The sequence below is a fragment of the Hyperolius riggenbachi genome, chromosome 4 (genome assembly GCF_040937935.1).
Source record: "Hyperolius riggenbachi isolate aHypRig1 chromosome 4, aHypRig1.pri, whole genome shotgun sequence".
Lineage (NCBI taxonomy): Eukaryota > Metazoa > Chordata > Amphibia > Anura > Hyperoliidae > Hyperolius > Hyperolius riggenbachi.
In genome coordinates this window covers 408711224-408855402 of record NC_090649.1, presented here as the reverse complement: position 1 = coordinate 408855402, position 144179 = coordinate 408711224, and positions in this window count along the sequence as shown.

Below are 144179 nucleotides of genomic sequence, written 5' to 3'. Positions count from 1 at the left end.
CATCACAGGTGGGGTACAGGTGGGTGGGATACATCACAGGTGGGTGGGATACATCACAGGTGGGGTACAGGTGGGTGGGATACATCACAGGTGGGTGGGATACATCACAGGTGGGGTACAGGTGGGTGGGATACATCACAGGTGGGTGGGATACATCACAGGTGGGGTACAGGTGGGTGGGATACATCACAGGTGGGTGGGATACATCACAGGTGGGGTACAGGTGGGTGGGATACATCACAGGCGGGGTACAGGTGAGTGGGATACATCACAGGTGGGTGGGATACATCACAGGTGGGTGGGATACATCACAGGTGGGTGGGATACATCACAGGTGGGTGGGATACATCACAGGTGGGGTACAGGTGGGTGGGATACATCACAGGTGGGTGGGATACATCACAGGTGGGGTACAGGTGGGTGGGATACATCACAGGTGGGTGGGATACATCACAGGTGGGGTACAGGTGGGTGGGATACATCACAGGTGGGTGGGATACATCACAGGTGGGGTACAGGTGGGTGGGATACATCACAGGTGGGTGGGATACATCACAGGTGGGGTACAGGTGGGTGGGATACATCACAGGTGGGTGGGATACATCACAGGTGGGTGGGATACATCACAGGTGGGGTACAGGTGGGTGGGATACATCACAGGTGGGTGGGATACATCACAGGTGGGTGGGATACATCACAGGTGGGTGGGATACATCACAGGTGGGGTACAGGTGGGTGGGATACATCACAGGTGGGTGGGATACATCACAGGTGGGTGGGATACATCACAGGTGGGGTACAGGTGGGTGGGATACATCACAGGTGGGTGGGATACATCACAGGTGGGGTACAGGTGGGTGGGATACATCACAGGTGGGTGGGATACATCACAGGTGGGGTACAGGTGGGTGGGGAACAGGTGGGTGGGCAACACGTGGGTGACACAAATCCATAGCAAAAGTGGAATACATCACAAGCTAACCACAAGCCCCCCCAAAAACTTCTAGTCAACATACCCTCTGTGCCTTGCTGTCTCTTGCTCAAGTGCTCAAAGTCCTCCACATACAGCTTGGCAATTTTTTTCCACAGGCCTCTGCATTTTTTGATGTTGCTGTGGTCCGCATCCCCCTTGTCCCACAGGGCTGGTACCTGCTGCACCTGTAGGATGAGGTCTTCTGATGTGTAGGGCCTCACCCCCTCGTTATCAGACATATCGTCAGACATGTTGCTGCCAAAGAGCTCCAGCATGAAGTCACTGCTGCTCCACTCTGTGAACGCTGGTGCCATGTGGTCCCCATCCAAAATGGCCACCATACCATAGAGTCAGCATAGGAAGTGTGGTATAACATCCGGTTTTTATAGCCAGTGTGTTGTGCGCTCTCCGGTTCTCATTGGTTTCCATTGGCCGGATGCAACATTCCGGCTCCGGTCCGGATACGTCAGCCGGACCAGCCGGACCAAAAAATAGCGCATGTTGGAACGGACGCCGCAGTCCGGATCCGGTCCGGCTCCGGTCCGGACGAAACGGACGCATGTGAACGGTCGCATAGACTTTCATTGCTATGCCGTGCGTCCGTTTCGTCCGGTCCGCATGCGGTCCGGCTCCGGCACGGCGATTCCGGATAGCAACCGCTAATGTGAACCGGGCCTTAGGCCTTAGTTTGTCAAAATTTTTTATATTATTGTGACTTAAAACATCATCAAAGTTCTACAAATGGATGAAGAAAACCTAGTTAAACAAGTTAAAAAAAATCTATTTTGGTCATGTATTTATTGAAAAAATATGATCTAATTTCAACACACATGCAGTACTGTTATGACACTGTAATGAAGAATCCTCTTTAAGCGGAACAAAAGCCACATGCGTTTTCATTTCTTCTCCCTGAAGATTGTTCTGAAACTCACCTACACAGTTCTTCCATGTGTTATATCCGCATCTGTGTACATTTACATCACAAGGGTTATACAAGTGAATTTGTATTCAGCATATACTCTGTCTTTCACTTCCTTTAGCAACAGCTTGAATTCCTGCACTCTGGGCAAGAAAACATGGCACATTTACTTGTGGAGTCCTGTTTCAAGTTGTGTGAGCACCTCCTAATGTTCGGTAGCAAATATTACAACTGCAAGGCCAGGTGAAACTTTCTAGTCAAGCTACGCTACTAGCCTAACCTTGGGCTCAGGGGGCGTAACTACAGGTAAGCAGCCCCTGCAGCTACAGGGGGGCCCAGAGCTGTAAGGGGGGACCCAACTACTACTTCTCCCCCTGCGATAAAGGGGTCCATACTTCAGATCAGGTGTTTTTTTGTGGCTGCACTTGTTATGGATGTGTAGATTATGATGTTCTCACTAGTTTTTGGACCCTCACTCGTTTTTGGACCCCAAGATGGGCTCCCGGCTGTGAGGGTCACCAGAGTTAGGCAAGGGACAGGGTGTGAATATTCAAGTTTTGCTGAGAGGCCCAATCAAAGTTTTTCTGGGAGGACAACTGCAAAGTGCTAGATTTTTATGCTTTTACTGCTCTCATAATTCAAAAACAATGCAAACTAATGTAAAACTGGGACTGTCCATGTGACATGTCTGCAGTGGGGGGTAGAGCGGTACATGAAATGCTTCATACAAAGTGGGGGAGCAATAGCTTCCCCCAGGCCCAGATTTACATCACAGGAGCCTATAGCCACAGATGTTCTGGCACCCTAGACTTCACCCTCCACGAACCCACAAACCCCCGCTGAACCGCACCACAAGTGTGCTGGCTGGCAAAGCTGTTACCTCTCCCCTACGTCTCCTGCCCCACGTGGTAGCCACCGATGCCCCTTAGGTAACAACGTATTAGGTAACAAGAAGTACCTTTAATATTAAGTAGCTTGAGGGGCCCCTAAGTATTAGGTATCTAGAGATGCCCTCGGCTGTGGAATGCAGAGAGCCACGTGAGTAACCTGTTGTTTATGCTCTGCTCGGGACTCTGCATAGGGAAGGAGGGAGGCACTGGGGGAGGAGAGCGAGCTGCCTTTCCATCATCAGGCGCCTGTAGGCATGTGTCTACGAGAGAGCATACTTGTCCTTGGGATTTTGCGGATGTTTTGAGGTTTGCTGATGAGAACAAATTTTCATTCATAATTTTGCATTGAAATTTGCAATTACCAGGGGCATAGCAATAGAGGTTGCAGAGGTGGGATCACATCGGGGCCCTTGGGCCAGAGGGGCCCCGTAGTGCCCTCCCTGAACTTCAATATTAGCTCTCTATTGGTCCTGTGCTCATAATAATCACTTCTATAGATACTTTGAATAGTGGTAATCATTAACAAACAGTTCCCCATCCCCTTCTTGCACCTCCGACACTGTAGTTGCCATTGGCAGGTTTTGGCGAGCCGTATCAATTGTTATGTATAGAGTGCTTGGGGGCCTCATTGTAAAACTTGCAACGGGGCCCTCAGCTCCTTAGCTACGCCACTGGCAACTACGATGCAAAATTCCCTGTAATTGTATTCATAAACCGTAATTTTGCATTTTTGCATAATTTTGTGCCAACTTTACCAGTTAATAGCACAGCCCCCATACATGATATTGTCACAAAAACTGCTACATACGTTAAGGAGAATAGTGGATAGAAGTCCAATTTTTTTTTTCAAAAACAGCTTGTAGAAAATTGTATTTCAGCTCAGAAAAATGACAGTTTAAAAAAGTTTTTCCTTTGCATTTTGTTTTTAAAAATTAAAATCGATTTGCTCAAACACTACAAGGTCTTTTTGAAAAATTATTATTATTTTTTTCTTTTTACTTGTACCCACTATTTTCCTTATCATATGTAGCAATTTTTCTGACAGTAGCATGTATGAGGGCTTTGCTATTCATCGCCAAAGTCAGCATGAAATTATGCGAAAATTACGCTAAAATTACTAATGGATTACACGAAAACAATTGAATTTACAAATTGTAATTATGTATGGGTGTCATTGCGAAAATGTATGTGAAATTTTGTGTAATCATAATTAGCTGATTACTTGTATGTAGAACCGAGGCGCCAGCAGGATAAAAGTCAATAAGATTTTTAAAAAATTGCTTGAAAGAAGTGGTGGGCTTGCCTCCCAAAAGCAGACACGAGATCCTGTCTTCATATAAATCAATACATTTATTCTACGGTACCCCAAAAACAGTGCAACGCGTTTCGCAGGCCCAGCCCGCTTCATCAGGCAATAAAAGTGGGGAAAAAACAGAATTTCCGCAATAGCAGGTGTAGCGCCTGATTATGATCATCACTAGTTTTCAGACACTCTACCATCGCCTTTTCCATGTTCAATGTTTTGCGTTTCTGATTTTTCAGTTTGAAGTGAAAAACATTGAAATTGGAAGCAGGCTGTAATGGATAGTGGAGATACCACCGCAGAGGCAAGCGGCATGGCGGCTATCTCCGCGTATCAGCCGGCGGCCTCTGCCGCGCAGTTACATGCGGCTGCTCTGCCTGGTCCTTCTATTGCACATAGATTGAGGGCTACGCGCGCGCGCGCCAGGCGACAGGACCTTTATACAAATAGAAGGGGAGTCAGCTGATCTGCCTAGTCAGCTGACTCCAACCGTACTTTAGATTGGCTGAGTGATGGGGGCGGCGCTGCGGGCATCTCTGTATATATAGTACTAGTCTGTCAGTTGCTCCGTGTCTGCTGTTGCGAATGCTAACGTGTTAAGCGCTCAGACCTCAGTCAGATCCCAAAGTGTGCTAGAACCAGCTGGAGCTGGGGATCCACACTTAGCCAGATTCTGTTGATAGCTTAAAGTACTAATTGTATTGTATTATCTGTTATGACCTTCTGCTTCCTTTGACTATTCTCCTGCTTGTTGATTCTGTACTTCTGCCCATCTGATTCCTGTTGCCAACTCTGCCTGAACTTGACACTGAATCAGCCTTCTGTCTTTGTACTTTATCTGTCCGTACGTTGCCTACTCTGCTTGTCTGACCTTCCTGTCCTCACCAGTGGGCCTAGCCACTGGTGAGGGATCTGTAGTAGCCTTCACCTACTTCTCAGGTGAAGCTCAGCTGCAGCACTATATGTAACACCTGCTCCTCAGGTGTCCGCTAGCTGCAGTATAGTCTTAATCACCTGCTCCTCAGGTGATCAGCCTTTGCAGCACTGTCTGTAACACCTGTTTCTCAGGTGTCCGCTAGCTGCAGTATAGTCTTAATCACCTGCTCCTCAGGTGATCAGCCTTTGCAGCACTGTCTGTAACACCTGCTCCTCAGGTGTCCGCTAACTGCAGTGTAGTCTTAATCACCTGCTCCTCAGGTGATCATTGACTGCAGTACTGTCTGAATCACCCGCTCTTCGGAAGATCTCCTATTACTCATTACTGTTGCACCAAACACTATTTCACATTGGTTGTCCTGTGTCTGGCTATACTAGCATTAGTGGTGATTCTGCAGATCACCACATAATCAGGTATAGCATCTGTATTATTGGTGATACTGCAGATTACCAATAATCAGAAAATCTGTTTTGCTGACACCAATCGTTACACAGGCAATATGCAACCAAAAAAAAATAAGGATTTTTTTTTTTTAACTCAACAGACCAAGTTTATTGTTTCATTAATATTTATTGTTTCAAAAGAAAAGGTGATAATAAACACATTTTAGGCTTATATTGCCCAGGAGTACACGTAACATCATGAGTTAATTTAGTGACTTGAAGGCAGTAGGTTTGAACTGGAGGGCATTCCCAGATGGACTGGAAGAACGTGCTTGGAACAGTTAGGAACTTAGGACAAGTTGGATACACCTCTGGGTGGTATTTAGATTGATTGGGGTTGAATGATTAGAATGATTTAGAACGATTGGGGTTAAAAATCTGTGGACAACATATAGATAAATTATTATGTTAATTTATTCGGAAGGTGCGGTGAGACTTTGGAGACTCTAGATAGAACATCATGCCATTACTTGTCTGAAAGTGCACCCACATTTTGCTCAGAGGATAGTTTTTTTAAATAAATGCTCTAATGTGCCCCAGGGAGTTATTAGAGAGCTGTATAGCATCTTGGGCAATGGGCCAGTTCTAATGATATCTGAGTGAGGGCTGGTGCACACCAAGAGGGCTTCTGAGCGCTTTTAAAAACGCTAGCACTTCAAAAAGCACTTGGCTAATGTTATTGAAAGGGAGTGATCACACCAGAGCAATGTCATTTTTTTTCCAAACGCAAATGTGGGTCCTGCAGTGTTTTGGAGGTAGTTATGCCTCAATGTAAAGTATAGGAAAAGTGGAAAATCGCTCTAAAAAATGCTATAACAGAGTGATTTTCCTAGCTTTTTTTTTTTTCTTCAAAAGCTGATCTCTTCCAAGTTAGAAGAAGTATAATATCAGTACACAAAAATGCTCAAAAAAAATCGCTAGGAATAAATAGAAAATCAGTAGGCCTGGAATTGCTTTTAAAAATCGCTTCAAAAAACACTAAAGCCTTGATTCACTAACCAGCGCTAAGCTGGTTAGTGTGCTTTAAGACCTAGTGGGCGCAAAACGAGTTAAGTGGTTTGCACCCACACATTGCGCACAGCCAAATGCAGTGCGTGCGCAGCCGTCGCACCGGTGCAAAGAAAATGGCGCATCGGGCGCCCCCGAAGCGGCGCACTGATGCGCCGTTTTCATTGCACCGGGTGCAACGTTTACAGGGCAGCGGGTGCGACGTTATCCTCGCACCGCGCACTATTACCGGCTGCACTGGGCTGTGCGCGATGTTGCTTTGCGCAGCTATTACTGCCCGCAAAGCTACTTTTCAGGCACTAAGTGGCTTTTCACTCCGGCGCTAACACTTAGCGCCGGTTAGTGAATCAAGCCCTAAGCTAGCAATTTTTAGTGTGCACTAGCCCTCAGACAGTGGGTATAATTGGGAATTAAGCTAGTAAAGCATACCTGAGTTGTACATGATAATAGTGAGAATAGGCAAATTAAATTTAAGGCCTGACAGATTTTCAGTCTCTATGCCCCAATCTATTGCCACGGCTGTGAGCCCGGCCCACGGTCTTCACCTATAGACAAGCCCCTGAGTGAACAGGACACGTTATTTGTCTCCTGACTATGGTTACCCCCAGGTCTTCACGGGCAAGGCATGCAGACTGAATTAGAGAGGACAATAACACGCCAGAACCCCAATGAGGCTAGAAACACAGTTTAATAGTTATAAGTATCACACAGGGCTATTACCTTGATTCAGGAGGATGAGGCCCTCAGCGTCGATTGTCAGTAATGACAGATGTATCAGGAACAGGCTGTGAAAGATCCAGGTATATACAGTATGAAAGAGTTCATGCACAGTCCATATGCAAGGTTTATTCAACAGACAGTGAATGATCCAGGTAATGAGAAAGTTCATGCAAAGTCCACATGCAAGGTTATTCAACAGGTAATAGATGATCCAGGTAATATATGAGTGATTTCATGCAATTGCAGCATGCAAGGTTATTCAAGCAACAGACAAGGATTAGTCCAAGTATACTTAGAGTGTCCAGTCCAGGTAGCATGCAAGAATATCCAGTGCACATGCAGTGGTCGGTCCAGGCGGTAGGCAAGAGTGTCTGTCCAGTGACAGGCAGAGGTCAGTCCAGGCAGCAGGCAAGGGTATCTAGTTAACAGGCAGAGGCCATTCCAGGTGGCAGGCAAGAGTATCCAGGAATCAAAGCAAGAGTTAATCACAGCAGAGAAGAATAGACAAGCCAAGATCCAGTAATCTAACAATGTGAGTGCGCACCCAGCAACTAGCCAAAGCTATGCTTATCACGGGCGATGACTGGGAGCACTCTGTGTGTTTAAATACAGCTTTCATCCAATCAGTGACCGGCCACACTCCGCACAACTAATCACACAGTAGTACACCTACCTAGGTGTCAGCTGTAACGTCAGCTGACACCGGACTGTCAGCTGACCGGAGTCAGCTGACTATTGTTTACATCTGCGGAGGGCATACTGAGAATGCGCCCTCCGCCTATCAGAATGTGTGGCCTGTGTCTCAGCAGCAGCGTTATCAGCGGGGAACAAGCGCCGAGACCTGGAAGCAACGGATTGGTCTCGGCAGAAACATCAACAGAAACAGGCAGGTTCCTTATAATGGCAAAGTTATGGAAAAGGTTTAATAGAGCCATCATCTAATATATGATTCAGGTATTTAGTCTTTTCCATGATCAAGAAAGTATGCAGATAATGGTCCTGATCCAATTCAAGTTTTCTTTTAGGTGATATTTACACACTATATTTAGACATTAATTCTAAGCCACCAGAAAGCAAGAAAATACTCAAAATAATTCTGACAATACTTTTTCACCCACTTTTTGGTACTTTTTCAATTGCAGAGTGCAAAAGTTATTTTAAACAGCGGGCCCCTTATGCAATTCACTTTTTCACTTGAGTTTTTTCCATGGTGAAATTTTCAAATTTGTCAATAAAAAGCCTTTAAAACCACCAGCAAGCAAAAAAATACTCAAAAATATTTTGATAGCACCTTTTTACCTACTTTTTGGCACTTTTTCTATTGCAAAGTGTTAAAAAGTTATTTAACTACTTTAGCTTTTAGGATGTAGCACCTATGTCCAAAAATGCATGCTGGACATAGGAGCTACGTCCATGAAAAAAAACAGAGTTGCGGGGGTTCGCGGGGCCACCCGTTAGCCCGGAGATCAGTGAATGGGAACGCAGTTCCCATTCATTGATCTAAGTCCCTGGCTTCTATGGAGAATCTGCAATCATTCTATTACACATCCCCTCTTCACATCCTGTAAGCTTACAGGAAGCCCAAAAAAAAAAAATGACTGAGGCCATCTTGTGGCCAAATAGTAAAACTACATATACATACATTTTTTTAAGTGAATAAACACACTTTTACAATTAACTTTATCACCCACACACCCAAAAATACTCAAATTAATTTTTTTATAAAAAAAAAAATTACAATAATAAAAAAAACATAATTAACTGCTGAACTTTTTTTAATATGCATGTCAAGAGGGTATAGTACTATTATTTTTTAAATTATAAGCTTGTAAATAGTGATGGATGCAAAACTGAAAAAAATGAACCTTTTATTTCCAAATAAAATTTTGGCGCCATACATTGTGATAGGGACATAATTTAAATGGTGTAATAACCGGGACAAGTGGGCAAATAAAAGACGTGGGTTTTAATTATGGTAGCCTGTATTATTTTAAAGCTATAATGGCTGATAACTGAGAAATAATGATTTTTTTTCAATGTTTTCTTAATATTCCCTTTAAAATGCACTTAGAAAAAATAATTCTTAGTAAAATGTACCACCCCAAAAAAGCCTAATTGGTGGCGGGAAAAACAAGATATAGATCATTTCATTGTGATTAGTAGTGATAAAGTTATTGGCGAATGAATGAGAGGTGAAAATTGCTCGGATGCATAAGGTGAAAAAAAAGATGAAAATGTTTCTCCTAGGAGAAAACTCAAGAGAGAAAGGCCCATATGCAATTCACTTTTTCACCTGAGTTTTCTCCTAGGAGATAATTTCTTATTCTCTTTAAAACAACTTTTAAGTATTTTGCAATTGAAAAAGTAGCAAAAACTTGGTGAAAATGTAGTATCAAATGTATGTGGAGTATTGTCTTGCTTGGTGGTGGTTTTAAAAACATTTTATGACAAGGTGTGAAATGAAAATATCACCCAGGAGAAAACTCAGGTGAAAAAGTGAATTGCATATGGGCCAAAGTGAATTGCATATACCCCAGATAATAAAACAATTATCTCCAATGAGAAAACTTAGGAGAAGAAGTGAATTGGATCGGGCCCAATGGCCTATATGCAATTCATCTTTTCTCCTAGGTGATATTTTCATAACTTGTCATAAAATGCTTTTTAACCTCCTGAGCGGTATGGACGAGCTCAGCTCGTCCATCACCGCCGGAGGCTGCCGCTCAGGCCCTGCTGGGCCGATTTTTATCAAATAAAGTGCAGCACACGCAGCCGGCACTTTGCCAGCCGCGTGTGCTGCCTGATCGCCGCCGCTCTGCGGCGATTCGCCGCGAGCAGCGGCGAAAGAGGGCCCCCCTAGCCGCCTGAGCCCTGCGCAGCCGGAACAAAAAGTTCCGGCCAGCGCTAAGGGCTGGATCGGAGGCGGCTGACGTCAGGACGTCGGCTGACGTCCATGACGTCACTCCGCTCGTCGCCATGGCGACGATCTAAGCAAAACAAGGAAGGCCGCTCATTGCGGCCTTCCTTGTTTATTATGGGCGCCGGAGGCGATCGGAAGAACGCCTCCGGAGCGCCCTCTAGTGGGCTTTCATGCAGCCAACTTTCAGTTGGCTGCATGAAATAGTTTTTTTTTAATTAAAAAAAAACCCTCCCGCAGCCTCCCTGGCGATCTCAATAGAACGCCGAGGAGGTTAAGTGACCAGTAAACACGAAAATACTCAAAATAAATGTGATAATACTTTTTCAGCACTAGCAGTGCTAAAAAATTAGTTTTAAAGTGAAGATGAAAATTATCTCCTAGGAGATACGGTAACTCAGGTGAAAAAGTTAATTGCATATGGGCCCAGGTGTGAAAATAGTACCTAGAAGAAAAAGTGAATTGCATATGGGCCCAGGTGTGAAAATAGTACCTAGGAGAAAAAGTGAATTGCATACGGGCCCATAGTGCGAGATGAACAGAGGCACCAGAAGAGTAAAAACAATACTAAAATAGTTAAAAATTGCTTGGAAGGTAGTGGTGGACTTACCGTACCTCCTATAAGCAGACACTAAAAACTGTCAATTATTTAAACATACAATTTATTGGCATACTCCACGAAAACTTGCAACGAGTTTCGCAGGCGTAACCTCGCCCCCTCAGGCAATAAAAAATGGGGGAGCATACAACAGTCCAAGGTTCAGTGCACGCAGGCACCTCATATGCAATTACATTTTTCTCCGGAGTTTTTTTCTTAGATAATATTTTCAAACTTGTCAATAAAATGCATTTTAAAATGCCAACAAGCAAAAAAAAAAAAAAATACTCAAAATAATTTTGATAGTACCTCTTCACTTATTTTTTGGTACTCTTGCAAAGTGCTGAAAAGTTATTCTAAATCAAAGATTAAAAATTATCTCCTAGGAGAAAATATGGGCCCATATGCTATTCACTTTTTCACCTGAGTTTTTTTCTTGGTGATCATTTTTCAACTTCTTTTTAAAATAACTTTTCAGCATTTCACAATTGAAATAATGCCATAAGTAGTAGAAAAAGTACTATCAAAATTATTTTGTGAATTTTCTTGCTTGCTGGGGGTTTAAACGGCTTTTTATTGACAAAGTGTGGAAATTTCAAGTTGGAGAAAACTCAGGAGAAAAGGTTAATTGCATATGGCCCCTTGTCAAAAAAATGCCTTTGAAACCCTCAACATGCAAGAAAATACTCAAAATATTTTTTATATTACGTTTTCATCATTTTTTGGGTACTTTTTCAATTGCAAAGTGCTGAAAAGCTATTTCAAAGAGAAGATGAAAAATTATCTCCTAGGAGAAAACTCGGGAGAAAAAGTTAAGAGATAGGAGATAATTTTGTCATCTTCTCTTTAAAATAATTTTTCAGCAGTTTTCAGTTGAAAAAGCACCACCAATTATGTGAAAAAGTAATCTTATTTTGGGTATTTTCTTGCTTGCTGGTGGTTTAAAAAGCATTTATTACATAAGTTGGGAAAATATCACCTAGTACAAAAGTTAGGAGAAAAAGTTAATTGCATATGGGCCCATGGGCCATATGCAATTCTCTTTCTCACCTGAGTTTTCTCCCAGGAGATAATTTTTCATCTTTAATTTTAAATAACTTTCCAGTACTTTTCAACTAAAAAAGTACCAAAAAGTTGGTGAAAAAATACTATTAAAATTATTTTGAGCATATTCTTGCCTTCTGGGGGCCTAACATGGATTTTATTGACAAGTTTAAAATTATCACCTAGGAGAAAACTCAGGTGAAAAAGGGAATTGCATATGGGCCCATGTGTCTTGACTTAAATCAGACCTCAGTAATTGTAGGCATACACAGTTAGATAGTTCTTGTCAATCGAGCCACTGATGGCTCGATTGATAAGATCCAACCTGTCCGATAACCGCGGCAGATCGATACCGCACTCGATCCCCGTGGGCGGACAATAGAAAAAAACGAAGCGCTGATAAGAAGAGACCGCGGGGACGAGCGGGAATCGATCCGCGCGCACGCACGGACGAGCGGTGACGCACCGGCATCGAGCCGCTGACTCGATACTGGCGCATAATCTAACCGTGTATGCCTAGCATAACAGTGTGCTTGTTTCAGAGTGTACTGTAACTAGCCAAAAAAATCAACATGACAAAACAGACAGTGGCCCTTTAAAAACAAAATAAAGATAGCAGCTTCAATGTTTTGTTTTCAGGTTTCCTTAAAGAAAATCACCTGTGTAGCCCTAGCTTTGAACAGTTTTGATACTTTGTTATCAGCATCTGAAAGATCAGGGGGAGGTAAACAAATGTTTCCTGTAAAATTACAAGTTAATTGTTCCTTCAGTGTTAACCTCTGCTGTGCCTTTTTATTTCCATAGTGTTCTCTCAACCAGAGAAGATACAGAAAGTGTTAATGCCAACAAATCTACATAGTAGACTCTGTTACTAATGACAGCAATGTGATCTAGATTTTGTACTTGGTTTTATCAACTAGGGACAGAAACTAGTTCATGTTCAGCATGGTACTCGAATGAGAATGAAATAGGACATGGTTTATTCATTTTTAATCACTAAAATGAAGTTTTGATGAACTTTTCATTCAATTTAAAATGTCAAACCACATTAATTATGAAATCTATATGGGGTACAGTAATGCGAGTTCTCTGTGTTGATTGTGAGGGAACAAGCAGAGAAAGGCCTCACTCAGGACAAGTGTTGACCAGAAAATGTCAGTAAAATGCAACTTTAGGTTCAACAGGAACCAGAATTTACTTGTAAGGATCCCTCCTGTAGCGTGTTCTGTCCATTGCAGTGGAGCTGCAAATGGACAGTTCTAGCTTATCTGCTTGCATTCGGTTGTGCATACGCAATAAGTCTCATTGTCATTTGCAATCGCTCTGCAGTTCTGGGCAGCTCAGGATGCTGTCATCATTCCACCAATTGCTTGTTGCAGCTGAGCTGCTGCTGCCAGATAGCCCTGGATTTCCTGCATGCATGTTGTTACATAATACTGCATGTATTTCTTACGGGAGTCCTTTGCATTCACAGCCAGCTAGCAAATGGTAATCAAGCCAGCTCAGGATTGAATGATTACCATTCAGCTGTGTGGGAATTTGCATACCTGCATCCATTGGCTGATGCCAGCATAAAAGTCTGCCTTCCATTTCAGACCCCGCCCGACATAGCGTTCAGCTCTCGGAGTTGTCGTTGAGTCTATGCTGTGAAAGTTGTTATTGTAAATGTATAATGCCTTGCTCTGTATTGTCATGTCTGCTGGACATTTTCTAAACTGTAGGGGGTCAGTGAAGTCCTTCTGAGCCTGATAGTTAGATTCTACCAGCACCACGTTGGTGACTGGTAGTGTTCCTTCTAGCCTTGTTCTTGAGGACGAACTACTGTATAGCAGCGGTTGCCATTAGTTTGCTCCTACCTGTTAGTCTATTCTATCTCAGTGTGAATGTTGCCGTCACTGAAACAGCGACTAGATTGGCTGAGCATTCCGCCTGTTGTCTGTCTTGTTCATTGTCATTACTTGTGCTTTAGCTAGTGAGTTATTTGGGAGCTACATTTCATATATTGCGCATCAGCACGATATATTTGTACTCTAGTCAGTCAGTATTGTATTATTGTAATATTGTATTGTGTACTGACCTTTGCCTGCCTCTCAACTATGATTCTGCCTAATCCTTCCAATACGACTGACATCTGTATTAACTTGTATGACCCAAGCCTATTACCGATTACGTCTGTTGTGTATGTTGTGTTGCTCTGGGCAATCTTACTCCCTTGTTCATTACGCCTGTGTCCATCTGTGGAGCTTCTTCCATTATCCAGCTACTTAGCCTTGTTGCGCTGGGTGGTCAGAAAGTATGACCCCCCAGCATTACTGATGTTGAACTTGAACCTTACCTGGGCTAATTACCTTAGTGAGCTGCAAACCATTTAACCAATAAGTAATCTACCAATCAGGGTGAAGACTAAAGCCTTGTACACACTTTCAATTTTGATTGGCCAATCACTGACCCATTCTACCACCTCCATGTATTATGAAGGTTTACCTACATAATCTGCTCATAGTATTCAATATCTGTTGACTGTCCTACTATGTGGAGATGGTAAAATTGGTCAGTAATTGACCAATCAAAATTGAAAATGTTTACCAGCCAGGTACTGATACATTAGTGAAGCCCCCACTGTTCCCCACTGTATCTACACCCAGCTATATATTACTCTTACCGTTGCTCTTTGCAGTCTGCATGCACCAGTGGGCAAAATAGTCCACAACTATGGCTTAGGATATCATTGTTATGCAGACGACTCTCAACTGTACCAGTCATTCAAGCCTGGCACACCATACCTATCAGCATTCATCATGCCTATCTAGTGAACTCTGACAAAACAGAGGTGTTGGGGGTAGGTGGTCCACACATGATGGATAAAGTCCAAAACTCTCCCCACTTCAGACTAGCAATTGTGGAGATACCATACAGTATAGAGACTTTGTGCGAAACCTGTGGGTGATCCTGTATGGAAAGCTAACACGCTTTCAACTTCGATTTAAAAATTTAAAATAACTTTTTAGCACTTTTCAATGGGAAAAGTACCAAAAAGTAGGTGGACAAATACTGTAAAAATTATTTTGAGTATTTGTTTGCATGTTGGTGGTCTGTAATTAAGAAAAAGTCCCCTGAGGAGTACTTACCTCGTGAGGAGGAAGCCTCTGGATCCTAACGAGGCTTCCCCCGTTCTTCTCTGTCCCTCCATTGTCCAGCTGCAGCCCCCCGAAGTGCGGCGATGTAAATATTTACCTTCCGGGATTCAGGTTAAGGTGGAAATTGCCCGATCGATCCACTCTACTGCGCAGGCGCGAGTCCTTTTGCGCTTGGGCAGTAGAGCGGATACGATCGGTTTCGGCTATTTCTGCCTTACCTAAAGGAAGAGCCGCTACTGCGCCTGCGCTGGATCCCGGCAAGGTAAATAAATCAGCGCTTGTCAGGATTGTCGGGGGAGGATTGCGGGACGCTTCAGGGGAGCCAGCGCTGGACTGCCTGCAGCTACAAGGATGAGGGATGCCTCAGTGGGACCCTGAGGCTTACCCCTTCCTCAGGTGAGTACCCCCGACGGGATGGTGTTTTTAGTACAGGTTTTCTTTAAAAGGCATTTTATTTACAAGCTTGAAAATATCACCCAGGAGAAAAAGTAAATTGCTTATGGCCCCAGGTATCAGCTGTTGTCAAATCCTCATTCTTCCATCTGAGAAATATAGCAAGACTCAAAACACCTTATCCCAGCTGGACACCTACCTGCGCTATTCCATGCATTTGTATCCTCCCGTCTGGACTACTGCAATGCCCTATTCATCGGATCTCCGGATAAAGTTCTGCACCCCTTACAACTGGTGCAGAATGCAGCAGCCAGACTACTAGCCAATGCACCCCGCAGCTCACACATCATCACTATAAAAATATTATTATTATATAATATATACGTGTTTATTTAGCTACAGTGCCACGTTCCTCTATCTATTAATGCATTAAGATAAGAAATTAATTGAGCAAGTGCCACCAACTCTCATCTGGGCTCTTTGTCTTGGCTAAATGAACAGTGCGTGCACCCACTTGCACCCTTCCAGCTGTGTTTGGATGTATGTCACTGCGTAGATAACACGTGTTCAGTAAAAGTAACTAAAGATGTTGGTCTGCATCTCCTAGGCAAGATTCAGCTGACAGCAAATCCAATCTTAATAACATTATGTTTAAGTTCATTAATGTAGCAACACCCTTTCTGTTCACCTATGGCCCAGTTGCATGTCTCAAAGCATTTGTTGAATTTAGAAAAACAAGTTACACATATAAATTGTACTCAAACTGGAAATGTCTTCGCAAATGAGCTGCCTATAAGCAGCGAGATTACCCTGATAAGGCACACAAAACTTTCCCTGTTAACTTCTAGTTTGTTAGATAGGCTTGGTAATGGATTTATCCTCATAATGGCTGGCACTTATTTATTTATTTATTGTATTTATAAAGCGCCAACATATTACGCAGCGCTTACAGTTATAAGCTGTATATTGTTATTGGAAATTATGTAAACCCTTTTCCCACAGCTGTCTACAGTCTTTCCACAGAGATGTCTTAAAACATTACTTTTAATTAGAGATGGCTCAAACCTCCGATTTTAGGTTCGCGAACCTCGAACGCGAACTTCGGAAAAAGTTTGCGTTCGTGTGAACTTCGCAAACTGCCATAGACTTCAATGGGGAGGCGAACTTTCAAAACTTCAAACATTAATTCTGGCCAGAAAAGTGATGGAAAAGATGTTGCAAGGGGTCTAACATCCAGAGGGGGGCATGGCGGAGTGGGATACACACCAAAAGTCCTGGGGAAAAATCAGGATTTGACGCACAGCAGCGTTTTAAGGGCAGAAATCAAATTTCATGCTAAATTGGAGGCATAAAGTGCTTTAAAACATCTTGCATGTGTATACATCAATCAAGTAGTGTAATTAGTGTACTGCTTCACACTTACAGACCAAACTACTGTGTAACGCACCACAAACAGCTGTTTGACTGTGTAGTGATGGCCATGCTGGACTTGTGCGCAGCATGGTGAGAGTGCAGGCGATAGCGGTTTTCAGCCCATATGGTTGCCGGGCTGAGGTAGCTCAATGATAGAACAACAGTGACTGTCCAGCTGATCAAATTTGGTCTGTCCACAATGAAGCAACGGCCTTTTTATCTTGGGTGTGCCCCCCAACACTTTCATATACCCGGAGGTCATTGCTTCATTGTGATACGCAAGCCCCTTCACTGTGCCTGTGCCTTGTGCCTTGGTGGCTGTCAGAGGTTATAAACTCAGGGAAAGTGGCTGGAGCATAAGTCAGCCAACCAAATTACAGTCATTCATTTTACATGGCTAAATGTAAACTGTAGCCATTCTTTCACTATTAATGGCAGGGTCAAACGTGGCACACTTGCTCACTGGGTGACTGGGATTAATATTCAGGAAAGTGGGTGGAGCCTACAACAGCCAATCAAAATTCAACTTTTGGTTTTGAAGGGGAATATTTAAATTGCTGTGTCAAGAACCGTGCACAGCCTTCTCCTGCCTGCTGGTGGCAGCATTTGCATGGACTGCCGGGACTTTAATTGTGCCACCAGCAGAGGGCTCTGTGGACTGTAAGCAGCCCTGATTTTCTACAACTCATCACATGCATCCTGTTATCACATGGACTATTGAAAGGGGCACTACAGCGACAAACTGTAAAATTTAAAATATGTGTAAACATATACAAATAAGAAGTACATTTTTTTCCAGCGTAAAATGAGCCATAAATTACTTTTCTCCTATGTTGCTTTCACTTACAGTAGGTAGTAGAAATCTGACAGAAGTGACAGGTTTTGGACTAGTCCATCTCCTTATAGGGGATTCTTAGGGATATATTTGCACTTAGTGAATGCCAGTTGCTCTGTCCAACTTCCAAAAAACTGTGTAGGGAGCAGGGAGGCTGGCCAGCACCATTGTTTAAATCCTTTTTAGGGAATATCTTTATAAAGAATAAAAGCCTTGCTGAGAATCTCCTATGAAGAGATGGACTAGTCCAAAACCTGTCACTTCTGTCAGATTTATACTGCCTACTGTAAGTGACAGCAACATAGGAGAAAAGTAATTTATGGCTCGTTTTACTCTGGAAAAAAATGTACTTCTTATTTGTATATGTTTGAACATATTTTAAATGTTACCGTTTTTTGCTGTAGTGCCCCTTTAAGGACCTTTTCCAGGCCTGAGCTTCTGGGCACTCTGGTTCCTGGTCCTTGCCCTGATCTATGTGTATGCCTTCCTGTTGCCGAACCCTGTTTATTCTGTCTGAGACCTTGATTTTGCCTTATCCCTGGTACTGTACTTTATCTGATTACCTGCAGGGCCGGCCTTTGACCTGAGCGACCTGTGCGATCGCTCAGGGCGCCGGCTTCCAGGGGGCGCTCCTGCCGCCTGGCCGCATGTAGCTGGCTGTGTCCGTCTCGCTCCGCCCCCCCGTGCGGCCACCGTGATGGAGGGGGGAGCCGCGGGGAGAGCAGCCCGTCCTCTCCCTCCCTCCTCTCCGGGCGCTCTCCGTGCTCCCCCCTGCAGAGTGCAGACTGCAGCAGTGAGAACAACTCACCTCCCTGGTTCCGATCGCCGGCGCCTCTCACTTGCCGCTGGTCTCCTCTTGTACATTGTCACTGATGCACAATAAACTTCCTGCTTAACAGGAAGTTTACTGTGTATCAGTGTCAATGTACAAGAGGAGACCAGCGGCAAGTGATACACCGTGAGAGGCGCCGGCGATCGGAACCAGGGAGGTGAGTTGTTCTCTCTGCAGTCTGCAGCAGCATCGGAGGGGGGAGCACGGAGGGTGGCCCGGAGAGGAAGGGAGGGAGAGGTCGGGCTGCCCTCCCCTAGGCTCCCCCTCCAGTATGAGGGGAGGGGAGCACCTACCTACCTACCTAATCTATACTGGGGGCACCTACCTATCTAGCCTGTACTGGGGGGGCAGCTACCTATCTAATCTATACTGGGGGCAGGCAGCTACCTATCTAATCTATACTGGGGGCACCTACCTATCTAACCTATACTGGGGGGGGGGGGCAGCTACCTATCTAATCTATACTGGGGGCACCTACCTATCTAACCTATACGGGGGGGGGCAGCTACCTATCTAATCTATACTGGGGGCACCTACCTATCTAACCTATACTGGGGGGGGCAGCTACCTATCTAATCTATACTGGGGGCACCTACCTATCTAACCTATACTGGGGGCACCTACCTATCTAACCTATACTGGAGGGGCAGCTACCTATCTAACATACTGGGGGCAGCTACCTATCTAACCTATACTGGGGGCACCTACCTATCTAATCTATACTGGGGGCAGCTACCTATCTAACCTATGCTGGGGGCAGCTACCTATCTAACCTATGCTGGGGGCAGCTACTTATCTAATCTATACTGGGGGCAGCTACCTATCTAACCTATACTGGGGGCAGCTACCTATCTAACCTATACTGGGGGCAGCTACCTATCTAACCTATACTGGGGGCAGCTACCTATCTATACTATACTGAGGGAACCTACCTATCTAACCTATACAGGGGGGGGGGGGGGCAGCTACCTATCTAACCTATACTGGGGGGGGGGCAGCTACCTATCTAATCTATACTGGGGGGGGGGCAGCTACCTATCTAATCTATACTGGGGCAGCAGCTACCTATCTAATCTATACTGGGGGCAGCAGCTACCTATCTAATCTATACTGGGGGCAGCAGCTACCTATCTAATCTACGAAAAGCTCCAGAAGGTCCGCACACTCAATTATACCATGTTCTGTTTATTCAGAAAACGTGACACACCATTCCACAACCAACGAGTCGTTTCGGGGCCCCGCAGGGTCCCCTTTGTCAAGGCTACAGTACAGAATGGTAACGTATATATATGTGTATATATATATGTATACTGGGGGCAGCAGCTACCTATCTAATCTATACTGGGGGCAGCTACCTATCTAACCTATACTGGGGGGGGGCAGCTACCTATCTAATCTATACTGGGGGCAGCTACCTATCTAACCTTTACTGTAGGCAGATCCCCCCTTTAGTGTATATAGGCTTAGGCTACTAGTCTTACAGTCGCAGATCCCCTTTTAGTGTATTTAGGCAGCAGATCCCCCCCCCCCATTAGTGTATGTGTGTGGTGCGCTCACACGCGAAGAGGATGAATTTGGGGGGGGGGGGGGCACCAAAATCTGGTTCTGCTCAGGGCGCTGTGAAACCTAAGGCCGGCCCTGATTACCTGTTACTGACCTTGCTCTCCTGTTTGACTCTGATACTCTGCCTGATCCCTTGTTACCACATATGATTGCATATATTTGTATGTTGTTACTTTCTGTATACGTTATCGTGTACTTAGATAGATAGTCAGGTGTTGTATATATTTGTCACTGCTTTATTTGTATATACAGTATATTGAATGCTGTGCATAGGTTTGCACGATATTTGCATTCACGATTGCTTACCTGCATTTGCAATAAATCTTTATTTTTACAGCTTGTTCCCTGGTACCATTGTTTGTATACTGCAAACTGTGGTCAAATCCTGTTTCTCCATTCAGGTCTGTGACATGCTGACATTCTTATACTATTAATGCCAGAAGCCTCAAACTTGCTAAAGTCGGTCATTGGCTGACTGGGGTGCAAATTCACTAAAGAGGAGGAGCCACCAACAGCCAATCAGATTTGTTTGATCGATTTCAGCTATTCTGTTAGTAGCAGAGTACTCAAATTTGATGCAGTTGGTCACTGGCTGACTGGGATTAATATTCAGGAAAGTGGGTGGAGCCTACAATAGCCAATCAAAATTCACCTATTGGTTTTCAATATTTTAAATTGCTAACATTCACTGTTAATGGCAGAGGCCTCAAACCTGGTACAGTCGGTCATTGGGAGACTGGGGTTCACATTCAGAAAAGGGGCGGAGCCACACACAGCCAATCAGCCGGGTCTTCAGCTAGTGGTGATATCAATAGACTCAATAGTGCCAGGCTTTCCTCTGCTTCCATTATGTCTTCTTTTGCTCATCTCAGTTCTTTCTAATGGCCATTCTTATAATGGCTTCTTCTTGTCAACTTTGCCTAGAAAGCCAGCATCCCAGATTTACCTTTATCGTTGACTGTGAAAGTGTTCTTTTAGGCATGGGCATAAACTATAGGGGGACCAGACCCTTCAACCACAAGGCAGCCTAGAGCTGTAGGGGCACCCAAATACTTACCCTCTCTCCAGTAAAGAGGTCCATCCTCCAGAAAACGTGTTGTTGTGGTGACACATGTTATTGGTGGAGGGTTATAAAGGCCTTGCAGATGGCTTATAAAGCTCCAGGTGTAAGAGGAGGAGATGGGGAAAGGGGTGTGAACGTTTGGGTAATTCCAAAGTTTTACTGGTGGGGGTATAATATGTACATCTCAGCTTTTGGAGATACTATTTATGACAGTTGAAGGCCTGTGGGTAATCTGTTTCTAAAACATCTCACTCTATTGTGTTGCTCAGTTGTGCATCAAGGCCTCCCACTCCTTTTTCCAGTGTGGATGGAGCCAGTTTGTGTTGCCATGTTAATAATGCCAATATTTATATAGCGCCTTTTTCCTGTCTGACTGTTTTTTAAGTTACACCAAACTTTTGAACTGTAGTGTATTTTTATACAAATAAGAGCAAAGTGCAGAAGTGCTGCTTGATGTTGTACAGAAGAACTTTCCTCTTTGAACTGTCGCCCAGGAGAAAAAGATGGTGTAGAAGATCTGAAAGCACAGCAGGATTTCCTTCTGCTGTCATTATCTCCTCACATCTCCACCATTGATAGGCAGCTGTAGAAATACCATTACTCAACAGGAAATATGATTTTTATCTCTATTCATTTGCTTAACACATTTTATAGTGAATGAACTTGTTCAGAAGAGTGTTCCCATCAATACTGTGTGTTTTCTGCTCTATAAAGATATGATGTACATAGACTGATGCTTACAATTAGATCTATCCAGGAACCAAAAGCAAAGCCAAACAAATTATTTAGTTGAAATGAAATTTTACCCTGGTTAAAAATGTGCCATACACATGAATCAGTGTTGGACAAACATTTTTGCAATTTAATGTTATCAACAATGACCTTTCCATTTCAGTTTGCAGATGAATTTCCCAAACTGGCAGCCCAAGCTGCATGACTTTTCTAGTCTGCAATCTGTACTTTTGTTGTACTAGTTTTCAGCATGCACAACACAGACACATTCATTTCTATCTATGTGGGAGTAATTAGCAGCACTAAACAGAAACAGATGTTTCTTGTTTTCCACACTTGCACAAACTGAGTAACTGGCAGGAAGCTCTGACACTCCAAGACTTGAAGAACTCTGATCTGGTCATTATGGAGTAGCTAACAGGGTTGCTCATCACTATTCGTGAATTCGAATTTACCCGTGATCACAGGTTGTTTTTCATTATTCCAGACTCGAATTCGAAGATAGATACCGATCCCAAATTCAAATGTATCCGAATAGTGACGCTCGAATTTGGCCGTGATCACCGTGATGACGAATCCGGATTGCGGTATCCAGGAGATGACGTCATCAGACCAATCAGAAGGCCCCCAGCCGAGGCCCTAGCAACCAATCAGAGGAGGGGAGCCTGGCCCTCCCCTCCTATATATAAAGCGGCAGCCATCTTAAAGAGAACCCGAGGTGGGTTTGAAGAATATTATCTGCATACAGAGGCTGGATATGCCTATACAGCCTAGCCTCTGTTGCTATCCCAAACCCCCCTAAGGTCCCCCTGCACTCTGCAATCCCTCATAAATCACAGCCACGCTGGTGACAAACAGCTTGTCAGAGCTGGCTGTGTTTATTTCTATAGTGTCAGTCTGCTGCTCTCCCCGCCTCCTGCAGAACTCCAGTCCCCGCCTGCATCCCTTCCCTCCCTGCTGATTGGAGGGAAGAGACGGGGGCAGGGACCGGAGCTATGCAGGAGGCGGGGAGCAGCTGAGACTGACACTACAGATGTAAACACAGCCTAACAGCACGGCTGTGATTTATAAGGGATTGCAGAGTGCAGGGGGACCTTAGTGGGGTTTGGGATAGCAACAGAGGCTGGGCTGTATAGGCAGATCCAGCCTCTGTATGCAGATAACATTCTTTAAACACACCTCGGGTTCTCTTTAAGGAGCCCATCCTTGCTTGTGACTCTGCTGTACTGAGAGCATCTCCAGTGCTGCCTTTGGTCTTAGCAAGTGCTTCCCTATTGTTAAACCCAGCGTTTTACATTGTATTCACCTCCTGAACACATATTATATTGGTTTATAGATAGATAGTGATTTAATTGTTATGGTTCAGTCAGCTACTGTAGTGTATTTACTGTATACTGTGCTAGGTTAGTGTTAGGTCTGTGTGCAGGCTAGGGCCTGCTAGCCTAGGTAGCCTTAGCCTACTAGCTTAGGTAGGTTAGGGATTATAGTTAGTTGTTGTGTACTACTAGTTTAGTTAATTTGTACTGCTAGTCTGTGAATTTATTTAGTGACGTAGCTGCAGTAGTGTGTTAGTTACTTTACAGGCCAGAATCTATTGTGATCTGTGACTGCATCTGCCTTGACCCTATTGATTGCGTCCGTGTGTGACAGACTTTTATTGTCACTGTCTGCCACACTAGTTATCGACTACTGTCTGTAGACTTGGGGATTATAGTTAGTAGTAGTTGTGTTACCTACGTACTAGTTTACTTAATTTGTACTGCTAGTCTGTCAGTTTATTTAGTGCCACAGCTTCACTACTGTGTAATAGTTACTTTACAGGCTAGCATCTGTTGTGATCTGTGACTGGCACCTGCCTGACCCTATTGATTGCGTCCGTGTGTGACAGACTTTTATTGTCACTATCTGCCACACTAGTGTACGACTACTGTCTGTCAGGGGCCGACTGAAAACTCATGGGGCCCCCAGGCAATAGGAGATTATGGGGCCCCGTACCAGTGTTGCCCACATTTCATGTTATCTTTTACAGAGTAAGATCTAATAATTTACTGCCAACACATATTTTATATTGATAAAAGAAAACCCCTGCGCCTCGCATAGCGCGGTGCGCCGAAAAATGGGTGTGGTCACGCAACAGAATGTGGGCGTGGTCATGGGTGGGGCGAAATATACATGACCTTGGCAGTGGTGTAAAAGGTCTGTCGGGGAAGTTTGAGCTCTGCCTTAGTGTTTCCCCCCAAAATACATGTAATCTGACGAATTTCACAAAAAAATCTACGCCTTTTGGCAGAGGTTCCTCCAAAATACAGATAATAGGGCAGTCGTTCCCCCAAAATAGATGTTATCTGGCAGCAGCAGTTTCCCTAAAAGACACATAATTTGGCAGCGGATCACCCAAAATACATGTAATCTTGCAGCAGTGGTTCCCCCAAAATACACATAATCTGGAAGCAGCGGTTCCCCCAACATACACAATCTGGCATCGGTTCCCCAAAAATACACATAATCTGGCAACTGTTCCCCAAAATACACTTAATCTAGCAGCAGTGGTTCCCAAAAAATAGTTAATCTGGCAGCAGGTACCCCAAAATAGGTGCCCCCAGTATAGGTAACAGGTCTAAAGGTATCCCCAGTGGAAGTAACCAGGAGTATTGGTGTTCCCAGTACAGGTATCCAGGTCTATAGGTGTCCCCAGTATAAGTAGCCAGGTGTAACGATCGGTGTAGCAACACAGATGTCTGATTATGTGTGATCTGCAGAATCACCAATAATACAGACACTATACCTGATTATATGGTGATCTGAAGAGTCACCAATAATGCAAGTATAGCTAACAGGATAATGCAATAGTGTATAGTGCTTGGTGCAACAGTAACAGAGTGAAATAACTAGGCCTCACCAGAGGAGCTGGTGGGCACTATTAGAACACAGTATCGGATAGATAGATAGAACCTCACCAGAGGAGCTGGTGGGTACTATTAGAACACAGTTACTTGACTAGTTTGGCAGAACCTCACCAGAGGAGCTGGTGGGCACTGTTAGAACACAGTAACTGACTAGTTTGGCAGAACCTCACCAGAGGAGCTGGTGGGTACCATTAGAACACAGTTACGGACTAGTTTGGCAGAACCTCACCAGAGGAGCTGGTGGGTACTATTAGAACACAGTTACTGACTAGTTTGGCAGAACCTCACCAGAGGAGCTGGTGGGTACTGTTAGAATACAGTAACTGACTAGTTTGGCAGAACCTCACCAGAGGAGCTGGTGGGTACTATTAGAACACAGTTACTGACTAGTTTGGCAGAACCTCACCAGAGGAGCTGGTGGGCACTGTTGGAACACCTCACCAGTGGCAAGGGCCCACTGGTGAGTAGAGAGGTCAGACAGGTTGGGTTCGGCAACTGAGAGACAGATACAGTACAGAATCAGTAAGCAAGAGAGTAGTAAGTATTCAGGCAGAGTTTCAGCAACTAGATCAGATGGGCAGAGGTACAGGATCATTAAGCAAGAGCAGAGTCAGAGATAGCCAGAGTCATACACAGAGTATTAAATATACAGTAATAATAATAATCCTAGTCTTGTGTGAAATCCCTGGTTTCCTCCCAGATCAAAGCACACCGGATAATAGTCTAAGGTCTGAGCTCTAACACGTATGTATTTGCAACCGCAGACCAGTTGCGAGTGAAGACCAGCTGCTTAAGAAGCCGCAGTGACCCAGTGGCACGCCCCCCAGAAGGCCAGCCAATCCCAAGCGGCGGTCACGTCCTATGACGAGACACGACCCGTGGGTCAGGTGACGCGCCTCCTCGCCGCATAAAGGTCGCCCCGCTAAGCGCGCGCACGCGCTAGGGCGACATGACAAAAACAGAAAGACCCGTCCTCGAAGGGCTAGACGCCCGAGGTACGGGAGTGTGACTGGAACGAGAGGCAGCTGTGGGGGCGGCACCGTTCGCCGCAGCTGCCCTAGTGATATTTATTACACCAGGTCTATAGGTGTCCCCATAATAGATAACCAGGTCTATAGGTGTCCTCAGTTTAGATAGTCAGGTTTATAGGTGTCCCCAGAATAGGTAACCAGGACTATAGGTGTCCCCAGAATAGGTAGCCAGGTCTATGGGTGTCCCCAGTATAGATAGCCAGGTCTACAGGTGTCTCCAGAATAGAAAGCCAGATCTATAGGTGTCCCCAGTACAGATAGACAGGTCTATAGGTGTCTCCGGTACAGATAGCCAGGTCTATAGGTGTCTCCAGTATAGATAGTCAGGTCTATAGGTGTTCCCAGCATATGTAGCCAGGTGTATAGGTATTCCTAGTATATATAGCAATGTGAATAGGTGTCCCCAGTATATGCAGCCAGGTGTATAGGTATCCCCAGTATTTGCAGCCAGGTGTATAGGTGTCCCCAGTATAAGTATCCAGGTGTATAGGTATTCCCAGTATATGTAGCCAGGTCTATAGATGTCCCCAGTAAAGCCAGGTCTATAGGTGTCCCCAGTATATGTTGCCAGGTGTATAGGTATTCCCAGCAAAGGTCTTAGGTGTCCCCAGTATGTAGCTAGGTCTATAGGTGTCCCCAGTATATGTAGCCAGGTCTTAGGTGTCCCCAGTATATGTAGCCAGGTGTATAGGTGTCCCCAGTATATGTAGCCAGGTCTATAGGCGTCCCCGGTATATGTAGCCAGGTGTATAGGTGTCCCCAGTATGTAGCTAGGTCTATAGGTGTCCCCAGTATATATAGCCAGGTGTATAGGTGTCCCCAGTATATGCAGCCAGGTGTAAAGGCATTCCCAATATATATTGCCAGGGGTATAGGTGTCCCCAGTATGTAGCTAGGTCTATAGGTGTCCCCAGTATATGTAGCCAGGTGTATAGGTGTCCCCAGTATATGTAGCCAGGTGTATAGGTGTCCCCAGTATATGTAGCCAGGTCTATAGGTGTCCCTAGTATATGTAGCCAGGTTTATAGGTGTCCTCAGGAGGGGAGGAGCGCAGTGAAAGGGAGCGGTGTGCATAGCAGCGAAGTAGGGGGGACGTTCCCCACCTTCCCTCACCTTGGGGCCCCCTTTCTGGCTCTCCCCTCCGGTAACTCAGTGGCTAATAGCGGTCAGCGGGGCAGAGACTTACCGCCGTTCCTGCATCCAGCCGCAAGGGACGCTCTGCTCTGTGTGCGGCTATTCTGGTCTACTGAAGACCAGACTAGCCGCGCACAGAGCAGAGCGTCCCTTGTGGCTGGAGGAACGGCGGTAAGTCACCGCCCGCTGTTAGCCGCTGAGTTACCGGAGGGGAGAGCCAGGAAGGGGGGCCCCAAGTGAGGGAGGGGGGGAGATGTCCCCCCTTCTCCGCCACTGTGCACACCGCTCCCTTTCACTGTGCTCCTCCCCTCCTTCTCAGGGTGCTCTGGCGCCCCCCCCCCCCCCCCTGACCACGGGCCCTCGGTCCATACCTGAGTGCCCGAATGGTCAGTCCGCCCTGCTGTCTGTAGACTTGGGGATTATAGTTAGTAGTAGTTGTGTTACCTTCATACTAGTTTACTTAATTTGTACTGCTAGTCTGTCTGTTTATTTAGTGCCGCAGCTTCACTACTGAGTAATAGTTACTTTACAGGCCAGCATCTGTTGTGATCTGTGACCAGCACCTGCCTGACCCTATTGATTGCGTCCGTGTGTGACAGACTTTTATTGTCACTGTCTGCCACACTAGTTATCGACTACTGTCTGTAGACTTGGGGATTATAGTTAGTAGTAGTTGTATTACCTACCTACTAGTTTACTTAATTTGTACTGCTAGTCTGTCAGTTTATTTAGTGCCACAGCTTCACTACTGTGTAATAGTTACTTTACAGGCCAGCATCTGTTGTGATCTGTGACCGGCATCAGCCTGACCCTATTGATTGCGTCCGTGCGTCGTGACAGACTTTGATTGTCACTGTCTGTCACACTAGTTAGTTATCGACTACTGTAGACTACACTACTAGTAGTAGTACTACTACTATTTAAAAAAAAAAAAAAACTTTTTTTTTTGTCACTCACCACCAACCCAGACTATTTAATAAAGTTTACAGCCTTTCCCGCTATATATATATATATATATATATATATATATATATATATATATATATATATTTTTTTTTTTTTTTTCTTATTGTATTTCTATATTATTGCACAATAACTGGCAGAGGTAGAGGGCGAGGCACCACCAGGAGAGGCAGCGCCATTGCTGCAGCCACTGGAAGCACCAGCAGGTCTGTGACTGGTTCGCTGCCAGCCACTGACCACAGAGTTGTGGTGGAGGGAGCAGAGGCACAACAGCAGCGTGTTGCGCCCATCTTTCAGACGGGTCCTCGCCCCCGGCCCATTGCGGAGAGTCAGGCACAGGCTGTCGTGGAAATGATGGCAGAGCAGCAAGCCACCGTTTCCAGCCAGACCTCCAGCACCAGCGAGACCAGTGCCACCACCACCAGCACTCCAGTCCGCAGCAGGCCTCCACCACAGGTCACGTTGACCCCAGCAACCAGCCTGCCCTCACTGAGCTCGTTTTTCACACCAGGGACTGCGAGCGTTTTGAGGGATGTTGTGGAACAGTTTGAGGAGGAGATGATGGGGGCATGCAAGGAGGATGAGGAGGAGTATGAGGTGGAGGAGTTTGCTGTTGGAGGAGGAGGAGGGGCCTGATGCAGGGGATGTTGGGGCAGAAGATTTGGTTGGGGGCTCAGAGGATATGTTTGGGGATGATGATGATGATGATGAGGTGAGGTACCGTCCCAATGTGCCACCACCACAGTTGGGTGAAGGCAACTTGTCATCGGAGAAGGAGGCGTCTCAGGCATAGGGGCACGGCAGCAGCATGGCGGCCGACACAGGGCGTGGAAGGCAGGAGACACAGCCTGCTGCTTCAGACGCTACCACCCGCACCAAACATCCTCCAAGCAAAGGGAAAAAAAACAGCCCTCCAAGTCCAAAGGCAAAAAACCTCCTCAGCCCTCAAGCAAGAAGGGCAAGTTAAAATCCCAAATCTGACGCTACTCCACTGTGTGCGATGACGATGAGACCCATGCCATTTGCTACAGTTGAAGTGTCAGCCTGAGCAGAGGTCGCATTCTGAACAAGTTGGGTACCTCGTGCCTGCAGACCCACTTGCAGAGCAAACATTTTGAAGTCTACACTGAGTTTGTGAGGCTGAGGGACAGTGGCGCAGGCAGTGATCAGAGCCAGATAGCCACTGCACAGCCTTCAGCAGCAGCAGCAGCATTCCACCCTCCTGCTCATCCAGCATCAGCAGCAGGAGCACAGAAACACAATGCTCCCCCCCTTGGGCAGCCAGTCCTCAGTGGCCTCATCTGCTCCCTCCACAGTCGCCTACTCTTCCTCCCGTGCAGGCAAACACCGCCAGACCCTGCTCAGCGAGTCGTTCCCAAGGTTCTGCCTCCCACCAACAGGCGCAGTCGGGTGCTGAATGGGTTGCTTGCCCGGATCATGTGCTCCCAGCTCCTGCCATACTCCTTTGTGCAGGAGGCGAGTGACATGAGAGTGCTCCTACAGTACGGGATCCCAGAGTGGAAAATCCCAAGCTGCCACTACTTCTCCTCCTCCTTTGCTATGGCGAACGTGGGCCACTCGCTCGATCACTCACAGATTCTCCTGTCCCCCGCCACCAGCTACTTTTGTTTCACTGACAGGCCCAATAGGCCTGGTCACGCGTAGTCCTTTTCGTGCTCCCATCCGCATTAGCGTCCTGTGCCTGCGCATAGAAGGAGACGTGTGGCCAGGCCTCTGCGGGCGCAGTGAGCCTGTCGGCTGAAAACGAAACTAGCTGGCGGCATAGGACAGGAGAATCCGCGAGTGACTGCAAGGGCACAGGACGGCTACAGGGGGGTAGAAGCCGCAGGTGAGTAAAACTTGATTTTTTTTTCAGGATTAAGGATCCCTTTAATGTTCTTTAGTAAATCAATCATATTCAATTTACTTTTCCTCCTAAGTTGTATTCTAGAATGTAGGTGATAGTTTAGTCTGAAGCCTAATTAAAAGAAAAAACATACCTAAGGAGAGGTAAGGCTCTGGGTCCTTTAGAGCCTTCCCGTTCCTCTCATGGTCTCCTTACTCCAGCGCTGGCTCCCCCGTTCAAATCTCCCGCTGTGGGAGGCTTAGGGAGTCTTCAGGAGCCTGAGTGCTTTCAAAGATGGGCAGCTCCGTACTGCACATGCGCAAGAGCGCACCCGCACATAAGCACTGGTGAGCTTGACATCTGAAGCCTCCTTCACAGAAAAGAGCGGTCTCTGACCCATCAGATGGAGACTGCTAACGGGGAGCCAGCCCAGCTCTAGAAACAAGGGACCAGGAGAGGAACAAGAAGGCTTTATAGGACCCAGAGCCTTCCATCTCCTTAGGTAAGTATCTGGGTTTTATTTAGTTATTTTTAAATTAGGCTTCAGACTCACTTTAAAGCAACCAGCAAGCAAGAAAAAACTCAGAATAATTTTGACAGTATTTTTTCACCTACTTTTTGGTACTTTTTCAATTGCAGAGTGCTTAAAAGTTTTTTTAAATAGAAGGTGAAAAAAAATAATCTCTTCGGACTTAGGAGAAAAACTTAATTGAATAAAGGCCAATATTTATTGCTTTGCACCCTTAAAAAAACTTGTAATGTTCCCCAAAATTTGGTTTCTATGCACTTATTTTATGCAAAACAAAACTCAGCTGTTTTTATATATGTATGTTAAAATAGAATACAAATTACTATGCATAGTCCCTTCAGGCCTGTGGTTTCTATGTTTATCTGACTCCACCAACGTTTATATTTTACATGTGTGGTCCTGGACAAAAACCATTATATTCCTGTGAGCCTCAGTTTACGGTAATTCCGTAATCATAATGATCATATTGCTTGTTTAACAGGAAAAAATGTATTGCCAAAATTCCACATTGCAACCACACAATCTAAATGAATGTTTTCATAGTTATGTATAAGCCTATATTATGGATTCTCTTTGTTATGCAAGAGGGATAATGGTTTGTGGAGAGATAAGATTCAGAAGCAATAGTATTTGAAATAAGGAGCTTTGTAGCCTATTTATGACCCGGGATATATCTGCCATTGTCACACAAAATAACAGCTTCGCATTTTTGGGGACCTTGGTGTAAAATCAGATAAACTAGCATTACGTACAGCTTACCTCCAGTGAAGTATGGCACACTGTGCATAATGTGGGTAGTTAACTTACTCAGTACAGGCAGGCAATGCTTTAAAGAGGGACCTTAATCCAGGACTGAACTTCATTCAAATCAGTAGCTGATACCCCACAGGAAATCTTTACCTTTTCTCAAATAGATCATCTAGGGGGTCTGTATGACTGAAATTGTGATGAAATCCCTCCCACAGTGTGATGTCATGACTGTGGTCCTGACAGTCTGCTGTCTGAGAACCACATTGCATTGTGGGAAATAACAGCTTTTGCCAACTGCCAAGCACGCAGTATCTCCCTATGTGCATAGAACTCTCAGTAAACAAACATTTTGCACACATCACCTGGCAGAACTAAAAATGTCACCAGTGATACATTATAAAATGTAAATCAGGGAGAGAAAATATTTTACAATTGAGAAAAATACTGACTAAATAATCTATAAATGAATATTGTAAACAATAATCAATTTTATTGATTATGGCATTTTCATTACAGTTCCTCTTCTTCAAGCAATTAAAGCTTGCATACACATTAAATAATCCTTACCTGATATCTGTGGTTCATTTCGGCAGTGAATCTAGTGTGTATACTATACTGTACTTTAAACAGTTTAGAGAAGTCACACTTGGTTACCTTCACACCTTCCCCTGGATAAATAACAGCAGAGGGAAGGGAAGAGGGGAAATGACAGCTCCTAGAGCTATTAGAAACCAAGACAAACTGTAGGGGAAAAAAAACTGCTTGGATTCCTTTAAAGTGGACCTGAACTCAAAAGGTCCTCTCTGCCCTAAAAGATATGCAACAGCACAACAAACCTTTAAACAAAAAAACATTTCTTTGTTACAGCTGATACAAATCCTGCAATAAATCTGCAGTGTGTCTACTTCCTGATTCATGGAAGCAGACATCTTGTTAACAGCCTGTGCTTTCAAATGAGCTTATCTGCCATCTCTGCCGTGACAGTTATGTGACACAGGGGGAGATCAGAATACAATTTGTGATTAGACACACATGAGGGGGAATTAAACAGGCTAAACTCTCTAAATACACACATCGTGCATTTCTCTATGTTTTCCTTCTGTCCTGTGCAAGAGTTCAGTCCCACTCAGGGGCGGACTGACCATTCGGGCACTCGGGCATGGGGGCCCGTCTGTGTCCCCAGGAGGGGTGACAGCGCAGTGAAGGGGGAGCAGCGGCTACAGCGTCTCCCCCCTTCCCTCACCTTTGGGCTCCCCCTTCCTTGCTCCCCCCTCCGGAATTTTTTAGTGTTGGCAGCTGGCAGCGGGCGGTGACTTACTACTATTCTTCCAGCCGCGGGAGGGAGCTCCTGTGTGCCGCTAGTCTGGTCTTGAGTAGACCTAGCTACCTACTCTGGGGACACCTATACACCTGGATACCTATTCTGGGGACACCTATAGACCTTGCTACCTACTCTGGGGAAACCTATAGACCTTGCTAACCAACTCTGGGGACACCTATAGACCTGGCTACCTACTCTGGGGACACCTATAGACCTGGTTACCTACTCTGGGGACACCTATAGACCTGGTTACCTACTCTGGGGATACCTATAGACCTGGCTACCTACTCTGGGGACAGCTATAGACCTGGCTATCTAAACAAGGGACGCCTATAGACCTGACTACCTATTCTGGGGACAGCTATAGATTTGGGTATCTAAACTGGGGACACCTATAGACCTGGCTATCTATTCCAGGGGCACCTATAGACCTGGCTACTTATACTGGAAACACCTATATACCTGGCTACATATACTGGGGACACCTATAGACATGGTTACTTCCACTGGGGATACCTATAGACTTGATTACCTATACTGGGGACACCTATTTTGGGGAACTGCTGCCAGATTAACTGTATTTTTGGGGAACTGCTGCTGCCAGATTCTGTATGTTGGGTGAACTGCTGCTTCCAGGTTGTGTATTTTGGGGGAACCACTGCTGCCAGATTACATGTATTTTGGGTGATATGTGTATTTTGGGTGATCCGCTGCCAGATTACACGTATTTTGAGGAACCGCTGCCAAATTATGTGCATGTTGGGAGAACCGTTGCTGACAGATTTTGGGGGAACCACTGCCATATTATCTGTATTTTGGCGGAACCTCTACCAAATTGCGTAGATTTTTGGTGAAATGATTACATGTATTTTTTGGGGAAACACTATGGCAGAGCTCAAACTTACCCGGCAGACCTTTTACACCACTGCTAAGGTCATGTATATTTGATACCACCCATGACCATGCCCACATTCTGTTGTGTGACCACACCCAAGTTTTGGCGCAATGCGCTTTTCATCAATAAACAGTATCCTTTGTCACTAAATTTTATAACTTTGGAAAAAATAACGTGAAAGGTTGGCTACACTGGTACGGGGCCCATAATCTCCTATTTCCCAGGGGCCCCATGAGTTGTCAGTCCGCCCCTGGTCCCACTTTAAAGTGTCCCCATTCTTTATGGTTACAATAATATATATAGTGATGGAACCAGCCACTATACCCTCCAATAGAAATTTCTGTTCAGCCGTCACAGCAGTTACGCAGCAGCAGAATAATGGAATTATTTCAATAATACTTTATACACCTTTTTTAAACCTATCATACAGTTTCTGTCTTGAGATCAGCTTTAGTGGTATGGCAGTCAGTCCTCTGAAAACAATTCAGCAGATGTCCTGCTGCGCCACTATGGTTCCAGACATAAAGGGAAGATGTTACTTGAGCCAGTCTCCACCAAATGGCTTGCTGTCTGAAGTGGCTAGGTGCTCCTTGCCAGGCCAAATGATTATCCTTTACCGAGTGTTCAACGACTGTATATTCTCACTGACATCAATCAGCAGCCAATTGTGGTCAAACTCTTTGAAATGATACAGATGCAGTTTTTAATCTTAAAAGAAAATAATTTAGCAATAATAATTGCACGTTCTTTAGAACAATATTTAATTTAGCCATAAAGTACAGACTATTCCTGGAAGTATGGCGAAGACATTAAGTAGTGAAATTGACCCAGTGCAGACGCAGCTCTTCATTTGAATGACAACTGTTCATTTGTGGACACCGAAAATGGGACAGCATTCCAAAACCATAGACTGAAGACTAGTAGACTTTACTTTGGTTCATAACAGAATAGGACTTTCCATCACTTACATAAATCAACAACTCATTATAGCATGTGTCATACTTAGATAGAATTTATAAGCTTAGTACAGGAACTGTAACTGCTAAGTATCTTATTAAAGGTACAGTTGTCATCTTGACCATTGGTTACTATCAGCTGAGTTGCTGAAAGGGATTTACAAGTGCACTGCCAGGCTGCAGATCACTGGAAATTAGTGGCACTGCACCACTGGCCTGGATTTATTACAATTTACCGAGATTTAGATTAAGGGGTTGGTTAATGACGGTTGGTTAGACATTCATCGGTTACCAATTGTGCTATTGTAGTCATAAATAATCTTGGTTTCTTTTTCACTTGGAAACCGGTATTATGCCGTACACCAAAGCTCTATGTCACTAGACTCTAATGCTCTTGGAAGGAGGAAACATTGGAGTCATGTGAAATGCAACATGGACCACAACCCCTTGAACCTTCTGGATTTGAAAGAGGAAACATTTGAGTCACAAGAACAATGACGTGGACCACAACCCTGTGACCCTTCTGGCTTGGAAGGAGAAAAAATTGGAGTCAAATGAAGTGCGATGTGGACCACAACCACGTGACCGTTCTGGATTGGAAGGAGTAAATATTGGAGTCACGTGAAATGCGAAATGGACCACATCCCTGTGACCCTTCTGATTTGGAAGAAGGAAACATTAGAGTCACATGACGCAAGCCATGGACCACAACACCTTGATCCTTCTGGATTGGAGTCATGTGAAGCGTGATGTGGACCACAACACTGTGACCAGTCTGGCTTGGGAAAAGGAAACATTGGAGTCAATTGAAGTGTAATGTGGACCACAACCATGTGGCCCTTCTGGATTGGAAGGAGGAAGCATTGGAGTCACATGAAGAAGGAGTCACATGAAGAATGACATGGACCACAACCCTGTGACCCTTCTGGCTTGGAAGGAGAAAACATTGGAGTTATGTGAAGCATGATGTGGACCACAACCCCCGTGACCCTTCTGGCATGGAAAGAGGAAACATTGGAGTCATGTGAAGCGTGATGTGGACCACAACCCCATGAGTTTTCTGGGTTGGAAGGAGGAAACATTGGAGTCAAGTTAAGCCCGACATGGACCACAAACCCGTGACCCTTCTGGCTTGGAATGAGGAAACTGAACTGTGGTGTACAGCATAATCTGTATTTCTGAACAAATAATCTCTCATTCCGACACCATCACTAGTCAGGAACATTTATGCCCAAAGTGAAAACATTTTTGCATGATTATCGGACCTTTGACTTATTCACTTTTACATTTATTTTTATTAAAATCCTGGATCAAAAATTCACATCTGTTTTTTTTTTTCAGCACATAATTTTTTTTTATTTTTTTTTATTTTATTTGTGTTCTGTCATATATTTTCTTGATTTAAGAACCTTTATCTGGCCACCCGTACTTGGAAGCTGGTATGCTTCACTTTTTTGACAAGGCTTTCTGATCACCAACCTGCATGACTAGTTTAGGGGTTGATTAATATCTTTTTTGGGGAGGATAGCTATGCTGTTATTTATTGTGTGTATATGTTTTTTTCCCCTAACTTCCCCTTTTAACACATAGCACATGCAAATGGCTAGGTTGGCATTCATACAGTTTAAAAAAATGTGCTCAGCAGTCAGTAGTGCTGCTCGGATACCTCTTTTCACTATCTGGATCTAATTCGGATCCGGATACCCAGATATCCGATCTGGGTCGGATATCCGAGTTTAAAATTTTCCAATCCGGATCCGAATCGGATATCCAACCTCAGTATCCGGCCGGATTCAGATATCCGGATAGAAAACCGGAAGTGACTTGAAAATGGCAAAAAACCCTTCCGAAGGTCTCTCTCTCTCTCTCTCGGCCTAATTGCCTTTGAAAGAGATTTTTGCCTTTGAAGGTGATTTTGCCATTGAAGGTGATTTTGGCTTCTGCTTGGATATCTGAACTAACTATCCGCCCAGATTTCGGATTTCAAATGGGAAATCCGAGTTTGCCCGGATAGTCTATTCGGATTTTAAAAAATATCCGAATTGCTATTCAAAGTTCGGATAGTGGAAAAAGTTCGGATTATCTGGGTAGTTCGTATATCTGAAATCTTGCTGAGCACCACTGGTCAGCAGGAATATTATGACATCAATTGGCCATCAGTCTATTGACTATTTAAACCAGTGCTTTGTATTAGTATGTAAGCTATGATTAAGGGGCCATGAGCCCCGATACGCTTGAGCTTTTTTATCCTTTGTATCCACTGATGTGACAATAAATGCAGACCTTTTTTTCACCCAGCCTCTGGTGCAGCGGAACCTTTTTCTTTTTGATGTCTATATGAGCCTTGTGGATTCCTGGCTCCCTCTGGCTTGTGTGTGTGTGGTTGTAGTGGGTCCATTTCTGTTCTAATATTATGGCATGTCAGAGAAAGTTTATTAAAATAAATAATTCTTCCAGAAATGCATTTTTTACCTGGCTATAAGGGCTCATTTCTATATAGTGCGCTTTCGGGCGTGCTTATGAAAACGCGATCGCAGGGACTTCAGACAGTACATAGACTACACTCTCTGATGTGTCCAAACATGCGCTGAGACTCACCACTGAATCGCAGCGCATGGTTGCCTGCATTTCGGAGCGATTGTACCCGCAATCTCATTCAGTATAATGAATGGGATCATAATCGCTGCTCCCCGGAGTCACCTGCAACGCTGAGCCGCGTGGAAACAACGGAAACAAGCTCTCAGGAATGTGCAAGCACGATTTCCTATTTATTTCAATAGATCACATTGGCTTCTAATAATCAGAGAGCTGTGACAGTCTGCATTTCTCTCTATAACATGGCTGCATTGCAGGATAAGCAGTATGTTAGTACATCTCACACGGGCCCATATGTAATTCACTTTTTCTCCTGAGTTTTCTCCTAGGTGATGTTTTCATACCTTCTCAATAAAATCCCCATTAAGGAGAACTTGAGATCAACGTAAACAGTATATTTATACTTAACCAGGGGCTTCCTTCAGCCCCATGAGGTGCGTGGTGTCCTCATAGACACCAACGTTGATGCGTGGGGATGTCACTTTTGGCAGTAATCCAGTCTATAAGTGAGGCTCTCTAGCGCTTACTTCCTGTGGCGGAAATACGAAGTGCACGGAGGTGTATGGACAAAATACGCTTCCACATGACGCGATGCAAAGTATCTGTGAGGCCATTGACTTTGGCTTGACTTCCAGTCACTATGGATGTCGAGCAGAAATGCGCTGATGCTTTTGCGTCAGATCAAATGAATCCGGCACATCGCATTGCACCACAGGCCCCTTGAGCCACTCTGCAGTGTCCGGAAGTGAAGGTGTAAGCAGCTCTTGAGCTCTTTGAGTCCAACAGGAGAAAAGGTTTATACAAATGTTAGATTATTATTAGTGTGTGTATACAGAATGTCGGTGTGCATGTGTTTTTAGTGTGTGTGTCTGTAAGAGCGTGTGTGTGTGTGTGTGTGTGTGACAAGTTGTTGGGCTTGCAGTAAAGGGAGTATAACCTAGCACCTTGAGGCCTCGTACACATTGGCCTCGATTCATAAAAGTGCTGTCGGGAAGGTAACGTCGAGCGGGGAAACACCGCTGTCGGTATTTCCGCCTTCAGGGTGGTAATTCATAAAAATTTTGCTAGTTGTGACAGGCGTGCGGAGATATTCCGCTGTAGGCAGGCGTTAGGCTGTCGGGAGACATGCGGAAACAGGAGAAGCAGGCGGAATCCCTCCGTGCGGTGTTCTCTCTGCAGCTGCTTGGGAGGTCTGTCCCATTCACTGCAATGTATTCCGCACGCTTCTCGCCACATCAGAGGTAGCGGTAATACCCGTCCGCATACCGCTACCTCTAATCTTTATGAATTGACATTTGTTGCTTTTGCTATGATAATCACCGCGCAAGGCGGTGATTGATCACTCTGCTCGCGAATGTCGGCTTTTCATGCGGAAAAAGCCTTTATGAATACAGATTTTGCTGTGAGGTCGGTAAAGTGAGCAGTTTTCAGCATTTCCGAATGCGGGAATGCTTTATGAATCGAGGCCATTGTGTTCTGTTCATGTGCCCGTCCGCGTTGTGCAGGTTTTGTGGCTTTTTTTTCCTATTCCCGGCGATTACCTGCACGCTTTTTTTTTAAACGCTTTTCTAAGCGGATTTACTGAGCGATTGCAGTTTTTCAAACTTTTTTCAAACTTTTTTAAACTCTTTGAACCAGAAAATAAATACAATGTTTTTATTCTTAAAAACGCAAACGCAATCGCTGCACAAATCGATTGTTTTGCGTTTCTCCTATACCTTTCATTAAAGGGAATGTCCAAGCAAAATAAAAAAATGAGTTTCACTTACCTGGGGCTTCTACCAGCCCCATGCAGCCATCCTGTGCCCTTATTGTCACTCACTGCTGCTCCAGTCCCCCGCTGGCAGCTTGCCGACCTCGGAGGTCGGCGGGCCGCATTGCGTACATTTTTACGCATTCCCGCTCGTTCAGGAACATTAACACATACATTTTTACGCGTTACTGGTTCAATGCATACATTTTTACGCATTGAACCAGTAACGCGTAAAATGTATGTGTTAATGTTCCTGCACGAGCGGGAATGCGTAAAAATGTACGCAATGCGGCCCGCCGACCTCCGAGGTCGGCAAGCTGCCAGCGGGGGACTGGAGCAGCAGTGAGTGACTACGAGGGCACAGGATGGCTGCATGGGGCTGGTAGAAGTCCCAGGTAAGTGAAACTCATTTTTTTATTTTGCTTGAACCTTCCCTTTAAGGCGGAATCACCTCAAAAATGGTCCACGCACCGCTTTAATGAACGAACAGCACACGACCCGCGCTGAGATGAGCCTTCTCATAGACATTCATTGCACAAGCGTTCGGGGGGTGATTTTAAAAATTGCCCGCACGTGAAAAAAGGACATAAACGCCTCCAGTGTGAACGAACGCTGAGTGTGAATAGAGAGTGCAGTCTAGGCAAATACATTGACCAAGGTGTGGTGTGGCACGCTATGTTGTGCATTGCAATTTATCACTGTTGTTTAATATGTTTCACTTTAAATCAAATGCTACAGAGAGAGAAAGAGCCTTTAATAATGGATAAAGTGATGACATCAGGCTCTGAGATGCCAGCATAACAGTGAGTGTCTGGCAGTGAACAGATTTCATCTCTCTGGCAAAACTCTTGAATAAATAACATTTCCCAATTTATGTGATTGGAAACTGGTCCAAACTAAGATATGAATCAGATGAATGAATCATCTCAGAGTCCACCTCACAAACCGCAATACCACCCAAGCAATTAGCTTTAGAAGTGTCGCTCTGCCTGCTTATTGATGATGGACAAATAAGAACAGTAATAATGCAGCCCAAAAATGTAGGAAGACTATATATATTAACATGTTGCATTGGATAGGCGGGTGAGTCATCTCTGTCTTTGAGAAAATCAGGTACAAAAATATGTCTGATCGTGTTATCTGACTCACTGTGTTTGAATATTTTTCTAGCTAAAAATAGATTTAAATATAACTTAAGAGTATTGGAGCCGTGGGGAGTTGGAAACCAAGAAATAAAAATCAGATGCAGATGTGAGTTTTATTCACACTTTAAAACACACCAGTGGTGTCTCTCGTATGTGGGAACCTAAGGTGTGCCAGCAGCATTATCTGGCTTATGTTGCCCCAGTGTCAGAAGGTCAGCAATGCCCTCAGGAATTACACCACCATATATATGGCCAGGGGTGTAGTAGTAACTGTAGCAGACATTTTTTCTGCTATGTGACCCAAGAGTTGAGTGGGGCGGGTACACTCCCATATCCATGACGGACAGCTTGTAACAGCAGCATGTGAATCTGAACTGATTGCACTTCGGCACAACCATCAGCTTATTTGACAACCTTCTGCTTTAAAGGGACACTTAAGTCAAACAAAAAAAATGAGTTTTACTTACCTAGGGCTTCCAATAGCCCCCTGCAGCTGTCCGGTGCCCTCGCCATCTCCCTCCGATCCTCCTGGCCCCGCCAGCAGCCACTTCCTGTTTCGGTGACAGGAGCTGACAGGCTGGGGACGCGAGTGATTCTTCGCATTCCCAGACACATTAGCACCCTCTATGCTGCTATATGGTATATGATATATGCTATAGCAGCATAGATGGCGCTATTGTGGCCAGGAACGTGAAGAATCACTCACGTCCCCAGCCTGTCAGCTCCTGTCACCGAAACAGGAAGTGGCTGCTGGCGGGGCCAGGAGGATTGGAGGGAGATGGCAAGGGCACCGGACAGCTGCAGCGGGCTATTGGAAGCCCCAGGTGAGTAAAACTCATTTTTTTGGTTTGACTTAAGTGTCCCTTTAAAGCGGTATTGTCACCATAAAAATCAAATTTCAACAGCAACTGGTCTGAGTGTATTAAGTGATAAAGATGCTAATCCTGCATTCAAAATTTTTTTCTGCTGTTATGGTTTGGAGTTATTACATACTATAGGAGCACTGGCCTTAGTGCAAAACATTACCAAAAAGTTGAATGCTGGGAGTTCTTTTTATCTATAATATATTCATCCTCTTCCATTTATTTCACTGCCTAGCTGATCACTTGTGTTTACAAGCAAGGCTGAGGTGACTCAGTGATTGGATGTGTAAATAAAAAAAAGACTCTGGGAGGAGGGCAGCTAATGAATACACAATGAGCAAGAGAAGGGAGGGGGGAAACAAGAGTCAGGGAGGATATGATGTCAGCATTAGCTTGGCAAGATGGCCACTGCCTAGAAAAGTATTTTCTGCTTTTCCTTTGTAAAATTCACAGGAATCATTACGTGGATAGCACAATACATCTGTTATGTAAGTATCGACAGTATTTATCTACTTATATATGTGGTTTATATTTCTAGGTTAGCATGGGTGTCGCTTGTTGTTTAAAGGAACGAATCAAGGGCGTGTGCCACCAGGTCGGCACATGCGCAGCAGGAATGGATCTAGACCAAGTTGCGCCTGGGGCAAGGTCAGGTTTTGGCGCCTAAAGGTCAGGTTTTGGCTCCTAATCTGCCATTCCCCATCCAGTTTTGACGCCTAAAGATCAGGTTTTGGCGCCTAAACTGCCATTCCCCATCCAAATTTTGCCACCTTTTTAAGAATTCAACAAACTGCGCCTGGGGCAAGAGACCCGCCTGCCCCCCCCTAGATCCGTCCCTGATGCGCAGTAATGTGTGACTTAGGCAACTTGGATGATCTAGTGGGATGAAGAGTTGCTAGGGCAACGAAGCGCATAGGAAGCGTTTCTGAGCAAGGTGACGTGGTGACGTCACCGGACGCTTGTATCATCTTAGCAGCCTCTCGCGGCTGGCTATGATTGAATACTAACTTGACGTAGTTTGTGAGCCCACTGGAAACTGCATGCCTGCAGATTCTATTGAGGCTGTGAACCCTTTTATTATTTATGTAAATTTTTTGCCATTTTTATGTACACTTTGACTTTTTGATAAAACTGGAAAGACATTGCACTTTTACTCTATGTCTAGTGTTTTTTATTCGGAGCACGGTCAATTGATGATTAAAGACCAAGGGATTTCAAGTGCCCAGCAGTGTTGTCGGTGTGGCATTGGGGTGGCCGATATCCCAGAGGTGCGATCGGGCGTGTTGGCCTGCTCGATCTGGTGAGTCTGCTGATTTGGGGGGGGGGGGGGGTTGGCGAGGGGGGTAAGGAGGGCTGCGTGGTTTAGCAATTTTTTCCTCTTACTGGCTGACTTTTTGTCATCTGAAGACTTTTAATTATTATAATTGCACTTTCTCGAATTACATCTATATTTGCTATTCACAACAGCTGGGGGACTCTCCACCTACATACAAAGCACTTTGTCTTGTTGATTGATGGTGTTTAATATCCAGTACTAGGGAATATATTGTATTTATATAGACTATTATATGGTTTTGCGAGTGCTTAGTACATTTCTGTTTTGATCTAGCGTGATGAACAACTAAGCAAGGAGGAGGACCAGGAGGACAGCGAGAGACATGCAAGCCTACAGGGGGCTGGAAGAAGCCCCAGGTTCTGTAAGTAGGAGAGCAGTGGTTTATTTCAGCCCTGGTATCCTTTAAGAACCTAATGCTGTAAATGAATTCCAGCGGCACCAATCTGTTCCGTACAGCGTAATATCTTTGGTTGTAAAAGTAGAACATCATTTTACATTTCTATGTACTTTATCAACAAATAAACTGCAGTATTGCTGTGCAAGCAGCTTTTCTTCTCATAATGGATGTAAAAATAGAAAACATCTCCAGATGGTTGTAGCTTTAATGAAAAACAAATGAGTGGACAAAGAGTGAATCAGAGAGAAGAAGAAAAAATGAAAACCGCTATCCAGAAATTAAATAATACAACTTCTAATTTATGTGCATTAATAGAACAGCCTGGAGATTTTAATCTTTCGCCCGTCACGTAACCTGCCTGAGTGGTTGTAGGGTTGGCCTGTTCTTAATATAGATATGATCCATTTAAACTTCCTGAGTGGCTTTAATGGAGTGTAATCGAAAAACAGTCCTCTTGCGGCTTGATTATCTTATACGAGGCTATAAATACAACCCTAACACATGAGGAATAGCCTTAAAGTGAGCTTTTCATATTGTATGGAAGAACTTTCTTTCCTACAGAAAAAATAAATACAAAAGCAGGAGCAATATTAAAAATCAGACAGAAATCAAATAAAGGGGCAAGAAGATGTGTAAAACTGATAAATTCAGTGCACATGGTGGCCAGTCAGGCACAGGGCAACCATGATGAGGGTTGTACGTCTCCATGCACTTAAAGAGAGTCTGAAGCCCTCTAAAAATCATCTTTTTATTAGACATTTATCTTTAGCAAAACCAGCAGTGCTAAAACACTGCATTCCCACGTCAGAACAATGTAATTAAACCCCCAAATCCCCGGGGCAAAATGCAGGGAGCACTTCCTGTAAGAGGCAGAGCTTTGTGCTGTAGCTCTGCCTCTACTCTAGTCTTCTTTCACTGAGAGGGGCAGGGAGAGGGGCGGCAATCAGCGGGGATTGATGCTAATGGAGGCAGAGCTACGGCTCTAAGCTCTGCCTCCCCGGGCAGCAAAATCCATGAAGTCGAGAAATTTTGGCCCGGTATTTGGGGGCTTTAATGACATTGTTCTGCCGTGGGAATGCAGCATTTTAGCACTGCTGATATTGCTAGAGATAAATCTCTAATACAAAGATGATTTTTAGAAGGCTTCAGACTCACTTTAACACTCACTGGCAGTGTTGCTTGAAAATTTTTACCAAAGTCCTTTACGCGTTGAAAATGTTATATATGTTTTTGTGTTATTTCTGTGAAAATACGCTAAACTTTTTTTTGTTTTCGCCCAAATAGTGAATTTAAAAAACAAGTGCAATATTTTTGACCAAATAGCTATCTTGAAAAATAACTGACATATTTGAAATGTGCTTTGTGCAAAAATGCAAACAAGTAATTTCTTCTCACCCCATATTACACCTCCCATTAGTTAGTGGATGGGAAGATGAAAGATTTTCGCTTGTTCAAAAGAAATTGTACTTATTTTCTTGAAAATAACACAAAAAAGAATATCGGCATTTTTGCTCATCACTGCTCACTGGATACTGGAAATTTATGGCGATCCGAAGGTGCAGTGAAAGATCTCATAAGGACATTATAAGTAGAGCTGCTCACCGAAGGCCAGTAAAAAAAAGCATGTAGATCAAATGGCGGTGCGGCTGGTGCCTTTTAGTTTGTCATTAAAGGACCACTCAAGTGAAAAAAGTAAGCAGTTAAAATCTGATGGAACCAACAGGTTTTGAACCAGTCAATATCCTCATGGGGGATTCTCTGGATTTTCTTTGTTTCCAAAACCATTTCCTGAACTGCAAAATAGTAAGATACCCGCCAGCTTCCGTACTCACTTGCACACTATTTTGTCAGTTAGACGGCAACTGCCGTTCAGGAAATGCTTCTGAAAACAAAGAAATCCCTGAGAATCCCCCATGAGGAGATAGACTAGTCCAAAACCAGTCGGTTCTGACAGATTTTAACTGCTTAACTGCTTCACTGGAGTGGTCTTTTGACAAAACTTAGTGAGAAAATACCAAAGCAAAGGTACATTGTATATCCACGACATAACAATATGGAGCAATTAACACATATGCAATTAAAATATCCATATATCACCTTATCAGTTTCCTATCAATTTATAGCTAACACAACCAGCAGAAAAGATACATTTTGCTTATAATAGGGTTGGAAACCCTATAACATCCCTCAGGTTCAGCAGTTCAAATCCTCTCAGAACCTCCCAGCCATCATCTGGGCTGGAGATAGCATGGTAGGCCATGGCTTTAACCATTATGAGTTTTGAGGGAACACCCAACCTATTGGTTTGCTTTTCTCTGATCCTATGAAAGTAAGTTACTACCATTTTGACAGGGCTATGGGAGGACCGCATCCATATTCAATTTCATGCTCGAAATGTATGCTGGACCTTGTGCCAGTCATTATGCCAGGCCAACCTGCTGTAGATTTCAAGTTCATAGTGCAATTTTAAGACTTACGACACTTTCTAAACAGGAAGTGAGCAAACTGCAGGTATAATGCATCTGTATGGATAGATGTACAACTGCAGGCAAGGACAGCTATAAAACAGAGCTTTAAAGTGTACCTGTAATGAAAAAAGTGACCCAAATGAACACTCACCTTCAGAGGCTTCCCCATCCTCCTCCAACAGTCCTTTCCAGCGAAATCCCCTCACAAAACTGTTGACAGTTGGAAACTTGCAATAATCCAGCTTTAAGTGAACATTTGTGGTTACCCACAATGCACCACTACCGAATATACAAATTATACAAATTATCCCTTTTCGCCCCTGTAAGCCAGGCTTGCAGCCAGAACCGCTAAACAAAGCCATTAAAGCTAATAAGTTTAGACTGGGGGACTCAGCAAGCAAAACTTCCTGAGCGGCGTAACACTCAGGAGGTTAAAAAGGCAAATCACACCAAGCATTACTTTTTGGTAGGAGGGCTTTTCGGTCTCTTTTAGGCCTCTATAAAACAACAAACCAAAGAAAATATAAATCAAATAATCAAAAAGGGTTAGGCAAATAAAAATAAACAAAATAAAATATAAAGTGACCAGTGCACCCAGCTATGCCACCCAAATCACTCTCCCACAATATAACTCTCTTTTAGTGCACTTTGAATTTAGGCTGAATAAGCTCTAATTTAAAGTTGTTGCAAAACTTGTACTCCAAGTAAGTTGACTCTGTATTTTGGTCAGATGTCAGTTCACTTCTTACTGTAGTACACTTTTAGTATCACAAGACGCAATGCAACTCCTCCTCTTTTCACTTATCTTCTTTTAATACTGAAAGATTCTCTTTACTCTCACAGCCTTAGTTATCTCCATTTTCTTTAGGACAGTGTACTCAGGTTCACTTCTTGAATCAAACTCTTATTAACACTTCAGAACATAGCACAGAAGAGCACATGAACTTTAACTCTTGACTTGAAACTGACTTGACAGGAACAATGTCTCTTTACCAGGACTTAATGCAAGTGGGGGACTGTGTCAGCTCTGCGGGCTACTTATGGAGGCTGCTAATGTCTCTTAGTGACAGCAAGGCCTTCACACTTAATACACTTTATACAATCAGTAGAAGATTTCTTTACCTTAGCTGGTCAGCTCTATCTTGCATCAACAACTGTATCATCAACACAAGTTCTTTGTATCGTTAAAGCTTTTGCACACAGACAGTCTCTAGTAACAGCACTTTGAACAGACTTGGTCTCTTCAGGTTCTGGGTTGCTATATTTCTATCTCAGCAAGTCTCCTCTGAACACTGGCTACTAACTGAACACACACTGTAACTTGTAGTTGGCTCTCAGGCCCATACTCATCTGGCTGCTGGGGTCCTTTCTGTCCGGACTAGCTCAGATGTACTCTGTACACGCTGCCTCTGGTCTCCGGTCACTGCCTGGCCAGGTTGCCTCTGCCTTTCTTGCTCCACTGTAGTCTCTGCATGGCCGCCGGGTCCCCTCTTAGTCTCCGGGGTGACTGCTGCGGCCTTTCTCTCTCATGGCCTCCTTTCCCGCTTCTCACCGCTGCCTCCTGTCTCCTCTTAAGTTCCGCTCTTCTCGCTCTCTGGCGCGCTCTTTGACTGGTTCTAGCCAGTTCCCTCTGGCTACATCTCTCCCGCCCTGCCCCTCCGCGCCTGCGCTGTAGTGTCTGACAAGCCGCGCGGGGCTTCTAGAAATTTCCACTGCTCTGTGTGCTTTGGTCGCCTAGCAACAGTCTATGCAACCTTTACAGCGCCTCCACTCCTCTCCCATACGCCATTTTGGTTCCATTAGGCTAACATCTAAGGCGAAATTTAGCCTTAGGTGCTAAAGTCACCTCACACATAGAAATACATTAGCAAAATCTTGGGACCCTCTTTTAGAGGGTTACAGTTACTCTGTTCTAAAAGACAAAAAGCATAAATCCTGCCATGCATGGGGCTGGGTGTATGGCAGAGGCTGCACAGATTTCTCACAGGCAAACATGTGGCAGACAATATTTCTTGCTCCTGCTGACTATTTCACTGCACGCTACTGTTCTTCTTCACCATCTGTTTTATTGGCAAGATTACGCAAGTACTTTTATATTAAAGTAACCTCAACCCCAGGACATACATGTTGTGGGAAGGGAGAAAATGGCACAACCAGAACCTTCTGTAACTGGCTTTGATGTATTATCTGCAGAACAGGGTCATTCATGCAAGCCATAAGCACAGATGTTCCTTTGCAAAGGTTTTTTTTTTTTTTTTACATTTCGGACAACTACAGCAAACATGTATTCATGGCACATAATAAAGCATAAAATGATGTACAGCTATAGAATTCAAGTGGCTTGCAAACTAAAATTTACCCTAAATTCCATATTTGATCTACATGATGAATGATAAGGATCAGGTTTGGGAACATCTGCATGACACAGATTAGAGGTAAAAAGTCTTTATAGCATTTATACTTACAAGTACATTTATACTACTGTGGTTCCCCAAAAATAGGAGAGGCAATTTTTGCACCAAAAGTTGTGCTGGGCTTATTTTCAGGGGATGTCTTATCTTTCTCAGGGCTGGATTTACCATAAGGCACTGTAGGTACTTGCCTACAGGCGCCTGATGATGGAAAGGCGGCTCATTCCCCTCCCTCCAGCCCCGAGCAGAGTCCCGAGCAGAGAGTAAATGAGAGGTTACTCACTCGGCTTTCAGCATTCCACTGACGAGATCTCCCATCACTCAGGGGCTCCACTAGCTACTTAATACTGGGAGTACATGTGACTACCTAATGCTAAGGGACACCTGTAGCTACCTGTGGCAGGAAAGGGAAGTAAGGGGGAAGTGATAGCCGGGACAGGCAGCACGCTTGCGGTGCGGTTTGGAGGAGGTTTGTAAATTTCTGGAGGGCAAGGTCTAGGGTGCCAGGACATCTGAGCCTTTAGGCTCCTGTGATGTAAATCTGGGCCTGATCTTTCTATAAAAAAACTAAGTTCCTGTGCTGTGTCCTCCTGCCTTCCCCACTGTGCCGCCTCTTCCTCCTCTGCTGGCTCTACCTCTGTGTGCCTGTGTCCCTCTTGCACCCTTAGTGTCCTCTTGGTGTCCCCAACTGTACTCTTGTCCTCCTCTATCCCCTGTCCTCCTGTGTCCCTTGTCCTCCTATGTTCTCCATGTCCTTTGCTGTCCCCATGTCCTCCTGGTACCCCCCCCCCCCCCCTTGTCCTCCAATGTCCCCCTGCATCCTCTTCTTACCAGTGCACTCCAAATGAGATGACTCTATTGAAGCTGTTAATAGGATTCATTCACACTTATCAGTGTGCAATGTAACCACAAAAATCTGACCTGCAAGATTTTTCCAGACAACACATGAGTTTCCCACAGAAGCCTGTATTGGAAACCCATCCGCTCTGCTCTCCAGTCAGACACAAAACACTATTGGGTCATTGGTGATCTGGTTAAGTGTGAATCAAGCCTGAAAGTCACTCTTGAAAGAGATTTGAATGAGCAGTCTGACACACAGGAAGCACACTGAATTAACTCAGTGTCACAGATAGTGATGAGCAGAAATTACGCCCATGCGTAATTACACATCGTAATACGCAATTATGCATCGTAATCGTAATGCAAAATTTTGGGGAAATAGCGTAATTAATTTCGTAGTAAATTGTTACCATTCGGAATTACGCATGAATTTAGGCGTAATTTACGTGTAATTGCATGCCGACTTTGGCGGTGAATAGCAAAGTCCACATACATGCTACTACTACCAAAATTACTACATATGTTAAGAAGAAAAGTGGGTGGGTACAAGTTACAAAAAAAATTGTTGAAAAAAACCTTGTCGTTTTTGAGGAAATCGATTTTAAAATACAAAAAAAAAAGTTTATAAACTGTAATTTTTCTGGGTTTGAAAACCATTTTTCTTTGCATTTTTAAAATCGATTTTAGCAAAAACTCTAAGGTCTTTTTGAAAAATTGTTTTTCTGACTTGTACCCACTATTCTCCTTAAAGAGACTCTGTAACAAACTTTTCAGCATTATTTCTTCTATCCTATAAGTTTCTACACCTGTTCTAATGTGGTCTGTCTTACTGCAGCCTTTCCTAGTTGCACAGTGGCTGTATTATCTCTGTTAGCTAATCTAATCTTCTTTCCTCAGGCAGGAATGTGCTGCTCTGCTGTGATAGGATAGAAGTTATGCACACCCTCTCCACGCCCCCTGCAGGCTCTGTATGAGCTTCTCTGAGCCTGTCACATGTTGGTTAGCAGCCATGTTTTTTGTTTGTAAACACTGCCTAAAACTGGCAATTACAAGCCAGAATCTCAGCAGGGAGTGACAGAAACAGCAAAGAGGGGCCAAGGGGCCTACAGGTTTTGGACTAGTTCATCACCTCATGGTGTGCTTTTTATTGTAAGAATTTTAGAGTACAGATTCTCTTTAACATACGTAGCCATTTTGGTAGCTATAGCATGTATTAGGGCATTGCAATTCACCGCCAAAGTCATCACGAATTTACGCGTAATTACGAAAGATTATACAACGTCAATTGAATTACAAATTTGTAATTATATATAGACGTAATTGTGTAAATGTACGCGTAATTTTTGCGTAATTTTATGTAATCGTAATTAGCTGATTACGATCATCATTAGTCACAGATTCTGATAGAGTGCAGGGTCTGAAGTAGAAAAGGGTGATTGACAGTGTCAAACACAGATGATAGATCCAAGAGAAGGAAAGGCAGAAGTTGTCTTGTAACTTGGGTCTGAAGAGGTCATTGGACACCTTTGCTGGAGTTGTTTCAGTCAGATGTGGATCAAAAGCAAGGCTAAAGATTGAAATGTTGATAGATTTTTGTAAAGAAGGTGCTCAAGTAGTATGAAGGCACTGAAACAAGATCAACTGGATGGTTGCTAGAGAGTAGGAAAGGGTCTAGGGATGATTTCTTCAACAGAGGAAGGTTGCATGTTTTAAGGATAAGGTAAAAATGCCAGTGCAGACGTTGAAAAGTTCAGTGAGTGCAATAGTTAGGGTGGAGGAGTAACACAGATTTGAGTCCAAAGATACTAGAGGGAGAATAATGAGATGAAAGGTATCTTTATCTAAACAAGGGTTGAATAAGGTGAGGGAGGAGCTACAAATGGATGGTATGAATAGAAGCAGTACTTTTTTAACTAGGTGGCCATGTTTTGGGTAGACCATGTTGCAGTACTGGGAGGAGATGCAAGATTTAGGAGAGATTCAAATAAGGCTAACAGATGGTGTGGGTTGAATGTTTGGGAAAATGAGGGCAGAGACGTACTTTTGCTTGGCAACACTGTTTAAAAGTGGTATAAGGTATCCTTGTAAACACATTGCTATTGTTGCGAGATTTAGTCTGTTGCATAAGCAACGTTTTGTAGACAGCTTGTGTTATTGTCATACCATGACTGGAAGTTAGTAGGACTGAAAAAGTAGTGGTTTGAGTGCAGTTATACTGGGTGGAGCTAGTTATGGAGGTCCCCATGCCATTAACTCTGTCTTGGTAGATTGGGGGGGGGGGGGGGGGGGATGGGGGCTAATATGGAAGGTAAAATGTAGAGTCGTTAAAAGGATGTTACATTAGGGAAATACTATTTTTTTGAGCTACATGAAGGTATAGAGTGTAGACAACACAAGAAAAAGGGTTTCCCCAGCATGTTGTGTAGGGTTGTATATGTTCTTCCCTAGACCGAAGGAAGCAGTAATAGACAGAGTCCTCCATTGCAGTACTGAAGGCCCTTGTGATGTATAGATCAGGGATTGCTTTTTTATCAGTAAGAGTGGAATATTACTTTTCAGTGGTATATTATGTAATTGTTGTGCAATCCTATCACCTGGCTTTCAATTAGATAAGAGCATAGGGATCACCATAATTGCCATAATGGCTGCTGTGGGGCCCATAGCCAAGACCAGATAGGGCTCAGATTCAGCAGAAAGGGATGAACAATTGAGCTTGTTGGACAACTGAGCCACTAAAAGTGCCGCAATGAGACAGGTTTGTTACTCCTCTACTCTGCTGATGCATACTTTGCATAGGGTAAAAGGTTGAAATAAAATACCATAGCACTGGGTGGAATGGGGAGCAAAGGCTACCTACACTACTACTAACTGAGGAAAGGGCAGGGTGAATGGGGTGCTACCCAACCAAAAGTTTGCTGTCTTCCAGCTACACTCTTTATCTAAGCCTGAGTCTGCAAGGAGATCCAACCAAGTTGACCATCAGACTGAGCTTGCAAGGGTGCTTATGATTAACTGGGTTGGATCACAGCTGGACACTGTATCCAGTACAAGATCTGCCACCTCTATTCAAAACCATAAACAGACAATCTGGATCATGTTGAGCTGCATTTTTTGTTTGCTGGTGTAGCCTAATGGACATCATGTAGGCCTGTATAGATCTGAAGTGGTTATACGTCTTCATTATCAGCCTGGCATCATCTCGACAAGTCATTTTTTTTCATCATAAAGAGCTTTATTATATAATAAGGCAAATATAACAACACTCTAGAAAAGCTACAAATAGCAAAACATATACAGAAGGAAGATAATAACAAATGTGGATAAACATCCTACACATATATATATTGAAGAGTAAAATTCCGATATCCATACCGTTCAACCTAAGAAATGGGGCACAAAAGTGCCTCCTACTGAGATCCTAGGGATCAGTCCAATCTAATACGTCCCATAGTACGTTGCTCTTCTTGACTGAAAAGAAAACCCTAACCCAGAACTAACCCCAAAATAAAATAAAAAAAAAAGGAAAAAGAAAAATAACATCCTGTCTAAACACAAGAGTCCCGAATGTCATAGAGGTATACAAAACATATAGAAACCCATCACACAACTGTCCAAGAGGAACTAAAATTGCCTATAGGATTTCCATGCATCCTAAATAAGATCAAATCTTGCTATATTCTCAACACTATAATAATAGACTCGATCAATTAACATCATCAAGCCAAGACGCTGAGTAACCAAAGCTAACTCCAAATCAGTGGATTTCCACTGGAGGGCTATTGACCATTGGGCAGCCAATAACATATATCTATATAGGGGTCGGAAGCTTCCAGGTACTTCATCATTAGCCATATATAAAAGGGCCTGGGAAGCAGTCAAAGAGATTGGAAAACCAAACACGTCTCGTATTACATTTTTCCATGAGTCCCAAAAATGTTGTGCACGAGGGCAATCCCAAAAAACATGCACCAGAGACCCTTCCATACCACAACCGCGGAAACAAGATGAAGAGGCAGAGGGATAAATTTTATGAATTTTAACCGGGGTATAATACCACCAAAACAAAAGCTTAACCGCCGTATCTTTCACCATATTTGACTTTACCACCTTGGAGACTGCAGTCCAGATAAGGGACCAGTCATATTGTGTAAGCTGAATTCCCAATTCCTGTTCCCAGGCCCTCATGTATGGCATTTTATCTACATTGTCCCGACCCAATAATAATGCATACAATAATGAAATGAGACCTTTTCGACGAGTAAACCCGAAGTAAAGGGATTCAAAAGTTGTAGGCTCAAACATTGGAAAGGAAGGAAATAACGATGAAAAATAATGTTTAATTTGACAAAATCGAAACGCCTCTTCCAAGGGGGCATCTTGACCAAATCGAAGCATATTAAATGTAACTGAGACATCCCTAATCCAAAACTTATTAGCCATAGAAAGGCCCTTATCTCTTCACCAGGAAAACATCTGGGGTTTCCTAAAAGCCGTAACAAATCGAGGATTACCAAAAATAGAAGTCCTGGGGGAGGGAAAGGACATAACATCTCGACAAGTCATGTGCCTCTGTCCTCTCAGTCCACTTTGACAGCTGGCAGTAAACAGGGGCGCAACTGGAGGGGAGCAGCCCCGAGATTGCAGGGGGCCCAGAGCTGTGAGGGTCCCCAACAACTAACCCAGTGTTGTAGCTAAGAAGCTGTGGGCCCCAATGCAAGTTTAGCATCGGGGCCTCCCAAGCACTCTATACATAACAATTGATACGGAACACCAAAACCTGCCAACGGCTACTACTATGTCTGAGGTGCAAGAAGGGGATGGGAAACTGTGTTAATGATCACTACTATTCAAATCAACTATAGAAGTGAATATCATCAGCTCAGAACCAAAAAAGAGCAAATACTGTGTTTGAGGGGTGGGCCACCTCGGGGCCCCTTTACCCCAAGGGCCCAGATGCGGTCGCTACCTCTGCACCCCCTATTGCTACGCCACTGAACTAACCTTCCCTTCCTCTGATACAGGGGACTATACTTCAGATCAGGTGTCTTTGTGGCTACACTTGTTATGGGTGTGAAGATCATGATGGCCACACCTGTTTTATGACCCTTCTAAGTTAGGCCCCAAGACTGTGTTCTAAGTTAGGCCCCAAGACTGTGAAAGGGAGGCAAGGGAAGGGTTTTGAAGATTGGGGGGGCCCCATCAAAATTTTGCTGGGGGACCCATGAATTGTTGTTACACCACTTCATGTGAATATGAATCTAATCCACGTAGGGATGATCGGAATGAGCAAATTCCGTTCCACCGGAATTCGTAGATTCCGCCAGGGTTTAATTCCGTTGCTATGAAAATTCCGATGGATTTTTGTGAAATTCTGCGGAATTCCGGAATCCGACGAAAAAAATTAAGTAATCGCTAATGGAACCTTGTTTATGCTAAATGATAGCCCATAGAACCTATTGACTGTTCCCTTCGTCCTTTTCCTCCCTTCCTCCCTCCTCCAGGGAATTGTAGGATTTCAAAAGCCAGCTTACATACATTGGCCGGGAATCGAACCCAATTCTAGTGCTTGGTAGGCTGCTACCCTAACCATTATACCACCAACACAACACACTACAATGCTACATGCTGAAGCCAACCTAGCATGTACCATTATGATATATCCAAGAGAAAAATGAACTTGCTTAGGGATTTGTAGGATGTTAAAAGCCAACTCACATACATTGGCCAGGAATCGAACCCAGGCCGACCGCTTGGTAGGCTGCAATCCTAACCATTATTCCACACAGCACACTACAATGCTACATGCTGAAGCCAGCCTAGCATGAATTCAGCGACCATCCATAAATCCACTTGACTGATCTACCACCTATCTTCAAAACCATTAACAGACACACACACTTAGGTCCAACCTAACGGACATCATGTAGGCCTGTACCGTACAGGCCAAGATGATGTTACAGGCCTACGTGATGTCCGTTAGGTTGTACCCATCTGAAGTTTTCATGAGTGTTCAATATCAGCCTGGCATCTTCTTGACAAAGTCATCTGCTTCTGTCTACTCTGCCCACTTTGACAGCTGGCTGCAAAGATACAGAATTCTATATCTTTTCTTCTAACTAATCTAAAAAAAACCTCATGTTTGGAATCTGTTTCAAGTCATGTGAATATGAATGTAATCCATGTGACTCTCAGGCTGAAATACTAAAAAATTAACATCATCGCATAAAAACCCAATCAGATTGAAGATAAAAATGAATAAGGTAAGAAGGTAGGAGGGAGGTTTGTTGCGCATTTTATGAATCATTTGTGAATTAAAATCAAGATATTTTTGCACTCTCTCACTATATTCAGACCAGTGTAGGCACAAACCTTAGCACACTCAGATCATGTTTTCCTTTCTGCATCTACACAGCATTTGATTATAAGCCCACTCATTGTGACTCAGTGCCTGCATTTTTTTCTCACATAATGTTTAGATAAGTATAACTGTGGAGATTAGAACACATTGTTCTCTGTGACTAATAAGACTCCGTCCACCCTAGGATGACAATGACTTAACTTTGTGGGGTTTTAAAGCTCATTTTCATAGAAATATGTATAATATTGTTTTTAATACTAGTCCCATGCTTCCCCCCATCCCCCCTGTTTACCCCTCAAAACAGAACCTTTCTTGCAGCTATGTAGAGTACATATATTATGATTAATATGAGGTGGGCTAAAAAAATAATCTTAATTAGTGCTTTGTTGTCATTCACAGTAGGTGGTAGAAATTGGATAGAACTGACAGGTTTTGGACTATTCCATCTCCTCATGGGGGATTCTTAGGGGTTTCTTTATTTTCAAAAGCACTTAGTGAATGGCAGGTGCTGCCAAATGAATGTGCAGCAAACAGGGAGACAGACCAGCATCTTTGTATAAATCATTTTCAGGGAGTTTCTTTATAAAGAATAAATGCCATGCTGAGAATTCCCCCACCCCATGAAGAGATGGACCAGTCCAAAACCGCACAGTTCTGTCAGATCTCTACTACCTACTGTAAGTAACAGCAATGTAGAAGAAAAGTAATTTATGGATAATTTTACTCTGGAAGAAACATACTTCTTATTTGTATGTGCTTACATGTATTTAAAATGTTATAGCAAGGGCTGATTCACACTGCAGGCAATTGATGGCAATTTATGAAGTTGAAAGTGCTAAAAATAGAGTTTCATCAACTGGCTGTTTAGAAGGAGTCGCATGGTGCTTACTAGCGCTTTTTGTAGGTGGTAACTAGTTACGGGTGGGGACTGGTACTTTGTAGGCTTTGACAAAAATTGACAGGTAATTTTAGCAGGTACTAACTGGTGCAGACTAGAATCTTCAGCCAAAACCCCCATTAACCACTTTACCACCGCAGGTGTGGATATCTACTCCCCTTTTTCCACCCCTTCCCCACCAGGGGCGTAGATAACCGCCGCTGTCCACGCTCTGCTTGCTCATGCGTGCGCTCCCGTGCTCGTGCACGCCGCCGGCCGCTTGCCCGGAGATCAATGAACGGGAAAAAACCTTCCCGTTCGTTGATCTAAGCCCCCCAGCAATGATCGGCTGCTTCTATGAGAAGCAGCACGATCATTGTGAAAAAAAAAAACGTTTCCCAGCCTCACTGAACTTCCTGTAAGCGTCCTTCCGACGCTTACAGGTCGCATAAACAAAAAAGTACTGTGGCCATCTTGTGGCCAAATAGTAAAACTACACCCAAAAGCATTTTTCATGTACAAATACATTGTTTTACACTATAAATTAACTCATTACCTTCCACACTTCCCAATTTATTTATTTTTTGTAATAAAAAAAAAATTACAATAAAAAAAATACATAAATAGTTACCTTAGGGACTGAACTCTTTAAATATTTATGTCAAGAGGGTATAACACTGTTACTTAATAAACTATGGGCTTGTAATTAGGGATGGATGCAAAACTTAAAAAAATGCACCTTTATTTCCAAATAAAATATTGGCGCCAAACATTGTGATAGGGACATAATTTAAACGGTGTAATAACCGGGACAAATGGGCAAATACATTTCATGGATTTTAATTACAGTAACATGCATTATTTAAAAACTATAATGGCCGAAAACTGAAAAATAATGATTTTTTTCCCACATTTTTTCCTATTTTCCCATTAAAACACATTTAGAATAAAATAATTCTTGGCATAATGTCCCACCTAAAGAAAGCCTAATTGGTGGCGAAAAAAACAAGATATAGTTCATTTCATTGTGATAAGTAATAATAAAGTTATAGACGAATGAATGGATGGAGCGCTGAAAGGTGAAAATTGCTCTGGTGTTTCAGGGGTGAAACACCTCAGTTGTGAAGTGGTTAACGAGCATCAGAGTCCCACATACAAAGTGAATATATTTATTGTTTACCTGGATTGCTGCCTTTTACCCAGGGCTGTGGAGTCAGAGTCGAGGAGTCAGAGCAATTTTTGGGTACCTGGAGTCGAAGTTGGGAAAAAATGCACCAAGTCCTACACCTAATCAATATAAAATGTGATTAAAGCAAAAAATATAATAAAATTTTCTATTTCTAAGATAATAGTCATCATAAATAACATATGTATTAATAGATGTGGTTAGTCCACAAAATTAACGCAAACTAATCAAAATACAAGTTACTCGTGCTGCTGCAATAAAGCAGTCACGACTGTGACTTCCGGTTCCGGCGCCTGCATGGACGGACGGTGGTGATCAGGCGCTCCTGGCCAGCCGTCCAAAACTGCACCTTACAGCCGCAATTAAACCCGGCGAAATCGCCGATCAGACAAGGGCAGGCACTATTAAGCCAGGGAGAGACCGGATGGATCGCTACCTCACCCGGGCAGCACGCAGGGAGCAAGACACACCGAAGCTCCCCAGAGCATCTAAGATGGCGGCGGGTAAGCCTCACTCGGCCTCCCAGCGGCAGGAAGAACCCTCACCAACACGCACCTGGGAGACGGACAGTGTGGAGGAGGAAGGCTTCAGAGGTATGAGGGGCACAGATCTCGCAGCTCTGGCCAAAGAGGTTGCAAAGCAGATCGCGCCAGATCTGCAATCTATAGTGGAGGGCGCAGTACGGAAATCCATGGGGCATATCAACAAGCAACTACAGGAGCACAGCGGCAGACTAAAAGAGGCAGAGAGGCGCTTACAGCGGGCAGAAGCAGACCTAGAAGATGCACACAGACAGCTAGACGAAACGCGCAGACATGACGCAGCATTTTATGACCGATTGGAGGATCTGGAAAACAGGTCTCGCCGCAACAACCTGCGTGTAGTGGGGCTCGCAGAATCAGTCCAGATGGCGGAAATTGATGCTTTCTGCGAAATAACCTTGCCTGAGATGCTGGGGATACCAGGCCCGTGTAAAACGGAAAGAGCACACCGAGTAGGCCCAGCGCGGAAAGAGGGAGATAAGAGACCACCACGTATGGTTATGGTACGTTATTTAGACTATAAAGATAAACAAAAGCTGCTAATGGCGTTCAAGGCCCGCAAAGAAGCACTCACACACGGAGAATAATGTTATTCAATGACTATTCGCTGGCTGTTACAAAAAGACGACAAGCCTTCAACCACGTGTGCTCGGAGTTGGTGACTAGAAACATCAGATTTGCCCTGCTGTACCCAACCACACTACGCATAACGTGCAAAGATGGGGAGATCTTCATATACAAGCGCCCTGAGGATGCCGAGAGATTCCTCCAAAGACCAGGCATTGATGGCACCCCCCAACGCCGGAGCGCTCCATCTAGCCCACGAGATCAAGACACCTGAGGCGAACCAAGCCGGCCACGAGCAATTAATCTGAAATGGAACTACTCCATATTGGAAGGGCCCCTGTTAAAAATACTCATATGGCTTTTACCCCCTGCCTACGGTTAAAAGGCTGTTAAAGTTTATTTTTCGTTAAAAGTTAATAACCTGGATGTGCATAGGCCACATGGAGGCCTTATTTTGTTGGAAGATGAAGGTGAAGTCTGATCCATGTAGGGAAGAAGTGAAGTCCGAGTGGGTAAGAGTCTGGACCATGGGGCTTATCTGGTCCATCCTGCGGATCCTAAGCAGTGGGACCAAGCCCAACAACTGGCCTGGACACGGGGTAAGGGGGGGAAGGGGGGAGGGACCACTCTCTGATTGGGATTTATCTAGTTTACACCTATGGGAAACGTCGTTTTTGATTGCATCTGTTATGATTTATATGCTGAAGCAGGTTCCATATGAAATTGAAGGGCCCAAACATCTGCCACTAAACCATACAAAAGGAGTAACATGACTCTCAAAATTATTACTTGGAACGTAAAAGGTCTACGTTACCCAAATAAGCGTTCACGGGTCCTGCGTCATTTAAAGAAATTAAAGGCGGATGTTGCCATGTTACAGGAAACACACTTAAGGGCTGAGGAATTTAAATTCTTGCAGAAAAGCTGGGTAGCCTACTGCTTCGGTTCACCAGCAGTAGAAAGAAAAGCAGGAGTTATTACATTGATTAATAAGTCGCTACGGGCCAAAGCAGATTTACTCCAATGTGATGACACTGGCAGATGGTTGGGCATTCAACTGCATCTAGCAGGGGAATCCCTCATATTATATAATGCATATGGGCCAAACATAGATAACAATAAATTTCTGGAGGGCCTTCAGTGGCAGTTATCCAAACACTCCATGCAACCATTGATAGTAGGAGGGGATTGGAACGATGTCATGCAATCCAGTGAGGATAGATCGGGAGGCAAAGGGAAAACACCCCGGCAGGATAGAAAAAGGGACTCAAACTTGGCATGCTTTTGCACCACTCTGCAGCTGACAGACACCTGGCGGTATCTACACCCTTATGACCGTGAATTCTCATTTTATTCGGCGGTGCATGGATCTTTTTCGCGTCTGGATTACATTTTCACAAATGAATCAGTCACTAACCGGGTAATGACGGCAGAAATAACAGACTTAGTTATATCAGATCACGCACCGGTGTCTGTGGAGCTGCATGAGAAAATCCAAAGAGGAAATGACATAATTTGGAGGCTGTCGTCCCATCTTTATGGGGACGAGGACTTCCATGCTCTTCTAAAAGGGTGGTGGCTCGAATATAGAGAGGATAATGCGGAGCATAATAGGGACTCCCATCTCCTTTGGGACGCATCTAAAGCGGTGCTGCGGGGAAGAATCATGGCTTACACGGCCACAAAAAAAAAACAAATAAACCAACACTATGCGGAGGCGATAACAAAAGTGCGGCAGGCATATAGAAGTTATAGAAACAATCCGGATGAGAATACCAAGACTCATTGGCAAAAAACAAAGGCTGAATCTGACCACTGGTTCAAGGAAAGGGAATCTCTCCTTACACCCTATCGAGATCTGAAATTTTACAAACATGGGAGCAAAGCAGGCCGCCTACTGGCTTTGATGGCCAAAGGGCAATTTACGCCAACCACTATACACGCCCTTAAAACTAGGGATGGAAAAATAATACATCAACCTAAAGATATCAACGAAACTTTTGCTCGTTTTTATAGGGATCTGTATGCTGCCCCGCCAGGGGAAGATAGCGCAGGGATGGACACTCTATTGGGAAAAATTCAACTCCCTAAACTAACCCAAGAAGAGCTAGATGACCTAAATTCACCCATTTCAGAAAGTGAAGTCCAGCGGACCATCCGGGCCCTGGCCAATCATAAGGCCCCGGGCCCGGACGGTCTGCCAGGAGAATATTATAAAATCTTACAAAAAGAAGTGGCCCCAGTTTTAGTGGCAGTATTCAATAGAACGTTGAAGGGAGAAAAACTACTTAATACAGGAAACGAGGCATACATTAAATTGCTTCTGAAGCAAGGGAAGGACCCACAGGAGCCCGGATCATATAGACCGGTGTCCTTGATAAATCAAGATATCAAGATAATGACCAAAATAATGGCTGATAGACTGTAATGATCGCTGCTGCAGCAGCTATTGCTGGAAGTAGTGCTGCAGCTCAGGCAGTTCTGATGTCTTTCCATGCAAGCTGCATAGGTTTGTCTGTCTTTCCCTGCTGTCAGCTTGTGACTGATTATCATTCACCTGTGTGGGAATCTGCATGTCTGCTCCCATTGGATGACCTCAGTATAAAGATCTGCTTCCTGCAGGGTTTCCTTGGGTTTTCATAGCTTCAGCTTAAGCCTGCCTTGCTGTCGCTTTAGCCCCCGATCGTGTTTCTTGTTATAAAGATACTTTGCTGGTCTTTGCATCATATATTGGTTCATTGCTAATATATATGCATACCAGCACGTTTATTATTTTCCTTGTATTTGTGTTACGTGATACATCAGTGTCGCTGATGTATACGTACACGAACTGTTTATATCCTGTGTGCAGTTAGTCAGCTTTCCAGCACGTTTTGGTAGGTTGCGCGTACCGTGACCACCCGTGCTGAGGTAGTTACCCTGTTCCTGGTTCTGTTTGTGGATTGCGTTCATCTCTGCGAAGAGATAACGGATCCTTCTGAATCCTGTCCTGTTACCGTTTGTGGATTGCGTTCATCTCTGCGAAGAGATAACGAATCCTTCTGAATCCTGTTCTGTTACTGTTTGTGGATTGCGTTCATCTCTGCGAAGAGATAACGAATCCTTCTGAATCCTGTTCTGTTACCGTTTGTGGATTGCGTTCATCTCTGCGAAGAGATAGCGAATCCTTCTGAGTCCTGTTCCCTGTGTTACTCCATTCCTAGTCAGCGTTCCTGCTTATGTCATATATCGGTTCATTGCCGATATATACATATGTTAGTCAGAAGTTACAAATAGTTTCATTGATAGCTGTAATTGTAATACGCTAGGAAAACATACTTATTGTATATTTATCTGTGTTACGTTCATCTATCTTAATCCTGCTATTTTCTGACTGTCCTGTCCTGTCTTTGTGAGGCACGCCATCGCCGCATCGCATTGGCTGCCTCATTCCAGTCTGTCTGGTTTTGGACGCTTGCTGTCGCTAAGTAGCCGCTAGCTAGCGAGCGTTCATTCTGTCTACCTGTCCTGATCTCCTCAGTTCTGGTTTATGCGCTCAGCGCTACTTTGCGCTGAGACGTTATAACGAAAGCATTGTTTGTGGCTGTCAGATCTGCACCGGCTCTGTGCGCCACAATCTCCTATTGGAGTCAGTCCTCCCCTCCACTATACTAGGGATAGCCTGTTTCCTGGTGCTAGTGTGTGTACCTCCTCCACGCCAGCTCATGCGTTGCATGCTGACTGTGGAGAATACACCACCAAGCCTTACATAGACTAGCTCATTTAATGCCTAAGCTGATAGATAAAGAACAGGTGGGCTTCATAAAAGGGAGAGCAGCAGTAACCAACATAAGACAAAAGCCTACCCACGAACCGGCAGGTCAAATGCCATAATAACCTTTGACGCTGAGAAAGCGTTTGACGCTGTAAATTGGACATGGACCGCCAAGGTACTGAGGAAAATGGGCTTTCAGGGGGCCTTCCTCAATATGTTTGCTCTCCTATATAGGGAGCCAAGGGCTCGCATATATACCACGGGCTTTCTGTCCCAATCAGTTAAACTACAACGAGGAACGAGACAGGGTTGTCCCCTGTCCCCTTTGTTATTTAATATCGCTCTCGAGCCATTAGCAAGATTACTACACAAAGAGATTAGAGGTATTCAAGTGGGCCAGATGAGATTAGTACAAACTTTATTTGCAGACGACCTTTTATTATTTACGGCAGACCCAGCCACTGATCTACCCAGAGCCTTAGATATTATACAGGAAGTGGGGCAGCACTCAGGATTCAAAATCAACACAAATAAAAGCGAGATCCTACCCCTATCTAAATTCGCTGATTTAAAAGAATTTGAAGGACTAGGACTAAAAATTGTCAAAGACAAAATTAGATATCTGGGTATCAAGATAGGAAGAGACCCTTCTTCGCTATATATGCACAATGTTGCACCATTGGTCAGATCGGTCATTGCACAACTACAGACTTGGAATAATATCCCCCTGGGTATAGCTGGAAGAGCTGCATTACTTAAAATGATCAGCTTTGGTAGGCTCCTCTACCCAATGCAAGTATTACCGCTATTGTGGAAGCATACAGATGTAGCAGCATTGAACAAAGCGTTTAGTAAATTCATCTGGAATAACAGACGCGCCCGCATTAAGATAGACAGACTGCAACTACCAAAGGAGATGGGAGGTCTAGGTCTACCAAATATAAGGAGATACAACCTGGCATGTGTTTTTCGACATGTCAGGGACTGGATAAGGGGTACAGAAGAATTCTCAAACACTACTATGGAAAAGCATATTGCCGAGCCACTGGACTTAATAGGAATCTTACACACTAACTGGGCGGCCCTACCCTTACGTCTGAAGCATAGTAGTATCTATAGAGACACTCTTATAGCCTGGAGGGAGGTGAGAAAGGCCTTCGGCCTACCGTGGAAAATATCTAAATATATCCCCTTTGAGGGCAATCCAGGTTTTCAACCAGGGATGCTACAATCGAACTACATTAGATGGACAGATAAGGGCATTACTAAATTGGGAAATCTATTAGACCTAAGAAAACATAAATGGCTCACGTTTATGGAAGTGGCTCGGCAGTATGATATCCCCAAATCAGATTTCCTGGCTTATGGGCAGGTTAAATCTTTTGTGGGGGCTCAATTGAGGGAAATATCCACTATTGCCTGCATACACCCTTTTGACACGTTTCTGAGGCCAGAGGGAGGAAGGAAATCGTTATCAGACATACAAAAAGAACTAGCAACTTTAGGGGCACAAAAATTAGCCATCAGAAACATGTCAAAGTGGAATAAATTCCTCGAGGCTGAGAACCTAGAACAGAGGATACTGGACGGTAATAACTCCATTAGACAGGCAATTGTTAGCGAAAAATGGAGAGAATCACATTTATTAATGATTTTCTATGCTAAATATGCATTCAATATTAGATACCAGACTCCTAGACCAGGCTATGCAGATCACTGCCCGAAATGTAAATTACCCCAGGCTGACATGTTCCACTGTATCTGGAACTGTCCAGTAATTCAAAACTATTGGGATAAGGTTCTAGATTATGCCAATAGAATAGGTAATACTAAACTATTAAAAGATCCTATGCTTTTATTATTCAATTCTACAACAAAAGAGAATGATACAGATAGACTCTCCATATTATTACACGTTATATTCATAGCAGCAAGGAAAGTAATATATAATAGATGGATTTATCCCACCAGTCCAACTATATGGGACCTGCAAGAGGAACTAAGACACTTAATGGCACTGGAAAAGCTGGATGCCACCCTCCACAAAGAGAAAGGCACCAAGAAATTCTTCAAGAAATGGAAACCTTTCATGCTGGACTCTTTCTCTGATATGGACTTATGCAACATAATAACCCCCTTTAAATACACCACATGGTACTTAAAGGCGCACTTATCCGGCACTTTAGGCCGCCTGGACTTTGGTGTATAACCAATGAACAATCATACGGAACTAATTGAATATTACAACCAGAAAGAGATAGACAAAAATCCTTCCCGGTATACATCTAGAATAATCAGAGAGTGGTGGGGGGAAGAGGGTGGGATAAAGGGTGTTAGGGGAGGGAAGGAGGGGGGGAGAGGGGAGGGTAGGGATGGGAACTTTGGCCACATTAGCTACGCTGGTGCTTATTGCACGTTTAACAACTGTCTGTAAAAATTTAACCAAATTGTGGAAAAATTGTCTCTTTTAAAATTCAATAAAACACGTTTAAAAAAAAAAATAAAGCAGTCACTGTATTTTTAAAGCAGATATACATATCTGATTGTGCCTGATTATCTGATGTGACAAAGCAATCTTTTATATATAATACATAACATCTCTGCTGTAAGAATAATGCCTGAGGTGTGCCTGATGTGTAGTTGTGTCCCTAGTACACAGGGTCAATAAGATGCAATTAATTCTGCAATGATGAAGGTTTATGCCAATTTTGTATGCAAATGTATTTGCTCTAGAATTCAATTAATTTGTTATGTTATTACATTTGGGGTTGGTGACTACAAATCAAGTTATATTGTTGTACTCTACTCTACATATGCACACGCTGCAGAGCTGTGAATCCACTGAGAATGTTGTGCACATTGAACACAGAGGTGTTGGCTATCATCCATAAACCTGGTTCAGATTGTGCATGAAGAATGTGTAATAGAGGTAGAATCCCCTCATTCTATTGAAGAGTACGTACACATCAGTACCCACAGTTAGATAGCCTATGGCCCAATCTATGTTCTTTGTTCCTGTCTGCACCCTCTACAAGTACTCTTACCAATGATTAGAGATGACTCGAACCTGTAATTTTAGATTCGCGAACCGCAAACGTGAACTTCTGCAAAAGTTTGCGCAAACTTTGCGAACCGCAATAGACTTCAATGGGCAGGTGAACTTTTAAAACTACCAACACTAATTCTGGCCACAATAGTGATATAGAAGGATCCAGCCGGCACCATCCAATATTTATAATGCTCTTTTATTTCATTCAATGGCCGTCATATAAAATGCGACGTTTCGGAGCAGTGTGCCCCTTTATCAAGCCATGACAGCCTCAAAATACAATGAGTAACAAACATCTTATATAATGCATCATCATTTCAAATTAGCCTATCATAAAGCCCCAAGATTCAAGGAGCCACTCGTATTCCGCCATGTCAGAGGCGGACCTGATTGGAGACTTATTCTCTGACGTCGGGAGGGGGCTGAGTTTCCTGGTGTGTGCGCCGTTGAGGGCATGACGCTGGTGAGTTCTTTGTGTCCATTGGCTCACTATTTTTAGAATAAGTCTCCAATCAGGTCCGCCTCTGACATGGCGGAATACGAGTGGCTCCTTGAATCTTGGGGCTTTATGATAGGCTAATTTGAAATGATGATGCATTATATAAGATGTTTGTTACTCATTGTATTTTGAGGCTGTCATGGCTTGATAAAGGGGCACACTGCTCCGAAACGTCGCATTTTATATGACGGCCATTGAATGAAATAAAAGAGCATTATAAATATTGGATGGTGCCGGCTGGATCCTTCTATATTGCTATACTCAGGTGGTATCTGAGTCTGCCGTGGCACATCCACAGATGAAACCTGGGGTTGTGCTTTTCTACATTGCTTCTACGGCCACAATAGTGATGGAAAAGATGTTTCAAGGGGTCTAACACCTGGAGGGGGGCATGGTGGAGTGGGATACACGGCAAAAGTCCCGGGGAAAATTTGATTTGACACAGAGCACGAAATCACGACAGCGTGACCTATAATAATTGCGGCATGGTATCTTCCACTGCGGTGTGTGGCTTTGCTTTTGTGTGCTGCTTTTCCTCAGGTGGTCATCCCATTGCAGTTTGTGCTTTGTCATCATGTGCCTTCGTAAGGAAGTTGTCCCTACGCGGGTCTTGGTCTTTCCACGTCTCAATTTTCGGTGGCAGAGAGTACAGATGGCATTGTTCTCATCTGAGGCAGACACACAAAAACATTTCCACACCGCTGAGCCCTGGGATGATGGCACTTTGGTGGCTGCTGACTGAGTGTTAAAGAGACACTGAAGCGGAAAAAAAAATATGATCTAATGATTTTTATGTGTAGTATAGCTAAGAAAAAAAACATTAGCAGCAGAGACACAAGTCTAATATTGTTTCCAGTAAAGGAGGACCTAAGAAACTCCAGTTGTTATCTATGCAAATTAGCCATTGAGCTCCACGACTTTCAAAGTCACAGAGAACTCTGCCAGACACTTGAGTAAGCTTTAAAAGACAATGTTTCTTTTTTTTTTCCCTCTGCAGGGAAGATTTTCCAGAGCAGGCTAGTGAACTTTTGAACCCATGTAGAATGCTGAGTAGTGTCTAAACTGCAAATATTAGAGAATGATGCAATGTTATAAAAAACACTATAAAACTGAAAATAAAATATTAGAATATTTTCTTTGCTACTAAAATTCTAGTAATTATCCGTATTACACAACCAATTCATTATATCTTTAAGTGGGGTGCCAGAATCAGAGCAGGAGGAGGAAGATATGTCATGGTTCTGTGTGGAAGCTGAGGAAGATGAGGTGTTCTGTGTTAAATAGTCAACTACATCCTAACAATCTTGGGGGTTGATGGCACGTGCCTTCTGAACACTGTACTTTGGTCCAGGGCCGCACAAAATCACGACAGCACGACTTCGAACAGGTCTGCCGGGTGGCCTGCCTTTGGCTCTGCCTCTGCCTGTTGTTTTGTCCATATTGGGGGGGATGAAGTGAAAGGTATGCACTGACTTGACTAATACAATGTGCAGTCACACAGATGCATGGAAAGGTATACACTGACTGCTGGTATAATACAATGTGCAGTCACACATTTAGTGAGGTATGCACTGACTGGTATATAAAACAGTTTGCAGTCACACAGATGCAGTAAAAGGTATGCAGTGACTGGTATATGAAACAGCGTGCTGTCACACAGGTGCAGTGAAAGGTAAGCAGTGACTAGTATTACAATTCAATGTGCAGCTGTCACACAGGGGCAGTTAAAAGATAGGCACTGACTGGTATATAAAGTAGCGTGCTGTCACACAGGTGCAGTGAAAGGTATGCAGTGACTGGTATTACAGTACAATGTGCAGCTGTCATACAGGTGCAGTTAAAAGGTAGGCACTGAATGTGCTGGGCCTGGCACAGTATAGTAATTAGCAAGGGCCAGCTGCGACAGACAGGGCTGTATATGCAAGTGTCAGTTGGCCACACAAAAAAAAGACACATCACAAGAACATTAGCTCTCAAAAGAGCTGTTTTGGCAGTGCTTCTCAGCAACAAATATCAGCAAGGAGCAAGCTAACAGACCTCCTAACTATCGCTTTCCCTATCTCTCCAATGTCTCTCCCTAATCTCTCACTGATGCAGCAGCAGAGAGTGAGAAAATGGCCGACGCTGCTGCTTTTTATAAGGAGGGGGGGGGGGGGGGGCTCCAGGAGGGAGTGCAGCCTGATTGGCTGCCATGTGTCTGCTGACTGTGATGTCAAAGTTTAACCCAATGATGTAGTGTAGGGGGCTGGTCAAACTCGCATAAAGTTTGCGTTCGATCGCGAACGTGAATTTGCGATGTTCACGCGAATAAGTTCGCATGTGAACCATTCGGGCCATTTCTACCAATGATTAGTCTTGATTTCTATTTAACAGCTACTATAAGTTTAGTTAAAATTCATCTTTGGCATATTAAAAAAAAACAGGTACGACAAAAGCTTAAAATTTAGAATGCCCCAACATGTCTGTTTTATAAGATTCATTGAGTTCCACTGCACAGATCTGGCCTTGGCCTTTTCTATATCAGATACAGATACAGTATTTCTGTTTTTGATTTCAATTTAACAGCTACTCTAAGTTTATTTATTTAAAATTCATCCCTGGTGTACATTAACGAAAACCACAGAGGTACGCTAATGCTTAAAGGTTAGAATGTACCAACACATTGGCCTCAATTCACTAAGCATTACCACATTCGGTAATGCAGTAAACAGCTGATTTTAACCAACCACCTTGCCAAATGCCAATTCACTAAACCTATTACTGCACTGAAAAATATCTACGAGTGAGGCAAATTACTGACTTGTGCGGTAAATATCTAAAAAAAAATGACAAGAGATTAAAGCATTCGGCAAATCAAGCAAAAGTGTTCGGTATTTACCCCCGGCTCTCACCAGCCGATAACTCACACTCTCCATGAGGTAACATATTGACAGATGTAGCAGACAGCCGATAGGGAGAGCCAGGCAGCCAACAGGCAGAGTCACACAGCCCTGCTTCTCACCACATTTGGTCTGATACTCTGGAGGGCGGAACTTCAGTCCAGCAGAGCAGGGGAAGTAGACATTTTAAAAGTCTTTTTTAGTATCCCTTTAGATGTGAATATCTGTATGTTGGTATACAGAAGAGCTCCCTTTGTTGGCTGCAGCACATCTAAAGGGTTCTCGGGGATGCACTGAAAAGAAAATTCCGACGCATGCACAAAGGCTCATAGCTTCCTGCTTGACCTGCTCCACAGCTGCTAAGTGAGACATACCGAGCAGGGCTTGGAGAATTGAAGCATGTTTGTTTGGTAAATTGCCAAACTTCTCCCGCATGCAGGAAATCTTAGTGAATTTGGAAAAAAAAAGTGTAAAATACCCAATGCAGTATTTTACCAACTTAAATTATTTTACCAAACTGCCCTTAGTGAATTGATGACATTGTCTGTTTTACAAGATTCATTGGCTTCCACTACACAGATCTGCCCCCTTGCAGAAAATAGTCTTGGCCTTTTTCTATATCAGATACAGAAAAGACAGAGGCCTTTTTATGCAAGGTGGCAGGGCTACACGCTGGAAACGAGGTGATATGAGGCTCTGGTAAATCTTATTATACAAACAACATGCTGGGGCATTCACATTGACAATGACAGGCCAGGATGGCTGACAGGGTAAAGTCTCAGCTTCCTGGCCAGGAGCTTTGTTTTGTTCCTAAAACCAGATGCCATCCTAATATAGTGTTAAAATGCCTAGGCTTTGGCAGCAATGAAATGCCTTTTATGTTACTTATGGTGGCCATACATGGTACACTTTTTTCATACAATCTTACCATTTCTATGTAATATAAGGGAACTGCCTAAATTATCCTTTCAGTATATTCACTTAATTTACCCTTAGGCTGGTTTCACAGTGGGACATTAAAGTCCCACGTTACAGCACCAGAATATCTGCAGGCATCCTGCAGCTCACAGCACTGCCCCCTTTCTTTCCCTGCTACAGCTGACTTTGGATGTAGCAGCAGCAGCATGTGTACAGAGCATGGAGCAGCTCTGGGGAACTTAACAGAGTCAGGTATGAGCACAGCCCTGTGCCCTGCTGTGTGAATGCTTCACTTTCCCCTTTATCACCAATGTCGGCTATCCTCATTATTATCTGTATCCAAACTGCTCCTGATCGATCCTGTTGTCGATTGGGAGCAGATCGGACATTTAGGAAATAATTTTCAGATCCTGTCAGTTGGATGGGAAATTGCATTATGGGTACCCAGCATGATGTCCTACCATATTATTATACTATATTGTGTGTGGCTCAGCGAGACCTTTTAGGACTCCCCCCATTGAAAGTCCTGGGTTTGCCAATGGGTGCGGTATACACATTTTGCCACGTGGCTGCAGGAACATGATTTTAGTAACACAATGGTCGGGCATGTAATTCCAAACCATCATGCTCCACAGAAAATCTTTTGACTCTTGATGCTCTGTCTTCTCCACTGCAGGCACACTCACACTATTCACCCTACCTCTCACCCAGAAACATGCGTACTATATCTATTATATATATATTTATGGGCAGCACGGTGGCATAGTGGTTAGCGCTCCAGCCTTGCAGCGCTGGGTCCCCTGTTTGAATCCCTGCCAGGTCAATATCTTCAAGGAGTTTGTATGTTCTCCCCGTCTCTGTGTGGGTTTCCTCTGGGCACTCCGGTTTCCTCCCACATTCCAAAAAACATACAGATAAGTTAATTGGCTTCCCCCTAAATTGGACATAGACTGTGATATATGCACTACACTATGCATACATGTGACTATGGTAGGGACTAGATTGTGAGCCCCTCTGAGGGACAGTTAGTGACAAGACTATATATATACTCTGTACAGCGCTGCATAATATGTCGGCGCTATATAAATACTAAAATAAATAAATATCACCTACCATTCCCAGAGGCCTACTGCCACTAGGCATGTCCCTATGGCATCACTTTAAATTACCTTCACACCCCTCCACTCTGAATTTCTAGAGCCATACTTAGGCAATGCCTTCCATATGCAAACCCAGGGCCCCAACTACACATTTATTCCTTATCTAAGAGGCGCGACCTACACAGCTACTTGTTATGACTGGGGTTCCTGCAGCTGCAGCTTAATTCTCCATTGGCAAGCACATTCATGTCACTGTCTCTGCAGTCATCACCTCCATGCAGCTACTGAGCTGCTGCATGCTAGCGTTTAAGATCACGGGCGATAATTACATAGACAGTGTTGTGGCTGTGCTTGCAAATGAAAAGAGAACTGTGACCCTGGAGGAAATGAGTTTATGTTTTTTAGTGTTCATTTATCAATGTTTGCTAAGCTGATGATGCGTTTATGTTACATTCAAGCAGGTTCTGTTGACCCAGCCACTACTGATAGGTGTGAGTTCCCTTAGGCATATGCTTAAATGTCGGTCTTCAAGTGACAATTCATCTGGTTATCTTTCTGCCATGCACATAGCCCCACTGCATGTGCAGAAATATCAGATGTTTGCGGGCCTTAACCAGTGGCGTAGCTAAGGAGCTGTGGGCCCCGGTGCAAGTTTTACATGGGGCCCCCCCAAGCACTCTATACATAACAATTGATATGGCGCACCAAAACCTGCTAAGGACAACCAAAGTGTCAGAGTTGCAAGAAGGGGATGGGGAACAGTTTTTTAAGGATTTTTACTATTTAAAGCATCTATAGACGTGATTATTACCAGCACAGGACCAACAGAGAGCTAATACTGTGATAGAGGGAGGACCCTTCGGGGCCCCTCTGGCCCAAGGGCCCCGATGCGGTCGCTACCTCTGCACCCCCTATTGCTACGCCCCTGGCCTTAACTCAGATTACTGAATCTGCAACAAAATCTCCACCAATAAAGTTAAATCCAGGCCTCACTTCGTCACATAGCAAAAACTTTATTATAGAAAAATTGCAGCAATAACACCTGTGTCAAAAGATTCTGATAAAAACACTAAAAACACTTGGAGACTAGATTTGGGCTTAGTGCGTCAGTATAGTTTAATGAAGGACTTGAACTGTTGCGCAGGAAGAATTGTCCCTCAAATTAGTCACCCAGAGCTCTGTGGTTTATCATGAGTATATGCAATTGCTCTCTCACCAGGAGTATGATGTAGATGGATGTATGTAGTGTGGTGCGTGCGTGGGGTGCAGGTGCTGCCAGGCCCAAATCTAGTCTCCAAGTGTTTTTAGTGTTTTTATCAGAATCTTTTGATACAGGTGTTATTGCTGCAATTTTTCTATAATAAAGTTTTTGCTATGTGACGAAGTGAGGCCTGGATTTAACTTTATTGGTGGAGATTTTGTGAGTTCCCTTAGGGCCTGGTGTTAAGTAGCCACAGGCCTTGACCAGAGCATTCTGCAGGGGATAAAGGGCCACTACCCCTAATGGGCAGCTGACTACTTTGCAGCCTGGTGGTCAGTCACCAAGATACAAACCCCTATGATTTCCACACCAGTGATAGGGTGAAGACATAGAATTGTATTATTATTATTATTTATTGTATTTATAAAGCGCCAACATATTACGCAGCGCTGGACATTAATTTAGGTTACAGACAAAATTTAGGGGTGACAAACAGCAATATGACAATACAGAAATACAAGAAAACCAGATCACACAGCACAGTATGAGTACAAGGTAATGCTTAGTCAGTCACTGGATGGAGCATGGAGATTAGGCAAGTTAGGTTCACTCAAATGCATAGCATGGGTGCACAGTAACAGAGGTGCATGATCAGGTAGGACACAAAAGGAGAGGTAGGGACACGAGAGGTAGGGTACCAGAGTTCAGCTGTGGGTTTAGAGCAATTGTAAGGGGTGGTAGGCCAGAGTGAAAAGGTGAGTTTTGAGGGCCTTCTTGAAGGTGTTGAAGGAGGGGGCTGCCCTAATGGGTGGAGGTAGGGAGTTCCATAGTGTTGTAGCGGCTCTTGAGAAGTCTTGGAGGCGTGCATGGGACTGGGTGATGCGGGGGACGGTCAGGCGAAGTTCATTCGAGGAGCGGAGTGAGCAGCTTTGTGTGTATCTCTGAGTAAGATCAGAAATGTAGGTTGGACAGGTTTTGTGGATGGATTTGTAGGCCAGACACAATGGGCCTGAATCACAAATCGGTGCAAAGTGTTTGCACGCCTGTGAAAAGCCCTTTATCACGCCTAAACTCAGTTTAGGCGTGATAAAATGAAACTGGCGCGAAATTCCCACGCGCAAAGTTTTAAACCCTATGGGCGCTGCACGCGTAATTATGCGATTGCGCACGTAAAAGTTTGCGCGCCATATAGAGCACAAATCGGTGCTAACTCAGCAGTGCAAAGGTTATAACGCCTAAAGTCTTCTGATAACTTTGTGAATCAGGCCCAATATCTTGAATCTGATTCTGGACTGGATAGGAAGCCAGTGGAGGGATTCACGGAGGGGGGGCCCTCTGGTGGAGCGATAGGAGGAGTGGATAATTCTGGCTGCTGCATTCATGATGGACTGCAGTGGGGCAATTCGGGTCATAGGGAGACCAGACAGAAGGACATTGCAGTAGTCGAGGCGGGAAATTATGAGGGCATGGATGAGGAGTTTGGTGGTGGCCAAGGTCAGGAAAGGGCGAATCTTACAGATGTTACGAAGGTGGAAGTTGCAGGACTTTTTGGTGTTTTGGATGTGGGGAGTGAAGGAGAGTGTGGAGTCCAGTATGACACCCACACAGTGGGCTTGAGAGGTAGGGTGAATGGTAGTGTGGTTAACAGTGACATGCACATCTGGGAGGTCCAGGGATGACCGGGGTGGGAAGATCATAAATTCCGTTTTGTCTAGATTTAGTTTCAGGAACCTAGCGGACATCCAGGACGAGATGGCAGATAGGCAGGAGGAGACCTTGTCCATGGTAGTGGTGGATATGTCAGGGGTGTGGAGGTAGATTTGGGTGTCATCTGCATACAGATGATAGTTAAAACCCAAGGAAAAGATAACCTTGCCAATGGAGGATGTGTATAGAGAGAACAGTAGGGAGCCAAGGACCGAGCCTTGGGGGACTCCCACTGAGAGGTGGTTGGGGGTGAACGAGGACTCATTGAAGGAGGTCGTGAAGGAGTGGTTGGAGAGGTAGGATGAAGGCCAGGTCAGGGCGAGATCGTGAATGCCCATGGACTGGAGGGACTGGAGGAGTAGGGGATGATATACTGTATCAAAAGCTGCTGAAAGGTCAAGGAGGAGGAGAATGGAGTATTTACCTTCAGCTTTAGCTAAGGCAAGGTCATTGACCACTTTGGTGAGAGCCGTTTCGGTTGAGTGGGCAGGCCGAAATCCAGATTGCAATGGGTCTAGTAGTGAGTTGGCATTGAGGTACTGGGTCAGGCGTTTGTGAACCAGACGCTCAAGGAGTTTTGAGGCAAAGGGGAGGAGGGAGATCGGGCGGTAGTTGGAGGGTAGCGAGGGGTCAAGGGAGGGTTTCTTGAGCAGGGGCAGTACTGTGGCCTGCTTGAAGTATGAGGGGAAGGTGCCTGTGGATAGGGAGAGGATAAACAGGGTAGTGAGGACTGGGGTCAGATCCGTGAAGTGAGGCTGAAGTAGATCAGTAGGGATAGGGTCAAGGGGGGAGGTAGTGGTATGGGAAGTCTGCAGTAGGTGGTTGACTTCCTCAGTGGTAGTAGGAGTGAAGGAGGTGAGGGGAGGATAGGGTGGAGGAGGAGTTGGTTGTGAGCGGGTGGGAGGTGAAGATTAAAGATTGGATATTTCCTGACGGATGGAGACTATTTTGTTGGTGAAGTGGGTGGCTAAATCTGTGGCAGAGAGGGAGGAAACAGAAGGTGTAGGGGTTTAAGCAGGGAGTTGAAGGTGCCAAAAAGACGCTGGGGATTGGAAGCTTGTGCTCCGATGAGCTTGGTAAAGTATTCCTGCTTCGCATCAGCAAGGGCAGTGTGGAACTGCAGCAGGTTAGTCTTGTACTGTAGGAAATCCTGGGTTAGTCGAGTTTTCCTCCTTTTCCGTTCAGTGGCATGTGTTTCCCTCTGGAGGTTGCGAGTATGGGTAGTGCGCCAGGGCTGGGGGTTAGGGCGTCGGTTGCGGCGGAATATTGGTGGAGCAGCTTTCTCTAGGGCTGATGAGAGAGTTTGGTGATACTGAGCTGCAGCAAGATTAGGACAGCTAAGGGTGGGGAGAGTGGAGGAGAGGGCATGGAGGGAGTCAGCAAGGACGCCAGGGTTGAGCTTGCGTAGGTCTCGCTGCCATCGACCAGGTGGGTGGGCAGGTAGTTTGGAGGTGCCTTCCGTGAGGAGGTTGAAGGTGAGAAGGTAATGGTCTGAGGGGGGAAATGGTGCGATGTCGAGGTCTGCAATGGTGGTGGAATTAGTGAATATAAGGTCGAGAGTGTGACCTCAAGTGTGAGTGGGGGCGTTGGTGTGTTGTACTAGGCCATGTGAGTTGGCTATGGTGAGTAGCCGGGTCACAACAGAGTTCTTAGGTTTATTGATGGGAATATTGAAATCCCCGAAGATGATGGTGGGGAGGTCAGAGGAGAGGATGTGTGGGAGCCAGGAGGCAAGGTTGTCGAGAAATTGTCGTGTGAAGCCCGGAGGGCGGTATCAGAGTGCAACAATGGCTGGGAGGGGATTGTAGAGGCGGATAGTGTGGGCCTCAAATGATGTGAATTGTAAGGAGGAAGGTGGAGTGAGGACACGGAATGTGCAGGATGGGGAGAAGAGCAGACCCACCCCTCCCCCTGGCCTGTTGACTGGTCTGGGGGTGTGACTGAGGTGAAGCCCCCCGTAGGAGAGGGCAGCCTCTGCGGCAGAGTCAGAGGGGGTGAGCCATGTCTCAGTGAGTGCAAGGATGGTGAGGGATTTAGAGAGGAAGAGGTCGTGGACTGCTGTAAGTTTATTGCGGACGGATCTGGCATCCCAGAGACCGCAGGGTAGGGGGAGCATGTGTTTGTGAGTGGGATGGATGGAAATAAGGTTGGGGCGAGGATGGATGTTGAGGTTATTTGTGGACAGAGAGCTGTGAAGCGGGTCAGCAGGGAATGCTTGTCTGGCAGCAGGCTGTGGCCCAGGATTAGGTGATACATCACCAGCAGCAAGTACGAGTAGGAGGGAGAGAGTAAGCAAATGTGAATGGGATTTAAATGTTTGTGAGGTTTTTGAGCTGCAGGAGGGAGAGAGAGATTTCAGGAAAACTAACAGTTCATTAAATGCTGAGTAAGGTGAGGAAAGCAGAGCAGGTGAAATGAATATGGAGTGTGGTACACTGGGGGGATGCATATTGCAATGCAACTTGTAGATGTTTGCAGACAGGCAGAACATAGGAAAAGTGCAGTAAACATGGTAAGTGTCAATGATTATCAGCAGGAAATTTCCAATCACTACTAAACAGTTTATATGAGTATGCAGTTAGTGCAAGCAAACCTGTGTACAAAAAGAGTCTACTTGGTTGTGCAACATATGTTCAGCAGTGGCATTTTGAGCAACAGCATTGGAGGGAGTTCTGGATGCAGAGTAGTAGTTTCCAGCAGAGCCCTGTGGCTGTTGAATCCTGTTTGAATTACTGGGTGAATTCCTTGGTAAATTCTTGGTAAGTTGTTGCAAAGCACTTTGTAATAAATGGCACTTAGGAATTAAATGGCACCAAATGACCTAGGCCACAAGTGACATTGTAGTATAGAAGTCATAGTCGAAGTACAAGCTAAGATCAGGACTGGCAGCGTAGACAGGTCACAAGCCAAAGATCAGGGCAGATGGTGTTCTAAGGTGATCAGGTCACAAGCAAAAGGTCAGATGAGGTGGACAACAGACATAAACAGGATAACTAGCCTAGGTCAATGACAGGAGAAATCAGCCAGGATACAGGCAGGCCAAATATACCTGCCTGTATAAATGTACCAAACAGGCTAACCCAAGCACCGAGTTCTAAGTAAGTCAGGCTTGATTATCAAGGGCTGGCCATCTTGGTGCAAAAATGGTGTGGACGCCACACATACGTAAACCATTGTGCACATAAGGCTTAGCCAAACAGAGCACACACATGCACAAGCCGACATTCAGGGTGGTGAGTATGACAGTTCACTTGCATTCCCATGTCTCTTAGGCCATAGTACAGGACACATATAATGTATCTAAGGTCATACTCAGGAATCTGAGGTTTATATGTAATGTCCGAGACAAGTTTCACAAGTCCTGATTATCAGCAGATTGTAAAAACAACAATCTGCCTGTGTGTTCTAGCGATCACCCTTTATAACATTGATGGTCGCAGAGACAGCACAGTGCATTGTTGATGTTATCCCTTTCAAACTGTTTAATAGTAATTGAAGAATTTGGTCCTGAACTTCCCACCTGGTTTGACATCATCCCAGCGCTGCAGCCAATACCTATCCTTACCATTGTGCGTTTGGCAGCTGCTGGATTTACATCCCCGGCCTGGAATGTTCTTTTCCAGCAATCACATCCGGCGCTGGGAATCCTTCCAAGCCCTCATTAAGTGCAGCTCTAATGGTTTCTGGTCTGGATCTTTTGTTAGTTTTCTGGTTATTGCGGAAAGCTAGTGGCTATTATAAGATCTTGCTACTGATACTTCATAAGGGCACTGCACAAATCAATAGGGAAAAAATGCTGGATGTATTAATGCCATAGGCAGTGCCTGTTTGAGAATAACAGCTGTTGATGAGCGTATCTTCAAAGTAAAGGAACATTTTCTGTTGAGAATGGATGTAACTCCTGCAGGCATGTGGGGTAATGCGATTTTCCACTTCTCATTAATTCTGTTCTTTTGTTTATTTGTAATTCAGGAACATCTTCAGGGTACGTTAAAGAAAAGTATCCCCCTAGTTATGTCAGTTATAGAACCTCCTTTTTTAAATATTGTTTCTTCCCCTTTCCCCCACGTTTAATCTGCCTTGCTGAAAACAGCCCTTTCTGTCCTTGTGAAGACTGAGGACCTTATTTACTACAGATATCCACAGTAAAGAAAATTAGCATCTCTATTAGGAATAGGGATAATATCATAAGTGATCCAGCAAACCTGGATTGCATTTAACAAAAAAAACAAAAAAACAAGCCTGTGACAACGGCTGAACAGATTTAAATGTAATTTGTCACACACATAGTACATTACCTGGAATAACATATACGATACTTTTTATCCCCATAACCAAAAAGTGGGCGGAGACAAATACAAATTTCACTGGGAAAAAGTAAACTGCAGCTATTCTTACACTGTTAATGGTAGGGTTCTCAACAACCCTGGGACTGGGATTAATATTCAGAAAAGTGGGTGGAGCCTACAAAAGCCAATCAAAATTCACCTATTGATTTTCAAGGGGAATATTTCATTGCTGACATTTTTGCACTGCTAATGGCACAAGCCTCAAACCTGGTACAGTTGGTCACTGGGTGACTGGGGTTCAAATTCAGAAAAGGGGGTGGAGTCACAAACAGCCAATCAGATTTGTTTCATTTCAATGCAAATTATTGATGCCAAAGACCGCAAAGCTTACAAACTAGGTCATTGAGTAATTGAGTAATTGTGTATTAGTAACAACAGCCATATACATACCCGGGCAATGCTGGGCCATCAGCTAGTGTATATATATATATATATATATATATATATATATATATATATATATATATATATATATATATATATATGTGTGTATATATATATATATATATATATATATATATATATAGTGGCTTGCAAAAGTATTCGGCCCCCTTGAAGTTTTCCACATTTTGTCATATTACTGCCACAAACATGAATCAATTTTATTGGAATTCCACGTGAAAGACCAATACAAAGTGGTGTACATGTGAGAAGTGGAATGAAAATCATACATGATTCCAAACAATTTTTACAAATCAATAACTGCATATGGGCAGCACGGTGGCGTAGAGGTTAGCTCTCTCGCCTTGCAGCGCTGGGTCCCTGGTTCGAATCCCAGCCAGGGCACTATCTGCAAAGAGTTTGTATGTTCTCTCCGTGTCTGCGTGGGTTTCCTCCGGGCACTCCGGTTTCCTCCCACATTCCAAAAACATACGGATAAGTTAATTGGCTCCCCCTGAAATTGGCCCTAGACTACAGTACTTACACTACATAATATAGACATAAGGCAATGGTAGGGATTAGATTGTGAGCTCCTTTGAGGGACAGTTAGTGACAAGATATATATATATACACTGTACAGCGCTGCGTAATATGTCGGCGCTATATAAATACTAAATAATAATAATAATAATAAAGTGGGGTGTGCGTAATTATTCAGCCCCCTGGGTCAATACTTTGTAGAATCACCTTTTGCTGCAATTACAGCTGCCAGTCTTTTAGAGTATGTCTCTACCAGCTTTGCACATCTAGAGACTGAAATCCTTGCCCATTCTTCTTTGCAAAACAGCTCCAGATCAGCCAGATTAGATGGACAGCGTTTCTGAACAGCAGTTTTCAGATCTTGCCAAAGATTCTCGATTGGATTTAGATCTGGACTTTGACTGGGCCATTCAAACACATGGATATGTTTTGTTTTAAACCATTCCATTGTTGCCCTGGCTTTATGTTTAGGGTCGTTGTCCTGCTGGAAGGTGAACCTCCACCCCAGTCTCAAGTCTTTTGCAGACTCCAAGAGGTTTTCATCCAAGATTGCCCTGTGTTTGGCTCCACCCATCTTCCCATCAACTCTGACCAGCTTCCGTGTCCCTGCTGAAGAGAAGCACCCCCAGAGCATTATGCTGCCACCACCATATTTGCCAGTGGGGATGGTGTGTTCTGAGTGATGTGCAGTGTTAGTTTTCTGCCACACATAGTGTTTTGCATTTTGGCCAAAAAGTTCCATTTTGGTCTCATCCGACCAGAGCACCTTCTTCCACATGTTTGCTGTGTCCCCCACATGGCTTGTGGCAAACTGCAAACGGGACTTCTTATGCTTTTCTGTTAACAATGGCTTTCTTCTTGTCACTCTTCCATAAGAGCCAACTTTGTGCAGTGCACGACTAATAGTTGTCCTATGGACAGATTCCCCCACCTGAGCCGTAGATCTCTGCAGCTCGTCCAGAGTCACCATGGGTCTCTTGACTGCATTTCTGATCAGCGCTCTCCTTGTTCGGCCTGTGAGTTTAGGTACACGGCCTTGTCTTGGTAGGTTTACAGTTGTGCCATACTCCTTCCATTTCTGAATGATCGCTTGAACAGTGCTCCATGGGATGTTCAAGGCTTTGGAAATCTTTTTGTAGCCTAAGCCTGCTTTAAATTTCTCAATAACTTTATCCCTGCACTGTCTGGTGTGTTCTTTGAACTTCATGGTGTTGTTGCTCCCAATATTCTCTTAGACAACCTCTGAGGCCGTCACAGAGCAGCTGTATTTGTACTGACATTAGATTACACACAGGTGCACTCTATTTAGTCATTAGCACTCATCAGGCAATGTCTATTAACCAGCTGTTACCCATCCCCTTCTTGCACCTCTGACATTGTAGTTGCCATTGGCAGGTTTTGGTGCACCGTATCAATTGTTATGTATAGATGCTTGGGGGACCCCACTGTAAAACTTGCATCGGGACACACAGCTCCTTAGCTACGCCACTGGGAAAATCCTAACCATTTAAAGTGAAACTATAGTTGAAACATCCTCTATGCTCCAAAAGTTGATCTTCTAGATCATAAGTACTTCTGGAAACAAACAATCATTTAACAGATAGTTACTAAAAAGTTAAGGGCTGGGACCAACTAGCAGCACTTGCTGGTAGCCAGCGACCTGCTGCTTTTGCTCCTCATTGCAGCAGTATGTTGAATTAATATGGCTCTGTAAAATAAACACACCACATAGGCACACTGTGCACTGCAGCCATTCTGGATGTGTGCTTGGCTTACAGCATATATTTTAATGCAATTTTGCAATACAACTTTTTGGAAAGTGGTGGGAACCATAACTCTTTATAGCATGGCTTTTATTGACATAATAAGTGATGATTTGAAATCAGTAGTGGTGCATCACAGGAGATCTTTCTTGCTCATATAAAGCTGAATAAATGCAAATACTTTCTGTTTTAAAGGGAAGGTTAAGGGAGGGATAAAAAATAATAAAAATCCATATCCACTTACCTGGGGCTTCCTCCAGCCCGTGGAAGGCAGAAGGTGCCCTTGCCGCCGCTCCGCAGGTTCCCGGGGGCCGACCCGACCTGGCCATGCCCGGCTGCCAGGTCGGGCTCTTCTGCGCTCCAATCTGCGCCTCATGGGGGCGCGCTGACGTCATCGGACGTCCTCCGTGCTGTACTGTGCAGGCGCAGTAGTTCTGCGCCTGCGCAGTACAGCCCGGAGGACGTCCGATGACGTCAGCACGCCCGCGTGGGACGCAGAAGAGGCCGTCCTTGAGCGCAGAAGAGCCCGTCCTGGCAGCCGGCCTGGCCAGGTCGGGTCGGCCACCGGAGACCACCGGGAGCCTGCGGAGCGGCGGCGAGGGCACCTCCTGCCTTCCACGGGCTGGAGGAAGCCCCAGGTACTGTAAGTAGATATGGATTTTTATTTTTATTTATCCCTCACTGAACCTTCCCTTTAAGAAAGAACATATATATTTAGCATATTTTTTTCAGTAAGAAAGCTTTTGGTCCCCATTAATATCCTAGTGGTTCTGGGTCACCTTGATTCAAATCAGAGATCACAAAACTTGTTTGAGTCTGTGACAAGCACTCTGAAGGTAATTAAGAGGAAAAACATATCATTGCTACTCTGTATAAAAGCTAAAAACGATTTCACGTAATTTTGTGGGTTAAACCCGAGCGTTACGGCCGAGCTCAGCTCGTCCAGTAACGCCGCGGTGGATTGCTCAGGCCCTGGTGGGCCGATTTGCATAATTTTTTTTCAAACATGCAGCTAGCACTTTGCTAGCTGCATGTTTGTTCCAATCGCCGCTGCTCGCCGCTGATCCACCGCTACCCGCCGCGAAAGAGGGCCCCCCCCCCGCAGACCCCTTGCGCAGCCCAGTCAATCACCGCCAGGCTGCGCTATGGGGTTGATCGGGACTCCCCCTGATGTCATGACGTCACTGACGTCATTCCGATCGTCACCATGGCAATGGGGGAAGCCCATACAGGAAACTCCATTCAGAACGGGATTTCCTGTTGGGTGCGATCGGAGGGGTGGGAGGGATGCCGCAGGGAGGAGGGAATCATATAGCTAGCGCTAGGCTAGTTACATGATAGAAAAAAAATAGGTGAAAAAAACCCTCCCGCAGCAATGCGCCGCAAATAATCAGAACCAGGGCCGGATTTGTGGGAAGGCCACCTAGGCCGGTGCCTAGGGTGCTGGGAAGACTGGGGTGCTGTTCCAGATGTGTGGCAGGCTCACCTGCGATGTCCGTGTGGTGTCCATTTGCCGATGCTGCATCCCCCCGCCTGTCTGCTCGCATCCACATACTTACTCTTCAAAGGCATTGCCGCCACCCTGCTGCTGCCTGCTCCTGAGGCTGTCATCCCTCCTCGCTTCTCACCCTGATGTTGCGCTCAGTCCCCACTTTCTTGTTTAGGCTGCCGACCATACACAGGGACAAGTCCCAGTCACGTATATAATGCACACAATGGCCGCGCCAGAAATCCGTAACAGCTCTTGCAATCCAAGATCCTTAAAAATATGAACACAACAAGCCATAACTTCTCATAGTGAGTATTGCCTCATCAGTGACACCCTTGTGCATAAACACACACTGCGTGAGGGAAAGAAGTTACTGTCACCAGGGTTAGTAGGGGATCACACACCCCCCTTGCTTTCCCTGCTCACCAGAGGAATTCTTGATAGTATTGCATATCATAAAATATCCGACCTGCGGAGCCTTTAAAAACATCAAGAGAACTCTCATAGCGTAAAAAAGTTTTTAATAAAATCCCAATGGCCCCCACATAAAAAACTGCTTACATAAAATAGACTTGCGTAACAGCATATCACATATCACAATACCACATCGCCGCCAGCTCTGGTCACCTCTCACATGCCCAGGCCGCGTCTCCTATGATGAATGGTATTACAGCGTGCATCCTCCAAGCTCCGCCCTACGCGTTTCGTCACGTTATGGGTTGTGACTCATCAGGGGCTGAGTCACAACCTGCCTGATGATAGCATGGATAGGGGCTTTGCTGTTAACCGCTAAAATCGGCATGAAATTATGCGGAAATTTATGATAAATTGCTAAATGACGGCTCCTCATTGCATTTACATACAAAATCAACTACAATTTTTCCAGAAATTTTGCATGACGAAATTCGTGCTTATCAGTACAGAGAGGCAGTGAATGGCAGTGAGAAAGTGCTCTTTATTTTTCTCATCAGTTTATTTACACTTCAGGTTACTGTAAAGATAATTAGTGGCTCTTTTAGATTCATTGAACCCACAAAAATGATGGCATCGTTCACATGAAATTTAAAGGGAACCCAAGGAGAGAGCCATATGGAGGCTGCCATATTTATTTCCTTTTAAACTATACCAGTTGCCTGGCAGTCATGCTCATCTTTCTGGTCAGTAGTGTCTTAATCACACACCTAAAACATGCATGCAGCTAGAAAGTTCTGAGCTGCATGCTTGTTCAGGGTCTATGGCTAAAGGTATTATAGGCAAAGGATCAGCAGGACAGCCAGGCAATGTGCAGTGTCTAAAAGGAAATAAGTACAGGTACAGTGGTTTGCAAAAGTATTCGGCCCCCTTGAAGTTTTCCACATTTTGTCACCTCAGTGCCACAAACATGAATCAATTTTATTGGAGTTCCACGTGAAAGACCAATACAAAGTGGTGTACATGTAAGAAGTGGAACATAAATCATACATCATTCCAAACATTTTTTACAAATCAATAACTGCAAAGTGGGGTGTGCGTAATTATTCAGCCCCCTGAGTCAATACTTTGTAGAACCACCTTTTGCTGCAATTACAGCTGCCAGTCTTTTAGGGTATGTCTCTACCAGCTTTGCACATCTAGAGACTGAAATTATTGCCCATTCTTCTTTGCAAAACAGCTCCAGCTCAGTCAGATTAGATGAACAGCGTTTGTGAACAGCAGTTTTCAGATCTTGCCACAGATTCTCGATTGGATTTAGATCTGGACTTTGACTGGGCCATTCAAACACATGGATATGTTTTGTTTTAAACCATTCCATTGTTGCCCTGGCTTTATGTTTAGGGTCGTTGTCCTGCTGGAAGGTGAATCTCCGCCCTAGTCTCAAGTCTTTTGCTGACTCCAAGAGGTTTTCTTCCAAGATTGCCCTATATTTGGCTCCATCCATCTTCCCATCAACTCTGACCAGCTTCCCTGTCCCAACTGAAGAGAAGCACCCCCAGAGCATGATGCTGCCACTACCATATTTGACAGTGGGGATGGTGTGTTTTGAGTGATGTGCAATGTTAGTTTTCTGCCACACATAGCGTTTTGCATTTTGGCCAAAAAGTTCCATTTTGGTCTCATCTGACCAGAGCACCATCTTCCACATGTTTGCTGTGTCCCCCACATGGCTTGTGGAAAACTGCAAACGGGGCTTCTTATGCTTTTCTGTTAACAATGGCTTTCTTCTTGCCACTCTTCCATAAAGGCCAACTTTGTGCAGTGCACGACTAATAGTTGTCCTATGGACAGATTCCCCCACCTGAGCTGTAGATCTCTGCAGCTCGTCCAGAGTCACCATGGGCCTCTTGACTGCATTTCTGATCAGTGCTCTCCTTGTTCGGCCTGTGAATTTAGGTGGACGGCCTTGTCTTGGTAGGTTTACAGTTGTGCCATACTCCTTCCATTTCTGAATGAACGCTTCAACAGTGCTCCATGGGATGTTCAAGGCTTTGGAAATCTTTTTGTAGCCTAAGCCTGCTTTAAATTTCTCCATAACTTTATCCCTGACCTGTCTGGTGTGTTCTTTGGACTTCATGGTGTTGTTGCTCCCAATATTCTCTTAGACAACCTCTGAGGCGGTCACAGAGCACCTGTATTTGTACTCACATTAGATTACACACAGGTGCACTCTATTTAGTTATTAGCACTCATCAGGCAATGTCTATGGGCAACTGACTTCACTCAGACCAAAGGGGCTGAATAATTATGCACACCCCACTTTGCAGTTATTTAATTGTAAAAAATGTTTGGCATCATGTATGGTTTTCATTCCACTTCTCACATGTACACCACTTTGTATTGGTCTTTCACGTGGAATTCCAATAAAATTGATGCATGTTTGTGGCAGTAATGTGACAAAATGTGGAAAACTTCAAGGGGACCGAATACTTTTGCAAGCCACTGTATGTCAGCCTCCATATGTCTCTTACCTCGGGTTCCCTTTAAGGAAGGTAGGTGAAACGCTGTGATGTGACTGTGACTTTTCCAGTGTGGAGAGGGCATGTAGTGTGCTGTTCCCACATGTAAATGGTGCCTGTCTGCTGACTCATCCATCTTGGCAGCTAATTCCTTCACTAAAGCCCACACACAGATTTTCCCATTTTTATAGCAAGCTATTTTTTTCTACTGCAAAACAGCTTCTGAATATGCTTGGAAAGTGACTAAATCTCAGCAAATAATGAAGACTGAAAAATACAAGTATGATGCTTAGTGCATGAGGTTTGTTCTTGTGATGCCTGTTTGTGCTTCTACCACCCAAACTGGTTCTAGTGTGCAGTGGCGTAGCAATAGGGGTTGCAGAGGTAGCCACCGTATCGGGGCCCTTGGGCCAGAGGGGCCCCGTAAGGCCCTCCCTCAACTGCAGTATTAGCTCTTTACTGGTCCTGTGCTTGTAATGCTCACTTCTAGAAATGCTTTGAATGATAATAATCATTAACAAGCTGCTCCCCATGCCCTTCTTGCCCCTCTGACACTGTGGTTGTCCTTGGCAGGTTTTGGTGCGACGTATCAATTGTTATGTATAAAATGCTGGGGGGGCCCCATGTATAACTTGCACCGGGGCTCCTAACTCCTAAGCTACGCCTCTGCTAGTGTGTGTATGTCTGTGTGTCCGTCACAGGGACATTAGCTGTTAACCGGTTCAGCACCGCAGTCCGAAAATCTCATGCATCCGAGCAACGTTCACCTCCCATTCATTCGCCTATAACTTTATTGCTACTTATCACAATGAATTGATCTATATCTTGTTTTTTCCGCCACTAATTAGGCTTTCTTTGGGTGCTACATTTTGCTAAGAATTATTTTTTTCTAAATCTATTTTAACAGGAAGGTTAAGAAAGAAATGAAAACAATTCATTATTTCTCAGTTTTTGGCCATTATAGTTTGAAATTAATATACGCTAGCGTAATTAAAACTCATGTATTTTATTTGCCCATCTGTCCCGCTTATTACACCATTTAAACGATGTCCCTATCACAATTTATAGTGCCGATATTTCATTTAGAAATAAAGGTGCATTTTTTCAATTTGCGTCCATCACTATTTATAAGCTTATAATTTTAAATAATATAATAACATATTCTCTTGACATGCATATTTAAAAAGTTCAGACCCTTGGGTAACTATTAATGTTGTTTTTGTTTTTTTTAATTGTATTTTTTATTTTTATTTTTAATAAAAAAAGTGTATGTGGGTAATTTTTGGTGTGGGAGGGAAACTGTTAATTTTAAATGTAAAATATATAATTTTTTTTATTAAAAATGAATTGTGGTGCAGTTTACTATTCGGCCACAAGATGGCCACAGTGAAAAAAGTCCTAGATGGGAACGATTTCGCATCTAGGAACTTAAAAGCAGGGGAAATGTTTCCAGGGGGCAGAAATACCGCGCTCTCTGGAGAGAAAGCGTCGGTATTTCTGCGGGGAAGATAGATCGGTGAATGGGAATTATATTCCCATTCACTGATCGGGGGGCTAGCGGCGGGCAGCGGGAGCGCGCGCGGGGGCACGCCCGATTGCGCGCACGAGGCGGCGGCAGCAGCAGTGCCTATCTGGACGAGGAAGCTCGTCCAGATAGGCCGAACTGGTTAAGTTCATCTTGAGTCAGGCCTGGTGCACACCGAGCGGTTTTTGAAGCGTTCCGCAAACCGCTTCTGCCTGTGAAAATGCTTGGCTAATGTATTTCAATGGGATGGTGCACACCAGCGGTTTGAGGTTTCTAGCAAACCGCAAACGTGGGTCCTGCAGCACTTTTGCGGTTTGCAGATGCATTTCTGCCTCAATGTAAAGTATAGGAAAAGCTCAAACTGCTCTGGAAAACGCTAGATCAGAGCTGTTACATTCGTTTTTGTTACATTAGCTGTTCAGTAACAGCTTCACTGTAACAATATTTGTAATCTGCTACACAAAAACGCTCCAAAAAACGCTAGGCATCTTTAGAACACCTCTCTAAACATGCCTAGAATTGCTCTGAAAATCTGCTTCAAAAACCTCTAGCGTTTTGCAGATCTGCTAGCGGTTTTGATGTGCACTGGGCCTCAGGGACTAGTATGAAGAGTACTTAAAAGGAACTGTAACCAAGGACTGAATTTTATCTCAGTCAGTAGCCGATACCCCCTTTCCCAAGAGAAATCTTTACCTTTTCTGAAATAGATCATCGCGGGGGTCTGTATGGCTGATATTGTGGTGAAACCCCTCCCATAGTGTGATGTCAGGACCTAGATCCTGACAGTTTCCTGTCTGTGAGCCTTGTTGCATTGTGAGAAATAATAGCTGTTTCCAACTGCCAAGCAATACCAGTATCTCCCTTTGTGAATATGTACAGGATCTTCTAAAAAAATTAGCATATTGTGATAAAGTTCATTATTTTCTGTAATATACTGATAAACATTAGACTTTCATATATTTTACATTCAAATATACACAACTGAAGTAGTTGAAGCCTTTTATTGTTTTAATATTGATGATTTTGGCATACAGCTGATGAAAACCCAAATTTCCTATCTCAAAAAATTAGCATATTTCATCAGACCAATAAAAGAAAAGTGTTTTAAAAACAAAAAAAAGTCACCCTTTAAATAATTATGTTCAGTTATGCACTCAATACTTGGTCGGGAATCCTTTTGCAGAAATGACTGCTTCAATGCGGCATGGCATGGAGGCAATCAGCCTGTGGCACTGCTCAGGTGTTATGGAGGCCCAGGATGCTTCGATAGCGGCCTTAAGCTCATCCAGAGTGTTGGGTCTTGCGTCTCTCAACTTTCTCTTCACAATATCCCACAGATTCTCTATGGGGTTCAGGTCAGGAGAGTTGGCAGGCCAATTGAGCACAGTAATACCATGGTCAGTAAACCATTTACCAGTGGTGTTGGCACTGTGAGCAGGTGCCAGGTCGTGCTAAACAATGAAATCTTCATCTCCATAAAGCTTTTCAGGAGATGGAAGCATGAACCCACTTTTGAACCAGAAAGAGTGGCAGAAGCGCCTGACCTGGGCTACAGAGAAGCAGCACTGGACTGTTGCTCGGTGGTCCAAAGTACTTTTTTTTGGATGAAAGCAACTTTTACATGTCATTGGGAAATCAAGGTGCCAGAGTCTGGAGGAAGACTGGGGAGAGGGAAATGCCAAAATGCCTGAAGTCCAGTGTCAAGTACCCACAGTCAGTGATGGTCTGGGGTGCCATGTCAGCTGCTGGTGTTGGTCCACTGTGTTTTATCAAGGGCAGGGTCAATGCAGCTAGCTATCAGGAAATTTTGGAGCACTTCATGCTTCCATCTGCTGAAAAGTTTTGTGGAGATGAAGATTTCATTTTTCAGCACGACCTGGCACCTGCTCACAGTGCCAACACCACTGGTAAATGGTTTACTGACCATGATATTACTGTGCTCAATTGGCCTGCCAACTCTCCTGACCTGAACCCCATAGAGAATCTGTGGGATATTGTGAAGAGAAAGTTGAGAGACGCAAGACCCAACACTCTGGATGAGCTTAAGGCCGCTATCGAAGCATCCTGGGCCTCCATAACACCTGAGCAGTGCCACAGGCTGATTGCCTCCATGCCACGCCACATTGAAGCAGTCATTTCTGCAAAAGGATTCCCGACCAAGTATTGAGTGCATAACTGAACATATTTATTTGAAGGTTGATTTTTTTTTGTTTTAAAAACACTTTTCTTTTATTGGTCGAATGAAATATGCTAATTTTTTGAGATAGGAAATTAGGGTTTTTATGAGCTGTATGCCAAAATCATCAATATTAAAACAATAAAAGGCTTGAACTACTTCAGTTGTGTGTATTTGAATCTAAAATATATGACAGTCTAATGTTTATCAGTACATTACAGAAAATAATGAACTTTATCACATATGCTAATTTTTTTAGAAGATCCTGTACATTTATTAAAAAAACAAAAACCTTTTAGCCTCTTGCTTTGTTAGGGGATGTGGCTATAGATTATGGCAGTTAGTGCTGTTTTGTTCTTGTCTGCCAGTAGTAAAGATGATGACGAGCAGGATAATTGTGGCTCAAACGATATGAACAAATTACATGGTGAATATCAATCCTTTATTGATCTTTCTTTTATTTGCAATGTATTCAATGTCTATTCACTTTGCAATGTATTGCTTGATTTTTTTTCTCATTTTCTCTAAAGTTCCTCTTGATGCTAGTGATTGATTGATTGATTAATTGGTTGATAATGCTCCAGTATGACAAGCAATTAATCACTCCGGGATCTAAAATAGATCATGCAGAAGCAATTATATTAATTTGTCCCCTAAATTTCTTTGGAAATCTAGTTTAGAATCTATCAAACTGCTGGTGTTGTTTTTGTTTTATATAGCACACCATGAGCCCGATCCAATTCACTTTTTCTCCTAAGTTGTATCCAGGAATAAAACATCAGTTTTACTTGCCTGGGGCTTCTACCAGCCCCCGGCAGCCGTTCCGTGCCCACGCCAGTCCATCACGGAGCCTTCAGGCCCCCGTTGCCAGCTAGTTTCGTTTTCACTGACAAGCTCTGACAGGGAGTTGGCGGGCGTTCTGCACCTGTGCAGGCCTGGTCACCAGGGCCGGCCCTAGACTTTTTGCCGCCTGAGGCAAAATTAGAAAAAATCGCCGCCCCCCCCAGCCGTGGGTGGGGGGGGGGGGGGGGGCGCCGAGCTGGAGGAGTAGCGGGCAGAAAGGGGGTATTGGCCTAGCGGTGGGGAGGGGGGTCGGACCCCCCCTTCCTCGCCTGGGTCCCCCAATCTCCTCTAGCGTTAAGTACCAGCGTGCATATGATTAAGAGGCACGGGCGGGGGAATCACTCACCTCTTCCGCGTTCCATCGTGCGTTCCACTGACGTCACTTCCTGCAAGGCCGTCCACTTACAATACAGTGGGCGGCGTGCAGGAAGTGACGTCAGTGGAGCACACGATGGAACGCGGAAGAGGTGAGTGATTCCCCCGCCCGTTGCCTCTTATGATATGCACGCTGGTTTAACGCTGGAGGAGCAGCGCAGATCAGGGGACCCAGGTGAGGGAGGGGGGGGGGGGGTCCGACCCCCCTTCCCACCGCTAGGCCCAATACCCCCTTTCTGCCAGCTACCCCTTCAGCTCAGCGGGCGGCCCCAGCATCCAAGGACAGGCGGGTGCCGCCCCCCCAGATCTGCCGCCTGAGGCAAATGCTTCACCCCGCCTCATGAGCGGGCCGGCCCTGCTGGCCACGCCTATCCTTCTTCATGTTCCCATCCTCAATAGCATCCTGCACAGGCGCAGAATGCTATTGTGGACGGGAATACGAAGAAAAATACGCATGGCCAGGCCTGCTGGGCCTGTCAGCGAAAACAAAACTAGCTGGTGGAGGGGGACAGGAGGCTACATGAGTGACTGCGAGGGCACGGGATGAATGCAGGGGGCTGGTAGAAGCCCCAGGAAAGTAAAACTGATTTTTTTATTCCTGGCTTAAGTGTCCCTTTAATCATAAAATGCCTTATAAGCCAGTAAGCCACCAGCAAGCAAGAAAATACTCAGATTAATTTTGACAGTACATTTCCCCTACATTTTGTTAGTTTTTCTAATGCAGTTGTGCGGAAAAGATGAACAATTATTTCCTAGGAGAAAAAATTAATTGGATTGGGCCCTATATGGCTGTCAGTCCCCCCTTTATCCTCTCTCTGCCCACATGAGCAAGATTTTTCAACAAGCCAAATTGCCGTTTTGATCGATAAAGTTGACTGGCTGAGCATGATAGGGACAGTATACCCCAGCAGATTCAATCAAAGTAATCAAATAGGGCAGTGATTTGCAAACTTGGATCTCCAGCTGTTAAGGAACTACAAGTTCCACAATGTGTTGCAGGAGTCTGACAGCCACAGTCATGATTCATAAAGGTACCGTATATATTCGCATATAAGCCGACCCGCGTATAAGCCGAGGTACCCACTTTTCCCTCAGAAACCAGGGAAAAGTGATTGACTCACATATAAGCCCTCTCCCCAGTATAGCCCCCTCCACAGTAGCCAGATGTGCCCCCAGTACAAGTCAGCCCCCCTCTCTATAGCCAGATGTGCCCCAAGGATGATACAGCTGTGTCTCAAGACACCACTAGATGGGGTCATACATATGAGACAGCGAATGCCACACAGGAAAAATCCTCAATCATTGCACCACTGACATGTTGCTTGCATGCTCCACTCCACAAGCCAGGGGACACAGGTAGTCTTGAGCAGCACACTCTGCACACCATGTAGCAGGGAATGGGGGCATGGACCCAGCAGGGAGCCAGCTGGCAAGAGCAGGAACACTAGTGCACGATCCTTACGCTCCTCTGCCAGTAACAAAACCAACTCCACCATCCATTCTGCTCATTTGACTTGCATATAATCTGAGGGGGGTAACTTTTCAGCACATTTTTGTGCTGAAAAATTAGGCTTATATGCGAGTATATACAGTACATGCATTGTGGGACTTGTAGTTCCTTAACAGCTGGAGAGCCAAGTTTGAAGATCACTTAAATAGGGCATTAAAAACAATATGTGTATGGCCAGCCTAGGGCTGTGTTTTCACTAGAGCAGAGAACAGAATTTTTTCGCTAAATGAACAGTGAATGGCTTCTATTTTATAAATAGGAGCCATTCACACTTGTCACGCTGCAACGGATCTGCAGAATTTATTGCAGTAAGTGGATCGCACTTCTGTGCAGGCCGCGATATTCCCAGAAAGGCAGATGCGTCTGCGTCTGCCCCGGGCTATGCGTCCTGCCACAGATCGCCACCTCTCACTCCCTGAAAATAGAGAAGAAGTATTGGGATTCCCATTGGGGTGCAAAAGACCAATGGGAATGCTCAGCAACAGGGAGAATTCCCATTGGTTCATAGCAGACCATTCAAACTTCTTCCTGTTGTTAGGGAGAATTGGCCTAAGGTAGACTGTGAAGAGCCCCATGCTCCTGCATGTCATCAGGCTGAATATAGAGGGGCCGAGTGGCGGCGCAGAGCAGATGCAAAATGAACAGAGAGCTTACTGTGTCCATTTTGCATCTGCTCTAGTGGGAACACAGCCTTACTCTGTAGAGTGCTGAGGGACACCTATAGCACCTTGATACTACACAGGCACCGTACATGATCCTGTTTGTTTCCTCTTCATCTCCCTCTTCTCTTCCTGCCTTCTCCTTCCACTGGATAACATTCTTGGTAACCATCATGGTTACAGTCTAATATTTTAGACAAACACCAACTGAACATCTGGTGCTATTTTTTGTACTAGCAATTTCCAACAGCAGCCCCTTCTGCGCTGTATCAAAGAATACTATAGCAACAAGATGGAAGACAAACTGCAGTGAACACGAAGATGCCCTAGCAATCAACAACACAAAAGACAGCCTGCAGTGAACATGAAGAAGACATAGAAATCAACAAGACAGAAGCAAGACTGCTGTGAACATGAAGAATGCCTAGCAATCAACAACACAGAAGACAGTCTGCAGTGAACATGAAGAAGACATAGTAATCAACAAGACCGAAGACAGACTGCAGTGAATGAAGAAGACCTAGCAATCAAGGTAACATCCCTCACTGATGGCCATGGTGAGCTAGTACCCAGAACAAGAGGGACCACCAAATGTGTATCGTCTCTCTTTTCCTGTCACCACCTCCTATATACAATGGATTGGGCTGGTAAAGGTTAACCTCGCGGGGAGGGATCTTTTTTTAATTACGTCTACCTGTTTTCCATGGAACTAAACATATGCAGCACCAGTGAAGTGTATGTTGCAGCAGCTGTACAAGAATGCTCATCTGGCCGCAGCACATAATTAGGGATGGCCCGAACGGTTTGCTGGCGAACGGTTCCCGGTGAACTTCTGTGGTTCGCTATCGCGGAGAACCCCGAACTTTTCCGGAAGTTTGGTTCGCCCTCATAGTGCATAAGGTGGGTCAACTTTGACCCTCTACATCACAGTCAGCAGGCACATTGTAGCCAATCAGGCTACACTCCCTCCTGGAGCCCCACCCCCCTTATAAAAGGCAGGCAGCGTCAGACTTTTCACTCACTCATGTGCCTGCATTCATTAGAGAAGGGAGAGCTGCTGTGCAGACTCACATAGGGAAAGCTTAGTTAGGCTCTTGTAGGCTTCTTAGCTTGCTCCTTGCTAATTCTTATTGCTAAAAAAGCATCCCTCACCAGCTCTTTTGAGAGCTAATCTTGTTCTTGTGATCTATTTTTTTTTTTGAGTGGCCCACTTGCATTATATACAGCCCTGTCAGTCAATCGCAACTGGCCTTTGGCACCTTGGTGGTATAATTATTACTACTGTGCTGTAACGATTGTGGAATCGTATTCGCGGTCAGCGCACCAGACGTGCGCTGACGCAGCGGATTTCCTCCACAAGCGTATATTTGAGGACACCCAGGCTAGGTGCTATGCACCCGCAGAGGGCAATTCCCTCCGGCAGATGGCGCTGTGGAGTGCAGGCGAACACAGTCGCTGCACAGCCACAGATGCCAGGAATTGTACAGATCCAGGACAAGGTACGATCAGGCAGGGCTGGATAGCCCACAAGAAACAGAGCAAAGGTACAGAACCAATGTGTGTCCACCAAACTACTGTGAACACACAACGGCGGAAACGAAGTATGAATGCAATCGCAAGAATGGCGATTGCCGACAGAGACACAAGACTGAGCAAAACAGGGCACGAGGGTAGCAAAGGCACAGCAAATAATACAATGAGGAGATACGGAAAATAACAAACGCTAGCTAACCGCGAACACCGCACTCATTCGCAACAGTGCACGCGGTTATGCGCGGTCTCCACGTGATAAGCACAATAGAGACAAGCACGCCTACCTAACCATTAACAGACAAACATGAAACAGAGGACGCGAGCGCTTGCTTAACGGTTACCTCACCGAGCCTCCAGCAAGCGTAGCAGACAAGACAGACACACGAAAACAGGGACAAGCGAGAGATAGGATCCACAGCACTAGCGAGAAGCGAGTGCGATCCAGGTACAGAGTAGCAGAACAGAAGGATCCCCAGCGCTAGCAAAAAGCGGCTAGCGCGATCCCAGAAGACAGAACAGAAGGATCCCCAGTGCTAGCGAAAAGTGGCTAGCGCGATCCCAGGAAACAGAACAGAAGGATCCCCAGCGCTAGCGAAAAGTGGCTAGCGCGATCCCAGGAGACAGAACAGAAGGATCCCCAGCGCTAGCGAAAAGTGGCTAGCGCGATCCCAGGAGACAGAACAGAAGAGTTAGCTGGTAGCAACCGCTGCACCAGCTATACTCCAAGAACAGAGATCAGAACCATTTCCTGTCGACCACCGTTGGGACAGGACAATGGCAACAGAACAAACAAACAGATAATACAACCTGACTGGGCTAGAAGGGGAGCCTAAAGCAACCCCCAGGAATTAACTATACTAGATAGCAACGGCTGACACTCCAGCAGTGTCCATCAGGAACAGACCATGGAAGGGAAATGACCAGCCAAGCCTTCTGGGAAACATAAAGCTTTTATAGTGCCAGTCATCAAAGAAGGCAGGTAGGGGATTTGCATAACGAATGTATGCAAATTCCCCAGCAAGAGAACAGACCAGAACCTGCAATGGACAGACAGGTCTCTGTTCCAGAGTCCTGCAGCATGCAAACCTAAACAATGGTCAAAAGGCTGCCTGCCTGCGCAGGCAGCTGAGCGGATTCTCACAGTATCCCCCCCTCTAGGGATGGATTCCAGACATCCCTCAAAACTGGTATCATCACAAAACTCTAACTGAAGACTCATGAAAGTCGGGGCAGCCCGACAAGGCCCAATTCCAGAGTCAGTCCATCCGAAACCGACCTCATCGGAAGCAGAAGCCACCGAAACATGCCCATCAGCACTACAAGTCTCAGCGTAACACCCATCAGGACTGTAGACACCAGAGAAGAAGCCATCGACACCCTCCAGACAATACCCACCACCTTCCAAGGAGCGTCCAAGAATACCAAACCTGCCGCAATACCTGTTCGAAGTGTCCCTTACAACACCAAAGCCATTGCTGATCGTATTCAGGGCACCAAGCAAAACCTTTCCCGGAATCTCCCAGAACGCCTTGAAGCTCCGCAGAGATCCCAAGAAGCCAGAACGCTCACCAGGCTCACATGGAGAACCACCAAGAACCCCTATGGAACCTATGATCATTCCAGACTCAAAATTAGCAGGACACCCATCAAGATCAGGACTTTCAGGGACCACTTCTGGGCATGCAAGCAGGCAGGCTATATCGGAACATGTCTCCACTGAGGAAGCATCTGAGTACGCTGGTAACCGAGGCACACTTGGGCTTTCTGCGTCACAGAGCACATCGGGGTACACTAGTACAGGAGAAACCTCAGGACATGTCAGGGAACTGCCAACCTCAGAGTCCGACACGACAAGACCAAAACCAGTACCGGGCAGAAAATCATCGCCCCGTTCACACTTGCGGTTGTCAGCCAAACGGACCGGATGGCCTGACCGGATCCGGACCGGATCCGGACCGGATCCGGATCGGAACCGTACGGTTCTGATCCGGATCCGATCCGGATCCGGTCAGGTTGCATCAGGTGTTCATCCGGATGCGATCCGGATCCGTTTGGCAAAAGTATCGTAAAAAAAAAAAAAATGTTGGGGTCTGGGAGGTCAGCAGAAGGGGGACCTGTGGAATCAGGCCCTCTGCTGTTTAGCACTCACCTCCACCTCCAACATGCTGCCAACATCTCCAGCTCGTGCTGCTCCACTCCAAAATGCTTGCCCATGTGTCCCCGATCCAATATCGCCGCAACAATCCTCATAGGAAGTGGGGTAGAACATCCGGATTTTTTGCCAGTGTGTTGTGCGCTCTCCGGTTCTCATTGGTTTCCATTGGCCGGATGGTGCAGTCCGGCTCCGCCCCGGATACGGCTGCCGGAGGAGCCGGACCCAAAAATAGCGCATGTTGGAACGGACACCGGAGTCCGGATCCGGTCCTGCTCCGGTCCGGACGAAAGGGACGCATGTGAACCGTGGCATAGACTTACATTGCTATGCCGTGCGTCCGTTTCGTCCGGCCAGCATGCGGTGCGGCTCCGGCACGGCTATTCCGGATAGCCACCGCTAATGTGAACCGGGCCTTAAGGTCACAGGTACTGGTCTTTCAAAAGAAGACTCGGACTCAAATTCAGAATTTTCTGTAACTGTAATATCATCATTGACTACACATGAATGAAGCTCCACAAGAGCTGCAAAAGTAGTCAGCAAGGCAGCAATGCCTACTGAAGTGGGCAACACCTCAGAAGGACCTGGGGGGCAGGAGACATCTCCTACAAGTTCTGCACCCTTTGGGAGGAACTCGGAGATCTCCAGGACATCAGACAAGACCTCAGGAACACCATTTCCCAAGTTTTCTAAGAAGGATTTTGAACTATCCATGTTACAGGGCAAAACTTGAACTTTATTTTGTGTGCAGGGCAGATGTCCCAGGGAAGGTTCCACCATAAACTGAGACTGAATTTTATCATCAGGACAGGGATACACAGGAATATCTAGTAAAACTAGCTCTGACTTTCTGAGTTTTGCCTCACTACAGGCAGATTCCTCCATAGCAGTCAAACCAGACTGCAATTCCAAAATAGCAGAGAAACAGGTAACAATGGTTGCAATACCTAGACGAGCCTCTAGGGTAACTGCAGGAGATTTTAAACAAGGTAATATTGACTCATCCAAAGTACTGGGTGGAGAGTCAATACTTTCTTCAGAATCAGACTCGCAAATGTCAATGCAAGTGGACATCATGCCTTCATTCATGGTACAGGGCAGGTTCAGAGAAAGCTTCTCTGGACAAGGCAAAGAAGCTTCAGCATCAGATTCGCAAAACCGAAGCGCTGTCTCACTCTTAGATTCGGCTAACAATGTCGAATCCGAGGAGTCAGAACGCAAAATTTGCGGATCCAAGATGCGGAGCAGACTGCAAGGCATCTAGGACAGAAACACTGGAGCAACTGTCATCAGGCAACAGGCCTGCACAGGTGCGAACAGAATAAGACATAGATTAATTTGCAAAAGAAGTGGCGACAACAACAGGAGAAACTTTATTAGACACATCAATAATTTTCTTAAAGTTGCATAACTTAGGAATTTTCCCCATGGCAGGCTCACAAACGGACGATCTTAGAGAACCTGAGGGAAAAAATCTGTCTTCCTTAGACACAGGACCACACAGACCTTTTGCAGCCATACGTGCGGTGGCGACATCAGACTGCACTGGTTCAACTTCCACACAAGCAACTGCTCTGAACGACTTGCACTCAGACTTCAAACACTCAGTTGCTTTGGGAAAGGGAATGCATTCAAAACTCACTTTCTTTAAATCCAGAGGATTGGAACAATCGTCCGCTGACAATGTGTTTTTAGCAGATTGAAGCGCATGTAGTTCATCCAAAATCATTCTCCACACGTCAAACAGCGGAGTCACAAAGTCAGAGATACATTCACCAGTCTTGATTAAAGTGCATGCAGACTCAATGCACGCATACAAAACTGCTTCGTTTTTAGAAAGGTAATGATTGCAAAACGATCTCCAATCACATTCCAATTCATAGACTAGGAGCTCGATCTCCCATTTCTCAAACGGGGCTCCCATGCACACTTAACAAAGGATGAACAATCATAGTGAGCATAATCTGCAGATGGAACTGGAGCAGGAACAGAACGGGAATCTTTTACCTCTTTATTGGGATCAATTGATTGGTGTGTGTGTAATTCATCCAAAATGATCTGCCACACATACATCACCAGATCCACAACACACTCGTCACATTCATCAGAATCAATCAAAAGGCACACAGAGTAAAGACAATCGTTCAGGACATCCGCGCTTTTTGCAATATAAAATCACAAAAGGCCTTCTAATCCAATTCAAATTCCTTCACCAAGGCCCCAATTTCCCATGAGGCAAATGGCGGTTCAAATAGCCCGGTATCGAGATAATCCCCATATGGGTGGGGATCAGGGACGAGCACCGATTTTTTTAACTGCTTTTATATAGTGTGCGATCCTACCTATAATAGGATCCACATACGCTTTTGTCTCAGGCAATGACATCTGAATCAAATCAAAGGTTTCCTCTGCCCTGGGAATTTTGGTTTGGCTGGTCATTCTGTAACGATTGTGGAATCGTATTCGCGGTCAGCGCACCAGACGTGCGCTGACGCGGCGGATTTCCTCCACAAGCGTATATTTGAGGACACCCAGGCTAGGTGCTATGCACCCGCAGAGGGCAATTCCCTCCGGCAGATGGCACTGTGGAGTGCAGGCGAACACAGTCGCTGCACAGCCACAGATGCCAGACGGGAATTGTACAGATCCAGGACAAGGTACGATCAGGCAGGGCTGGATAGCCCACAAGAAACAGAGCAAAGGTACAGAACCAATGTGTGTCCACCAAACTAGTCGCCACCCAGCGACGGTGAACACACAACGGCGGAAACGAAGTGGGAATGCAATCGCAAGAGTGGCGATTGCCGACAGAGACACAAGACTGAGCAAAACAGGGCACGAGGGTAGCAAAGGCACAGCAAATAATACAATGAGGAGATACGGAAAATAACAAACGCTAGCTAACCGCGAACACCGCACTCATTCGCAACAGTGCACGCGGTTATGCGCGGTCTCCACGTGATAAGCACAATAGAGACAAGCACGCCTACCTAACCATTAACAGACAAACATGAAACAGAGGACGCGAGCGCTTGCTTAACGGTTACCTCACCGAGCCTCCAGCAAGCGTAGCAGACAAGACAGACACACGAAAACAGGGACAAGCGAGAGATAGGATCCACAGCACTAGCGAGAAGTGAGTGCGATCCAGGTACAGAGTAGCAGAACAGAAGGATCCCCAGCGCTAGCGAAAAGTGGCTAGCGCGATCCCAGAAGACAGAACAGAAGGATCCCCAGCGCTAGCGAAAAGTGGCTACCGCGATCCCAGGAGACAGAACAGAAGGATCCCCAGCGCTAGCGAAAAGTGGCTAGCGCGATCCCAGGAGAAAGAACAGAAGGATCCCCAGCGCTAGCGAAAAGTGGCTAGCGCGATCCCAGGAGACAGAACAGAAGAGTTAGCTGGTAGCAACCGCTGCACCAGCTATACTCCAAGAACAGAGATCAGAACCATTTCCTGTCGACCACCGTTGGGACAGGACAATGGCAACAGAACAAACAAACAGATAATACAACCTGACTGGGCTAGAAGGGGAGCCTAAAGCAACCCCCAGGAATTAACTATACTAGATAGCAACGGCTGACACTCCAGCAGTGTCCATCAGGAACAGACCATGGAAGGGAAATGACCAGCCAAGCCTTCTGGGAAACATAAAGCTCTTATAGTGCCAGTCATCAAAGAAGGCAGGTAGGGGATTTGCATAACAAATGTATGCAAATTCCCCAGCAAGAGAACAGACCAGAACTTGCAATGGACAGACAGGTCTCTGTTCCAGAGTCCTGCAGCATGCAAACCTAAACAATGGTCAAAAGGCTGCCTGCCTGCGCAGGCAGCTGAGCGGATTCTCACATGTGCCAGGTGCACATTGTAATACCCATCACTGCATATACCTACTACCTGTTGTTCACTTCAGTGCACCCACCTACGTACGTGAGTGCACGCAGTGTCACTGTACCTGTCCGGTACCTGTCTGTGTGTGACAGGTGCACATTGTAATACCCATCACTGCATATACCTATCTGTTGTTCACTTCAGTGCACCCACCTACCTACATGAGCGCACGCAGTGTCACTGTGCCTGTCCGGTACCTGCCTGTGTGGGACAGGTGCACATTGTAATACCCATCATTGCATATACCTACCTGTTGTGCTCAGTTCACCCACCTACCTACATGAGTGCACATGTCCCAAGAAGAAGGTTTTGACTTGACTTTTACGTTAATGAATTCAGCTGTGTTTGAATTCTGATGTAACTAGGTCATATTTACGTAGTTTAAATTTATCTTGTAAAGTTCCTTCTGTGCCATGTAAATAGGTTAAAAGGGCTCTGAAGAGTTTCCAGCAAGGGACAGGAAACAGGGCAGATTGTGCTGGGAGAGGTGGAATTAATTATCTGTGAAGCCTTGGTTATATCACAGAGGGGAAAAAAATCTTTTTACATCTTCAATAGGTTAAACTAGAACAGAGCAAATAAACTGTACAACTTCAGGTCTGCATGGGGGCCTGTATTTTGGGTCAAACATAATGTTTTTATTTAGTGCACAGGATGTGGGTTCATCGTTGTTGAGTGTTAGGGACATAATAGATATTTGTGAGGCTCCCTGACCTTTGGGAATGAAATGATTGTAAAAATGGTGTCAGTAACCATAGAGCTGAGATGATCTCAGCCTGATTTGGGCTCCATGGAGGCCATTTACGAGCTGATATGACCAGTCATGTAAGTTAGAAAACATATCATTGATATTTTATCCTCCTGAGTAGCACTTACCTCTGTCTCTACTCCTAAGGCTCTATTCACACCTGCGTGTTCAATTTTGCAGGAGTGATTTTTCCGCGATTTCACACAGAAAAATCGCTGAACACTGCGGGGATTTTGGCGCAATCGCGTTTTGCGCTTCTATAGCACTGAATCGCGATCGCCTGGAAATCGCCTGAAAATGGTGCAGGCTACGCATTTGTGTTTGGCGTTTTTGCCAGTTTTTGGGCGATTTGCAGCGATTAGCTCAAATCGCCCAAGTAAGAACGGGCACATAGGGTTTCATTACGCTAGCGCTTTTAAAAAACGCTAGCATTTGAGCGTTTTGCCGAAATCGCGGCAAAACGCTCTAGTGTGAATGGGGCCTTAATTAGATTCTGGCAAGTTGTATCACTTTATTTGAATCAACCAGGTATTCACAAATGGCCAGGTATGTAACAATAGCCCCCACGAACCCTGCCATTGCAGAAGGGGAGAGGGGCGAAGGGGGCCGCTTTGAGACGCAGAGCATGCCACGAGAGATAAGTATTATGAAATGCTCCACTCTTACTGTACATGTGCATGTATCTGTGTGTGTGTGTGCACTTTTATGAAGGAATCGGCGGAGAAAATAGGGCAAGCAAAGATGATGTTTTGAGAGCAGCCTCCTCTCTTTAAGTCAACATGCCCTCTGAATAAATACAATCAAAACAGCCTTAAATAGTGGTTGCTCCACAAGGGAGCCAATCAGAATGACCAGGACCAGGACTCCCTGTTGCTGATCAATTTTGCTGCAGTCTGTCTCCAAACCCCTCCCCCTCCCCGCAAGAGAACCTGATGGGGAACTTCACCTGCTAAAACGCACCAGTCCCCATGCGGTGGTCGCTTGAACGCCGACCAATAGACAGGCAGGGCTGCTCAAAGTCCAAAACGTCAGATGTATAACGTATGCGCAAATATGCCAAAAAATACGCATGAATTAATACAAAGTGCACGTCGCACATGAGAAAATGTACACGTATAGACCCGGAAGCTCCAGTCATCACATCATTTAACATATCCATAGGAGAGGCTGCCCAAAGTCCAAAACGTCAGACGCATGACGTATGCGTAAATACGCCAAGAAAATACGCATGCCGCAAAACAAAGCGCAAGCGGAGAATTTTACACGTGTATACCCGGAAGCTCTAATCGTCACATAATTTGACGTATCCATAGACGTCCAATCCAGTAATACGTAAACCGCTATATCAAGGACATGGGCAAACACCCCTCACCATCTGGTTACAACAAGCAAAGGAGGTATATACTCCAATAAAGGGTAGTAAAAATTAATTCAAGAAACAAACAAATAAACCATCCCTCACTGCTGACTGGTAGCGGCCAGAGACTGTGGCCAGTCAGCGAACAAGAACCGACCCAAAATGTATCGATCAATTCCAGACTGTCAGCCGCATAAGATGGCGGCCTGTCTGGGAATGACAAAAAACAAAAAATGTTTCCATTCCCTCACTGGCAGCCACAATGATGGCGGCCAGTCAAGGATGGAGACAAAATTACAAACAAAATCAGACTTGCGAGAAAGAGTAGGGCCCAGACGTTCCGGTCATAATTATACATCAAAACATCTATTTTTAAATACATGGACCCAGATCGCATTCACGATTGAGACCACCAGAGCCCAAGACATCCAACCTTCTAATACAGAATACCTCACGTCAAACAATTGTTTGACCCTACCACCATCCCCTCTGTGGGGAGGGACAGAGTCAATGACCTGCACCCTCAACTGACTGACATTATGGCACTGATTCGCAAATTACCTTTCTCTCAACGCCTGATGTCAAATATTTAATTCAATCGTTGCTGGAGGGAATTCTATTTTTTTCTCCAATAGTACAATATTTGGATTGTATTTTGAGGCCAATGGTGGTATCATTACCTTCATACCTTAGGGATACACAGGTATTCCTTGATGAAATTACCAAATTTGATAATCTCTGTGATGATGACTTACTGGTTACTATTGATGTAGAATCCCTATACACCTCTCATGATGGGAGTGTGGAGGCGATTTCTCATTATTTACAGACCTGTTGGAATGTTTTTGGTGACCAGGGATTTCTGATTGACCTGTTGGAGGTGATTTTGAGACGGAATTACTTCTTGCTTGAGGACACTTTTTATCATGGCCCCATTTTATACTAATCTATATATGGGCCTCTATAAGCAATCCTTTGTTTATACCAATCATCTGTTTCTCCACCACTCAAAAGGGTGGTGGAGGTACATTGATGATATTTTCTTGATTTGAGTGGAGCCATGTTTTACAGCATTTTATAGCTGAATCACATGCATGTTGCCCTTACATCACTTTAACATTTACCTGTGATTGCAGATCTGTGTCCTATTTGGATACGGTGATCACTTAGGTTGGAGGTAAACTAGTCACTGATTTTTTCAGAAAGACTACGGATAGAAACTCGTTACTCCATTAACCATTTCAGCTCACGGGTATTTTTCACCTTATGGACGAGAGGGATTTTCACCTGTCAGCGCTCCTCTTATTCTCTCCCCAATAACTTTATCACAACTTATAACAACAAAATGATCTATACCTTGTTTTTTCCGCCACCAATTAGGCTTTCTTTGGCTGGTACATTATGTTAAGAATTATTTTATTCAAAATGCATTATTATGGGAATAATACGAAAAAAATGGAAACAATTCATAATTTTTCAGTTTTCAGCCATTATATTTTTAAAATAATTCATGCTACCATAATTAAAATCCACACATTTTATTTGGCCATTTGTCCCAGTTATTGCAACGTTAAAATTATATCCCTAGTACAATGTATTGTGACAGTATTTTATTTGGAAATAAAGGTACATTTTTTCTGTTTTACATCCATCACTAATTTTTAGCCCAATATTTAATAATTATATGCCCTCTCGTCATAGATAGTTTTTTCCCTAAAGTCAGTAGGTGTATTTTACTATTTGGCCACAAGATGTCCCCGCAGAGCAAAAATCCTATTAGCGTACTTTGTACGCTAATAGGATACAATGTATCATTATATTGTAACTAGGGGAAGTGATGTAGGCTTCAATCGGAAGTCTCCAATCACAGTGGCGGCAGGGGGATTATGAATGGAAACATTGTTTCCATTTATAAATGTAACGATCGGTGATGGAAACCGGTGGAAATCAGCGGCGGGAGATGTATGTAAAGAATAAACACTGTTTTTAAACAAAAACAGTGTTTATTCTCATGTTCAGATTAAAGATGGCCCGAACCTCCGATTTTCGGTTCGCGAACCGGGTTCGTGAACTTCCGCAAAAGTTCGGTTTGCACGAACTTTCACGAACCGCAATAGACTTCAATGGGGAGGCGAACTTTGAAAACTAGAAAAACTTATGCTGGCCAGAAAAGTGATGGAAAAGATGTTTCAAGGGGTCTAACATCTGAGTTTTTGCATGGATGAGTGGGATAGATGCCAAAAGTCCCAGGAAAAAATCTGGATTTGACGCAAAGCAACGTTTTAAGGGTAGAAATCAGATTGCATGCTAAATTGGAGGCCTAAAGTGCTTTAAAACCTCTTGCATGTGTATACATCAATCAGTGAGTGTAATTAGAGTACTGCTTCACACTGGCACACCAAACTCACTGTGTAATGCACCACAAACAGCTGTTTGTGTAGTGACGGCCGTGCTGGACTGGTGCACACCATGGCGATATTGCTCTTCCTCAGTGATATCAGGTAATGTCTGACTGCCTTATCAACTTTCGATGGTTCTTTCTCTATCATTGTTAACCACTTAAGCCCGAAGGGTTGGTTTTTTTTTTTTTTTTTGCATCTGAGCAACTTTCACCTCCCATTCATTTGCCAATAACTTTATCACTACTCATCACAATGAATTGATCTATATCTTGTTTTTCCCGCCACCAATTAGGCTTTCTTTGGGTGATACATTTTGCTGAGAATTAATTTATTCTAAATCCATTTTAACAGGAATATTAAGAAAGAAATGGAAAAAAAAAACATTATTTCTCAGCTTTCAGCCATTATACTTTGAAAGTAATACATGCTACCATGAATAAAACCCATGTATTTTTTTTGCCCATTTGTCCTGCTTATTACACCATTTAAATTATGTCTCTATCACAATGTATGGTGCCGATATTTTATTTGAAAATAAAGGTGCATTTTTTTAATTTGCATCCATAACTATTTACAAGCTCATAATTTAAAAAAAATATATTAATATATTTATTTGACATGCATATTTAAAAAGTTCAGACCCTTAGGTAACTATTTAGGTTTTTTTTTTAATTATTTATTGTTATTTGGGTATTTTTTGATGTGGGAGGGAATTTAATAGAAAGTGGTTTAATTTAATAGAAAGTGGTTGTGGGTGTAGTTTTACTATTTGGCCACAAGATGGCCACAGTCAAAAAGTCCTGGGAGCGATAGATCTTGCTCCCAGGAAGAAGAATGAAGACGGGGAACTTTTTGAGCTCAGAAAAACCGCAGCATCTGAAGAGACGCTGTCGGCTTTTCTGCGGGAGCTTCGATCAGTGAAAGGGATGTATAATCCCTTTCATTGATCGTTGGGCTAACGGCCGGCAGCGGGAGCATGCACGGTCGCGCAGCCCAACTGGACGAGAATGTTCGTCCAGTTGGGCTTAAAGAGAAACTCCAATCTAGAATTGAACTTTATCCCAATCAGTATCTGATACCCCCTTTTACATGAGAAATATAATGCTTTTCACAAACAGACCATCAGGGGGCGCTGTATGACTGAAGAAGCTCTGAGTACCGCGGTACTCTGGGCAAACTGCCACAATGTAACAATGTTCACAGACAGGAATTAGCTGTTTACAGCTGTCTCTAACAGCCAAATCAGCTAGGAGCAGCTACATAACCTGCCCACAGTAAAAATGTCACCATGTAATAAATGTCAGAATGTAAATCAGGGAGAGGAAAGATTTTACAATGAGCAAACACTGACTAAATCATTTATACATAATTATGGTAAAAAATGAAGCATTTTTTTTACTACATTATTTTCACTGGAGTTCCTCTTTAAGTGGTTAAAGCTTACATCTATTTTTTTTAAATTACATTTTCTGCTGGCTGTTCAGCACCTGTAACGAGAATCTGTTATGGAGGGCAAGTCTGCCATTGTGAGTGACCACGGGCAATGGCCAGGTAATCAGGGTTCAATTCCGGCCCAGAGTGGGAGCCTGAGAACCGGCCACCACCACCACACATCCAAGTAAGGACCCATTTGCTGTATAAGTAATGTACCTGCCCTGACCGTACTTTGCAGACCAGGCATCTGTGGTCAGATGGACCCTTGACCCAACGCTGTGTGCCAGAGATGACACCACTTGCCTTTAACGAGAATCTGTTATGGACGGCAAGTCTGCCATTCATTCAACTGTGTGTAACTTTTGATGGTACTTTCTCAGTAGCATGGTGACCACGGGTAATGGCTGGGGAATCCTGGTTCGATTCCGGTCCGGAGTGGGAGCCTAAGAAATGACTACCACCACCACACATCCAAGAGAGGCAGCAGGCACGCTGTGGGCAAAGGAGCAGGAACGGCTACCACCACACATCCACGCAAGGCAGCAGGCACGCTGTGGGCAAAGGAGCAGGAACGGCTACCACACATCCAAAGATGGCAGCAGGCATGGCATGCACGTCCTGAGGTAGTGACCAAAAATAACAATACAGGAGGACTTTCGAGGCCCTGCTGTATATGAGATGAATCAACTTTAAATCCTTTAACGAGAATCTGTTATGGAGGGCAAGTCTGCCATCCATTCAAGTGAAAGGTATGCACTGACTGCCAGGTATAATACAATGATACAATATGTCTTGCCTGCGTGGACATGGGAGAAGGATTACTGGCAGTGGTACCTTTATTGCGTTGTGCTGTGACATCACCCTTAAACGCATTGTAAAACATAGTTGCCAGCTTGTTCTGCATGTGCTGCATCCTTTCTGCCTTCAGGTGAGTTGGTAACATCTCCGCCACTTTGTGCCTATACCGAGGGTCTAGTAGCGCCACCCAGTACAGCTCATTCCCCTTGAGTTTTTTTATACGGGGGTCCCTCAACAGGTTGGACAACATGAAAGACGGCATCTGCACAAAGTTGGATCCAGACGTACTATCCATCTCCTCTTGCTCTTCCTCAGTGACGTCAGGTAAGTCCTGTCCTCCTCCTCCCCCCAGCCATGAACAATACCACAAGAACGTTGAGCAGCACAAGCCCCCTGCGACGCCTGCTGCAGTTGTTCTTCTGCCGCTGCCTCCTTCTCCTCCAAAGAAACACCTTCCTCATCATCCGAGTCTGACTTCTCTTCCCCACACGACTCTTCCTCCTCCTCCTCCTCCTCCCCCCTCTGTGCTGCCGCAGGTGTTGAGGAAACATTTGATTCTGATGAGAATTGATCCCACAACACTTCCTCCTGTAACTGTTCCTGTTCACGCTCCTCCACAGCTTGATCCACCACTCTACGCACGGCACGCTCCAGGAAGTAAGCGTACGGGATCAAGTCACTGATGGTGCCTTCACTGCGACTCACTAGGTTGGTCACCTCCTCAAACGGCCGCATGAGCCTGCATGCATTTCGCATGAGTGTCCAGTTGTTCGGCCAGAACATCCCATCTTCCCAGAGTGTGTCCTTCTACTGTAGTTGTAGAGGTACTGGGTGATGGCTTTCTTCTGTTTTAGCAGACGAGAGAACATAAGGAGGGTCGAATTCCAGCGCGTCGGGCTATCGCAAATCAGGCGTCTCAACGGCAACTTGTTTCTCCGCTGAATATCGGCAAAGTGTGCCATGGCCGTGTAAGACCGCCTGAAATGCCTACACACCTTCCTGGCCTGCTTTAGGATGTCCTCTAAGCCTGGGTACTTTGACACAAATCTTTGAATGACTAGATTCAGCACATGTGCCATGCAGGGTACATGTGTCAGCTTTCCCAAATTCAAAGCGGAAATGAGATTGCTGCCGTTGTCACACACCACGTTGCCGATCTTCAGCTGGTGCGGGGTCAGCCACTGATCCACCTGTTTGTTCAGAGCAGCCAGGAGAGCTGCTCCAGTGTGACTCTCCGCTTTGAGGCAAGACATGTCTAAGATGGCGTGACACCGTCGTACCTGGCATGCAGCATAGGCCCTGGGGAGCTGGGGCTGTGTTGCTGGAGAGGAGATCGCTGCACCAGTAGAGTTGAACTGCCACTCAGCCAAGGAGGAGGAGGATGATGACAGCGAAGAGGATGTAGCAGGAGGAGAAGAGGTGGCAGGAGGCCTGCCTGCAAGCCATGGAGGTGTCACAAGTTGGTCCGCTGCACAGCCACATATTCCCTGCTTTTCAGCGGTCACCAGGTTGACCCAATGGGCTGTGTAAGTAATGTACCTGCCCTGACCGTGCTTGGCAGACCAGGCATCCGTGGTCAGGTGGACCCTTGACCCAACGCTGTGTGCCAGAGATGACACCACTTGCTTTTCAACTTCATGGTACAGTTTGGGTATCACCTTTTTAGAGAAATAATTGCAGCCTGGTATCTTCTACTGCGGTGTCCCAATGGCCACAAATTTACGGAAGGCCTCAGAGTCCACCAGCTGGTATAGTAACAGCTGGCGAGCTAACAGTTCCACCAAGCCAGCTGTCAGACAACGGGCAAGGGGGTGACTGGCAGAAATTGGCTTCTTCTGCTCAAATATTTCCTTCACAGACACCTGGCTGCTGTGGGCAGAGGAGCAGGAACCGCTCAAGGTCAGAGGCGGAGTGGAGGAGGGTGGCTGTGAAGGTGAAAGGGAGAAAGCGGCTGAAGATGCTGCACATGAAGGAGGAAGAGGAGGAGGGTGGCTTTTCTTTTGTGTGCTACTTTTGCTCAGGTGCTCTTCCCTTTGCAGTTTGTGCCTTTTCTGCATGTGCCTTCGTAAGGCAATTGTCCCAACGTGGATGTTGGCCTTTCCACAGCTCAATTTTTGGAGGCAGAGAGAACAGATGGCATTGCTCTGATCTGAGGCAGACACATTAAAACATTTCCAAACCGCTGAGACCCCTGGGGTGATGGCACTATGGTGGCATCAGCAGCTGACGTTGAAGGGCATGTTGGCTGGCTGTCCATAGGTGGCGATACATGGCACCGGACACTGCCACCAGCTGTTTCTGACAACGAGCTCCCCCTTCTTCTTTCAGGAACTCGTCTTCTCCTACTCCTCTCTGACTCCGCCTCTGAACTGTCCCCCTGTTCATCTCCTCTATTGGGAACCCACGTGGCATCCGTATCATCGTCATCATCATAATCATCCTGCCCAGCTTCGCTTGCCTCAGACACCTCCAAAACAGCACCAACAGCAGGTACTTCATCCTCCTCCTCACACGTTACGTCCATAGTGTCGCCTAACTCAGACATATGAGGTGGTGTAACTTGCTTAGCGCCTTCATCTGGTTGTAACAATAATGGCTGTGAATCAGTGATTTCCCCACCAAATAACTCCTGCGGACTGTCAAATACAGCGGATGTGGTGCTTGTAGTAGCGCTGGTGGCTGCGGAAGATGAGGTGTTCTGTGTTAAATAGTCAACCACGTCCTGACAATCTTGGGACTTGATGGGACGTGCCTTCTTCTGAGCACTGTACTTTGGTCCAGGGCCGCACTAAATCACATCAGCATGACCTCGCACAGACCTGCCGGGTGGCCTTCCTCTGGGTCTGCCTCTACCTGTTTTGTCAGTTTTGTCCATATCGGGGGGATGAAGTGAAAGGTATGCACTGACTTAACTAATACAATGTGCAGTCACACAGGTGCAGTTAACAGGTATGCAGGGAGTGGTATAGCACACTGCGTGCACTCACGTAGGTAGGTGGGTGCACTGAACACAACAGGTAGGTATATGCAGTGATAGGTATTACAAATGTGCACCTGTCACACACACGTACTGTGAACAGGTACAGTGACTGGTGGTATTAAATATCACAAAGGTAGGTGGGTGCACTGAAGTGAAAAACAGGTAGGTATATGCAGTGATGGGTATTACAATGTGCACCTGTCACACACAGACAGGCACCAGACAGGCACAGTGACACTGCAGGTGCTCACGCAGGTAGGTGGGTGCACTGAACAACAGGTAGGTATATGCAGTGATGGGTATTACAATGTGCACCTGTCACACACAGACAGCTACCGAACAGGCACAGTGACACTGCATGCACTCACGTAGATAGGCGGGTGCACTGTAAACAACAGGTAGGTATATACAGTGATGGGTATTACAATGTGCACCTGTCACACACAGACAGCTACCGAACAGGCACAGTGACACTGCATGCACTCACGTAGATAGGCGGGTGCACTGTGAACAACAGGTAGGTATATGCAGTGATGGGTATTATAATGTGCACCTGTCACACACAGAAAGGTACCGGACAGGCACAGTGACACTGTGTGCGCTCATGTAGGTAGATGAGTGCACTGAAGTGAACAACAGGTAGGCATATGCAGTGATGGGTATTACAATGTGCACCTGTCACACACAGACAGGTACCGGACAGGCACAGTGACACTGCGTGCGCTCACATAGGTAGGTGGGTGCACTGTAAACAACAGGTAGGTATATGCAGTGATGGGTATTATAATGTGCACTTGTCACACACAGACAGGTACCGGACAGGCACAGTGACACTGCGTGCGCTCATGTGGGTGGGTGGGTGCACTGAAGTGAACAACAGGTAGGTATATGCAGTGATGGGTATTATAATGTGCACCTGGCACAGTAGTAATTATACCACCAAGGGACCAAAGGCCAGCTGAGACTGACAGACAGGGCTGTATATAATGCAAGTGGGCCACACACACAAAAAAAATAGATCACAAGAACAAGATTAGCTCTCAACAGAGCTGTTGCGGGGTGCTTTTTTTTACTAATAAGAATCAGCAAGGAGCAAGCTAAGAAGCCTACAAGAGCCTAACTAAGCTTTCCCTATAGGTCTCTGCACAACAGCTCTCCCTTCTCTAATTATTGCAGGCACAGGAGTGAGTGAAAAGCCTGATGCTGCCTGCCTTTTATAGGGGGGTTGGGCTCTAGGAGGGAGTGTAGCCTGATTGGCTACAATGTGCCTGCTGACTGTGATGTGAAGGGTCAAAGTTGACCCTAATGATGCACTATGGGGGCGAATCGAACTTCTGGAAAAGTTTGCGGTTCTCGGCAATCGCGAACCACCAAAGTTCGCCGAGAACCGTTAGCCGGCGAACCGTTCGGGCCATCTCTAGTTCAAATTGGCACAGGGGACTTTTGTCTCCTTGCAGCCAATCCCCCCTGCTAGCAGCAGCAGCAGCGCGATCGCCTGCAGACCATCCAAACTGCAGGGACATGACTAGCGCATCCTGTGGCTCTAGCTGCTGCCGCTGCGGACGTGAAGCTCACGTCCACGCAGCATAAATGGTGAAAGAAGCTTTCACCCCTCTCATATTGTTAAAAATATACCTAAATCAGTTTAATAGAGTTGATAGAATAGTGACTAATTACAATTTGAAAGATGTACGACTTAGAGAAATGGCCCACAGATTTATCCAGAGGGATTATCCCTTGGATTTATGTATCCCCTCTTCTCATCCTTTAGTTGGGACAAATAGATCACACCCCACACAGGCCGATCCTCTGGTCACTACTTTTTCTACTCGTTATAGACAAATTGAGACTATTGTCAAAAAACATTGGCCTTTGTTGAAACAAGGATTTGCACATATTAAAGAATTTCAGGAGTTTCCACTCATGTCTTATAGATGGGTGCCCAAGCAAAACAGTTTTAGTGAGGGCAGACATAGGATCACGTGTAAAAAAATCAAAGGACTCAAAGAAAGGGGACTTTTCCCTGTTTGTCTTGTCACATGTGTAACTCTATAGTCAAGGGTGATGTTTTTAAACACCCAACTACTGAACAAAACATTTTCCATATTTTTCATTAATGGTTATTACGCATGTGACTCTGCATATGTTATTTATCTTCTTCACTGCCTGTGCGGTCTGATTTATGAGGGGATGACAACACAGATGCTTAAAGAGCGCATCTCCTCACATAAGTCGGCTATCTGCTCGAGTGAACAGGCTGTTGCACGCCATTTTGCCTCTCATCGCCATAATGTCAGTCAGCTGAGGGTGCAGGTCATTGACTCTGTCCCTCCCACATGGAGGGGGAGTGACAGGGTCAAAAAACTGTTAAGACGTGAGGTATTCTGTATTAGAAAGTTGGACACTTTGGGTTCTGGTGGTCTCAATCATGAGTGCGATCAGAATTCATGTATTTAATAATAGATCTTTTGTTGTATAATGATGACCAGGACCCCTGGGCCCTACTCTTTCTTGCAAGTCTGATTTTGTTTGTAATTTTGTCTCCATCCTTGACTGGCCGCCATCATCTGTGTGGCCCGTAGTGGGGGAATGGATACTGTTTTTGGTTTTTATCATCCCAGACTGGCCGCCGTCCTAGGCAGCTGCCAGTCTGGGAATTAACAATACGTTTTTGGTTGGCTCTTGTTCTCTTACTGGCTGATGTCTCTGGCGGCTGCCAGTCAGCGGTGAGGGATGGTTTATTTGGTTTTTTTTGTTGTTTTTTTAATTCTTTTTTCCAACCATTATTGGAGTATACACCTCCTTTGCTTGTCGTAACCAGATGGTGAGGGGTGTTTGTCCTTGTTATAGCGGTTTACGTGTTACCAGATTGGACGTCTATGGATATGTTAATTTATGTGGCGACTGGAGCTTCCAGGTCTATACGTGTACATTTTTTCATGTGCGCTTTGTTTTAATGCATGTGTGTTTTTTGGCATATTTACGCATACGTCATACACCTGACGTTTTGGACTTTGAGCAGCCCCGCCTGTCTATTGGTCGGCGTTCAAGCGGCCACTGCATGGGGATAGGAGCCTTTTAGCAGGTGAAGCTCCCCATCAGGTCTTCTTGCAGAGGGGGTGTGTTTTGGTGACAGACGGGATTAGTTGGCAACAGGCTGCTTTGATTGTATTTATTCAGAGGGCATGTTGACTGGATAAAGAGAGGAGTCTCCTCTCAAAACGTCATCTTTGCTTGGCCTATTTGCGGTATCTCAGCTGATGCATTAATAAAAGAGCTTTGAAATACTGAAGACAGTGCTGGGTCTGTTCTTTTCACACTTCTGCTGCTGTTCCTGGAGACAAAGGGAAAACGACCATAGCATGTCGCACTTAGATGGTTGGGTGCTGCCTAAGACTTCTTTTTCCATCCAACAACATAGCCAGCGAAGTGGCACATGCGCACCACAATGCATCCCAGGAGATGTGGTCCATGGATGCAAGTACACATCCACAGAATAGGTTTCCCAGCATGCATTGCAGCCTCTCTCTCTCTCCCCCCCAGCAAATTCAAACTGTGCAGCAGCAGTCTCTCTGTGGAGAAGATGGCAGATCCCATACGAACTGGGGCTCAGGGGAGCAGCACCTTATAGGTAAGTAGTGATGCTCACCCCAACCTCTGCCCTCCAATGGCACACTCCAGTATGAACCCTGCAGGGCCAGCGCTACCATTAAGGCAAGGGGGGCAATTGCCCCGAGGCTCCAGAGCCCAGAGGGGGCCCCAAGCCAGTCCAATCTTCACCATTTAATTTTTTTTTCAGCTGGCCAGGCTGCTGGGTCCCATGGCCATTAGCTGGGGAACAGTGGCAGGTAGAGAAAGGAGGAAGGGCCCCCCAAGTGTCTCCCTCTCGCCTGCCCATATGCAGAGTGATGCCAGAGGAAGCTACAGAACTTCTGCAAGTCTTCTCCCCATCACGCAGTTCCGGGTCTACTCTCTGCTGCCCCCTAGTGTCTCCTCTCGTTACTGCACCACTGTAGAAGTCAGAGAGGAGATATGGAACTGCGTGATGAGGAGAAGACTTGTAGATGTTCCCGACATCGCTGATAGGTGAGTTGTACTGTCGCTTCCGCTCGCATCACTCTGCATATCAGGTGTGTGTGGGGGGGGGGGGGGGACTGCTTAAAATGGGGGGGGGGGGGGTACATCTGGCTATATATATATATATATATATATATATACATACATACATATATGTATATATATATATATACATACACCACGGACAGACTAACTAATACTGGGGGGTACAGCTGACAATTTAATTATGCTTGGGTGGGGGCTAACCAATCCTGGGTGGCACATCTGGCTATCTTTATGGGGGGCTACAAAAAACTTGGGGGCACACCTGGCTTTACGGGGGGGGGGGGGGGAGGCCATCTATTCCTGGAAAACACATCTGGCTATCTATACTGGGGAGGGGGGGGGGGGGGGGGGAACTACCTATGCCAGCGCAGTGGTGGAAATGGTCAGGGGGAGGGTGTCAGGTGGGCCCCAAGTTCCTTTTGCCCCGGGGCCTCATTGGAGCTAGAACCGGCCCTGCCCTTATGGGAAGCTTCATATAAAGAGACTCTGAAGTCTCTGTTTTTTTATATTGTCATAAAATCCTCTTCAGCATTAATTTCCAAGTGGAATTGCCACGTCCCCACGGCAGATGAGTGATTTATTACTGAAAAATAGACCTGCAAAGTACCCCGACTTTGCAGATCGCAGATTATGCTGTCCTGGGGACAGAGCTGGGACAAGGTCCTCCAGCACCCAAGGCTGAGACACCAAAGTGCGCCCCTCCATCCCTGCCATCCCAGCTGTCACACACTGATTGCTGTTAGACTAAGAAGCGCCACAGGGCCCACAACCTCCTCAACACCTTAATCTCTAGTTATCTGGCTTGCAGTCACTGCTATGTATCCCCTTTTCTTATTTCTTTCTGCTTCAAACACAATTAGGAATGACAGCTGAATGAATTGTGCGCCCCCTCCTACACTGCGCCCTGAGGCTGGAGCCTCTCCAGCCTATGCCTCGGCCCGGCCCTGCCTGGGGAAGCAGAGCTTTGTGCTGTAGCTCTGCCTCTCCGCAATCAATCTCCGCGGATCTCCGCCTCTCCCAGCCACTCTCAGTGAAAGAAGATTGAGAGGGGAGAGGTGGCGATCAGTGGAGATTGACTGTGGAGGAGGCAGAGCTACAGCGCAAAGCTCTGCCTCTTCAAGGAAGTAAATCCCTGCGAGCCCTGGAACTTTGCAGGGCTATTTCAATTCTAAGTAATAAATCAATCATCTGCTTCGGGGATGCGGTAATTCCAATTGGGAATTAATGCTGAAGAGGATTTTATGACAATAAAAGGTAAAAAAAAAAGGGACTTCAGATTCTCTTTAAAAAAAATCTACCAGGTGCTCAGCTGCTTTTTATGTATTTTTTTTTAGTTTTGTAAACTGCCTTATTGCATTTGGGTAGAAAGTGCTTTCCGAGGACCTGGGCATGCTGTCGCACTGCTGAGTGGGTTTCAGCAAGGCATATCAGTGTGCAAGGACATCAGCCAGTGCGTAGACAACCTACACTCCACCTAATTATGTTTTTTGGGGGGGACATGCTGCTAAATGTGATGTTTGGTGCACACACTTCTAAACTGTGTGTTTGGTGGTAACATGCTGCCTAACTGTTATATGGGGGATCTGCCTGCTTAATTATAATCTGAGACAGGGCCGGGCCGAGGCATAGGCTGGAGAGGCTCCAGCCTCAGGGCGCAGTGTAGGAGGGGGCGCACAATTCATTCAGTTGTCATTCCTAATTGTGTATTAAGCAGAAAGAAATAAGAAATAGGGATACATAGCAGTGACTGCAAGCCCGATAACTAGATATTAAGGTGTTGGGGAGGTTGTGCGCCCTGTGGCCCTCTTAGTCTAATTGCAATCAGTGTGTGACGGCTGGGGTGGGAGGGATGGAGGGGCGCACTTTGGTGTCTCAGCCTTGGGTGCTGGAGGACCTTGTCCCTGCTCTGAGAGAAGTGCATGTTAAACGTCTATTTTATTACATGTTATATGAGAGGAGGCTTTATCCAACGTTGTGCTGAGCAATCCCACTATCTTTGCATTACACTGCTAAGTTTACCTACTTTCTTCTGCATTACCACACCCATTTCATTTGTTGGTGTGAAGGGCGTAGCACAACACAGATTACCTCCATTCTGGTGCCCAGAGATGCCCCAGATCTTCCAGGATCCTAGTGTTCGTCTAGGATCCTGGTGATAGAGCTTTCTGAAAGCATCCCTGCTATATTTCTAACTGCTGTATCTCTTTATACCATCACAGGAAATGGACTGCTTTGTCATGAGACAAATTACGCATCTAATGGGAAAAAGTAAGTTTGGCTGTGCTGTTAATTATCACATGAATTTGTTTTGCAAGTTCAGAGCTGTGCAGGTTTAACTTAGGGCTCTTTCAGGGCCCGTTTCCAATATACCTAGGCGAATCCGCATAGGAAAAAACGTCTGCGGATCCGCATGCGTATGCAAATTCGCGTATGCTTTTTCATGCAAATTCGTATGCATACGCAGATTTTTTTATTTTATTTTATTTTCCCATCTCCATTCATTACTACTGACTTCCGCATGCGAAAACGTGTAAACGCATGCACGAAAACACGTATGCGAAAATGCGTAAATCGCTAGGAAAATTGTTACATAGGCGGCTGTTTTTTTTGGGGGGGGGGGGGGGGGGGAGAGAATTTTGCCTGCAATGGAAACAGGCCCGTTGAAATACATTGCTATGAGAACTAAGGAAAGGCTGCATAAACCTAAGTGTAATGCTGACCCCTGGTGTCCACCAGCTGAATAAACCATCACTAGACTCGCAACTAGCCAGAGCAGACTGATTTGATAACATTACATATTATTATTATTTAGTATTTATATAGCGCCTACATCTTTCGCAACACTGTACAGAGTACATTGTCTTGTCACTTAACTGACCCTCAGGGCTCTTTCACACTAGAGGCTGCGGTAGAAAAGGCTGAAAGTCAGCCTTTTGCTTAACGCCACTACATAGCGTTTTCAAAGCGTTTTCAAAGCCTTTTGAAAGAGTTTTACAGCCCATATGAAAACGTCCTTTTTTTTTTCTTCTATAAAAATAAGTGAACAAGATAGCTGTAAAACGCTTTGAAAAGGCTTTGAAAACGCTGAAGTTGGCGTTTTCCATTGACTATCATTGAAACGCCAACAGCCAACTTCGGCTGTTAACAGCCCTGAAAAAGCTCCTGGGAGCGTTGAAACGCAACGCTCCAAAACGCCGAGTTAGATGTGAAAGGTAAAATGAAAGTCTATGGACTTTCTTTTACCTAGCAAAACGCCAACTTCGGCCGTGGCGTTAAAACGCCGAAAAATCCCTCTGGTGTGAAAGGGCCCTCAGTGAGGTTCAGAATCTAATCCCTACCATAGCTATGTGTCTGTGTATGTACCCTGTTGTCGGCTCTGTTAGACTGAACTGAGCATACACTGGACGCTTACGGAGACGGACACATAATCGAGCCAGGTGCGCGGATGCACCACACATGCGCAGTTGCGCATGACTTCTGCCAAAGTAGAGCACCTAACGGAGCCACCAGCAGGACCATGGAGGGTACCCAGAGATCACTGAGGAACCTCGCAGGCAATGGGCAGCTGGAGGAAGCCTCAGGGTAGTCCAGATTAGCTTTTTCATTGGTCTGCTCAGGGTCCCTTTAAAACCCAAATAAGCCCAGACTGAAGATGTTAAATTCTGAATGCACAGATTTAGTCTAAATTATAAGTGCCGTATTTTTCAGACCATAAGACCATACTAAACCTGGTGCGTCCATGAAGCAGGGATGCCCTGTGGATCTTCTCCCCTCAATTATTCTGGTCCACCATTAGAGGCACCTAGATTTAGAGGACAAAAATCAGGGGATAAAAATATACAAAACCTGGTGTGCCTATGGTGCAGCGGCATCCCCTCAATTATATCCCCTAGTACCTCTTGTCCCCATCCCTTGTCCTCCTCTGTCCCCTTGTCCCCTCTTCTGTCCCCTCCTGTGTTGTCTTCTGTCACTCTGTGTCCCCTTCTGTCCCTCTGTGTCCCCTTCTGTCCCGCTGTGTCCCCTTCTGTCCCTTGTCTGTCCCTCTGTTTCCCCTTCTGTCTCTCTGTGCCCTCATCTGTCCTGTGTCCTCATCTGTCCCTCTGTGTCCTCTTCTGTCCTTCAGTGTCCCCTTCTGTCCTTCTGTGTCATTTAACAAGCATTTTTCTTTTTTACAAATGTATATATGCCTCTTCCTCCTCACCCTACCAGTTTTGCTAATGATTCATAAGGGGTCATCCTCCCACTAGGCTATAGGTAATAGAGTAATTGTTCGATATAAAAAAGATCTTTACGTAATATAAATTTATGTTGCGGTGCTGTGTGCTTTATTGCTTCCATACTCAATGGAGGAGAGTGTAAACATCTTAAAAAGTTTTGATGGAGTTGGACTTTAATGATGAACTATAGTGAAAATACTAGTAGCTACTACGTCCCACTTCACTCCCCCCCCCCCGGCTGCCCCCCCTCCTCGCATGCTCCCGCGTTCGTTAATGCCTCCAGCCGTTAGCCGGGAGATCAATGAATGAGAACACAGTTCCCGTTCATTGATCTAAGTCCCCGTGTGAATGACCTTAGCCATCTTTTAGACGGCGCTGCAATTCACAAAAGCCGATACTTACGCATCCACACATTACTTCCTCTTTGCATAGCAATACTACGCCTACGGAAGTTATGCGTGAGGACATCTTATGGCCAAATAGTAAAATTACATCTACACCCTTTTTTTTCAATTAAAAGACATTTTTTAAACAGCTGAAATTAACCCCTTACGTCTTACACTCCCCAATAGTTACCCCACATTTTTTTTTTGTAAAAAAAGAAATAAATAAACAAAAAATGTACAATTAAAAAAAAATACATAAATAGTTTCCTTAGGGACTGAAACTTTTTAATATGTATTTCAAGAGGGTATATTACTGTTACTTTATAAATGATGGGCTTGTAATTAGGGATGGACGCAAAACTGAAAAAATGCACCTTTATTTCCAAATAAAATATTGTTGCCATACATTATACTAGGGAAAAATTTTAAATGTTGCAATAACCGGAACAAATGGGCAAATAAAATGTGTGGGTTTTAATCACAGTACCATGTATTATTTTAAAACTATAATGGCCGAAAACGGAGAAATAATGATTTTTTTTTAAAAAAAATTTCTTCTTTTTCCTGTTAAAATGTAGTTGGAATAAAATAATTCTTATAAAAAAAAACCCCAAAAAAAAAAACCCAAAGGAACCCTAATTGGTGGCGAAAAAAATAAGATATAGATTTTTTTCGATGTGATAAGTAGTAATAAAGTTATAGGTGAATGAATGGAAGGAGCTCTGACAGGTGAAAATTGCTCTGTTTTTTAAAAGGGAAAAAACTTTGGAGGTGAAGTGGTTAATTTATAGATTATTTAGTCAGTGTTTTCCCATTGTAAAATTTTTCCTCTCTCTGATTAACATTCTGAAATGTATCACAGGTTGCAACATCTTTAGGCGTGCCAAGTGATCTCAGTGGAATGTTCATTTACCGAGAGTTCTATGCTTGCTTGAAGTTGGAAACAGGGAGATACTGCTTGCTTGGCAATTGTAAACAGCCACTATTTCCCACAATGCAACAAGGTTTACAGAGAGCAAACTGTCAGGGCCATGGCCCTGACATCACACTGTGGGAGGGGTTTTACCACAATATCAGCCATACAGATGTACTTAATGATCTATTTGAGATAAGGTAAAGATTTTTCTTGGGAAAGGGGTATCGGCTACTGATGAACTTCAATCCTTTGTTAAAGTCCCTCTTTAAAGGACAATTGTAGCAAGAGGGCTATGGAGGCTGCCATATGTATTTCCTTTTAAACAATACCAGTTGCCTGGCAGCCCTGCTGATTTATTTGGCTGCAGTAGTGTCTGAATAAGACCAAAAACAAGCATGCAGCTTTTCTTGTCAGATCTCACAATCATGTCACAAATCCCTGATGTGCTGCATGCTTGTTCAGGGTCTATGGTAGGCGTGGATTTAAATCACAGGAGCCCATAGGCACAGATGTCCTGGACCCTAGATTTCGCCCTTCATGAACCTACAAATCCCTGCTGAACCACAATTGTGTCACTTCTCCCTTACTTCCCTTGCCCGTCATACAGTAAGTAGCTAAAGGTGCCCCTTTATTATTAGATAGCCAGAGCTACCCTCAGTATTAAAGTGAACCTCCAGACTAAAACATCTACTCATCAGCACTGAAATGGCTTGGTGTTTCTTTAACAGTTTCACTGCATCAGACTTTGTTTTTCTTACCCAAGCCACATTTTCAGCACACAGAAAAAATCTGCCCGGGCATTTTTCCCCTGATGCTGTGCAAAGCATGATGGGATTTCTGATGTTGTTATTCTCATTCTGCTGGTTTGGCAGAATTTTTTTTTTTTTTTTTTTTTTTTTTTTTAGAATTTGAGATTTAAAGCCTAGCAGCTGGAAGGGGTGATCAGGGCACAGGACAGTTGGAACTGTGTTTCATGCTCCCTGTCACCTCCTTTCAACCAAAAAGATGGCTGCCCCCATGAAAAAGATGGCTGCCCCCATGAAATCACAAACGTTTGCCTGTTCTTTTAAAACAGGGTGGGTAAGAGATTATATTACCTATCTATTTTAATTAACATAACTAATGTAACTTAGTGACAGTATTTTTGTTTAGGCTGAAGTTCCCCTTTAAATAGCCAGTGGTGTCCCGACTGAAGGGAGATCTTGTCAGTGGAGTGCTGAAAGCCGGTTGAGTAGCCTCTCATTTACGCTCAGCTCGGGACTCTGCCTAGGAAAGGAGAGAGGGAGGGGAGTAAGCCACCTTTTTTTCATCAGGTGCCTGTGCCTTGTTGTAAATCCGGCCCTGGTCTATGGCTACAAGTATTAGAGGCTGAGGATCACCAGGATAGCCAGGCAACTGGGATTGCTTAAAAGAACATAAATATGGCAGCCTCCATATCCCTCTCACTACCTACAGTTGTCCTTTAAGATCCTGTGATCCTGATCATCATGAGACTGACTTCATCACTGACTCTGATATCCTTTGAGTTAGATCACATTTTAAAGCTGAGGTCTTTAAGAACAGGGCTTCACTTATGGTACCATTAGTACCAGATCCTCAAACATGACCCTTTCCGGTAAGTGCTCCTTTGCAGGGTTGATTAAAGCCCAACTATCCAAAACTTTTTGCTTCTTCTATTTATTATGGTTTATTGTATTTATAAAGTGCCGACATATTATGCAGTGCTTAACAATAGATAAATTGGTTAACATACAAGGTAGGGCATACAAGGAGCTCACAACAAAACAATATCATGCAAATGTCTGATAACAGTAGTTCAGTGTCTTTGGTCAAAATAGAGTCTGTTGTAGTCCGCAAGAGGGGTGTCAGACAATGAGATTGCATCAATCAAGCTGGAAACACTAGGGGGGGTGGGCCAAGCCAGAGGGTGGGGCAGGGGCATAGCAATAGGGGTTGCAGAGGTTGCAACCGCATCAGGGCCCTTGAGCCAGAGGGGCCTCAAGGGCCCTCCCTTAACTGCAGTATTAGCTCTCTATTGGTCCTGTGCTCATAATAATCACTTCTATAGATATTTTGAATAGTGGTAATCATTAACAAACTGCTCCCCATCCCCTTCTTTCACCTCTGATACTGTAATTGCTATTGGCAGGTTTTGGTGCACCGTATCAATTGTTATGTATAGCGTGCTTGGGGCCCCAATGTAAAACTTGCTTCGGGGCCCATAGCTCCTTAGCTACGCCACTGGGTGGGGGTAAAGACAATAGGTGCGTCTGTTGAGAGGGTGCAGAGCAGAACGTATTATGATACTGATGCGTAGGGGTAGGTGAGCATGAAAAGGGGAGTCTTGAGGGCTCGTTTGAAGGTATTAAATGTGGGGGCGAATGTGAAGGCTGGTGGGAGCAAGTTCCAGAGAGTGGAGGCAGCCCTAGTGAAGTCCTGCAATCATGCATGCAAGTAAGATATGTGCAGTGCGAACAGACACAGGTCATTGGAGGATCAGAGGAGGCAGGCCAGTATGTGCCTGGGGACAACATCTGAGATGTAGTTCGGGCAGGTTGGTTGAGGAAGGGACAGAATCACAGCCAGGTTGTTTTGGTCAGTCTGAGTTGCCGTCTGGGAGAAGTCCTCTCATCTCTTGTCTTATACAATACCAGTGGTGCTTGGATAATGTCTGTGATCATGGAACAGCCGTGATTCACAAGCATTTTTCCACTATTCGCCTTCGGTATTCAACTCCGGAATTCGGTCAAGGGGCATGCCGGGATTACAAATATTCAGCCAGGTTCACACTAGTGATAGCGGAAAAAAAGCTGTGATTAGATAGTTCGTGATTGGGTGGAAATGACGTCTCTGGGCCAAACGGAGCCCCCCAGCCAGGCCCTAGCAACCAATCCTCCCCTCCTGTATATAAAGCGGTGGCCATGATGAAAAGCTCCATCTTTGCTAGACTGTGGCACTGAGAGGATCATCTCCAGGCCATTTGTTGCTAAAGCAAGCACGTTTTTGTCAATAACATAGCATTTTACTCCTAACAGTGCTATTATTAAGTTTAATTTGGGGGATTGTAGCATGTATGGGGGCTTTAAGAATGGCTTAAACGCTATTCCATGATCACGGCCGTGATTAGGTGTGATTGCCTCATTCATGGAAAAAAATCTGAGTCGAATTTGTGAGGTCGTCTCAAATCCAGAAAATCAATCACGCTGTTTCTGGATTTTTTTTAAATCACGGCCAAATAGCCGAATCTGTGATTGGGGGTATCCGAGCAGCATTGTACAATACCCTTGAGAGAGACAGAAAGTAATTTTATAGACATACTAAACCTTCCACACTTCAGAACACTGTTTGCTTCTGTCTGTGTTTATGTTGTGGACATTTTAATTTACTCCATGTGTTCTGTGACACCGATGAGAACTGCAGTAAGTGAGAGAAAAATCTCAGTGTGGGCTCTCACAGACTTAAAAAAATGATGGATTTTTATAAACCTCCCTCACCGTATCTGAACTCCAAATAATGTTTTTGGGTGAAGTTAGGCTCTAAATGTCATAAGTTTGTGAGTGAAGAAATGTCAAATGTCATCTACTGGTGTCGTTATAAGCACTTCCGAACCAAGACTTTAAAACTTTTTTAAAGGGTACCTGAGCTTACAGAGTCATATACTTACCTAATAGGAGGGAAGACTTTTCATTTTTTTTTGGGTGCACGGGGCTCAGCACCGAAACTAGAATCAGAATTATTTATTTTGCTAAGAACAAATGGAGGGGATTGTACCCGGAATTGGCTTTGGCTCATGCATGATCTGGAAGGTGGGGGAGGGAATAATGTCTGAAAGCCAGGAGCCAAGGCTGCTATACTACAGCGCCACCAGTCGCACTTGGCAATTCTGCGGTGAAGCGGCAGCAGCCGATGGAGTCGGCATCCAGCGAGGTTAAAGGTATCCCAATCGGCGCAGTGTCTTCCGACCTCAGTGGAGTCCCGACCCTCCTGGGTAGCAGCGGTCGACTCCACTCAGTCTGTACCTGCACAGACAACAGCCCCAGGCAGTGGCAAGATGAAAAAAACTTCAGGTCCAGAACTCCCCATGATCTGCACCAGCGTTATCAGGCTACACCAGACCACACTACACACCTTCAGGGGGGAAAACAAAGTGAATTGGTAGGAAAAAGGGAAGAAAAACAAGAAAAGGCCAGAATCCTGTGGCCGTGCCTGCCAATTAAAGTGAACCGAGCACCATTTTAAGCACTCAGGGCATCTAAATAGCACATTAAAATGCTTGCCAACAATATGTCTCATTATTAAAAACTTCCATTTTACCATTTATTTTTACATTTAAAGTTTAGCATAGGTTTTATTAGCCTACTTTAGCAGGCATGCCCGTCTGACCTGTCCGTAGAGATTTCAGGCAGCTAATGACTGAAGTAATTGTTTTATTACACTCATTAGCAAGACATAAACAATACCGTTTCATCAACAGAGGGGGGTGAGTAATTAGGACAACTGCTTCAAAGTGGTTATACGGAAGGAATGAGTGAACATAGCATCTGTGACTTCTGTAAATAAGGACAGCGAGAAGGGGAGATGGGAACATGGCAGCTTCTATAGCTATTGCGAATTCCAGGGAAAGAAAGGGTGCTTAGTTCGCTTTAAGGCGTCATCTTCCTGAATGGCAGTTTAACAGATAATAATTAATGTAATGCTGCGCAGGATGGGTAAGGGTAATATGGTGCTCCGGCGATTGCCGGACCCTGAATTACATCTCCCTCCAAGTTGCGACATCTCGGAGGGGGAATAGTATTTAAAGGACATCTGTCGTGAAAATCTTACAATTTAAAATACATCTAAACATATACAAATAAGAAGTGCGTTTCTTCCAGAGTAAAATTAGCCATAAATCACTTTTCTTTTATGGTGCTGTGACTTACAGTAAGTAGTAGAAATCTGACATTACCAACAGATTTTGGACTAGCCCATCTTCTCATGGGGAGTTCTCAGGGTTTTCTTTATTTTCAAAAGCACTTAGTGAATGGCAGTTCCTCCGTCCAACTGCCAAAAAGGTGAGTAGGGAGGCTGGCCAGTATCTTTGTATAAATCTTTTTTAGGGAGTTTTGTTATAAAGAATAAAGGCCATGCTGAGAATCCCCTATGGAGAGTTGGAGTAGCCCAAATACTGTCAGCAATGTCAGATTTCTACTACCTACCTAAGTGACAGCCACAAAGGAGAGAAATAATCTATGGCTCATTTTACTCAGGAAGAAATGTACTTCTTATTTGTATGTGTTTTAAATTTTACGATTTTCGTGACAGTTCCTCTTTAACACCGTCGGCGAGTTTTGCGGCAGCAGGGAGAGCCATCATTTGGCTTGCCCTGCTCCCAACTCACCAGCGATGGGTACATATGTACGCATCCTCTGGATCCTAATGAGGCTTCCCACAGCGTCCTCTGGTTCCCCGTTGCTGCTCGCAGTCTCTCCAAAAATTACAGAGAAGGCCTTGTTAGTAATCTGATTGGAGCTGACTGGGCAGTCTTTTTCTTCAAGTAAGAGCCAATCAGTTGAAGGGTCAATGATTAGCAACTGGGGACTAGAAGAGGCAGTGGGAAGCCTCTATGTACCCAAGCTTTGCCTCAGGTTCTCTCAGTAGCCGTAGACTATTGTACTGTATTAGCAGGGGCGTTGTTAGCCCCAAAGATCAGTGGCACATGCCCCAGATCTATTCTGGGGTGCCCTAGAAGTCCCTCAGGCAGAATCAGCGGTGTTGCCTTAATGGCGGGCATGCTGGGAGCTGTGGTGCATTAATCGGGAGTATACTGGGTGCTGTGGTGTCTATGTGGGCATACTGGTTGCTGTGCTGTCATGCTGTGCACTGTGATGCCTTTATGGGGGCATGCAGAGAGCTGTGGTTATTCTACAGTGGCGCACGGAAGGGGTTGTTCTGGGTGTCTAGAACACCCCCCTGCACCGAGACCGGAAGTGGGGCTGCCGCATGGCCCGGCCGGCTGGGGAGAGAAGACAGAAGAAAATGATTGATACGCCAGCCGCGCCAATAAGGGATGCGGGAGCCGGCTTTATTCCTCGCTCCCTCCCTCCCTCTGAATGCCCCCACCTGCGGTGAATGTGAGCGGTAGGTCCTCTTACCGCAGATCAGGCGCACCAGCAACTGGAGTCTCATGCTTCCTGTTTACCATGACGTCACAGGAAGCAGAGAGACTTGCTGGTGCGCCTGATCTGCGGTAAGAGGACCTACCGCTCCGCTGCGCACACACTCATGGGGGAGCCGGGCACACATTCACCGCAGGTGGGGGCATTCAGAGGGAGGGAGGGAGCGAGGAATAAAGCCGTCTCCCGCATCCCTTATTGGCGCGGCTGGCGCCTCCATCATTTTATTCTGTCTTTTCTCCCCCGGGCAATCTTCTCCCCACACAGGGGCACCTTCCTTCACCTATCTAACTTATACTGGGGGACATATACCTATCTAATCTATCCTGGGAGGCATATACCTATCTAACCTATACTGGGGGGCATATGCCTATCTAACCTATACTGGGGGGCATATACCTATCTAATCTATCCTGGGGGGCATATACCTATCTAACCTATACTAGGGGGCATATACCTATCTAACCTATACTGGGGGGCATATCCCTATCTAACCTATACTGGGGGACATATACCTATCTAACCTATACTGGGGGACATATACCTATCTAACCTATACTGGGGGGCATAGCCCTATCTAACCTATACTGGGGGGCATAGCCCTATCTAACCTATACTGGGGGGCATATCCCTATCTAATCTATCCTGGGGGGCATATACCTATCTAACCTATACTGGGGGGCATATACCTATCTAACCTATACTGGGGGGCATATACCTATCTAATCTATCCTGGGGGGCATATACCTATCTAACCTATACTGGGGGGCATATACCTATCTAACCTATACTAGGGGGCATATACCTATCTAATCTATCCTGGGGGCATATACCTATCTAACCTATACTGGGGGGCATATACCTATCTAACCTATACTGGGGGGCATATACCTATCTAACCTATACTGGGGGGGGCATATACCTATCTAACCTATACTGGGGGCATATACCTATCTAACCTATACTGGGGGCATATACCTATCTAACCTATACTGGGGGGCATATACCTATCTAACCTATACCGGGGGCATAGCCCTATCTAACCTATACTGGGGGGCATATCCCTATCAAACCTATACTGGGGGGCATATCCCTATCTAACCTATACTGGGGGACATATACCTATCTAACCTATAGTGGGGGGCATAGCCCTATCTAACCTATACTGGGGGGCATAGCCCTATCAAACCTATACTGGGGGGCATATACCTATCTAACCTATACTGGGGGCATATACCTATCTAACCTATACTGGGGGGCATATACCTATCTAATCTATACTGGGGGGCATATACCTATCTAACCTATACTGGGGGGGCATATACCTATCTAACCTATACTGGGGGGCATATACCTATCTAACCTATACTGGGGGGCATATACCTATCTAATTTATACTGGGGGGCATATACCTATCTAACCTATACTGGGAGGCATATACCTATCTAACCTATACTGGGGGACATATACCTATCTAATCTATACTGGGGGGCATATACCTATCTAACCTATACTGGGGGCAACTATATGGGCTACCTATACTGGGGGGGGGACCTATAGCTGGCTACCTATACTGCTACCTATACTACGGGCACCTATACCTGTCTCCACGTTGGGGGCGCATTTTACGCCCTCACCCTGGGTGCAATTTAGCCTAGAAACTGCTAGTATTTGGCTCCACCCACACCATATTTTGGCCACGCCCACACACCACTTTCAGGAACCCACCCCTTGGAAATCCTGGATTTGCCCCTGTTCTATGCGGGCATGCTGGTAGTTGTGCTGCAAGAATGGGAGGCCCATCAGGAGGGGGTTTTAACTAGAAGGCCAGGGAATGCTATGAGGGACTGCCAGACAACCTGGCGGCAGGCCAGCCTTCCCAGCTGTAAGCCAGTATTGCCAGCACAGAAGCTACGTAACTCTGCCTAGTTATATTTAAGGTACACTGCCTATTTATGTGATATGCTGTTTTTTTGTTTTTTTTTTAATTAATGGAGAGGGGGCTTCATCCAACATTTTACTGGGCAGGCCTACTTGGACCGCTGTTAAATTCATGTAAATTTTGGCGCCACCCATGACCACACCCACATTCTGGTGCATGGCCACACCCATTTTCTGTCTGAAGTGCCCTGGATCTCTTTGGATCCTAGCAACACCCCTGGCCATTATTTAAAGCAGGAAGGTTTGAATCTGGCAAAAAATCTCTGTTCACTAACAATGAAAAATGTGTGAATTAGGACTTTTAATGTGTTAAACCATGCTGAAAGTTACAATACCCACTCAGTGAAAAATATGAAAAGCCCTTTTATCTGACATTTAAAGGACCACTATCGCAAAAAATTGTAAAATGTAAAATACGTGTACACACATACAAATAAGAAGTATGCTTCTTCCAGAGTAAAATGAGCCTAAAATTACATTTCTCCTATGTTGCTGTCACTTACCGTAAGTAGTAGAAATCTGACAGAACTGACAGGTTTTGAACTAGTCCACCTCTTCATGAGGGATTATCAGCAAGACTTTTATTCTTTACAAAAACATTCCCTGAAAATGATTTGTAAGTGATAATGGACAGCCTCCCTGCTCGCTGCATACTTTCTGTGCAGTCGGACATAGCAACTGCCATTCACTAAGTGCTTTTGAAACTAAACAAAATAAATCCCCCATGAGGAGATGGGCTAGTCCAAAACCTGTCAGTTTTGTCAGATTTCTACTACCTGCTGTAAGTGACAGCAGCATAGGAGAAAAGTAATCCATGGCTCATTTTACTCTGGAAGAAAAGACTTCTTATTTATATGAGTTTACATGTGTTTTAAATGTAACAATTTTCACGATAGTGGTCCTTTAATTTGTAGATTTCTGTAGTCATCCTTGATTCATGAATAAGCAACAAAAGGAACATATGGTTTTGGATGGAATGTTACAAGTCTAAGAGTATTGTACAGTATTTATAAATAAAATCATCTTTTCTTCTGGGCAACACTGACATCTTGTGGTTAAGATGTAGAGTGCAGAGAAAATGTTTTAATTATAGGAAAGGTACTGTATTTTCATTGATGCTTCCATGGCAGCTTTCACATGGGTTGACTATTCTGTTAACCATCAAAGTATCATGTTTAAAGAAATTTTACAATCTACATCACAATTACATCTACATCATAAGACATTTTGGGAGTGATCCAATTCACTTTTTCTCCTAAGTCTGCTCCAAGGTGATATGTGTACATCTTATCAATAAAATGCAGTGTAAGTTACTAGCAAGCAAGAAAATTTATTCATGTTTTTCAATCACAGAGTGTTGAAAAGTTGTTTTAAACTGAAGATGAAAAATTATCTCCTAGGAGAAAACGTAGATGAGAAAGTGAATTAGATCAAACCCTGGCCCATATGCAATTCATTTTTTCCCCTGAGTTTTCTCCTAGGTGATATTTTTCAATTTGTCAATAAAATGTTTTTTAAGCCACCAGAAAGCAAGAAAATACTCAAAATAATTTTAATATTACCTTTTCACCTACTTTTTGGTACTTTTCTTGTTAAAAAGTACTGGAAAACTATTTTAAATCAAAGATGAAAAATTATCTCCTAGGAGAAAACTCAGGTGAAAAAGTGAATTGCATATGGGCCCCTATATCTTATCCATAGTATACTTTTTACAATTCTTTTAGGTATTAGCCGCTATGGATTTTTCCTAAAGAAGTCCTCCATGTCACGTCTTCTAAAAAAGTTTTGGTGGAGGCCTTTTGACAGATAACTTGATTAGTCTTAGAAATATCAAAACGCAGCATGCTCTCAGTGGACTCCATTGGTCAAATTTAAATGAACTGTATGTTCTACAGAACTTCTAAAAGATTTGAATCTGTTCATTCGCGATAAGATGGTGCTGACGAGGCAAGCTGATCACAAGGTCATGCAGAGTCATGCCTCCTGTAATCAGCAGAACAAGAACCAAAAACATAAGAAAATAGTAACATCTGGAGTGGGAAGATCCAGCAAAGGTTAGCAGAAAAAAAATGATTACATATTCAGCAACAAAGGTGATGAGATGCTGGGGGAGTGGAAAAGTACTGAAAGTAACCCATCTTTCCATAACAGATTCTTCAAATCTCAGATAATTGATTTCCCCTGATCAACCATGCTTCTGCCTCTCATTTGGTAAAGCATGTCACACTACCACTGGAAGATTCAGTCTTTTTAAAAGTTCCCTTAAGCCACAGGTCAGACGGCGACTTAAACAAAATAAATATTTCTGACAGAGGGGCCCATCATTCACTTCTGCTGCTAGGGTCTTTTAGTCAGAGTTCCTCAGCCCTGTCCTGAAGGCCCACCAACAGTGCATTTGTTGCAGGAAACCACACACATGCAAAAGTGGGGTTATTAGTGTCTCAGCAGAGCTGATTAACTACCTCTGTGGATTTCCTTCAAAACCTGAAATTTTGATAGGCCTTGAGGACAGGGTTTGAGAACACTGCTTTAAGGGATGGCTGTCAAAACCCCAATCTCCTGCTGTTAATGCCCACAAGGATGAAATCCTACCTCCCAACTTTTGGAGATAAGAAAGAGGGACAATTAAGATACACCCCCACCACACCTCAATCCACGCCCTGTTAACGTAGTAACAGCCACGCTAGTGAGTGAGGTATTGGAGTCGCGCTACCTCACTATTGTGCAGCATTTAGATATATCTGCCGTACCTAAAGAGTGCACGCTACACTGTCACGACTGTAGCATAGTGTGCGCACGCTAATTTATCCCCCACTGCTTGTGCGCGGTAGGTTTACTGCACTTTGATGAAGCTACCCCATTGTCATCAGTGGCACTATACAAATTAAAGGTACACATACATTATTAGTGCCCCCGTCAGGATTTAGCTCAATCCTGCAGGCAGCACTGTGGGAAATGAGAACTGTACTGATGCAGTGCTCTGGTATACCAGAGTGATGCATACTGTTTTTATAATAGGGGGGCGGGGGGGGGGGTGAGAGGAGAAGGAAAGACATTGGAGTGCATGATGGAGTAGTTTCCAGTGGGTAAGGTAAAAAAAGGAAAAAAGGAACAGTGCACTTAGAGTTTGCTGTCAAAGGTACAGACTAACCAGCAAGCTCATGGTGAACCAGAACTCATTGGAGTGTGTAAGGGGTTACAATGATCCAAAAAGCTCCCGTACTAAAATGCTGTGGAAAACAAAAGTTTGCTTTCTTAAAACACAAAGTATTTGCTATAATTCAGGTTAGAGTGAGCTCTGAAATGTCTCCTAGTGCATCACTGCTGAACATATGCAAATCAACCATTGTTGTCCCTAAAAAGTAAACACACCTCCAGATCCACTGGATTGCAATAATGTGTCAGCTTGTTAATTGTACAGAGCCACAATAATCCAACATGCATACAGACTGTTTCAGACTGACTGATCCTCATCAGTGCACGACATGGATTAATGTGGCTCTATGGAGTAGGACCTGAAACACCCAGAGGTACAGACTAACCATGAAGCTCATGGTGAACCAGAACTCACTGGAGTGTGTAAGGGGCTAAAATGGTCCAAAAACCCCCTTACTAAAATACTATGGAGAACAAAAGTTTGCTTTCGTAAAACAGAAAGTATTTGCGATAATTCAGGTTAGAGTGAGTTTAGCTTCTAGGGACAACAATAGATGATTTGCATATTTCAGCAGGGATGCACTGGGAGACATCTTGGAGCTCACTGTCTTAAGAAAGCAAACTGTCATTTAAAGACCCGGCATGCCAGATCTAGCAAGTTCCGGAGACACTTGGCTCAACATGGATTCTTTGATGAGGTGGCCACAAATGGATAGTGGGAGGAACAAGAAGTAAAGGAGTGAGCAAACTGTACATCACATAGGTGAGAGGCGTACATCAGAAAAGGGCGTTGGGAAAAAAGGGCGCGGGGTGTAAACGATAAGCGGTAATACCATTTATAAAAATATTGTGTTGTATTTTATTTACAAATAATATTTTACAAATGTAGAAATCATTAAATAATGTGTATGAAATCGCAAATTGTGAAAACGTTTATCTTCCCTGTTTCAAAAGTGAAACTTATAATTACGTTTGTTAAAAAAACAATAATATATGTTTAATCGTTATAATTGTATATTATTGTGAATAACCTTCATTTGTCGTTTCTTCTTATAATAAAATCTGAAAATATTGTTTATAACAATGATATAAATATAACTATGTACGTATTAAGTGTTGTAAAACATTAGTAAGTATTACTAACATTTTACTAAAACTAAACCTAATTCTACTCTCATACAGAACCCTCTCTGTACCTATCCCTATCCCTAAGACCCCCCTGGTGGTGCCTAACCCTAACCACCCCCCACAAATAGTGACTGTAAAAAATATATTGCAATTTACGTTACGTACTGATCGCTAGAGGTGGGCCGAACGGTTCCAGGCGAACCTCGGGTGGTTCGCCTTCGCTGGCGAAGGCGAACTTTCCCGGAAGTTCGATTTGCCCCATAATGCTCTATGAGGGTCAACTTTGACCCTCTGCATCACAGTCAGCAGGCGCATTGTAGCCAATCCGGATATACTAAGCCCTGGAGCCCCACCCCCCCCTTATATAAGGCAGGCTCCGGCGGCCATTAGCCTCACTCGTGTGCCTCCTAGAGACAGACTAGGGACAGCTGCTGCAGACATGTTCTCCTAGGGACAGATTAGTCAGGCTCTTGCCTTCTTAGCTTGCTCCTAGCTGAATCTTATTGCTATAATAGCGCCCCAGAACAGCTCTTTTCAGAGCTCATCCTGCTCGTGTGATCAATTTTTTTTTTCTGTGTTTGAAACTGACACTTGTTTTTGTTTAGACAGCATTGCTAATTCATACTGTGTATCCCACTGCCAGTAGCAGCAGCACATTCAGTGACTACCTGTGTGTGTGAGACACTTGTGTTGCTTAGACAGCATTGCTAATTCATAATGTGTGTGTCCCACTGCCAGCAGCCCACCAGCATTCAGCAGCACATTCAGTGACTACCTGTGTGTGTGACAGGGAGCTGCACATTGTACTACCCACCCAGTACTGCATTTACCTACTACTAGTACCTGTTGTGTTTAGTTAACCCACCTCATCACTGCATACACCTACGTTTGTGTTGAGTGAACCCACCTCGCTGCACATAACTACGTTTTGTGTTGAGTGAACTTGCCTCACTGCATATAACTACCTTTTAAGTTGAGTGAACTCACCTCACTGCATATCTACCTTTTCTGTAGAGTGAACTCACCTCACTGCATATAACTACCTTTGTGTTGAGTGAACTCAGCTGACCGCATCTAACTACCTGTTGTGTTCAGTGAACTCACCTCACTGCATATATAACTACCTTTGGGTTGAGTGAACTCACCTCACTGCACATAGGTACCTATTGTGTTCAGTGAACTCCCCTCACTGCATATATAACTTTCTTTGGGTTGAGTGAACTCACCGCACTGCATATCTACCTTTTCTGTTGAGTGAACTCACCTCACTGCATAACTACCTTTGTATTGAGTGAACTCAGCTGACTGCATCTAACTACCTGTTGTGTTCAGTGAACTCACCTCACTGCATATATAACTACCTTTGGGTTGAGTGAACTCACCTCACTGCATATCTACCTTTTCTGTTGAGTGAACTCACCTCACTGCATATAACTACCTTTGTGTTGAGTGAACTCAGCTGACTGCATCTAACTACCTGTTGTGTTCAGTGAACTCACCTCACTGCATATATAACTACCTTTGGGTTGAGTGAACTCACCTCACTGCACATAGCTACCTTTTGTGTTCAGTGAGCTATGGGAAGAACACCTGAGGAAAAGCAGCACCCCTCAAAAGACAAGCCACCCTCCTTCTCCTCTTCCTCCTTCAGGTGCATCGTCTTCATCCGCTTTCTCCCTTGAACCTTCACAGCCACCCTCCTTCACACCACCTCTGCCCTTGAGCGGTTCCTGCTCCTCTGCCCACAGCAGTAGCCAGGTGTCCGTGAAGGAAGTCTTTGAGCGGAAGAAGCCAATTTCGGCCAGTCACCCTCTTGCCCGGCGTCTGATAGCTGGTGTGGCGGAACTATTAGCTCGCCAGCTATTACCATACAAGCTGGTGGAGTCAGAGGCTTTCCGTAAATGTGTGGCCATTGGGACACCGCAGTGGAAGATACCAGGCCGCACTTATTTTTCACGAAAGGCCATACCCAAACTGTACCGTGCAGTTCAGAGGCAAGTGGTGTCATCTATTGCGAAGAGCGTTGGGTTAAGGGTCCACCTGACCACGAATGCCTGGTCTGCCAAGCACGGGCAGGGCCGCTTCATTACGTACACAGCCCATTGGGTCAACCTGGTGACTGATGGCAGCAAACAGGGAGTACGTGGCTGTTCAGCGGACCGACTTGTCACACCTCCACGGCTTGCAGGCAGGCCTCCTGCCACCTCCTCTCCTTCTCCTCCAGCTACATCCTCTTTGCTGTCAACCTCCTCCTCCTCCTTGGCTGAGTGGCAGTTGAACTCTAGCGGTGCTGCCATCTCCTCTTCCTCTCCAGCTACCCAGCCCCATCTCCCCAGAGCCTACGCTGCATGCCAGGTACGACGGTGTCACGCAATTTTAGACATGTCTTGCCTCAAAGCGGAGAGTCACACTGGAGCAGCTCTCCCGGCTGCTCTTAACAAACAGGTGGAGCAATGGCTGACTCCGCATCAGCTGGAGATCGGCAACGTGGTGTGTGACAACGGCAGCAATCTCCTTTCTGCTTTGAATTTGGGAAAGCTGACACATGTACCCTGCATGGCACATGTGCTGAATCTGGTCGTGCAAAGATTTGTCTCAAAGTACCCAGGCTTAGAGGACGTCCTGAAGCAGACCAGGAAGTTGTGTGGGCATTTCAGGCGGTCTTATACGGCCATGGCACGCTTTGCGGACATTCAGCGGAAAAACAACTTGCTGGTGAGACGCTTGATATGCGATAGCCCAACTCGCTGGAATTCCACCCTGCTCATGTTCTCTCGCCTGCTAGACCAGGAGAAAGCCGTCACCCAGTACCTGTACAACTACAGTAGAAGGACACAATCTGGGAAGATGGGGATGTTGTGGCCCAACAGCTGGACACTGATGCGAAATGCATACAGGACCATGCGGCCGTTTGAGGAGGTGACCAACCTGGTGAGTCGCGCTGAAGGCACCATCAGCGACTTGATCCCCTATGCTTACTTCCTGGAGCGTGCCGTGCGTATAGTGGTGGATGAAGCTGTGGAGGAGCGGGAACAGCTACGGCAGGAGGATTCGTGGGAGCGATTTACATCTGAACCACATGTTTCCTCGACACCTGCGGCACCACAGGGGGGGGGAGGAGGAGGAAGAAGAGGAGTCGTGTGGGGAATGAGAGGAGTCAGACTCGGATGACGATTATGAGGAAGGTGTTTCTGTGGAGGAGGAAGAGGCGGCGGCAGAAGAACAACCGCAGCAGCCATCACAGGGGGCTTCTGCTGCTCCACGTTCCCATGGTATTGTTCGTGGCTAGGGGGGAGGAAGAGGAGTTGCGTGACGTCCCTGTGGAAGAGCAAGATGAGATGGAAAGTACGTCCGGATCCGACTTTGTGCAGATGGCCTCTTTCATGTTGTCCAGCCTGTTGAGGGACCCCCGTATCAAAAAACTCAAGGGGAATGACCTGTACTGGGTGGCCACGCTACTAGACCCTCGGTACAGGCACAAAGTGGTACAGACCAAAGAAGTCGGAAAGGATGCAGCACTTGCAGAACAAGCTGTCAATGATGCTTTACAATGCATTTAAGGGTGATGTGACAGTACAACGCAATAAAGGTACCACTGGCAGTAATCCTCCTCCTCCTCCCCAGTCCACGCAGGCAAGGACAGGACGCTCCAGCGATCTCTGGGTGATGTCGGACATGCGGACATTCTTTAGTCCAACGCCTCGCAGTAGCCCTTCGGGATCCACCCTCCACCAACGCTTGGAGCGGCAGGTAGCCGACTACCTGGCCTTAAGTGTGGCTGTACACACTGCGACTGCGAGCAGCGAGGATGAACCCTTGCTCTACTGGTTGCGCATGCTTGACCTGTGGCCAGAGCTGTCCCAATTTGCCATACAACTTCTCTCTTGCCCTGCCGCAAGCGTCCTGTCAGAAAGGACCTTCAGTGCAGCTGGAGGCATTGTCACTGAGAAGAGAAGTCGCCTAAGTCATGACAGTGTTCAGTACCTGACCTTTATCAAAATGAATGAGGCATGGATCCCTGAGGGCTATTGCACGACCGAAGACTAAGTCAGTCCCCACACACAGCATCTCTGCCTGCAGGCCGCTTGACTGCCTTCTCCGCCACCACCACCAGGGTCCAGGACTCTAGGCGTATTCCAGAATTTTTAAGGTCGCTGCTAGCAGCGGCCGCTATACTAATTTTTCTGGGGCGTGCACATGCCTGCCTAATTTTTCTGGCTGAACTGCAGGCGGCTGCAGCAAAAAAACAAAAGGCATGTACATGTGCCCATCCCCCTTCGTGATCATTACCTTGCCGCGGTGAAGGGGCTTGCGTATCACAATGAAGCAATGACCACCTGCTATATGAGTGTATCGGGTGGGGGTGGCACACCAAAGATAATAAGGTCGTTGTTTCATTGTGGTCAGACCAAATTTGATCAGCTGGACAGTCACTGTTCTGTCATTCAGCTACATCAGCCGGGCGACCATATGGGCTGAAAAGTAACCATCACCTGCACTCTCGTCATGGTGCGCACCAGTCCAGCACGGCCGTCACTACACAAACGGCTGTTTGCAGTCACTGCATACCTTTCACTGCATCTGTGACTGCACATTGTATTATACCTGGCAGTCAGTGCAGAACTTGCACTTCAATGGATGGCAGACTTGCCCTCCATAACGGATTCCCGTTACAGGATTTAAAGTTGATTCATTACAATTAGGGCCTCAAAAGTCCTCCTGAGTCCTGTATTGTTATTTTTGGTCACTACCTCGGGGCAGGCGTGCATGCCTGCCTGCTGCCCTCCTTGCCTGGATGTATGGTGGTAGCCGTTTCTTTGGCTCCAACTCCGGAACGCAATACAACCATCTACAGTTTCAAACAATTTAAAAATACAACCATCTACATTTTAAAACAATTTAAAAATACAACCATCTACAGTTTCAAACAATTGAAAAATACAACCATCTACAGTTTCAGACAATTGAAAAAAATGGCAAAAAACTTGCCCTCCGTAAAACATTCTTGGCAAATGCTTTCGACTTGGTTTTTCTTCCGCTGGGTGAAGGGTCCATCTGACCACAGATGCCTGGTCTGCAAAGCACGGTCAGGGCAGCTACAGCATGGGTCTCAGCAGGCTCCCACTTCGGGCCGGAATCCAACCTTCATTCCCCGCCCATTACCCGTGGTGACATTGGAAGACTTGCCCTCCATAACGGATTTCCGTTAAAGGATTTAAAGTTGATTCATTACAATTAGGGCCTCAAAAGTCCTCCTGAGTCCTGTATTGTTATTTTTGGTCACTACCTCGGGGCGGGCGTGCATGCCTGCCTGCTGCCCTCCTTGCCTGTGTAATGGTAGCCGTTGCTCAGGCTCCACACCGGATTCCATCCCTCATTCCCTGGCCATTACCCGGGGTCACAATGCCAGACTTGCCCGCCTCCATATGATTCTCGTGAAAGGAATGTGGTGTCATCTTTGCCCGCCATAACTGGTTCTCGTTAAAGGATTTAAAGTACATTCATTTCAAATACAGCAAGCCCTCGATAGTCCTCCTGTATTGTTATTTTTGGTCACTACCTCAGGGCGGGCGTGCATGCCTGCCTGCTGCCCTCCTTGGATGTGTAGTGGTAGCCGTTGCTCAGGCTCCACACCGGATTCAAACCCTCATTCCCCGGCCATTACCCGGGGTCACAATGCCAGACTTGCCCGCCTCCATAGGATTCTCATTGTAGCGGTACTGAACAAGTACACAGCAAGTAGAAAATGTAATTTAAAAACAAAACGTAAGCTTTTTAACAATGCCATGGAAAGTTGAGAAGGCAGTCACACATTACCTGACATCACTGAGTGAGGAAGAGCAATCTCGCCATGTTGCGCAGTAGTCCAGCATGGCCGTCACTACACAAACAGCTGGTAACTTGCGGTGCGTTACACAGTTAGTTTGGTGCGTCAGTGTGAAGCAGTACTCTAATTACACTACCTGATTGATGTATACACATGCAAGATGTTTTAAAGCACGTTAGGCCTGCAATTTAGCATTCAATGTGATTTCTGCCCTTAAAACGCTGTTTTGCGTCACATCCAGATTTTTCCCCGGGACTTTTGGCGTGTATCCCACTCCGCCATGCCCCCCTCCAGGTGTTAAACCCCTTGAAACATATTTTCCATCACTTTTGTGGCCAGCATAATTTTTTCTATTTTTTAAAGTTCGCCTCCCCATTGAAGTCTATTGCGGTTCGCGAACTTTTCTGCGAACCGAACCTTCCGCGGAAGTTCGCGAACCCCGTTCGCGAACCTAAAATCGGAGGTTCGGCCTATCACTACTGATCGCTTTATTTTGTGAATAATAATGTTTTACAAACAGTAAGGGATACAATTTGAAACAATGTTTTAGTTAAATACGATAAACATGTTTAGTATTTTTATAAACGTTATTCGTCACGGGCGTATTTTCTAAACTTAAATCATCACAAGCGCAGTTATAAAACATTACAAATCTCCGGGCGCTGTTTGTAAAACGTTAATAATCGTCGGCGCCCTTTTTTCCTGTTCGGCGCCAATTAAACGAGTGAATGGCGAGTAAACGGAGTGAATGGCGGTCCCCTTTTTGTCCACCAGCTGCCGGCGCCCTTTTTTCCTGTTACCAGGTGAGAGGTATAGATTACTCGAACCTCCAATTTTAGGTTCGCAAACCTCGAACGCGAACTTCCGCAAAAGTTTGGTTCGCGCAAACTTTCGTGAACCGCAATAGACTTCAAAGGGGAGGCGAACTTTGAAAACTAGAAACATTTATGCTGGCCACAAAAGTAATGGAAAAGATGTTTCAAGGGGTCTAACACCTGGAGGGGGGCATGGCGGAGTGGGATACACATCAAAAGTCCCGGGGAAAAATCCGGATTTTACGCACAGCAGGGTTTAAGGGCAGAAATCACATTTTATTGTTAAATTAAAAACAGTGTAGGAAGACAGTATGGTGGTCGGCACTATCTGGAGAAATTGCCCTTTTAAAAATAGCAGGATGGACTCAAAATGACACCCATGTTCCTAACTGCGTGCTCAGGATAACAAGGCAAACCAGCAGATTCTGTGTCACAAAAAAAGATAGGAAACACCCGGCACTGCAGTAAATGGAGATTTCATTTATTCCAGACTGTGCTCAAAAATAGAATGCATACAGCAAACAGATCAAAAAATGAGAACAATACAGTCCTACCATGGGTGTGTAGATGGCAGTGGGCGCAGGGTGTGATAAGGGCAGCCTGACGGCCGTTTCGCACGGCGGTGCTTCTTCTAAGGCTTAACCACGCCGGCACACAGCGTGAACCAGGTTTATATTTCCTGGTTATAGTGGGCGGTGGGCGGACCAAAGTCCGCGTCTTGCATCCCCGCCTACTGGTGCGCGGCTGGGCCTATAGTTCACGCAGCCAAAACTGGGGGCGTGAATGGGAGGTCGCATTAACATGACACGTTACGCATCAGCAATAGCCGGTGAAATCCACAGCCATATGTAGTCACGCTGTTCGCTTACTGGTCTCCGCCGACTGACGTCGGCGTGACGCACTATGTAAACAAAGGCTGGTGTATTCCCCAGCCAATCAGCGTGTCGCTTTTTTTTTTTCATCACTTTATTTTCAAGCAAGCCTATCATAACGCATAGCGCATCAAGCGACACGCTGATTGGCTGGGGAATACACCAGCCTTTGTTTACATAGTGCGTCACGCCAACGTCAGTCAGTGGAGACCAGTAAGCGAACAGCGTGACTACATATGGCTGTGGATTTCACCGGCTATTGCTGATGCGTAACGCGTCATGTTAATGTGACCTCCCATTCACGCCCCCAGTTTTGGCTGCGTGAACTATAGGCCCAGCCGCGCACCAGTAGGTGGGGATGCAAGATGCAGACTTTGGTCCGCCCACCGCCCACTATAACCAGGAAATATAAACCTGGTTCACGCTGTGTGCTGGCGTGGTTAAGCCTTAGAAGAAGTACCGCCGTGCGAAACGGCCGTCAGGCTGCCCTTATCACACCCTGCGCCCACTGCCATCTACACACCCATGGTAGGACTGTATTGTTCTCATTTTTTGATCTGTTTGCTGTATGCATTCTATTTTTCAGCACAGTCTGGAATAAATGAAATCTCCATTTACTGCAGTGCTGGATGTTTCCTATCTTTTTTTGTGACACATTATTGCTAAATTGGATCCCTAAAGTGCTTTAAAACATCATGCATGTGTATACATCAATCAGGTAGTGTAATTAGTGTACCGCTTCACACTGACAGACCAAACTCATTGTGTATCGCACCGCAAACAGCTGTTTGTGGAGTGACGGCTGTGCTGGACTATTGCGCACCATATCGAGAGTGCAGGCAATGGCGGTTTTCAAGCCCATATAGTTGCCGGGCTGTGGTAGCTCAATGATAGAACAACAGTGACTGTCCAGCTGATCGAATTTGGTCTGTCCACAATGAAGCAACGACCTTATTATCTTGGGTCAGGTCCCCCCCCCCCCCCGACATACTCATATAGCCAGCGGTCATTGCTTCATTGTGATACACAAGCCCCTTCACTGCAGCAAGGTAACGATCATGAAGGGGAATTGACACTACATGTACATGCCTTTTGTTTTGTTGTTGCAACCGCAGTGCCGGCAGAAAAATTAGGCAGGCATGTACACGCACCAGAAAAATTATTATAGCAGCCGCTGCTTGCAGCTGCCTTAAAAGTTCAGGAATCCACCTGGAGTCCTGGACCCTGTTGGTGGTGGAGGAGAAGGCAGTCAAGTGGCTTGCAGGCAGAGATGTTATGTGGGGACTGGGGACCGACTTAGTCTTGGGTCAATCAGTCACACGGCGTACAGGCAGAGATGCTGTGTGTGGGGACTGACTTAGTCTTCGGGCAGGCCTGACCGTGCTTTGCAGACCACATGGTCAGATGCACCCTTGACCCAACACTGTGTGCCAGAGATGACACCACTTGCCTTTCAACATCACGGTATAGTTTTGGTATCACCTTTTTTGAGAAATAATTGCGGCCTGGTATCTTCCACTGCAGTGTGTGGTTTTGCTTTTGCGTGCTGCTTTTCCTCAGGTGGTCATCCCATTGCAGTTTGTACTTTGTCATCATGTGCCTTCGTAAGGAAGTTGTCCCTACTTGGTCTTGGTCTTGGTCTTTGCACGGCTCAATTTTTGGTGGCAGAGTGTACAGATGGCATTGCTCTCACCTGAGGCAGACACACAAAAAAATGTGCACACCGCTGAGCCCTGGGGTGATGGCACTTTGGTGGTGGCGGCCGACTGAGTGTTAAGTGGGGTGCCAGAATCAGTGCAGGAGGAGGAAAATATATCACGGTTCCATGCAGAAGCTGAGGAAGATGAGGTGTTCTGTGTTAAATAGTCAACTACGTCCTGACAATCTTGGGGGTTGATGACACGTGTCTTCTGAACACTGTACTTTGGTCCAGGGGCGCATGAAATCATGACAGCACGCCTTCGAACAGACCTGCCGGGTGGCCTGCCTCTGCGTCTGCCTGTTTTGTCCATATTGGGGGGATGAAGTGGAAGGTATGCACTGAGTTGACTAATACATTGTGCAGTCACACAGGTGCAGTGAACAGGTATGCACGGACTGGTATATAAAACTGCGTGCTGTCATGCAGGTGCAGTGAACAGGTATGCAGGGACTGGTATCAATACAATGTGCAGCTGTCACACACACACAGGTGCAGTGAACAGGTAGGCACGGACTGGCATTACAAATGTGCAGCTGTCACACACACAGGTATGCAGTGACTGGTATATAAAAATGCGTGCTGTCACACAGGTGCAGTGAACAGGTGTGCACAGACTGGTATCAATACAATGTGCAGCAGTCACACAGGTCAGGTGCAGTGAACAGGTAGGCACGGACTGGTATTACAAATGTGCAGCTGTCACACACACAGGTACACTGAACAGGTATGCAGTGATTGGTATATAAAACTGCGTGCTGTCACACAGGTGCAGTGAACATGAACAGTTATGCACAGACTGGTATTACAAATGTGCAGCTGTCACACACACAGGTGCAGTGAAAAGGTAGGCACTGAATGTGCTGGTCCTGGCACAGTATAGCAATTAGCAAGGGCCAGCTGCGACAGACAGGGCTGTATATGCAAGTATCAGTGGGCCACACACAAAAAACAAACAAAAAAAACACATCACAAGAACATTAGCTCTCAAAAGAGCTGTTTTGGGGTGCTTTTAGCAATAAGTATCAGCAAGGAGCAAGCTAACAAGCCTAACAACAGCCTAACTAAGCTTTTCCTCTCTCATCCCCAATGTCTCTCCCTTCTCTCCCTAATATCTGAGCAGACTGAGTGAGAACATGGCAGACGCTGCTGCCTTTTATAAAGAGGGGGGGGGGGGCTCCAGGAGGGAGTGTAGCTACCATGTGTCTGCTGACTGTGATGTAGAGGGTCAAAGTTTAGCCCAATGATGTAGTATAGGGTGCGGGTCGAACTCGCATAAAGTTTGCGTTCGATCCCGAACGCAAACCACCAATGTTTGCGCGACTAAGTTTGCATGCGAACATTTCGGGCCATCTCTAATCACTGCAAAAAAGGCTGCCAGCCAAGTGCCTCAAACAGTCCTTGGGAAGATATCAGAGCCCTGGAAGGGTTGTGAGTACCAATTACTCAGGCAGTGTAGGCCCACCATGTTTCCCCAGGTTCTTCTGGCTTCTTCAGTGCATGTGGCTGATAATGAACTTTTTTAGTATGTATTTCAAAAGGTATATTAATGTCATTTATGAAATAATGGGCTTGTAGTTAGTGATTGAAATTTAAAAATGCACCTTTATTTCCAAATAAAATATTGATGCCATACATTGTACTAGGGAAATATTTTGAATGTTTCAATAAACGGAACAAATGGGCAAATAAAATGTATGGATTTTAATTAGGGATGGGACGAATCCACAATTTCTTCGAATCCGGATCTGAATCTAAAAAGGTTCTCGAATATCTCGAACCTTTCGAATCCCGAATCTAATGAATCCTACATATAAGAATTGTGCGATCCGTGGTATAGTTGCCCGCAATATAGGTACACAGGCATAGGAGCCCGCAGTATAGGTAGCTAGGTAAAGGGGTATCGGTTGAAAAGGGCGCCTGAGCTGCCTGTATGAAAAGGGCGCCGCCATAGACATCAATGTTATTTCTGGAAATATGGGCTACAAGGTGTAGAAAAGGGCGCCCGAGTTTTGATATAGGCTACAAGCGGGCTCCCCTTTGTAGCCCATATTTTTTCGGCTACAAGGTTTTCGGCTACAGTAGGGCGCCCCTTTGTAGCCCATATTTTTTTCGGCTACAAGGTTTTCGGCTACAGTAGGGGGCCCCTTTGTAGCCCATATTATTGCCTTTTTTTGTACCCGAAGTTTTTATATGGGCTACACCAGGCGCCTTTTTTGTAGCCAAAGTTTTTATATGGGCTACAAGTGCTGGAACCCGAATAATTTCATTCCCCCACTATCCATGGCGGCCTGGAGGGGGAATAGTAATGAACACATCCCGGAGTTTTTTTTCTAGCCGAAGTTTTTATATGGGCTACAAGCGCTGGAAGCCAAATTAATTAATTCCCCCACGATCCATGGCGGCCTGGAGGGGGAATAGTAATTAACACATCCCGGAGTTTTTTTGTAGCTGAAGTTTTTATATGGGCTACACCAGGTGCCTTTTTTTGTAGCCGAAGTTTTTATATGGGCTACACCAGGTGCCTTTTTTGTAGCCGAAGTTTATATGGGCTACACCAGGCGCCTTTTTTGTAGCCGAAGTTGGTATATATGGGCTCCACCAGGCGCCCTTTTTTACCGGCGCCCTTTTCATATAAACCCAGGTAAAGGTGTCTTCAGTATAGCTATCAATGTATAGGGGCCTTCACTATAGGTTGCAAGGTATAGGGGCCTTCACTATAGGTTGCAGGGTATAATGGCCTTCATTACAGGCAGCAAGGTATAGTGGCCTTCAGTATAGGCAGCAGGGTATAGGGGCCTTCAGTATAGGCAGCAGGGTATAATGGCCTTCATTACAGGCAGCAAGGTATAGTGGCCTTCAGTATAGGCAGCAGGGTATAGGGGCCTTCAGTATAGGTAGCAGAGTAAAGGGGGCTTCAGTATAAGTAGCAGGGTATAGGGGCCTTCAGTATAGGTAGCAGTGTATAGGGGCCTTCAGTATAGGTAGCAGGCTATGGGGGGCTTCATTATAGGTAGCAGGCTATGGGGGGCTTCAGTATAGGTAGCAGGCTATAGGGTGCTTCAGTACAGGTAGCAGGCTATGGGAGTGCTTCAGTATATGTAGCAGGCTATGGGGGTGCTTCAGTATAGGTAGCAGGCTATGGGGGCTTCAGTATAGGTAGCAGGCTATGGGGGGCTTCAGTATAGGTAGCAGGCTATGGGGGTGCTTCAGAATAGGTAGCAGGCTATGGGGGTGCTTCAGTATAGTTAGCAGGCTATGGGGAGTTTCAGTATAGGTAGCAGGCTATGGGGGGCTTCAGTATAGTTAGCAGGCTATGGGGCTTCAGTATGGGGGGCTTCAGTATAGGTAGCAGGCTATGGGGGCTTCCGTATGGGGGGCTTCAGTATAAGTAGCAGGCTATGGGGGGCTTCAATATAGGTAGCAGGCTATGGGGGGCTTCAGTATAGGTAGCAGGCTATAGGGGGCTTCAGTATAGGTAGCAGGCTATGGGGAGCTTCAGTATGGGGGCTTCAGTATAAGTAGCAGGCTATGGGGGGCCTCAGTATAGGTAGCAGGCTATGTAGGTGCTTCAGTATAGGTAGCAGGCTATGGGGGTGCTTCAGTATAGTTAGCAGGCTATTGGGGGCTTCAGTATAGGTAGCAGGCTATGGGGGGCTTCAGTATGGGGGGCTTTAGTATAGGTAGCAGGCTATGGGGGGCTTCAGTATGGGTGGCACATATTCTACTCTCTCCCCCCGCAGCCTTCTCCTCTCGCCCCCTGCATAAATAAGGAGAAGCAGCCTCTCACCTCCAGCGTGGAGCCTGTACATGTACCACACAAAGAAAGCCTAATTGGTGGAGAAAAAAGCAAGATATAGATTGTTTAATTGTGATAAGTAGTAATAAATGGAATGAATGGAAGGAGTGCTGAAACATGGAAAATTGCTCTGGTTCAGAAGGGGAAAAACCCCTCAGTAGTGAAGTTAAAAGCATTTACATTGTTACAACTGCCAAATGCACTTGTATGATAAAATATTGCCCGCTCTCCAAATCAAGCAGATTTCACTTTTATGATGTCTTCAGGGGGTAATGGTGAGACCTGGAGGGGTTGGAGAGTGGGCGATATTTTATTATGTGAATCTGCATTGGCTTAAAGCACCATAAGTGCTTTAGGCTTAACTTGTTTTATCGTGTTGTGCAACCTTTTACAGCAAAAACAACGTAACTGATCATGTTTTACATTATTTGTGAGGACGATCACCTGTGAGTTTGAGTTTTTCATGGGTCGACTGCAGGCTTTGCACAAACATAATAAGAGCACTAAGGAACTTGCATAGATACTGGGAAACTTGCATAGAATCTGTTTTTCATCCTACTGTGGAATTGGAATCCACTGGCAGCCAAATCAGGATTTATAAGACTACTAATTACTTGTACTGAGAGGGTGTAATGATCTGCTCTGCTGTCTGCACAGGCAGGCAGCTTTTTGACCATTTTTCAGGTCTGTATGCTGCAGGTCTCTGGAAAGGAGACCTGTCTTCACTCTGCAAGTTTCAGAGTTGCTGTTCTGGTGAGGGATTTGCATTCACTTATCTGGCAATTGATAGCTCTGCCTCTCTTGCAGGCTTGCA